Below are 142,257 nucleotides of genomic sequence, written 5' to 3'. Positions count from 1 at the left end.
TAACAGCAGAACAGAGAAGGGCAACAGTCAGCCACTAAGCAACCTTCTCAAATCTCAGAAAAGTTTTATGCTGGAAAAAACTCTAATAAGTTATTAGTGAATTCCAATCTATTGCGAAGATCACAATGAAAACCACTATGCTGCATAGTATAAAATTCCAGAAACTACAGCAGCCTGGCAATGAGCTTGTAGGCAGGGAACAGGACTTTTCCGCTTCAGTGTATCAGTAAAGCCAAAGCTACCCCTTACCTGATAGTACTAACTGCTTAGTGATAGACTTCTCTCCTCTCCACCAGTCCAGTCCACTCCTCGTTCACGAAAATTGAACCCCTAGAAGTCTCTTTATTACCACAAACCGAGCTTGTTTTTTCTGCTGTTATGCTTTCTCTGTTTTCTGTGCTGTCATGGCCAACAGCCAACATCACTTGCAACTCCAGAACTCACACCTGTGCCCTTAATTAGTCTAATATTGTTCAAGGGTAGAACAACAGAGAATATAGCAACAACCTCCTCCTAAAAACTTTGCAGAGGTGCCACAAGAGACAGACATGACTAGAATCCAATTAGGTGAATCCAAGGGTAAGAAAGCAATTAAACATAGGTAATAAAAAGGTATATCGAGAGGTATGTAAGAGGTAATTGAAACATCGCCTCCTATTACATACTTGTTTCCCAAAACCAGTGGGTCAGGACACCTATCAGAGCATGGACTATCACTTTTCATGAGTGTCATGCTTGACATGCTGATGGTGTGCCATAGTGGAAAAATCCCAGTGATTCTGATCCAAACGCTTTTCTGAACAGTCAAGAGGTAAGCACTCTCTTCTCCGTCTTCTTTTAAAAACCTCCAACGAGAATTACGACTGGATTACACATTGTTTTTTTTTTAAACTACTTTATCTGAGTTATGTCAAGCTCCGATATCAGTTTTGGTCCGTTACTTCACATGTCTCATTTCTGTCTTTTTTAAGATAATATTAAGATAAAATCAGTTCAGTTAAACCTTTGAGTGGCACTGTTGCGCTTTGTTGTCTGGATTAATCCAGTTCACATATCAGTTTTGAAACTCAAAAGTTTTTCCAAGTACCTGGAAAAAAAGGACTCCCTATTCAAACACAGTTCATGTTTCTCCCCATTTGGTATCCTGTTCCTTACAGATGGGATCACTTATGCTTTGGAGGAAATGCTTTCCTCAGAATAGTCATCAAATATCTTCACCTGGAGACTTAAGAGGACTCTCATGTGACATTCACCCAGACACGTACAGGGCTAATGGGAGCACATATCTAAGCAGATAGGATTTTTTAAAAAGAAACAGAGAGGCACATAACACATTAAGTCACCTCTAGGAATTACTTTTTTGGTGCTGTGCCTTTGAATGAAAAGGTCTACAACAAGAATAAATCTGGAACCAGACCCCTAAATGTCTTTTTGTGTTCAACTGGTCAGCCTCACCTCTGTGCCTGCCAAGGTCATGGAGCAGATTCTCCTGGAAACCATGCTAAGGCATATGGAGAGCAAGGAGGTGGTTGGTGACAGCCAACACGGTTTCACCAAGGGCAGATCCCACCTGACCAATTTGGTGGCCTTCTATGACGGGGTGACAGCATCGGTGGACAAGGAACGAGCAATGGATACCATCTACCTGGACTTGTGCAAAGCTTTTGACACTGTCCTGCACGACATCCTTCTCTCTAAACTGGAGAGGCATGGGATTGATGGATGGACCACTCGGAGGGTAAGGAATTGGCTGAATGGCCGCACTCAGAGAGTGGTGGTCAACGGCTCAATGGCCAAGTGGAGACCAGCAACAAGTGGCATCCCTCAGGGGTCTGTGTTGGCCCGGCCCTGTTCAACATCTTTGCTGGTGACATGGACAGTGGGATAGAGTGCACCCTCAGCAAGTTCGCCGATTACACCAAGTTGTGTGGTGCTGTCGACACACTGGAAGGGAGGGATGCCATCCAGAGGGACCTTGACAGGCTGGAGAGGTGGGCCCGTGTCAACCTCATGAAGTTCAACCAGGCCAAGTGCAAGGTCCTGCACGTGGTCGTGGCACTGTCCGTGTCGCCAGCTATACCACACGAACTTTTGATATTTTCCTACAATATGACAGGATTCATCCATGAACAGGGGATATTGCTTCTCATTTTCTGGTAGATTATTATACAGTGGGTCATCTTCAGCATGTGTCACATCTTCCTCTGGTGACATTCCAAAATCTTTGCCTTCTGGCCAGTCCGTGATCACTTCTAAGGTTCCTGGGTGATTGCGGTTTCCTATTTGAGCTGACTGTGTGATCACTTACTGTAGAGGAGAGTCTTCCTTTTGACATCCAAGCCCAACACTGGCAGTCAGGGTGCCAGGAGGAGTTGTGCTTCAGCACCACTTTTGAAGCAGCTCGCTTCATATGCTGCCAATGTCTCTTTTTCAGTTGGAGGATAGTGAGTCTCGAATCTTTTATATCCTCAGCTCCAAAATATGAGAGGTCTCTGCTGGGGCTTTCTGCCAGAGGCTACAGGTAGGGCCATTCTCCCCGGCTGCGGTGCAGAGGATGTTTTTCACATCTTGTCCTGGCCCAAGGGCTACTGCATGAAAAATCTCCCGTTTAATTTGTTCAAAGGCTTGTCGTTGTTCTGGGCCTCATGTAAAATTGTTCTTCTTTAGGGTCACCTAATAGAGAGGGCTTAAAATCATTCTGTAATTTGGAATATGCATTCTACAGAAACCCACAATGCCCAAGAAAGCTTGTGCTTTGTTTTTGTTCCTTGGTAGAGAATGTTTTTTTGTTGACCACATCTATTGGAATGTGATAATGCCTGTCTTGCCATTGTATTCCTAAAAAAAAAAAAAAAAAAAGGGTCTCTTGTGCAGCCTGCTTGGCCTTGCTTTGTTTTATGGCAAAGCCAGTTTTCATTTCAAGAATTTGGTTTATTTACTCCCCTTTCTCAAAAACTTCTGCTGCTGTGTTGCCCCATAGGACAATGTCATCAGCGTACTGCAGGTGCTCTGGAGCTCCACTCTTTTCCAGTGCAGCCTGGATCAGCCCATGGCAAATGGTGGGGCTGTTTCCACCCCTGGGGCAGTCGATTCCAGGTGGACTGGACCCCCCTCCAAGTGAAAGCAAACTGTGGCCTGCATTCTGCTGCCAATGGGATTGAGAAGGACACATTGGCAACATCAAGGGTGGCACACCAGTTGGCTGCCTTTGACTCCAGTTCATCTTGAAGGTCTAGCATATCCAGCACAGCAGCACTCTGTGGTGGCATAACTTCATTCAGGTCACGATAGTCCACTGTTAGTCTCCATTCTGCGCTAGATTTTGGCAAAGGCCATATGGTGAGCAGGTCTTACTGATCACTCCCTGGCTCTGCAGTTGCCGAATCAGAATATGAATGGGGATCGGGACATCTCGGTTGGTGCGCTGTTGCTGCCAGTGCACCGTGGCGGTAGAGATTGGTACCTCTCGTTCTACAACCCTCAGCATCCCCACAATGAAGAAGTATTCCGACAGACGGGGCAAGGTGGACACCTGTTTAATTTCCCCCCGTCTCCACGGTGGCTATACCAAAATGCCACAGGTGCCCTTTTCAGACTTTAAAAAACCTGATCCTGAGGTAATCTATATCAAGAATGCACGGAGCGTCTGGCCCAGTAACTGTGGAGTGCTTTTGCCACTCATTCCCATCAGACTCGCGTCAGTCTCTAGCACAGTTAGCTGTTGGGTCATCCAGGTTACGACAAGTAGACATTTCACTCACACAGTGGATTCCTGTCTCCACGCCGTTCCACTAGCTTGAGTGGCGTAGAACGTCTTCCTTGAAAAAATACCTGTTCCCTGGGCAGCTTGGACAAGGTGATTGTAACTGTCGGCGTGCAAATCATCCAGGGAAGCAGAGAGTTAGAGTGTTCACGAGCCTGGAGGTGAGCCAGCAAGGGCGAGTTAGAAGCAGCAAGAGCCTTCAGTTCTGGGAGGTCTCTTGTGGGCTGTTGGCCAGTCGTTCGCGGTTTGAGAGCTTTTTTTTTCCCTGTGGGCAGCTTGAACAAGGTGCTTGTAACTGTTGGCGTGCAAGTTTCCGAGGAAAGTGCGCAGTTACAGTGTCTGTGGGCCTGCAGCTTCAGCGGCAAGAGCGAGTGAGATGGAGCAAGAGCTTTCAGTGCTGAGTCTTCTCTTGTGGCACCCATGATACGTGGCTCTCCCTTTGAGAGCTTCTTTCCCTCTGGGCAGCTTGGAAGATGTTATTGTAACTGTCGGCGTGCAAATGATCCAGGGAAGCACAGCGTTAAAATGTTCGTGAGCCCGTAGGTCTGCTAGCTACAGCGAGCGAGGAGCAGGCGGAACTTCCACTGGTGGCACTTCTCCTGTGGGAGACTGGCTGGTCATTCACCCTTCTAGAGACAGTTGGATACAGTTAAGCATCATTTATATCCATAATGTATTTCAGGAGGAGCCCAAACATCTATTAACCTGCTTCTAACACCAGCATCCAAGATAGCTCCGAGAACTTCCCATCCCGTCCTAGGCCGGATGCATGCCTCCTGTGTGCCTTTAATGTGAGATTGCCTGAGAAGATGAAAAAGCATGTTACAAGCTGGGAAAGTGATGCTAGCAGCATTATATGTAACCATGTTACGTGTTCCCATTGTTAGAGAGTTTTATGCATATGGAAACAAGCAGCTGCAATGCCTCACCACTCCTGCCTGCAAGGAGTAACTTACTTGCAGCACCTCTGAACCAGCTAGCTCTTCTCAAGGGATCCATCATTTAGACATCTACTTCTGCTTTCTTCACTGAGATTTTCCTCCAAGCGCAGAGGGATACAGTTCTTATGCAGGAGCTACAGCAGCAGAGCTCTCATTTAAAAAAAAAATAATCTGGATTTCAAAATCTGCTTGAACTGATAGCTTTTCCCATCCTTTTCCCTATATATCAATGCAGTCCTGCTCGTAGCCAAAAGAAAGCGTCCCCTGTACAAGGATGACTGCACCCTATATCCAGAGCACCATCAGGAAGGGTTTTCCAGCTCAAAAGAAAAGTCTTCTGCCCATAAGGACAGCTGGCAGCTTCTTCACTTGACATTTTTCACCCAAATGAAAGCGAGATTGTTGTGGTTTTGTTTAGTGAGGGGGGGCCTAAGGTGGCAGCTTCTGTAGAAAACTGCTAGAAGTCACTCCCCTTTGTTCAGTGGACTCGGCCGGGCCTAGGGCGGACCCGCTGCTGGTCAAGGCCGAGCCAATTGGTAGCAGAATGTTCCGTGATAACGCCTCTGCGATAACGTATTTAAGAAGGGGAAAACAGGAGAAAAAAAGGGAGAAGATGTGAAGGAGCTGAGCAGGGGCAGAGGCCCAGAGGGGGAGGCGTGAGCCTTGTGGGCCTTGCAGGCCTCACCCTCTGGCCTCTCGGCAGGCGGCTGACTGGGCCCGACTCGGCCCGGCCTGGCTGCAAGAAGTGGAGAGGAGATGAGATGGATGATGTGAAGAGATTCTGAGAGGCATCTGCCAGCCTGTTGTGAAGAACTTTTCTTGTGAGAGAAACAGCTGCAGACGCCAAGGTCAGTTCAGAAGGAGTGGGAGGAGTAATGCGGCTCCTGGCCAAGATTCCCCTGCAGCCTGTGGTGACGACCATGGTGGAGCAGGTTGTCCCCCTGCAGCCCATGGAGGTCCATGGAGGAGCAGAGATCCCCCTGCAGCCCATGGAGGTCCACGGAGGAGCAGAGATCCCCCTGCAGCCCGTGAAGGACCCCACATCGGGGGAGGTGGATGCCTGAAGGTGGCTGTGGCCCGTGGAGGGTCTGCTGGGACAGCCGTTCTGGAGAGACTGCACCCCGTGGAAGAGATGACCCACGCCGGAGCAGTTTCACAAAGGACTGTGGCGTAGGGGTGGGACCCCATAACAGAGCAGGGGAGGAATGCGAGGAGTTCTTCCCTCGACCATGAAGCAGCAACGTAAAACAACGTGTGATGAACTGACCACAACCCCCATTCCGTCTTCCCCCCGTGCCGCTCAGGGGGGAAGGTGGTAGAGATAATGCTAAGCTTGGGAAGAGGGAGGGGTGGCCAGGTTTATCTTGTTCTCTGTCTCATTATCCTGCTGTTTTTAGTAATAAATGAATAGTTTTCCCCAAGTCGAGTCTGTTTTGCCTATAACGGTAACTTTAAGGATTTCTCCCTGTCCTTATCTCAAACCTCGAGCCGTTTTTCTTATATTATCTCCCCCTATTCTCTCGGAGGGTGGGGGGAGTGAGAGAGACACTGCATAGTTTGGTCCCAATCAGGGCTGAACTACGACAGGTTCAAGCAGGGGTAGCAGGGCACAGCTGACCTTGGAAATTTAAAGGCCAGAGAGCTGCTGAAGAGCTATTCTCCTGCAGCTAGGCATGCCTCAGCAGCACTGGAGCAAAACCGAGCAGATCTGGCACCCTCAGCCAGTGGCATAAATCTGCCTGGCTCCAATTCATGTATTCGAGTACGTTGTTTCACCAGCTAGCCAGTTTGCAAGCACAGCTACAATTTACAGCCCCTGAAACTCAGTTCCTTATCTTCCCTGGAACCCCTGATCTCCACCAGCTGTACACGTAACATCCTGGGACAAAAAGCCTCATGCAGGCATCCAGGAGATGGGGGCATCTCATGTTCTCCAACTGAACAGGAGATGAAGATACCTTTCTCCTCATTTTTGCTTTTTTTAGGGGGAAAATGATGTTATTGCCTGGATATGAACCTTAAGCAACGCACAGCAAAGTGATCTGGCCCTGAGAAAGGGTCAGAAACAGGAGAGAAAGCTGTAAGGTGAAGTATACAGAAGTCTTTCTGCTTATATGGGTGGACTTCAAATGGACATTACTGACTGGTGCTAAGCTGTGGAGAAGAATACACAGAGGTGTCCAGTGCAGGAGGAAAAAGTAGCTATTCCAGCACTTATCTGGAGAATATGGTCGTAAATGAGGTCTCCTGGAGCCACGTGAGGCCACACTTAGAGACATATCTGAATTTTAGGTGTTTAACCCAATTGTCTGTGCCCAGTGTTTGCTCTCCAAGGGAAGGGCTTTGACCAAAATGCACGGGCGGAGGGGCTTCACCCCATCTGCCTATGCCCCAAGTGCCTCCAAGACATGGCTGGTGTTACCCCTCACATCCCATCACGTGCATCCCTCTGCACGTGTCAGTCTAATAAGCCACTTCACCAACGAGCAAAGGCCCCTGTGTTCATGCCTTTTTTTTACGGCACTATTTTATCTAATGACCGGGAGGCTTTCTAATTTATCTTGCCCATTTAAGGCTTCCCCCCTGCTGCCCCAGATTCATTTCATGTCAGTCCAAAGGACTCAGTGCAGACAAGGGCTCCCTGTGAAAAGCCAGCTTTGATGGTCTCCCTGACATCTTTCTATCATGTGTCAGCAGCAGCCACCGTGACCGAGGCATTACAACAAGAAGTCTACCCAGTGCAGAGGCTGGGTCACATGCATGGCTGCGGGGAGAGGAGATGAAGAGCAAAGTCATTATAAATATCTTCAGATCACTAATTATTCCTCTTCCTTCCCCTTCTGTATATTCCAGCTCCATTTATCCAAGCCAGACACCAGACAGGAGGCTACTGGCAAGAAAAATCCTGGGTCAGGGCAACTTTTTATAGCCTTGAGTAATGAGAGGAGGGACAACCTTTTCCTGTGGAGCCGTTCCTCCTCATCACGTGGCTTCCCCTCATGACATGCATGATCTATATGCAGTCACTGGCACAAAGCTTTTCTCATCCCCAGTCTGCCAACTGGCCCATGCAAGCCCATCCCATAAGATCAGCAGCAACACCAGACTTTCTTCAGGATCCCTGACTACTGAAGCACCCACACATAGCAAGGGACTTTCAAATGTCACCCAGTCCAACCCCCCTGCAAGGAGCAGGGACAATTCCAACCAGACCAGGTTGCTCAGAGCCTCATCCAGCCTGGCCTGGAATGTTTCCAGGGATGGGGCATCCACCACCCCTCTGGGCAACCTGGGACAGTGTTCTACAACTCGCATTGTAAAAAATGTTTTCCTAATATCCAATCTAAATCTACCTCCCTCTATTTTAAAACCGTTACCCCTTGTCCTATCACAACAGGCCCTACTGAACAGCCTCTCCCCATCTTTCTTGTAGGCCCCCTTTAGGCACTGGAAGGTCGCTATAAGGTCTTTCCAGAGCCTCCTCTTATCCAGGCTGAACAGCACCAACTCTCTCAGCCTGTCTTCATAGGAATGGTGCTCCAGCCCTCTCATCATCTTCGTGGCCCTCCTCTGGACCCTCTCCAACTGGTCTATGTCCTTCTTGTGTTGGGGGCTCCAGAACTGGACACAGTACTCCAGGTGGGGTCTCACCAGGGCACAGCAGAGGGGGAGAATCACCTCCCTCGACCTGCTGGCCATGCTCCTCTTGACGCAGCCCAGGATGCGGTTGGCCTTCTGGGCTGCAAGGGCGCACTGCCGTCTCATGTTGAGCTTCTCATCCACCAGCACTCCCAAGTCCTTCTCCTCAGGGCTGCTCTCCATCCATTCTCCACCCAGCCTGTATTTGTGCCTGGGATTGCCACGACCCCGGTGCAGGACCTCGCACTTGGCCTGGTTGAACTTCATGAGGTTGGCACGGGCCCACCTCTCCAGCCTGTCCAGGTCCCTCTGGATGGCATCCCTTCCCTCCAGCATGTCGATGGCACCACACAGCTTGGTGTCATCAGCCAACTTGCTGAGGGTGCACTCCATCTCCAACCAGATCAGGTTGCTCAGAGCCCCGGCCAACCTGGCCTTGGATTGGGGATGGGGCATCCACTGCCTCTCTAGGCAACCTGGGACAGTGTTCTACAATCCTCAGCGTAAAAAATTTTTTCCTAATATCTAATTTAAATCTACCTCCCTCTATTTTGAAACCGTTAGCCCTTGTCCTGTCACAACAGGCCCTGCTGAAGAGTCTCTCCCCACCTTCCCTGCAGCCCCCTTTAGGCACTGAAAGGCCACTCTAAGGTCTCCCCGAGCCTCCTCTTCTCCATGCTGAACAGCCCCAACTCTCTCAGCCTGTACCTTATCCAAAGAGCAGATCTTCTGGCATTAGTAAGGCCATCTGAATATGAATTGCTATACCACAGGGTTCGAGTATGGGGCTTGTACTTGTCCCTAGGTGGTGATGAAGTACGCATGTACAAACCAGTGCTGTCACATCACTGCAGCAAGATTCAGATAGGTTTTCTGCCCCAATCCTGCTAAGCTCACAAGTCGTGCTGCTTACTCAGAGTTAAGCACGTGTACTTAGCTACCGAACCATAGCTCAAATAAACAGAGCCAGACCATGACTCAAGATATTCATTTATGTACATAATGACTAACACTCAGATAAAGCAGGTTATTTCCACAGTGCGACTGCAGACCGGATATGAATATAGCTGCTGCTTCTGCTCTTTGTGTCTTTAATGTTCATGGGTGTGAAAAACCTCACACAAATATCAGAGACCCTCGTTGACTGCTTCTGCTGTTGGTTCCTCCGGACTCAGCGGTATTTTGAGTGGCAATGTAGGACCCACGATGCTTGACCATAATGGACTGCTTCATTTCAGTGGCCGTGCTCGCCAAACATCCCTGGCCATGACCTGGAGCCAGTCACAGCTATCTCCAAGACTGAAATAGAAACCACTTCATTTGATAAATATTTGTCTCCCTTAGCTGGAGGCCACACAACATGAGCCAGTGGAGACCCATGGGTTAACAGTTGTTTGTTCGACAGGCAGCATGCTAATTAGGGGCAAACTTCTCAAAGGCTTTTGTGGTCCAGAAAGATATTAGAGGGGAAAAAAAAACACAAATGTGACCTTTGTATATCAGCTGGTCTCAACTAGTTTGACTGTCCCAGCCCAGCTCCAGCTGGTTTCCTACTCAAGACATTTTAAACTGGTTTTTAATGTTCTCATTGCAGAGCCTCAAAGTTGTTCAGGCCTCCGGTTCCATCACCTTGATTCCCCAAATTTAGACTCAGAGTCCCCCTCAGGGCAGGACATGAGCCTTGTCAGTGGAGGCTTCTCCACATAGCATTCACAAGACTCTGATTACAATAATTTGGGCTAGAGCCTGGTTTACTGGTGATTAATTGTACAAGAGTTTCATAAAAGACACCAAGTCAAGCAGCCTTGCACTTCAGAAGAGTGAGAGCCCCAAAACCCAGCCTCTATCATCAGCCCTGCCCTGGGCTTCTCCAAAGCTTGCCTTCTTAGCTCCAAATATCTTCCTCCCTACACCTCATCACCCTCAAAGCACTTGGTTAGAAGCATTTACCACCACAGCATCCCATCACCACCTTCCCTGAAGGCTGTATCCTGCCTCTTAACCTGAGGTCAGTCCACTTCATAGACATTTGATGGATTTACGCCACTCTTTGGAGCTGTTCAAGAAGTGCTTCTGCTGAAAGAAGGAGATGGCTGCTCTCTGGACACCACAGTTAGTGCTTTTGCAGGTTTAGACATGCTGCATCTGCCCAGAGACCAGGAAGGAGAGCACCAAGGCTTCGCAGGCTGCCCAGCAGGAACCGAGCAAAGCAGAACACCAAGGACAGGAATAGCAAGAGGGACATGGAGGTTTTTGGCCTTTCCTTGCTTAAGTCACAGGTGGTGTTTAAAGAGTGATCACTATTCAGCCTAAAGGGAATTTGAGTATTTCTCACTGAAGATTTGGTTTTCTCAACCAAAGAGCCCTCTGTGCCATCTGCCCTCCTGAAAGAGGACACCAAATACTCTGCCCACCTCCAGCTGCCTCCATCCTCAACAGCCAGAGCTGCTACTCGGAGCACAACTGCACATCCCCTGGCTGCCTGCTAGGGGTGAGATAACACCTCGTCAGTCAACCCCAGAGCAGGAGGGACACTCAAATAAACTCACTCAGACACATGTTGTGGGACTGCAGGTGGAGAGTGCAGAGATGCCTCCATCCACCCACCAGCCCCTGCCACCTCTCATTTTCGGTGCAAGCTGTCCCTATTTAGCTCAGTTTCCCATGTTCAGCCAGCCCTGACCATCACTCTTGCTGGCCAGACTGGACTAATACAAATGATATTGCTCAGCAGGAACCCATTACCTTGCTTGACCACTCAAGTTTGGCAAAAGGCACCCCATCTCAAGCAGCGATGCTGATTCCAAGTGACCCTTCTCATACTAAATCATGATAAATAAAACCCCAAACAGCAGCCCAGCATGCAGAGTTCATAAGCTGCCGTGGAGCTGCTCCAAGCCTTCCGCATCAAACAAGCGGACAGTGTGACAGAGCCTTCTTCTTATGTCTGCACCTTATTTCCCCCTTCCCCTGCCTTCTGTTTCCCAGCTTAATATCCATTCACACTGATCTCTGTGCCTTGATGCTAACATGACATAGCAGGTGAGACATCCATCTTACAAATTTGCCTGCTCTCCTACCACCCTTTTGACATAATCTTGGCATGGGAGACCTACCAAAAAATCTCTGGTGGAGAAACAAATGACTCTGCCTGGGAACAGGAGCTCCAAGTAGGAATGAAGGGCATTCCTCACAGCAGCTGATAGACCCCCAGCCCCTCTTTCCAGGGCCAGAGATGTTGCACATGCAAAGCAGAGGACAGGATTGAGTGGAGAAACGCATGTGGTGAGCAGTGGGAGAATGGGGCTGTGCATTAGGTGGGATTTCACTTGTCATTATTCACTCCTGCATTAGAGCTACCAAGCAGGGCTGTCAGCTGGTTTTGTCCATCTCCCACACCCCTCCATCCAGACAGTGATAAATGGGACGGGAGCGCTCTCACTGGCATTGCTATTTCATGCGCCTAACCGAATACACATGAAACTCCCGGCAATGCGTCCTTGGAGACCCCCATGCTACGCTTTGCTACCTCCCTGCATCTCCATGGAGAGGAGATGAGGAACAGAGCTCCCCAGAGGCATCCGTCCCACACCCAGTACCACCCTCTGCTGCAACCTGGCACAAGTCCCTTTCCCTCCATCACCCCCCAAGGCCTTTTATTTCACATATTTAGACCACCAGCTCTTCCAAAGATGCAGCACAGAGCTTTTTGCCTTGTTTAAGCCCTTTCATGCCACAAACACAGACCAGTTGAGCACAGAATGCCAACGCTGACTCACATGACTGAAGCCCTGTGTCCCTCTCAGCAGTAAACATCCCGAGGCTGGCTGTAAATACACTCCCAGTTATTCAGAAGGACCACAAAGCACTTTGCCGGCTCCCCTGCGGGATTTGAACTGAGGATGGGAACCCCCATGCCCCACAGCAGAAATGCAACAGCACCATGTTTCCTCCCTCTCCCTCCTGCAGAGATTCTTCAAGGAGGATGCAATGAGCAGCGGGAACAACACGAGGAGGATGGTTCCCAGCCCAGCTGATAAAGTCCTTGCAGATGTTTTTTTTCCTGACAGCACAAGCTATGAGAAGCTCACAGAGCACCCGTCCCACAAGAAAGCCTAGCTCTGGAGGCGGCCAGCTTCCCACCGCTTGCCTGGTGCTTTGATGATGCTGAGCATTGTGGCAGATCAGAGCCTATCGGGGCTTTGTGCATTGCAGCTATTTGGGGCCACCTGGTACGAAGACACAGGACTCTCGGTCTCTTCCAAAGCCAGCAGCACCTTGAAGCATCCTTTTTCATGGAGCTGCCCAAGGCAAAAAGTCCTGCATCTCCAGCAACATCTGCCCCCAAGGCTTCTCTCCACAGTTGGTTGTTGGGAAGCGGTGGGGATAACGCACCAGGAAGTCATCTCCCGGCCCATCGCAAAGGGAGCTCATCCAGCAGCTTCTCTCAGCCCCTGCCCCAGTGCAGCTGGCTCTGTCCAAGTCACTTCAGTCTTGGCTCAAAGCCCTCACTCCTTGTCTTGCCGTGGTGCTCTGCTTCTCCTGGCAGAGGAACTGCCCTTTCTCCATCTCAACTCTTACATCAGAGCTGCCACCATCCACCCCCTCACATCTCTTCCTTCATTTACTCCTCCCTTTACCTGGACATCCACACAGATGGCTTGTTACAAGCTTTGAGTGGCTTTCCCCCCAACATCTATGCAATTTCTTCATGGGACCACCCATCCAAAAAGCAATGTAAACACAATGAAGGACACAGCTCCTAAATGCACTAGGCCAAACATCTCAAACTCATCAAAGTTGCTAAAATTCAGACATTTAGAAAGCAACAAGCACAAGCCAAGTTTCCTGGTGGGTCTGGTGGTGTTGGCCTGCAAGCTCGTACATATCTCATAGGGACTCATGATTTGAAAAGTCAAGAGGGAATGAAGAGTTTAAATCAATTATCTTGTGACCACTGAGAAGTGTTTGAAGTCAGTCTGGGGAAGGGGTATAGGCTGAAACTTCAGTCTTTGACATCTCTCTCCAGTGTTTAGGATATTTGCTGACAGGATTGGAAAAGACAAAGTCATCATTTGAATGCACAGCACCAACTCTCAAGTGAGGTTTCAAGCAAGACTGGGCAGGAGAAGAGATGCACATACAGACATCATTTGAAAAGAGCTTTGCTCTTGGAAGCCAGTCCCATTTCGTTACCATTTCTTACATTTCTCTTTCCAAACCGCTCTCCTGAGTGGAGCGTTCTCACGTGGACCAGCCTTCAGAGAAGACAAATGCCCAGGTTAAAGCTTTTAGCCCATAGTGCAAGTGGTAAATGCATTTTTATTCCCTTTCCATTCTTAACATGTACCCATAATGAGATGCTTTCCACTCTGCCATAACACTGGAAGCTTAGGCAGAAGATTTCACCCCTTTAATTAATTTTCCTACACCTTAATACAGGAAAAGGCCTACCCAGATGAGATGAATTTCCCTTTTTCTGTGTAGTATAAAATTGTCTCCATCCAAAACAACTGGAAAGCCCTAAGAGGCACTCCTCTGCCTTTTCATGTGCTGAGACCTCCTGAAGTCAGGCAGCAGTACCCAGAATTTGCATGTTGGAGATGTAGTAGGTATGACTTCGTTTCACAACACCATGAACTTCCCACCCATTTTTAGTGGTGGTGTCTCCCTAGGAAGGGGAGAGCTTCATCTCAAGGCAGCTTTCTGCCTGCTCCAATCCCACTAAGGAAAATTAATAAGACCTTCTGGGTCTGATATTTGCTGCATTAACAGTGACATCGGGCAATCCATTAACTCCAGAAGAGTCAGAGGAATGAACCTGCACTCCCCTAATGAAACCACACTTTGCAGAGAGATTTGCTTTCCTGAGCCTCAATGCTCAACCATAGCTGATATCTCTATTGCATCTTAAGTGCTCTACACCACAAAGCCGCTTGCTGGCTTTGTTTTGTGCCTTACTTCACACTTGCTCTTAAAAAAAAAAAAAAAAACCAGACTAACATCAGTGTTTTTGTGTAAGCACTTTCTTGCCATCAGTTTTGACGACTCTTGCACGTTGATGCCTTCATTGCAGCACTGAAGAGCTCTCCAGGACACTCCAATCCCAGCTTTTCCCACTCATACAAAATCCAAAAAGCAAAGAGAAGCCAGCAACATTTCACCTCTTGATATCGGGACTTCACTTTAAGCACTCCTGTTAGCTGGTGGAGGTTGACCATGAGTCTGGAAAGTTTTGAACCTAACCTGGACTGAAATTTGATGCAGAGAGACCCAAGGGCAGATACAATGTGCTCACAGTAGTTCAATGGCTCTGGAGACGGAGGAAACATGAGCTAGATGTCACAGAGAGGGATGGCAGCATGCCCAGGGCAGGGCAAGCCAATAACCGAGAAATGCAACAAGACAGCCTCACTCTGCTCAACTCATTCACCTTCAGTAGCTTGGCACAGGCTCTCAGCTTTGAAACACTGCAGGGCTATTTTCACTGCTGCTGAAACCTTCCATGTAATGATTACTTTTTGAATGAACACAGGCTTTTCTGGATTCCCATGTCTTTGAGGAAAGAAAAAAAAAAAAATCTTAGCACAGCTCTTACCATTATTTTAACTGTTCTTGTTAAATAAATAAATCTTTGTTATAAATAAATCTTTGAACATTATAGTGCCTGAATGAGGCACAACCTCCAGAAATAACTTGGCTGAGATGGTTTAAGAAGGGGTTTGTGGCTAAGGTGAATACAAGCTTGGTCGTGCATCATGCTTTGCCTCCTTCTGCATCTCTGAAGGCCTGAGCAAGAACAGGGTCTGTTTTTCCAAATCAGCCGCTAACAGCAGAGGGTTACAGACAATCTGCAGCACCCCAGCCCTTCACCCAGCTGTCTGTGCCAAGAATAACACAGCCAAGCTGGAAAAACAAGTCTCAGGACACTCAGCTCTTCACTTTGCAGAGGGTGACACCTCCAGCTCATCCTTCTCCGCCTCAGCTCCCTCCTTTGTTACAAGTACATCAGACATTGATGCATGCTCAAACTCTGCTTGGAGCTCCTGCTGGAGGCCACAGCTGCACCCAGCAATGCCTCAGCTTTGACATCAAAGCATCACCACCAGACACAGGGTGTGTGAAGAGTCCAGGGCCCCCAGACAACAACGACAAAAACTGAGGACTTAAGTGGCATTTAGCCCATCAAAACCAGGAGCTCTGTGCTCTGAGAAGAAGGATCTGAGGCTTCGACATTGCTAATTATACTAAGTCCAGCATCCTCCAGGTCTGCAGGGCAACTGGCACCAAAGGAAAGGCTGACAGATTTCACTCACACACAAAATACTAAGCTCTTAGGCTAAGACACCCCTTCTCAGGGCTTTCATGCACACCTAAGGTTACTGAGAGGATTTAAAGCATGCTCAAGTACCTCTTCTTGCCATCACATCCTGCAGTCAGATACTCCAGCAATTACAATATTAGAGAAGGCAGAGCAATCCGTGCCACATACCATCGCCCCACAGTCTGCAAAGCAGCCCCAGCCCACCTTCATGGCATATGGGTGACAACCCACCCAGGGTATCGGGTGCTGCAGGGAAAGCCTGAGCAGCCAGGACCATGTTTTAGCACCTGAGGACATCAATGACAAATACCCAGGTGAAGTATCAAGGACACTGCAAAGGGCAAGATAAGACCATCTCCCCATCTCACGAAGGGCTCAACAACCTCAAGCTTCTGCTACGACCTTACGAAGCTTCAGATTCAAGCACAGCAAGAGACAGGCTGAGAAAAAGGTAAGCAGCAAGTCACCAATCAATTCTGGATTATTATCTTGAAAATCCACCGTGTTATAACTATAACTCTTCCCTCCTAGATTAGAATGGACTTCAGTATGTCCTCTGGTTTGCCAACAAACTCCCATCTGCAAGGAAAGCATGCCTTTGCAAAATGCCAGTAGTGGAGGGGAAAAAAATTAAGTTTAAAGTCAGTGAGATCAAAACAGCACATGCTTTACCAAGAATCAGGGTCTGCTGGAAGCTGCCGACCTTGACCCTGAGCCAAAAGTTTGGCCAAACCGTCCCGCATCACGCTCAGTTTAAACACACCACTTCTGGGCTGCCAAGGGAAAAAGAATGGTTGAACAAAATGCTTTTGGCTCCATTGCACTTCCCTGACACAGAGCAAGCCAAGCCCAAGCTCTGACAGCCCCAAACATCCCATCCTGTTGTACCAGCCCAGGAGCCAAGCGCCTCCCTCCCAAACCAGCGGCGCTGCGGAGGGACATGTTTTTAAAGCTGTTTTGAAAGAGACTCCTTTCTCTTTCTTTCCTGATGATATTGAAAAAAATCGTTATCAACAGGAGGAAAAAAAAAAAACTTCCTCCTTTCATTCTCTAAAATTAACATGAGCTCCTCTAAACGCTCATTGTACTGGTTCAATTTTTCACACACCCTGGAGACTAACCATGACAAGGGTAGACACAGCAGTGGTTATGACCCAACTTTCTAGCTAATTAAGAAGCTTGTCAAAGAGCAGCTTCTCTCCCCGGAGAGCCCAGGGCATGAAACGAGTGACTTTCCACGGCACACAAGCCAAGCTTGCGGCTTGTCCACGGACCCGCTGCGCTCCCAGCTCCTGATTTACAAGCCAAGGTGGAGGGAAGGGCAAGCACTCCATGTCATAGCACCCAGGACCCACACAGAGCCCCTCCAAGCTGTTTTTTGCAGGTGCTGGGAGGTCCTGGCCCTCCCATCTCCTATTCTGTACCACTGTATTTCATTTGTTGCATCAAACTGAAGCAGAAAAACCGCTGAGGTTTTCTTCTGTCAAATTTAAGTCAAGATGTAATTTAGCAAAACACATCAAAACCTGCTTTAAAAGAAGAACTAGGAGTCAATGTGTGCTCATGTACCCCCCAAAAAAAAAAACATAACACAGAAAAATACTCAAACCAAACTCCCCAAATCCTTGGGGGAGGAAGAGAAGACCCTGTCACCAGGCTGTTCACTCGTCCTTATTGCGATGGTCTAATTGGAAAGCAGTTGCATCCCAGTCCCGTGGGCAGTCAGCCTTAATTCCCTTTCCCCCAGACTGGCCTGGGAGCAGCTGACCCTATTGCCCCAAAGAACCCATTAAATACATGGAAAGAGTGCAGGTGGAGAGATCGCCAAGCCAGAGGCTGAAGGAAAAGCTCAACCAGTCAGCAGAGAATGAAGTTTCCAAATCACAATAAACTTTTACAAAAAAAAACACACCACAAAAATCAAAAGCATCAGGTTACTTCTGGTTTGGTTTTTTTTTTTCCAACTTTTCCAGACTGCAGGAGTAAAAGTACAAGAACAAGCTGTGCAGGAGCTGGTTCCTATGGGACCCCCAGACAGTGCAGCTCTAAACTCAAGCCACATACACCAACCCTGCCCCAAACACCCCAGGAACTCGGCAAAATCCAGTTTCTCCAAAGCATCTCCTGGGTCACTGTCACAGCCTCCCTGCGCCTGCAAAGACAAGAACAGCACATCCCAGACCTCCACGTCCCAGTGATGGGGCCGGAACTGACCCAGGTCCAGCCTGGAGCTGCCCAGGAGGATGAGGACGGCTGAGAGGAAGGCAGGAGGGCATCGCTCCCCAAAACTTCCCGGTGGAGACCACGGGGTGGCAGCAGGCATCTGCTGATGGAGAGCAGGGCTCAGCCAGGGACCAGCACCCTTGAGGACTCAGACCGTGAAATGCCCTTCCCCAACGCAAAAAAAAATAAAAAATAAAAAAAAAAAAAACACGCAGAGGTGAGAAACTGAGGAGCAGGTTTGGGAAATTTTGGGCAGAACAGAGTGAAATTTTTCCCTCTGCAGAAGGGAAGGCGAGCATCCCTTCGCAGCTCTGGTGGTGCACAAGCTTTGCTGCCGTGCACAGCTGGTCACTGCGGCAGGGTGAAGGGGACACACTAGTGACCTCCAGGTGACAACCCCTCTTCCCCTAAGGGCTCCTAAACCCTCTCCACCCTGCAGATGGGCAAGCAGCGCCAAAGGGTCCATAGCCAGGAGGGAAAAAAAGCCACCAGTCTCCCTCGCTCTCTGCATGGCCCATTTGGATTGGATTTGCTGCCAAGCTCCTGAAGTACCCAGATCCTCCACCACACACTAAGCTCGTACCATTAAAAGGATGCCGATATATTCTTAATGCTGCCTGGGACTTGAACTGCAGCTCCATCTTCACTGCTCAAAGACCAGCAGCAAGAACATGGCAGGCTACTGTTGTCCCAGACTCTGCAAAGCGGTGACCTCAGGGACAGGAGGCTTTCAAACACTTCTCCATCCCTTGGTGGAGAGCTGTGTCCAAGGGGACAGCTCAGACCACGCATTGGTCCTGCATGGGCTGCAGATCCAGGTACATGTCAGGTTGCATCCCTCAGGTTCTGCATGAGCTGCAGCTCCAGGTACATCCATCCCCCAGGCAGCAACATGGGACATGGCAAGGACTACATGCTGGAGGGGCTGCAAACTCTCTTTGAGGAGTTCTGTGGTTGGGTTGGCACAGGATACGGAGTTGGAAGCACCAGAAAAGTCCACCCCAGGCCCCACATCGCTCATCCCATTCCCCCTTTCCTCAGGGCCACTGGTGGGGTTGGGACCCCAGCAGTCAAGAGCCCAGCTGCAAGAGGGGAGTTGCCAATCCCTCTCCTCCACACACTTCCCAGTGGGACTACAGGTCCTGCCTGCCCACACCAGCAAACCTGCTGCTTGCCACAATGCCGGGTTTGTTGCACAACAGAGACCTTTAAACATCAAGGCAACATGACATTTTAGAAAGGAAAGATCCTAATAAGACATCTGAGCTTAATCATCCCACCCCTGTCAGAAACGCGCTGTGATTTATCACCAAAAGCAAGCGCGGGGACAACAGGGTGCAACACCATTGAAGTCAATAAAACCAGATGCCAGGCTCTATTCCTGTTCCCATTCCCGCAGCTTCCCCTAGAGTTTTCATTAGCAATTTTATTAGCAATTTATTTTCTATTCCACTCTCAACACGTTGATTATAACAATGTCTTTTGGCTTTGCTGGAGCTGGGCAAGTGCTGCTGTAGGGGAAAGGAGCATCACAGCGATGCCCGTGCCAAAACCAGCTCTATCCCAAGACCTCTCTGGGATTACAACATGGTGACTATACTTCCAGATTATTCTTTTTTTTTTGCTGGACATTGTTCTTTGACCCAATAAGTCTTGTCCCATTCAGAAAAGCATCTTCCCAGGGAGGTAGGTTGCATTAAGCCTGCACTTCAAGGTGCTTTTCTAGACTTATTTCCAAGCCTGATCTTGGGAAGAAAAGCAGATTAAATGCTGAACTAAGTCAGCTCTTGCCTGCAATAGAGCCAGGAAAACTGATAAATCTAGAAAGTAGGGTTGCTTTGTTAAAAACTTGGAAAAAAACCCTCGATTTTACAGGGAGCAGCTGGCTATTCTAACTGCCCCGGTCCACCTACATGACTGTCTCCTCCCAGTAGCACTCCTCTTCTTGCCCTGCAGCCAGAAAATACCTGACCGCCTCCACTGGGCTCCCTCCCCTGCTCAGTTTAAATTGCTGTAAAGCACAGCTTCAGTCCTCCTGAATTTCAGAGGATACCTTGGAGGCATCTGCGACCGCTGACTGAGCGAGGATGGAGGCAAAATGCTCCGCTTAGCCAGCGTGGGGAGAAGGCAGAAGTCTCCAGCACCCATCCAAGGTCTATGTGGTTTCATCAAAGTCCAGGAGCCGGTTTGAGAAGGCTTAGCTTAAAAGCTGTGCTGTGGTTTCAGCTCTGCCAGGCTCACTTTAAGATAAATGCAGCAAGGTGCTGGGCGCTTTGTGTGTTGGCACAGCCCAGCAAGGTCAGCCCAACGACGGGCTCCAAGGTAGCCAGGCGTTGTGACATAGCTTCTCATTGCGCTGCCCTTCTCACCTTCATTAGGAGAGCATTTCCAGGGCCTGATCCATTGGAGCTACTGCACAAAAGCTTTAAGCCTTCGGGGGGTTAAAAAAAAAAAAAAAAAACAACACAAAAAACCTTGGCCAACCTGAGGCTTTCAACTCCCCAGGAGCAGAGCAAGACCAAGCACAAGCCTGTTTTTCATTCTGTACAGATCCCAAACTCCTCTCCTCTGTGGATTTCCACCCTTTAGAAGTTAATTCCCCAGCAACTTTATTTTAGAGCAATTTTCAGTTCCTATTATGCCCACTGCGCTGGGTGATAAGTGTGCGGCTTCGTCTAATATCTAGCTCTCTCCAGCCTGGGAAGATAGCTCTACCCCTCCCCAGAAGAGCAGAGGTGATGTTAGGAAAGTGGGTCCATGGACTGTGATAAGGGAACGGGCGGTTTTATATGCTGAGCAGGCTGGCTAACTCCCCTCCCTTCACCTGGCCCCGCACAGGCTATTTTCCATGCTGCTCTATCTCCTATCAATAGGGAACAGTCGAGTGCAGCCAGCGCGATAGAGCAAAAGACCCTTCTTTTACAGATACCACATCATCCAAGGCTAATGTAACCATGGGCTTAAAAAATTACACAGGTAATGGCCTTGGGGGAAAAAGAAAAAATCCAAAACCCAAAAAAACTGCCTTGAAGACGGAAAGATTTTAGTTTTAAGGGACAAAGAGTGAAAAAAAAAATAGTAACTTTACTGTTCCAGGAGAATAAATCCTTTTGGAGGCTTGTTAATTTGTTTTTCCTAATGCTAAGAAGCAACTTGTGAGTATTAAATTTCTGCTTTTAGGAAAGGGCCCCCAATCCTGCTTTCCATTACACCAGGCATTCATCCAGCCGGAGTAACAGCACTGAAGTCAATGGGTTACTTTGGATTTTGGCCAGAATAATTCAGATCAAAATCTCCTCCCATGTTTGCATTATGGGGACCTGATCCTCCACCACCACTGTCCAAGGATTTTGGCATTACCATCACTGTGGCCTCTTTTACACGGACTTCTACACCCTTCTCCTGGTGCAGGGATGACATCTCCATTGGCTTTACTGTCACCAGAAACTGGAGGCCACTCTTCAAATACTTCAGTACAGTGAAAGCAAAACAATTCAATTACCCGCTTTCAATAGTTTGTCACCTATGTCAAATATTAAAGAAAAACAATTGATTACGGAGAGGAATTAAGAGGAAAGAAGAAAACCTCTCCCTTCCTTTCTAATGAAAATTCAGGAAATTAGAATTGACTCTTGGGGAAAAAAAAAAAAAAAAAAAAAACACAACCCTCCTGGCCTTATTTACTGGGTTTGTCAGTGGATTTTCTTTCCCCTACTTTATGGTGCATTAGTGGCCAGATTTTCTTTCATCTCAGGCCCCTGAACCGGTCTCAGCTACAAGAAATTATGTTTAAAAGCCAGCACCAAATGAAAGCAAGTCCCCATGAGCTTCACACCAAGGGGCTCTTCTGAGCCAGCATCGATCCTCTGCTTCCTTAATGTTAAATACAATATAACATTCCCTCTCTTGCTGTTTTCAACACTTTTTCAGACTCAAGCCAGTCTGCAGAAGATCTCATGGGCTTTGGACACAGTTGACATTTCAGCACCAGGTTCAACTAAGTCAAGAGCATCTTCGAGGTGCTGTGGCAGATCAGAAATCTTGTGTCCAGGCTTGGCTTTACACAAGCAAACCACTGATATCCACAGACTCCAACTGGATTAAGAGGAGGAATCTATAAAATAAATCCTATGGACTCTACAGCGGAGAACTTACTCCAATGCAAACCCCACCACCACTCTCCACCTCCAGATCCCGGTTATTGCATCAGGGACGGGGAAAACCCACCCAGGGAAAGCTCCCCTTGACTTCCTTCCTGCAGACAGCAGTTCAGATGTCGATCACCCAGAGTTCCTATTAGATCTCAGTGACAGTCGATTGCAATTTTAATATCTGTTTAATTATTCCTCCGCCAACCCAAGCAGCAGCATGAGATTGCATGAGATTAAGCACTACGAGGATGAGCTGCGTGCAAATTTCTTACTGTGTTTCTGAAGACTTATCTCCTTCAGACAAAAAAAAAAAACTATGCATTTCTTAGACCAGGATTTTTTTCCCCTTTAATGTTTTGTCTCACTGTGAATTGGTGTAATCAGTATTATAGGCTGAGAAAAAATGGCTGGAAAAAAAATACATTTTAAAAGGAAGACAAAACACCACTGAGTCTCACATTAGGAAGGCAAACAGCTTCATCTCAAATTTAGCAAGATCTTACAATAGCACTTGGAGAAAGCATCTTACAGAAGCAAGACGTACTGCTACTGCCTGCCTGGGAAGAAAATAATCCCTCGTCTCAAGTATCCCTGGGCAGAGTTGGAGACAGAGACACAGTTTTCAGGCTCCACATGCACCATTACTACAACCAAGCACAGCTCCAAGAACTCCAAAGCTGAGAGCTGCTCTTCTCCATGCAATAATGCTAATGGCATTGCATCGATCTATATTCATACAGAAATCACAGCCTAGCATTCAAGTTACATAAAATCAAACAAAGTAGGGATTGTTTTTTTCCACTTAAAAAATACCTGGCCATCAAAGGTATCACCTACAAGAAATAGCTCAGCATTGCTGAAAGTCTTAAGCCTGCAGAGAGTAGCAGGGTGACGCCTGGGCAGGGGGTGGGAGCCCTTAACTTAGTAGCTAATAAAACATTTTCCTCCCTATTGTGGCAGCCCCCTCCCACCTCCTGACCTTTTTCCTCTTGGAGTAATTAGAAGCTACCTGGTGTGAATGAAAGAGGGGAATTGGAGGTTGGCTCGGTAGGACTTAACCTTTTCTTCCCCTCTGCTCCTTTTTTCTCTCTTTCTCAGCGCTGGAAGCATCCAAAATTTAAACTGGTTTTCAGAAAGAGATGCACAGCCGCATGCAAATCACACCAGGGTAATTGCAGAGTTACAACTCTTCGGAAACTCAGGAGCAGCCCCTTGGAGGATCTACAAACCACCATTGCTCTATAGAGCTTGTCTATAGGACAGCAAAGAGATAACAGAAATGTTACTCTGCTTTTACTAAAAGTTAAAAAAAGAAAGAAATCTAAAGCAAAAGGAAGAATTAAACCAGTTACTGAGGACAAGACTAAGTCCCTTAACCAGAAAGGCTCTCGCTCCTACCACTGCAAGTGAAGTTTGCAAACCAACCTTCTTGAACATAAAGCATGCTTAGCAACAACAGTTCACATTGGTTTAAAACCAGCTTGTTTCAGGCTCACACTACTGACACAGTGATTTTTAGATTAATATAAAAATATATGTATAGCTGATATAAGAAATCTCCCCAGGGAGCTCATTCTACTCCTGCACTCACACTTTTATCTCTGCTGCTGATGCTCAGGAACACCCTCTCCTAAAATGCTTCCGCCAGCACAAGGCTCAGAGCAGAAAAAGCCCTTCCAGCCTATCTGAAGCCACCTGTAGAGCCCTAACCTTACTTATTACTGCCTTACTTACTGCAGTTACTTACTACAGGGTATTCCTTCACCTGAGCTGCCCTCCCAGCACTAACCCACCACCACCTACCTCAGAAACCCCTACAAGAGAAGGGCAATAAACAGTCAGCTCAGCCATATAAAACTAAGGATAACAAAAAAAAAAATGTTTTTGAAAGAAACATTTGGTTTTTAACTACATTAGGAGAGGTTTTTATATAAGGTTTATCTTGAGTTCAGAGACTAAACACACAAGTAACAAAACTACAGAATCATTAGCTTTAAAAAAAAAAAAAAAAAACCAAGAAATTACACAGCACCTACCTTGAGACTGTAGAATTCAGTCCAGAAAAAAAAAATTAGGCTTTCCAGAACTTGCACATCTTGGTTGCTTCTGCCACTTTGCATACACCTTTTCCTAAACTTTCTAGTATAAATAAGTTTGAGAAACATATTAAGCACCCTCCAAGAGTTTTCTTCACCTACATCTGCTCCTTGTGAGCTCCAAAGCAACTGGACCAAACCCCAAGCACCTCCCCAGCCAGACCCACAAGCACTCACACATGGAGCTCATAAGGCCCCAGTGTGCCATGCCCTCTCCTACAGGATACGTTCCAGAGAGGACTCCAGCCATATTAAAAAAAAGCAGCAGTTGCTCACCATCTCCTCCCCATGCATCCTGGGGCAGCATCCTGGTTTCTAGTCCTTGTATATGTGCTTTGCTCTATGCTATCAGCTGTTTAAACAAAACTCCATCATTATATTGCTCTGCTCCATATAATTCTGAGGTCTGCTGATTACAGTTAAGCTGTGAAGGTGTGTTGTGGTTTTCAATGCTGTAGTAAAGCATTAGAAGAGGATTTCCAGCTCTTCTGTTTTTTCCTTTTTTTTTTTTATTGTTGTAGCAATGAATTTGCACAATGTTATAGTTGGCAACAAAACAGCTTCACTTATACAATGCTAGAGCTAAATGTTTAATCTAAACTGAAATGGGAATAAAAAGTAGGTTTTATACTGGAACACTAAGCAGGTTTAAATATAAAGTTTTGTATGAGGAGGTTCTGAGTAATAAGTCAGGATAATGCTGGAGTTACAGCAGCAAGCCTGATATAATTATGTTGGTTTGTTGGTTTTTTTTTTGAGGGCTGATATGGCCCATCTGAATCTTATATTACTGTTATTGCTTAATTTCTATCAATATGTTGGTTAACTGAGTTGTTCTTGCTTTGTTTCCACCCAACATGGTGTAAAGATGTGCTGGTTTCAGGGTACCACATGGTTATAGTCACCTTATGCCTAAATGGTGCCTCTGAGAGCAGGTTTGGTGTTGCTAAAATCTGTGGGCTTGTTTGGTAAAGCTTTTCCTTAAATATCTCAATTTCCTTCCCTTCCTTTCCCCTTGTGGAAATCCTGGGTTCTGCTGTTGTCTCAGTTTTCCAACTCAATTGGAGCCAGGCTTTAGCTAATTATAACTCACCTGGTGGGACAGGTAAGCTGTATCTGCAGCTGGTATCAATAATTAACTTTATTAATCCAAATCAGGCTGAAATACCCCAGCTGTGGACTGGGTGAGGGTAGAAAGGTATCTGTCCATACCTTTCTCCTCTGCACTGCAAGGAACTGGTGCTGAATAGTGCCACGGCTTCAAAGTCAAGTCCTTTCAGGACACGGGTGAGCTGGAAACTATAAGGGAGAAGGGGAAGAAATTTTTGCAAGTGCACTTTTTGATGTACCTTAACAACTGCTATTGAGAATTAAATGGAATTCATTTTTGTGATGAAGGAATTAATGGCAATATGGAGAATCAGGCTCAGGTAGGAGACTTGAATCCAAAGAAGGGAATAAAACCTTGAAATTCAAATGAAAATATTATTATATAAGCATAAAGGGAAGCTATTTTACACCTGTAAGACTGAATGTATAAATATGAAGCAACTGCTCCCTGTGGGAAGAGAGGATTGTGCTTTTCATTCACCCAGACAAATATGCAGCTTGGCTCCATCTGATTCCTCACACTTCAGGAAAGACCAAATCAAACTCTTTGTGTGTTCTCCCATCAGTGCTCATGACTTCTTGCTGGTGCCATGGTCTTCTCTATGCTGGCAGCCTCCTAGGCCAGAGCAGGAGGTGAGATACAAGCCCTGTGCTCTGGTTTACCTGCCTTTCCAAGGGCTTCATGAAGCTTGGTGTTCCCCTTGCCTACATAAAGAACTGTAGCTACAGTAGATTCAACTCCCAGAAAATCCAGACAGCTGTGGAAGCACTGAGGGGCTGTCAGACACAGGCATCTGGGTGTGCTTTTTTATCCCCTGGTGTAAGGAAGGAAGAGTGATGTCTTTATGGGGGTGAGAAATGTTCTGGCCCTTAGGACTGGAGTGGGACTAATCTGGGAGCAGGTGAGTTATGAGCCAGATAACAAGGGATTTGGATGTATATCCAGTGTGGAGGCAGCTTGAATTATTTGAGGGCAGGTGCTCTGCTCTCTTTTGTAAATCTATCTTCAGCATGCCTGAAGCCGAGTGTCCCAGAAAGAAAGGCACCCTAAAAATCACAATCCCCCTTTTTCCCAGACTGTCCTCTTTCCTCTTAAAGCATGTTGTCCCCTATGTGCCCAGTATCAGTGTTGTCCCCCTGGAACCAGCTGTGTCCCTCACCACCTTCCCCAACAGCTTGTTCCTTTGAAAATATAGGATTTGCTAAAATCCAGGAAGGTACAAGTTAGGAAAATCCTCTCTTGCTTGCACCCTTTTTTGGCTCCAGCAACATTTCTCAATGTGGTCACTCTCCCTGCATGGTCGGATCTTATTTTTAGTGTCCATAATGCTAAATAAATCAAATGCATGGGGGAAATTATTCTCCCTGTCTGGAAAAGTCACATGAAATGGGAAGCAAGGCCAGTAGCAGGAGTACAGGGATCCTGTTGTATGTAGGGAAAACCCAATTAGTCTGTGCATCCTGACAAAAGTAGAACTGAGCCTTTTAGCAAGGAGTAGTTAATCTTCTTTAGAAAAACTAAGCAGGGACTACCAGTGGAACAGAAGTTGGTGCAGTACTGTTGAATATCTCTAAAGCCACTTAGAGGTTCAAAGAATGAACAAGGCCATTGCCAGCCTTATTATTTTGATTTGTTTAATGAAAATACTTTGCTCATTCCATAGATGTTATGCTTTGATAAGATAATTGTTCAAGGGCACAGCTTACATCCTATTAATACTGCACTCTGGGCAAATTAAACCTGACCCAGTGGACAGGGAGATCCAAGGAGCCTGGTGTTGTGACACTCTGCCTTTTGTTTGGTGTTCTGATGGAGAGAGGAGTTGAAGGAGTTTTATTCTTGGGTTTGAGTCTTCCTTCCCTGGGGGGAAAAAAAAAAAAAAAAAAAATTCCTGTTACATGCACAAATTAACAGCATGGCTAACCTGGTTCCTTGCAAAGCTGTAGGGTCTGTGTTGATGGTGCAGGAGCACTCTGTGTTGAAGAAGTGCAAACTTCTCCTTTAGAAATAGTCTTGGAAGTGGGAACTGTTTTCTCCCTGGTTTAGGGCTTCAAAAACCTCATGGTTTGATTGCATGGAGCTTTCTTCCTTCTTCAGCAATGAAGTTAAGAGCATCTCTGGCTCTTGTTTCCCTAAAAAAAAAAAAAGTAGGAGAATTAGAGACCAGCATGACACTCTCCATGCAACCTGAGGGCCATACTCTGGAGCTGAGGAACCAAGCAAAGACCTTAAATTTCCTTTCCCCTCTCCTCGCTTCTTCTAACTCCCTTGCAACCAACAGAAGATCTTAGGGGGGAAAAAAAAATGCATTTATTGCTGTAGCCCCTTTGAGGAGCTGTCTTGCCCAGGGGCCTCTGGTACCTGGGGACACTTGAGATCTTCTGAGCCCTGTGACGTTGGAGGGCACTTCTGCATCGGCAGGTCGAGGTGCTGCAAGAGGCTTGAGTGGGATCAGGCACCAAATGTCTGCACCCAAATCCCATCTGCTTCCTTTGGCAGCTTCTAGGCTTTAATGCAAATAAGAATTTTTTTTATTTTTTTTATTATTTTTTTTTTGTGATGTTGAGGATGGGTGGACTTGGATTCTCTGGTCCTGGACCAGGAACTGCTTTTCCAGCTTTCCGTCACCTTTTTAACCAAGCAGCCCGTTTTTCCTGAGCCTGCCTTTGTTGCAAATATTTCTTCTTTCTGGGTTTTCTGTAAAAACAAACACTTCAGGCTGAATGTGTTACTTTTCCTTTCACGATTTTTCAATGGTCATTTTAAAAAATGCGGAAGTCCCTCAGAAATATTTTTTTTAAATCCCTGGTTTTCAAGGTGGATTTATCGCCCTTTAAAGAGAGATTTATTGGATAATCACTTAAAAAAATAACGCTTATTACTCGGGGATCTCAAATGGAAAACCTTCCCACATTAGTAATCTTCTTGTAATTGCAGAAGGTAGCAACTTTTCATTAAATAATTCATCCCCGGGCAGTTTGTTGGGGTTTTTTTGTTTGTTTGGTTGGGTTTTTTTTGCATCCTACTTGTGGAAGGGGGGGAATCGTGATCAAATTCTTCAGGTTTTAGTTAACCAGATGAGAAGCATCTGACTTACGTTTTAAGGAGATTTTGGATTTCTAGATCCACATTGCTTGAGAAATGGGATGGTATCCTGGAAAAAAAGAGTAGGACTTTCTTTTTGAGGAGAAGAATAATAATTGATTATTGGGGCTGCTGGCTTCTGTTCCGGCGCTCATGTCCTGGTGATTTTTCTAGGAAGGCTTAGCTAACCTGTGTGCATCTTTTTCAAGTCGAAAATTTGATATACAGCCCTTTTCCCCCCCAGACGGAGGGTGTTAGCTCCCTCCGAGGAGACATCTAACACCTCGCACTCCGAAAAGCCCCTTTCTCCTGCAGAGACGATGCAGGGGATGGATGGTGCGGGTGAGAGACGCTCCTTAAAAATAAAGGAAAAAAAAAAAAAGCCAACCCCATTCACTTCTGCTTATGAGTTGGCTCTCAGCGCTGATTTACAAGCCGTTTCTCCAAAGGGAATAGCGATATACGGCATTTATCAACCAGAAACATACCTTAGGAAACCATGGAGATGCGCAAGGAAAGGGGGAAGCGGGGAAGAATTCTGCCCCTGTTCCTTTAAGCAGTTACTTGCTCCTTTCCTGATTGATGCTTGTTTTAATCTATTGCTCGCTGCTCCCAGAAGAGAAAAGAAGGGGTCTCTCTTTTGTGGACATGGGTAATGAAGCAGAGCAGTGGGCGAAAAAAAAAAAAAAAAAGGTGGGGGGAATTAGAAAAGGGGTTCCCTCTCTTTCAGCTCTCTGCCTGGGTGCACAGGTAGCACCCCCCGGCCCCCAGATCCGCATGTGAAATCGCCATTTCACCCCTGCACACTCCTTAATTGTTAGAAAGATGATTTGTGAAATTGCTTTCCAGCAGGACTGTGTCCCCCCTCCCCGGGGTCTCCGGTCCCCTGGCACCCCCTCAGCCCCCGGACACAATCAGGGGCCGCTGCCGCATGCCACCGCATCGCTTAAATAAAAAGAAATGCCAAATATATGTATTTATGTATGGTAGCTCTTGGCTTAGTGGGGGCCCGGAGCTGGCAGCAAGTGCTGGAGGAGACAGTGAAGTTGTGGTGGGTTTTTTTGTTTGGATTTTTTTTTTTCCCGAAAGTGTCAAATCTTACCCCAATTCGAAGGGGGGGGGAGGGGTGCGGGAAAACAAACGCTGTTTGATGTGAGATTTTATTTTCTTTTTCCCCGGCGAGGTAACCCTAGAGCAGGGACTCCGGTTCTTTAGTTTAATCTTCCTCTGGTGCTGGGAGAGCAGAAACATTTAATTTTCAACTTTATTCCCAGGCTCTTTCCCCCCCTTCTAAGCAAATGAAAGGCAAATAATTGAATTACTGCCGAGCTGGAGGAATGCGGGTGAGAAGGGGCTGCGAGGGACTCCGAGCTGGTCCCGCTCAGCTCTGCCCGTTATTTTTCTGCCTAAAAACTTCGGAAATTTGCGTGTTTGGGGCGGAGGGGAGGAGAAAGTCTTTATTTTCGTTTGCTGGAGCCCCAAAGTCGGGGCTGAGCCGTGATGAGGAGACTTCGGGAGCAACTTGACAGCTTGGAAAGAATTTCAATATTACTGCTTTTTTTTTCCCTTATCCCGTGGGTTTTTTTGAGGGGCGGTGGGAGAATTTTGGGCGTGGAAACGTGAGAAAAACCAAATCGGGGCCGCGCAGCGAGGCGGGTGCGGGTTTAGGCTGAGCTTTGCGGCTGCGGGGGAAGAGGAAGAGGGTGAGAGATGAAGATGTGGCCGGACTGAGAAGGGTCCAGCCAGGGCTTTAATTTCAAAGCAAAAGCCCAGAACTGGGAGAAGGAGAGGGGGGATTAGGGGTGATGCCCTCGGGGGGGACAGGGAGGAGATTTAGGGACCACATTTTGGGTGCAGACGGGTCAGAAGTGTCGCTGGCTGCTTTATTCCCCCCTCCCGAGGATGCTTTTAGGGGAGGAGGAAGATAAGTTTCCAGCGGTTTGCCGGGAAAGTCCTTTTACAGCTGCAAACAAAAGGGTTGGTGAGCCCTGGCGTCATGCCCCGCTGCGAGGAGGATTCCTGCCCCGCTCCTATTTTGGGGAGAAAAACGTTGGTTATTTGTTCAGCCCGGTCCCGGGTCAACGAGCGAGCGGGCAGTTTGCGGGAGAACGGCGGGGAGCACTGTAGTCACTCCCCCCATAAAGCTCACCACCCCCCCTCACTCCCCCCCGAATGGTACCAGTTGGGCAGCTTGGAGCCTGTCCCTTAATTAAGAGGGGATGTTAATGACAGAGGTGCACAGGGAGCTACCTGGGGCTGGGCAAGGGAAGCGGTGGAGCTGCTCCGCTGCTCCCAAACCCGCTCCCATACCGGGGGGGCGACGCGAGCCTGGTCCAGGTAGGGGCAGGGCAGGACCAGCCGCATTCTGTTAAACGCTGGGAAGGGGATAAAAGCGGGTCCAGCCCCTCCCGGGGCAGCGGGCTGCAAGGCTGGGCTCGGGCGGATAAGGGGAGTATTTTGTTTACTTAATATATATTTTGAACGCATGCTGTACCCCCCAAGCCGGGATCAGCCCACTCCCCCCCCCCCCGCCCCCAGGCCAGCCTTACCCTACTGGGACTCGCATGAATGCTTCAGGCTCGCCCCCTCAAAAAAAAAAAAAAAAAGCAAAAAAAAACCCCAAAAACACATCTCCTAAACTTTCTAATCGCTCCCTTCACCCCACTGTATTTTCAAATCGGGGGAGGGGGTCCCCAGCTTTCCATCAAAAGGAAGCCAAGCCTAGTAATGAATAATAATATTTAAAAAAAAAAAAAATTAAGGCGAGCCCGGAGCTTGGGAAGCTGCTGGCTCTTATTGGTCCCCCGGCCCCGCCGTGGTACCCCCTTCCCCGGCCATGGATAAAAGAAAGGAGCCGGAGCCTATCACAGCTCGCTCGTCCTCCCCGCCGCCCCAACTTCAGCGCTTTAACAACTTCCAAACCCTCCATCCGACCCCCACCCCCTTCTTCCTCCTCCTCCTCCCAGCCACCTCCCCATCGCAGCATCCCTTCAGCGACAGGCATTTAAAAAAAAAAAAAAGAAAAAAAAAAAAAAGCGCAAGCAAAAACAAAATAAGGGGGGGGAACTCGGCTCCCCCCCCCGGCCCCTCTCCCCAGCCCTAAGCCCAGCCCAGCACCCAGGCAACTTTGGCTCTGTCTGCGGCTCCCGGCAGCCCGGCTTGCATTCCTCCGGAGAGCCCGCTCAGGCCGGTCCTGACATAGCCCTAAAACTTTAAGAGGAATTTCTGGTGGGTGATTATTCTCCCCCTTCCCCTTTTCCCACCTCCCCTCATTATAATTTTATATATTTTTTTTAATTTTTCTTTTCCTCGGAGCAAAGATTTCTCCCTTGTTTTGCAGCCGCGGGCTGGAAGAGAGAAAGAAGCGCTCCGGCTCCGAGATCTCTCCCTGCAGACCCCCCGGGCCTCTCTCGGCTCTCCCGGGGCGAAGGGGGTGACCCCCCCGGGTTTGGACCGGACCCTCTCCGCCACCCCAAATCTCCCCCTCCCCTTCCCCCCCTTTTTTTTTTTTTTTTTTTTTTTTTTTTTTTTTTTTACCATGGCAGCTCTGCCCGGGACTGTGCCGCGGATGATGCGTCCGGCTCCGGGACAAAACTACCCTCGCACAGGCTTCCCTTTGGAAGGTAGGTCTGGAAAAGCACCCCTCCAAACCGCTCCTTCCCCCCAGCACCTCGGTATAACGCGGTGTGGGGGGACCGGCCTGGGCTGGTGAGGGGGGTGGAAATGCAGCCAAACTTTGCAGCCCCGGGGGGTCCCGACCTGAGCATCCCAACTTCTCGCCTGTGTTTAGCTCCTTTATTCTGTAGCTGCTCCCTCCCGGCGAAATTACGGAGCTTTGCCTCCTTTAATTTTTTTTTTTTTCTTATTTAAAGTAGTTTCGGACATCCCACAGATTTTTTTGAGGGGCAGGTTCTCATTATTTTGGTTCGATTCTTTTAGAACCCGCGAATACCCCGACAATTTAATCTCCCCGAAGAGATGGGGAAAACCAAACAAACTGATAGTTTTCAAATTTCCAAGGGGAAAATAAGATTAAGAAAACCCAAAACCTTAAAGTGGGAGCATCCACTGGCTGCGGGCAGCTGAGATGTCCTTGGCCAGGGCTGGCGAGCGGAAAGGGGGGGGGGACTTTCGCTGTCACCTCGCTCAGTGTGATCCCCACCTCGCAGCACATCAACTTTCCCCATCATCCGCTTTTCCTTTGTGTAACGGGGTTATTACTTCTGTATAAGAAAAAAAAATTAAAAAGGCTGAATTAGAGCGGGACGCTTCTCCTCGCATTTATTAAACAGGACAGTTTTCATCCTGACCGTGATCAAGTGGCGAAACTCAAACCTGTGGAAAACCACGCAGGCTGCAAAACATACAGGCTGGGGGGATTTGTTGAAGTGCTTTTCTATAGCAAATGAAGTAAAACAGACGGCAAGGGAAAGGATCAAAGGATTACAACAATATTTGCACAACATGACTGGGAATAATGAAAAGAGAGAGCGGCCGGCGGTTTTAGTACCTCTTGAATGTAAAATTGGCCACTCGAGTGTTATCTGTCGGTAATGATATATCCAGGGAGTGCTGGCCGAGTGACTTGGAATTAGCGGTGCATGATTCTTGCTAAATCGCGAGGCAATTTCTGGAATCGACTTTTCTTTGTATAAAGAGAAAAAAAATCACCCTTCGCCTTCCCTGTCCCTCGCCCCCTCCAGCCTTTCTGCAAATTACCCAGCTGAGTTCTCCCCCCTCCTATTTTTTTTTTTTAATTTCCAGCCTGTGAAATTGTATTAATCTTGCAAGATCTCCATCGCGAGATATTAAACAAATTGGGGAGGGGAATTAAGGAGCCGCTGGTCCCCAGCTCCGGGCTGGGATGCGCCTCGCAAGGTGTCGGGGGAAAGCGGCGCGGCCGCGTAGGTTCCGCGCTTCTTCCGCAGCTCGCCAAACCGCTTAACAAAACCCACCTAAACCACAAAAAAAAAAAAAAAAAAGGCCCTCGAGGGTATTTAGAGATATTGTTTCCAAAAGTTTGTTTGAAAGCAGATAGCCCCGTAATTTGAAGAAAGAAGTGTAGCGCGCTTTTGGGGGGCGGGGGGAAGTTTTGGGGGGCTTTGCGATGAGGTTTTAAATCTTTGCGTTTAAAAACGTCGGCTGTGATCTAAAACATAGTTGCGAAATGCCAAAAATATGTATATAGGCACAAACATAGCGGCCGCCTCAGAGAGCGGGGTGATGGGCGTGCGGACCACGGGCTGCTTTTGTTTTCCCTCTACCGATGGCAAAAAGTCTTCCCCGGGATGCGGGGACAAACACCGCGGCCAGGGGATGCAGGAGAGTTTTCTCCCTTTAAAAAAAAAAAAAAAATCAAACACAGTGAGAGAAGTTGAAGGTGCGGGGAGAGATGCGCCTCGTTTTGCTGGGTTTTTCCCACCTTATTTTGTTTGTGGTTTTTTTTTTTCTTTCTCCAGTTTCCACCCCGCTGGGCCAGGGCAGGGTGAACCAGCTCGGAGGAGTGTTCATCAACGGACGGCCACTTCCCAACCACATCCGTCATAAAATCGTGGAGATGGCTCACCACGGGATCCGGCCCTGCGTGATTTCCCGGCAGTTGCGGGTCTCCCACGGTTGCGTCTCCAAAATTCTCTGCAGGTACCAGGAAACCGGTTCCATCCGTCCCGGAGCTATCGGAGGCAGCAAGCCCAGGGTGAGTGCAATGCGGGGGGCCACGCTAAACCACCCTCATCGTGTTAAAAAAAAAAATAAGATTTTTGGGGGTAGTACAAGATTTTTTAGGTGGATGCACAGGGAAAGAGAGGACAGTTTAAGAAAACTGCAATTTGCAGGCTCAGATAGGGAAAAACTGGTGCTGAATTGAAGGCTATGAATAAATTAAAGGGTGGTTTTTTTTTTTTTCTCTATGTGCAACAAGTGTCGCGCGTTCAAGCATTTGCTTCGGCCCCGGTGTGTGAGGAGGAGGCGAGCCGGGATGTTTCAGGGAATAATAAATCTCTGGGTGTACATAGCCCCGGCCAAAAAGCATCCCCTGCACCTCCTCCCTGCCTCCTTCTCCCTCCCCTGAGGGCTCAGGATAAATCCATCCTGGCTGAGCTCCTTGGCCCCCAGAAATCCTTACTTTTAGGGTGGCCAACATTTGGGAAAGGAGGGCCTTTCCCCAGCTTTATTTTTCTCCTTTTCTCCCTTTAAATCCTTATTCTTAGTCCCAAAACTAGAGCAGGGAGGATTGCACTGAGCTCTCTGGCTTCTCTTCAATTAAAAGTGCTTTTTTTTCTCTCTTTTTCCCCTCTCTCTGCATACGCGGGCACGCACCGGTGTCCCTTGATCACAAAAGCAGGTTGCGACTCCCGACGTGGAGAAGAAAATCGAGGAATACAAACGGGAAAACCCAGGGATGTTTAGCTGGGAGATCCGAGACAGGCTCCTGAAGGATGGGCACTGTGACCGGAGCACCGTGCCCTCAGGTGAGAAGGCAGCTTGGCAAGAAGGACACCCCGATACCTGTAGGAAGATGGAGGGAAATGGTTATTACAACCAAAAACGTTTCCAGGGGCTACAAAGATCCTCTTGGCCTTTGCTTTGATAAAGAAGGGGGAGACCCCAAATCCAGGGGTTACTGGGAGCCTGGTTGCCCCGTTGGGATATGTTTGCTCAGGTGGGGGCTGCAGAGCAGCGTCTCCATCAGCCAGGGATCCCCATTGCTCATGGAAAGTGACCCCATACCCCAAGGTTTGCGGGGATGCGTGAGCTCTTCAGGCCTTGGCTGAGGGTTCCCCTGTGTTTTGGGGGGCCGAGCCTCCTCTGCAGGACACATCTCCTCCAAAGCAGGATAGGGCCCAGCTCTCAATCTGGCTATGGGTCCCATTTGGGGCTGGTGTGAAAGCTGGGTTTTGGGGGGGGCTTTTCCCTGTTACGGAGCAGGCAGTAACCCTGGGGGTGCACGTCCCGGGGTGTTGCACTGGCTGTGATGCTCCATGGGGCGTTGCACACAATCGGGGTGCTGCTCATGTCGGGTATCTCAGTGGGGGGAATGGTGACAAGCACTTCAAACTTCGGGTGTCTGGCTTGGCAGCTCAGTGCGATTATGGGGGTGAACCCAGGGGTGTTTTGAGGGGGGCATGGAGGATCCGGCAGGTGCACACCCTTGGGAAAAGGGGTGTGGGTGCCCCTCGTGTCCGTGTGAGGCCTCTTGCCCAAGACACGCAGCTCTGGCTTGAGTTTTCCCAGCCGGCTCCCGCCTTGCCTTCCCAGGCAGCTTATATTTGCCTTTTTGTCTTTGACTGTCTGAGGTTTAGTGAGTTCGATTAGCCGTGTGCTACGCATCAAATTCGGGAAGAAAGAGGAAGAGGAAGACTGCGACAAGAAGGAGGAAGACGGGGAGAAGAAGGCCAAGCACAGCATAGACGGCATCCTGGGCGACAAAGGTAAAGGTGGCCCGCGTGTGTCCCAAGGCTAGGCTGGAGGGAACATTTGGGAGAGGGGACGCATCCCTTCCTACCAAGAGTAAGACAGGGGATGGCTCTAGAGCCTCTTGTGTTTGTCCTTTCCGAAAATGAGTGATGTTGAGGATGTGATGCCGGGCCCTGGGAGGGGAAGGTGGTACCCAGCCCCTCAGGCTGAGGATGCTTTCCCAGGAGGAAGAGTTGTTGGCTTTTTGTTCTGGATCAATTATTTATAAAGGGGGAAAGGAGATGGCTGAGGGGAAGGCACCTCTGATTCCTAAATGAATTTGTTAAACAGATTTCTCTCCTGCTCTCTAAATGGTCCCCTGAAACTGGGGCTGACAGTTGACCGATTTGGCCAATCAATATCAATTACAGGAGCTGGGATCGGCACTGGGCTGGGGCTGTCGCAGAGGCAGTGGTGCCGGGGAAGTGTTGAGGGGAGATGAGGGGTCCTCGGATTGGAGGAAATAAGGGGTCTGCACCCCAAAATAAAATCAAGAAAAACAAATCTGGCATTTCTGATGAAAGGCTTGAGGCCAGGTTGGTGGCGGGGAAAGCAGAGGGCCCTGTTATCATCTCCCACGGTTGGTGCTTTCTTCTTGTGGGAGGGAAAATCAAACTTTTTAAAGCTCCTGTGCTGTAAATGTGGGATGGGAGATGAGGCATGGCCGGAGCCGGCCACTGCGGTGCTTGTAATTTGATTTTTTTCAAGCTTAGTGGAGGTGATGATTCCCCTTCCTCCCTAAAAAAGGGGGAAAGATGGCATTTTTAAGGGGCATAATTGAGGTTTATCAATGAGGGCGTTTGCAAAGATGGGGAAGTTTTAAGCAACGGGAGCTGCTGTCTCAGTTGAGGCAAAAAATTATTTCCTTGTGTAACAGAGCTTGGTGCTTTTTTGGGGGGGGGGGGGGAATCGGCAATTTTACAAGTCTTGGGGATGGGCTTCAGGGAATTGGGGTTTGTTATTTTTTTCCCAAAATTGATGGCAAAATGGTGATGGCCCGGGCCTGTCGGGGTTGAGTCGGTTGGAGTTTTGGGGGATTTGTGATACTGTCGATGTTGAACCAAGAGGGAGCGGGGTGAGAGTTATTTTCCATATGGAGGGGGTCCCCAGTCCGGGTGTGGGAAGCAGGGGGGAATCGCTTACAAAGTTTCTTGCTAGCTACAAGGTTTTGCCCATTTTGGGACAATGTGAGTGAGGAAATATTGAAGTGGGGGGGAATTTGGGGCAGAAAAAAAAAAGCTTCTTCGTGTCACCATCAAATGTTACTGGGAGTTTTAAAGGAAGGTGCACAAAAGGGGTTTCTTTAAGGACCCAATCCTTTTTTTTTCCCCAACCTTGAAGATGAACTTCACTTACAAAGACCAAGTCTATTGAAGCTTTATAAGCAAAAGATTCCTGACCACAAAAGCAAACAGTAGAAGAAGGGGAGGGGAAAAAAAAAAAAAAAAGAAAGGGAAGGAAAAAAAGGGGGAAAAACCCTCGGCTGCCTTAAAAATGGAGTAAAGGGATGGGGGAGGGAGGGCTTGTCTATTCTCATTCAAAATTCTGCAAGGAGGAGAAAAAGTTTGGACAAAGGGCCAAGGAAGGGAAGAAAGGGAGATAAATTATTCAAAACTCCCTGCTGTTAGATAGTTTTGTAATATTATAGGACCGTCTGTTGGAAAAAGGATAGCCGTTGGACGTTGCAAAATGTTGCTTGTGATTTGGAAACAGGCGATGCTCATTTGCAAATCGGTGCTATTGTGTCCGCGCAAAGCTCCCCCCCATCACTTTGGGGTGCTTTTAATTTTATTGTGGGGGGAGGTAAAAGATTTTTGGGGTTAAGATTTATTTTATGAGCCTCATTGCTTGAAAAAAACATATAATTTTTATACTGCTGATTGATTTTTTTTTTTTCCCCCTTGTCCGTGCGTGTGTTCCCCATCACCACCCCCAAAATAATAATGATAAAAAAAGAGTGAGAGAGCTGGAAGCTCTCCTTAATAATATGCAGAAGTGTGTGTCAATAAGCAAAACAAAACGCTCTCTTCTTCCTTCATGGGTAATATCGCGAACAAATAAACCACGACCCCCCATTTCTTTACGAAACCAGCCCGGATTGAATCGAGGGCTAATTTGGGCAAGTTCCTGATGTCGGAGCCCGAGGAGCGCCGCGTTACCTCCCTTTCCCAACCCTTGAGATAAATCCCGATTTATCAAGATTTTTTTTTAAATTTTTCCTGCCCTGCAGTCGCGCCCTGAGTCCGTAGATTTGCGGAGAAATCACCCAAAAAAGGCTCTGATTTGGAGTTTTGGAGGGGGGAGCATCAGGCGCAGAAGCAGCGCATTGGATCCAGGCGCTGCCGCGATCGCCACAAGATCGAGTGCAATTAAAAAGTAATCATAAAAAAAAAAAATTACCGCCGTCAACGTGTATTTTCACGTCTGGCAAAGTTTTAATGGCTCCAATTAAGGTAATTGATGACTCAGCTTGTAAAACACTCAGAGGCGGTGAGTGTGCGCTGTGTATTTTTTCCTTCTTTTTTTTTTTTTTTTTTTTTTTCTCGGAAATAACAATGCTCTTTAGAGATCTCCACCGATTTTCCTGGGAGGTTTGCAATAAAATAAAAATACTAAGGCACTCCTGACACTTGCTCTCCAGCTCTGCTTTCCCCGCGTGGGCTTGGCTTTTTTTTTTTTTTTTTCCCATGCATTTTATTATTATTATTATTGCGGATGGGGTGGGGGAGAAGGAGGGTGGAAAAAAAAAAAACTTTGTTTTGGCCTTTTTCCTTCTGACAAACGCCTTTGCTCCACTTGCGGGTTCTCCTTGCAGGGAGCCGGAGGAAGACAGCCCTAAATGCTCTCTCTTTTTAAGTGTTAAAGAAAGCTTCCACCCTGCGCCTGTTTCTTTCTATCGTCTGCTTGGCATTTAATAATGTTAAGACTTATTAGAGCTGGTAATGAAAACTGTGGCTGTTGAATAGGGAGCTGTGTTGGAGAAGGGTGTAATAGCTCCAAGGCATGCTAAGAAATGTATTTATCCCCAATCAGTACTCACTCTCTGAGTTCCCAGCACAAACGTTAAGTTGAAGGGTTTTAAGGCAGATTAAATTGAGCCTTTATTTCTTTGCACTTTCATCTTTAAACGGCTCACTCCAGCTAGCCCTGGGCATATATTCATGAGGCTTCACTTTATTTTATTTTTTTTATTATTTTTTTTTAGCCTTGTTAAGACTGAGTTATTATTATTTGAGGTTGTTGTTATTTATTATGACTGGTGGGGTTTATTAGAGAGGGTCACGCGTGAGTGATGCGCAGATCCAAGGGTGGTGATTTGGATGCGGGGTGTCATTTGGGCACCCCCCAAAATCTAAGGGGGTGCTGAGCGTTTAAGGCGAGGGGGAGCGGGGGCGAGGGCCTCATCCTGCTGGGGTGTTAATTGCAACCAGACACAGGTGGAAGTGGGGAGGGGGGCGGTGGGGTTATGGGGAAGGCGATCTGTCTGCACTGGAGGGGAGAGGGAGGTTCAGCTGCTCGCCCCCCACGGTCATGCGTGGGGGCAACCGGTCCTGTCCCCGGTCCCGCTCCGGCGATGCTGGCGGAGGATGCTCGGGGTTCGCGCGGTGCTCATATCCGGGGTGAAAACACGGGTTTTTAATTAACATTCTCGACGGCTTTATTTCTCTGAACTCGGCTTTACCGCACGGAGTTTCTTCCACCGCTCGATTTCCCGCCCCGTAGCCGCGTGGAAATCTTGCGTGGGATGGGGAAATCCGAGTGGTGGAAGCCGGGTTGTTTTTCTTGGAGGTGGGAAAGGCGTAAAGGTGGGAACAGCGGGGGGGGAAGTATTTGGACACTTGGAGGCGATAACAATTTAATTTGGCAGCAGTCATTGCTGCTTATGGAGGGGTTTTGGGGGGCTGGAGGCAGGAGGGAGCTGCTGGGACAAGGTCCTGCCAAATTTAATTAGGCTGGGGGAGGGAAGGGATGGGGAGAAAGAGGGGGGACCCCCCCCCACCTGGAAAGGGGCTTTGTTTGGAGGGGGAGAGGGGCTGCGGAGTCAATTTATCAGCAAACAATCTGCATCGATTTAAAACCAACAAGCGCTTTCTCTGTAAATGTGTGTTTAGAAGGGAGATCGGGGGGGGCAGACACTTCATCAAATCAAGGGATTACGAAAGGTTGGCAATCTAATCAAACAGAGACCAGGCGGGATTTGTGAGTGTTGCGAGTGGGATCAGCTCTAATAATGGGGGGCAGGAAAGAGATAGGGTAGTGTCAAGCAATTCATTGGCTTTAGGCTGAGTTATTCTGTGCATATTTCAGGGAGAAAGAGGAGGGAAACGGAGAAGGGAGAAAAAAAAAAAGCAGGGAGAGGGAGAAGGAAGGGGGGGCTGGATGTGAGCACACACGGAGCTTACATGTCACAAAAAAAGCTGAGACAAATGAGGTACAACAATAAACACAGATAACAATTACAAAGGCAAACAGTGGCTTTTGGGAACGAGTAGCTGCAGAACCTGGTCTACATAAACAAAGTAGGCAAATGTTTGCAAGATAAACTCCTTCCTAAATCAAGTGTGACGGGAAGGAGAGAAGAGAGGAGGAGAGATAAGGTTGGAGGGGGGAATAAACGAGTATAATCTAATACAAGACGTTTTAAAAAACAAACTTAAGACAAGGATGCGGGGAGAGAGGTTCAATTATACAGTAGGAAGTGAAATAATATAAGGGAGATGTTTGTGATCCAGGGTTTGTTTGTGTGTTTTTCTTTTTTTACATCATCCCCCCCGCACCCCTCCCCCTTCTTTGGGGGAGAAGAATAGGTTCAGTTATAGACCGGGGCAAATAAAAAAGCAAATCTTGGTATCGGGCTGGCAGGTGGGGTGCCCGGGATTCAGCTCGGAAGGGAAAGGAAACGCAGCCTAGAAGTTAAAAAACGGTAATTTGAAGGTGGATGGTGGATTACGCTATAGCGGGAGGGATAGGAAGCGGAGATTTGGCGATGCGGGGGAGACTGATGCCGTGATAGAGGAGGAGAGGAAGGAACTGTAGGGTCTATTTCTAATCCGTAATTGGGGGTAGGAGAGAACAGGCAGGGATGGGATGAAGTGGCAGGAAGGCTGGGAAGGAAATGTGGGATCCAGGTGTGTGCAGGGGTTGTTCGGAAACAAATATTCCCCCCAAAATACCACTGCTCTTTACCTCCAAATAATTTAAAGAAGTAGTTGAAGGCTGTGTTGGGGCTTATTCTCTTTTACAGAGACGTGTATATATGGATCTCTCCAAATGAGAATTGTATATAAGAGGGGAGAGACGTGTCTGCAATGTGGTTAAAGGAATTAGATATTTACCAGTTTGAAATAAGCCTGGTTATAAAAAAAGGGAGAGAGAGAGAGACACTGAAAAGATGAGACGGGAGAACACTTCAAACGAATTCATCATCTGGAGTGGTGAAGGGAAGATTTAGAGACAGTATTGGGAAGTTATTTAGATATTAATAACATATTTTCCTGAGGCGTCAGGAGTGCCTCCATACGCACTTTTTTCTCGCAGCTATTTGGCTGGGTGAAATATGGGAGACCCAAATGTTGGGAAGAGATAACACAATCAGCCTAGCCCTGGTCCTGTGACTGCATCATAGCATTAAACCCGGATTAACCTTCCCTTTCTCCCCCTCCCCCTCTCCCAGCTCCCCCCCCCCAAGTTCCCCCCCCCCCCCCCGAGAAGCTTTCCAAATTTTTCAGGGGAATTTACATGGCAGGATTTTAAAGCACATATAACACTAGCCTTAAAGCTGTAAGGTACTTACTGGAGCATTAGAGTAAAGCGAGGGGGGTGGGGGGGTAAGGATCTTTCTGAAAATTACGTTTGCTACAAAAGAAATAAGCAAATAAGGGGCCCTCTTAAGACCTGCGCTTTGGAGATATTATATATTTATAGAGACTATTCTTAGGAGAAAAAAAAAAAGCGCTCATTTCCATCAGCTGCCACATCACTCTTCTCTCCACCACTGGCTTTTGCTTTTTTTTTAAATTTTTTTATTTTTTTTTTTTATTTAATCTGAACTTCAGTCCGATTTGAGCTCTGGTTTTTGGGCGGCGAGAAGATTCCTTTGGGAGTCGGGAGCGGGGGGTGTGTGAAGATCCAGGTGGAGTAACCAGAGCCCTCGGGGGCTGGGTTTTGGCGAAGGGCTCCTTGTCCCCTCCTTTCCTATCAGCCTAGGGGGGAAAAAAAAAAAAAAAAATAAGGAGTTGGGAAGCACAGGTGCAGCCCACGGAGGGAGGAAAAGTTGGGATGGGGATGCGGTTTTGCCGGCGTGCCCGGGGGTGGGAGGTTTGCTGCATCCCCCTCCCCCCCAAAAAAGCCTCCTCCTTCCCGGCTCATCCCGCCCCAGGGCTGGTGCTCGCTCGGGAGGGCTCGCACTTTGCATGATCTTGCCACAAAAGATATTAGATGTCAGCTAATGCCTGTTTATAAAGACATTTGTCATCCGGAGTTGGGGAGAAGTGGGGAAGAGATGAGGAGGTGCGGGGGAGGGCGAGAACCAGAATTGGAGCCTTTTTTTTTTTTTTCCCCTCTCTGTTAATTAAGGCAGAATATGAAGGTGCAAGTGATGAGGATGATGACATTTTGGGGGCGCTGACCCCCGCACTTGAGCAGACCTCAGCGCTGTCGGAAGGCAGAGGGAGGATTGCATCTCCTCGGAGGGGCTGGGAAAGGGGAGAGAAAAAAAGAAAAAGTAGGTGAGGAAAAGTAGAGGCAGCTTGAGGAAATTGAGAAGCTTATAGTCTTTGATCCTTGGATGCTTTTCCTTATCAGAAACATTTGTGGTGACACCGGTACAAAGGAAGTTCATCATATTACAGACTGCTAGGGCTGCTTGCAGGAATCACTGTCTATTAATTAGCAGGCGCTCTGTCTTGTGGGACATACGAGATCTGAGACTACATATTACTTGCTTGGATGGCTCTGGGTCCTGTGATGAATTCTTGTGAGCGGTCGTTGCTGTTCGTGGGCTCTGCAGGGACAGCCGAGGCAGAGGGGAGGCGGGGAGGACCCTCGGCTCATTCATGAAATATATCTATATCTATCAATCTATAGCCGGGGAAGGCTTCGCTCATTCATGAAGTCTGCAGCTGGGAAGACATCTTAGCTCATCCATTTTGTGCGCGGCTGCGGTCCCGGCCGGGCTGCTGGAGGGCTTGGGGCTGGAGTGGAAGAAGACGAGGAAAAGGGTTTGTTTCAAATTAAAAGAATATTTTAAACTCACTGGAAAAGGCTAGCCGAGTCTCCTTGAAGAGAAGGCAAGTGAGGGGAGGGTTTCTCTCCCCTCAGCAGCGTCCCACCCGAGGGATGCTTCCCTTGCACCTCCACCTGTCAACGTAAAAAAAAAAAAAAAAAAAAAAAAGAAAAAGTATCTTTTTTAAGGAAAAAAAGCTGAGGTTCAAAGAGGGGGCTGCCTGTCCTAGGCTGGTCGGTCCCTCGCTGCCCTGCCTCGCCAGAGGTGAGCTGGGGCGACGCGGAGGGATGACCCACGGAGGGATGCCCCGCGGCCCCACGAAGGGATGACCCACGGCTCCTAAGCCCCAAGGGAGGTTTCGGGGGAGGGGCTCGGCGGAGACAGGGGAAGCACAAAACTATTTTTACACCCGCTCTCCCCTTCAAGTTGCCTGTCCCCTGCCCCCGGGCTCGCTCTCTCTCTGGAAGAGGGAGGAAAAACCCTTCTTGGTTTTCACTCTTCTCTGTTTGGTTTTTGTTTGGTGTGTTTGTTGTTCCCTTCCCCCCCCCCCCCCCCCCCGTTGTTGCTAAAATTGGAAGGCAGCACTCTGCCTGACCCTGGGGAGCGGGGCTCCCTCCCGGGCGGGGTGCGGGCAGCTGAGGCGGGGGGGGAACACCCGGCAGCCTTCAGCCTTCACTGCCTTCTTTGTCCGGAGACCCTAAGACCGCGGATCAAAGTGACCTGGTGGCATCTTTAAAGGAGGGAGAGGGGGACGCGGGGAGGGGCAGCCAGTTGCGAAACCGCGGTCCCCAAACCCAAGGGAGGGAAGGGGCGGGTGTCCGAAAAAAAAGAAGTTATTTTGCTGATTTCAAAGGGAATTTCTATTTCATTCCTTCCGTTTCCCTTCGCGTCCAAATCTGGAGTGGAGGGGAAAGTCCGGAGCGACCGCAATTCTGTGGTGTTTTTTTTTTTTTTCGTTCCCATTATGAGGATGAATTGATTTGCATTTTTATTGGGAATTAAAGAAGAGGGAGGAAAGTTGATTCGACAGGATTGCTGCTTTTCAGCAACTCCCCTCCAAGTGGAGTTAAAAATACTCGCGTGATTTTCGCCTTGCTTAAAGTTAGAAGAAGGGTCCTTAAATCGTCCGTCAAACTTCCCATCGTTAAAAAACTTCGTAGAGATTTTTTTTTTTCTAGCGAAAAATCAATCCAATCAGACTGATTGCGCTTTAACAAAGACCCGATGTCTGCATTATTTTGCATTTTTAAATGCATAAGCGTCTTAAAAAGAAGGTGAAGGTACAAAGGACACTTCGATGTCGAGGGATATTCAGGGGACGGTCATGTTTAAATTCGCTACAATTGTCTCCGGCACATTGGATTGCTCGGAAAAAAAAGAAAGAAACACTGACATGAATAGGTATTGGGGCTGGAGGGGGACGGGATTAATAGCCCCCAACCTTTGTATGGTGTAAATTATCCAAGGGAGGGCAGATAGCCGGAGCTGCTGCTGATTTTAAAGGACTATATATATATATACACACCCCCATGTAGAGACGTGCGTATTTAGTAAAAAGCTGGCGTTTTCCGGAGGGATTCGTTATTTCTGTGCAGTAACTAAATTATTTTTAAATTATTTCCCCACTTCTCGAGAAGATGCCTGTTTGATGCTAAATAGCAGCAAATTGAGCTATTTGAAGCTTTTTTTTTTTTTTTTTAGAATGTGAATATTTGGTTTGTACCTTTTGCTCTGTTTCTTTTTCCCCTTAATCTTCTTCCAGCCACAAACCCTCCCTCGTGCGTGCGGCTGAATCTGCTCGCAGCGGGTAAACTGCAATTTCCAATCCTGAAACTCCAGCAAAAGGAGGAGGAGAAGTTTGGGGGGGTTTTAACAAATGTTGTTTTTTTAAACAAACAAACAAAACAACCCAGTTCTTGCATCCCGATTCACTGGGGGGTGGTGGGGGGTATGTAAAGAGGGAGAGACGGTACAGCCCCAGATTAAGACGCGTCTAAAGGACGAGGTGGTTAAATCCGAGTGATGTTTGGGGGAAAATTCTATATTGACAAAATCTGCATGCTTTTCGAGGGAAACTGCTCAAAGATTAGTAGTGCAGAGATGGACAATCTTCCTCGTTTCTTGCTTGGCAAAAGTGTCTCAGCAAATCTCTTGTCAAGGAGAAAATTAGGGGTGGTGGTCGTGATCAACCGCTGAAGAACAAACTAACTTCACCGCAGAGCAGAAAGCTGCTCGGGTTTAGAGTTCAGCTGCAAAGAGTCAAGTGTCCCCCGCGGAGAAAAAAAAATCCCTGTCACCCCCCCCCCCCCAACACCAGCTCAATGCGCAGGAGGGAAACCTAAATATTGTCCTTATTTTTTCCCTATGAGGCAGGGAGGGGAAAAAGCGGAGCCGAAAGCCCCGCGCCCTCGCCTCTCTCCCGGCTGCTGTGACTTCGTGACTTTTCTCTCCGATTTTAAACTTTCCCCAGGCTGAATTTGATCTTTTTAACTCTTTTGCCACCCTTCCCCTCCTCTCTCCCCCCTCCTTTTCTGACGGTATTTTTTTTCCTCACTCTGTTTTCTCCCCTTAACCTCCTCTCTTTTTTGTCCGCCTTTCATTTGAAGCGAGGCTTTACAGCTTGCTACACTTTCTAAGTGCATCAATAGCCACTTTAGAAATACAAACAACTTTTAAAGATAAAATAACCAAACCAGAATGGGACTTTCAATGGGGGAATAGTTGTTGTCCTTTACCATGGAGTGTGCAGCCGCCTTTGCCTAATCCAGCTTTCATTTTCACCGACAAATGCCAAGAATCTATATCTGTCTCCCAACCCCTCGGGAGCTTGATTACACGACAAAAGGCTGCCATTATCCGCAGGAGAAAACAGGGAGGGGACACGGGGGCTCGGGCCTCTGAGGATGAGGGCATCTCCAAACTATTGACTTAGTGGATGAAGTCAAGAGCAAACACGCTGAGATCTAAAAGAGGGGAAGGCGCTGGAGGGAGGAGGGGGATGCTCAGGGAAGGAGCGGAGGAAAAGCAGCAGCAAGTCCTTGGAAGTAGCGCAGAACGGGAAGGAGAGATTTTGGGGGGGAATGAATCCAACTGTGGAAAGGTTTCTCGCCCTCCCCACCTAAGAACAGGTTGATCGGGGAAAGCTCCCATCGCTCTCCGACCCCCTATGATTCTTTTTTTTCCCCCTCCCTTGTCTTCCCTCGTGGTGAGATTTAAATTTTTTAAAGCTCTTCTCGACCTTCCCCACGGGGAATTTGGCTTTTTTTCCTCCCGCTGACAGAGGGGGGGGAAAAAAAAAAAAAAAAGGAGAAAACCCAAGTCTAGCTTATTGGGAACACGGCTGGGATGGTGCGGGGGTCCCCACCCAGTCGGGCTGGTCGCAGCATCTCTCCCCAAGCTAGAGGTACCGCCCCACCCCAAAATAGTCTCCCCCCCCCAAGTTTGGAGGGCACTGGGCACGGAGACATCCCACTCCCCTCGCTGCCGCAGCACGGAGATGGGGCAAAAGTCCGACGGCTGGATCTCTGTTTTCTCCCCGAACTGGGAACAAACTGGGTCAAGGTCTCGGCTGCGCGTTTGGCCAAGGAGCCACGCTTGGGCTGGAGGCTGCGAGGGATGGGGAGGGAGGGAGGGAAAAAAACCCCACCAACCCTTTCTGCGAAACCTCCGCGGGTCTGGCAGGGAGGAGAAGTCACCCCACGCCGCTGCTTTTCAGGTTTAACCGGCTGCGTTTTGCATGACTGCCTCATTAGCCACTGCTGAGCCAGGATTTACGGACCAGGCTCATCCCGGCCCGTCGCGGACAAAAGTTATTTCAGCCCTATCTGTAATTTATCTGTGTCACCTAGGGAGAAATCCTCCGGGCACGGAGAGTCCTAGAAGCGGTTCCAAAGGAGTCCCACCGCCCATAATTACTCTTTAATCAACCTAACGCAGTGGTCCCTTTTAAGAGGTGCTTTCGGTGCGAGAGCTGCGTTTAAGCATCTGCTCCCCGGCCGAGGCTGGGGAGCCGAAAACCTCCCCAGCTTAAGGGATTTAAAAGCGTGGAGCGTGTGTTTCGGGCTGAGCATCCCTTTTCCTGTAATCAAAAAAAGTACTAAACAAAGGAAGAGGGTGGCGGGGAGGTGGGAATAACCTGGAGGATTCGATTTTAACCACAAAGGAGCCTAAATTCAACTCTTAAGTGGAGTTCATCTTTGGGCAGAGCAAGCTGGGTTTGCAGCGCTCCGGGCTGAGGGGCTGGCTGGGCTTTACCCCCTTGCAATAAGCCCAGCCGGGTACTTTATTTTATGGTTGGGTTTTTTGTTTTTATTTCTTCCCCAGCTTCATGATATATAGAAAAAGGCGGGGAACCTGCTGCTCGCAGCGGGATCCTGACCTAGAACTGAGGTTTCCTCGCCGAAATTTTGCTTTGGGAAAGCTGCACGGCAATCCCCGGCTGTGCGGTCCTACGGACAGTTCACTGTCTGGCAGGAAAAGAGCAGCTGCTGCGAGAGAGAATAATTATGAGAAGAACGAAAAAAAAAAATCCTGGTAATCTTGGGACGTATATAATCTACGTCTCCCTGAATCCCAAAAGGCAGCGGGCCCGTCTCTCTGATTTATTTTTACGCTAGCCTGGTTTGCATCCTAAAGAAGTAAACTGCTATTTTTAACCACTGGTTTAAAGCTTAATTAAAAGCCCCTAAACTGATTGTTTTGAAAATTGATTTAGAGGAATTGCCCCAGGGCTGAGACGCTATCTAAGCCAAGTTGCAGTCCCAGAGCTCGCAGTGGTGTCTGAATCGTTAACCCCGACGAGGCAGGAATCGCCGGGAATGGATGACACATGGGGGTCCCTACACCCTCTGGAAAGAAAGGTCCTTTGTTAGCCCCGGCTACTGGCTCGCTCGGGTGGATCTCCGCTGGTTTCCTGGAGTTACGAGGTTTAATTGAATTAAGGGAAGCTCTGAGATTTTCGTGACACCGGGATGGGCGAGCTTTTCTTTTCATCTGCAGATCTTGGGGAGCAGAGCCCCTCTGGGGGACAAGGGGGTGGATGCAGGAGAGAAGGACCACTCCAGCTCCAAAGGTGGGCTGCGAACAGGGTTGTTTTTTTTTTTTTTTTTTTGGCGCCCAGACCCCTTTCTCCCCCAGCCATTCTCCTTTTTTTCCCAGCCATCTGCGCCCAGCAGAGCCGCCCGGGATGCTGCCGAGCCACCGCTGCTGTAATTCCCTTCAGCCGCTTCCCCGGGAGAAGGGGCTTTACCTGCTGAAAGGGGTGAAATGAAAGTTGGTCTGCAGGCTTGCGGGGCTGTTGGGAAGGGAAGTGGCATTTCAGCCCCGTAATTAGATGTAAACAAGAATAGAGACAGGGCTCCATGGTCAGACAACTTGATTGTTAAGGGATTAACATCTAAGTAAACCAATAAAGGCTCCGCGTTGCTGGTGAGAGGGCTGCGGGCCAGGCAGGGGCTGTGTAAGACCATCAAGGCCCTAATGGGTTCCCCCCGGCAGAGCCCGAGAAATCGGTGGTTTATTCCCGGCCTGGACACGCGTGGGGTCTCCCCAGCAATTTTAGGAGCTCAGTTTTTAAGGCTCTTGGCAAAGGTTTGAGTTGTTGGTGCTGTTTGTGCTGCCTGGGCAGCAAGGCATGATTCCTTTCTCTCCTTCGGGATGCCCCAAGGTAGGCACTCATCAGTACCTGGCACCCATCGCCCTATTTATTAGGGGAATAAATAAATTAGAAGGGCATCTCCCACGTACCCGTATGGGGCAGAGCATCCCGTGTTACCATCACCTCAAGCCGGTTTCTTTTGCACAAGGGAAACTGCAGGTTCCCTCAACCCTTTAGTTTCTCCATCCCTTAATAATAGCTTAAAAAAAAAAAAAAAATCCTTCAGAGTCAGCTCCAGCAAAACCCTCCCGCGCGTAGCTCTCCAGGTTTGTCTCCAACTGGGCTTTTGTGGTCGTTTCTTTTCCTCCCAGTTCGCCCTCGGTTGGTATTTCCCCCTCGCCTCTCCCCTCATGCCCTGGCCAGACTTTGAGTGGATGGAGGAGTTTAACCTTTGTAGGAAAAAAAAAAAAAAAAATCAGGTCTGGCCTTAAATCATGTGGTGGTACCTGTAAGCCTGATTTCCATGGCTTTCTGCCGGCGCTGATTTTGGGATTGAGAGGTACCTGAAAGGCTCAGAGTCAAACTGAGTTCAATAACTTGGGTCTGTTTTGTTTTCCTCCACCTCCCCAGCTTCCAGTGGTCTCTTTACTCCGCTGGCAGAGCTAATATCGGAGCACTCTAGGGTGTGGGTATTTCTTCCTCCTGATTGCAAATAACCGAAAGATTAGCACCAGCAGCTGTTTGGAATTGGAACAATGGAGAGACCTAGGAAGTGGAGAAATTGAAAAAGGAGAACCCCCCCTCCTAATCACCCAGCTCAAAGTTCACCAAGTCAGACTGCATGACTTAATGTGACCTCCACCTCGGCCTCGCGAGGCTGTTTGCTTATATGAAGATTGAGGGGGAGACAGAGAGAGAGGAGAAAATGGGGGGGGGGGGAAGAGGGGAGGGGGGTAGCAGGGCGTTTAATAAAATTAATGAAATTTCCTATAGAAATGCGAGGTTATGGCGTGGCTGGCCGGTCCCCGTTTGGCTACCGGGTTCTCTCGATCCTTGCCCCTTAGGGCGGATTTAGGGGGTTCCCTACCCAATCCCGAGGGAGCTGAGCCCCCTTTATCCTCTTCGGGGGCCAGTCCCGAGGCTCGCCCCCTCCCCGGGGGGTGGGGGCGATTCTCCATCCCCGTCAAACCGGGGTCCGTCCCTGCAAGAGGCGCTGGGGACGGCGCATCCCGGCCGGGGGGTCCGAGGTGGGGCTGGGGGGAGTCTCCCCGCTGTGGGGTTGGGGGGGTCCCTGCTGTGGGGCAGGGGGATCGGATTCACACAGCAGCCCGGCCCTGCGCTGGCTGGTGAAGTTGTGAGAGCGGCTGAGCTGTCAGGAGGGGTGTGAATGGGATCTCCTAATGGATTTGACTCGGAAATCTCGACTTGACCAGTTTTTTCCTCTTTAAAACAAACTCATTAAACTTGTCAACACTCATTAGGGCCTTAAAACGCTGAACTGGAGTCACTGGGGAGAGCGGTTGGTGGGGGGCTGCCTGGGGAAGGAGATGGGGGCAACCGAGCATCTCCGCGCCGGGCTGCAGCGGGGCTCCCTCGGCTTTTGCGGGGCGGGAGAAAGGGGCTGCCAGGAAAATAAATGCCTTAAAAGAGAAATCAAGGGAGGAGAGAGAGGGAGCCGGCACGGGGAGGGGGCTGTGTCTTAAAAATAGGGGCATCTCCCCGCGGGCTGCGGGTGACTTCGGTTTGGGGACATTCCCTGCGATTTTGGGGGAGAAATGGATCTGCGGGGCTGTGATTTCTGCAATTGTTGGGGGAAGGGGGAATGGCGGGGGGGAGGAACGGACGGGGAAAGGTTAGAGCCAGCTTTCAGGCCTAAATCCTCTGGAAACGAGCTTGGTCTCTGAAATTCCTTCCCAATCCCCCTACCCAAAATATTTTGAGTGCTGTAAAATTAGTCGGAGATCGACTTAATTCTGTCGCAGAACGAAAATTGCTTTCGTGGGGAGGGAGCAATTAAATGTTGTGCATTTCTCCTTCTCTTTTGAATAGAGATTTGTTTAGGGTTGATTCAGTTTTTGGTTTTTTTTTTTGTTTTTTTTTTTTTTTTTTAAGGGTTTATTCTGATGCTTTTCAAGCCTCGGTTCCCCTTTAAGGGGAAAACATCCACCCCCACCCCTATTAAAAAAACAAAAAACAAAAAACCAAAAAACAACCTTCGAGACCTTCTGTTATTCCCCTCTCTGAGAATGAGAACATCAGCTATTCAAGCGTATTGATGAACTCCCCCAAAAAGTTTATTAAGAGAAGTGAAAACAAAAGGACTAAAGGCTGCAGGCAACTGGACAGACAGTTTATAAACTAAGGTCCCATTGTCCCCCTGAGGCAGATGCATGAATACCTCTGAATGGGTCCCTTTGGAGTGACAAGATCAAGCCAGACAACAGCATGTTAAAAGGAAGGAGCGCTGTTTCTCTTTCTCCAACCCAAAGATCTGCTCCCCCTACTCCTCCTGCATTAATGTACATCTGCAGGGGGAGGAATAAATAGCTCCTTTGGATCTGTGGCCTTCGGGGGTTTTTATTCTTCCACCCGCAGCACTGGCTCTTTGCACCATATGCTGCAGATCAGCCCTCCTTTCTCTGCAGCCTCCAGCCAGGCAGTCGCCTAAAATGATCCCCGGCAATTGCAAACTTTCTTCCTCCTCTCCCTTTCCCCCCTCCTCCTCTTTCCTTCCCCCTGCCGCTGTTAAAATCGCGATTTACAGCCTGCTTGTCTAGGAGATCCCTTGTGGTCAATTAGGTTTGCACAGAGCAATTTAACTAATAGGCTTTGATGGATTTATTTTATTTTATTTTATTTTATTTTATTTTATTTTATTTTATTTTATTTTATTGTATTTTATTTTTTTATTTTTATTCTTTTTTTTTTTTTTCCTTTCCCTGGGATATTGGCCTTGTGCTGTCAGGATGCAGTGTTGGGGAGAAACACTCCGAGCATCCCGCGGAAAAGGGCAGGGGCTGGCAAGCCTGGCAATGGGTGCCTTGAAAAGTGCCCAGACCTGCTGGTGTGGATCCCCTTGCTTTCACCAACTGCTCCCAGCTCCAGACTCCATATCACAGCCAGAGGAGATGGGGCCGAGCAGTGTTTCGGTAAATTTGGGTAACAGCGAGCAGCTTTGGTTTCTCCCATAAAATCACAATGAGCCATACAAGTGCCCGGTTGCCCCCCTTCACCTCTTTCAGACATTTTCCATCTTCGCTAAGGTTAATTTAGAAAAGTGTTTTAAAGCCTTGGAAGGGGAGAGGGCGTATTAATGTGTGTTTGCGGTTGACTGTGTTTTAGTTTTATGATCTCAGCGTATTTCGTTGCTTGGATGGTGGAAAAAATAGGGAAAGAGTGAGTTTTTCATTGCTTTGGCCCCAGAAAGAACTTTAGAGGCGCAGACCATAGCAAATAGCCCAGGCAGGGTGCAAACCTGAATGCAGAGATTTTCCAGCCCATCCAAATGCCTCAGTTCTCGCCTTCACATCCCAGTTCTGGGTGTTTGCAGGTCCCCTTCGTCCCTGTTGTCAGGTTGAGGGGATCCCTCTGAGGGGGGAGCATCTCAGCCCAGCTACCGCGATGGCTGCAAGGGCATTTTGGGGGCTGATAACTCTCACAGTGGATCAGTCTAGCTGGTCTCTGGTGCTTGCAGAGCTTGTTTGCACACTCCTTAATGAGAGATAGCTCTGAGCGCTGGGTTGGGAGGTCAAGCGATGATAATAATAATAAAATTACACCCCTTTCCCCAGCCTCACCTTCCCCTCTGCAGCGGAAGAGTTGCTATTTCATGGCTGGCTAAAGCCAAACTTCCCTCAAGGGGGTTATGTGACTTATGACCCTCCTAACGTGTACTTAGTGCTTTCCAAAGGAGACGTGCTCCTGGAGAGGTGACCTGAAGGGAGACGAGCCACAAGGGCAAACCCAATCTATTAAAAAAAAACCCAACAACCAACCAACCCCAAAACAGCAACAGGGAGAAGAAACACTGAGCGAAAGAAGAAAAATAACAACCAAACCATAAGCATTTCCCAGTTAGGGAAATACCTGCTTAATTAGCTAGGGCAATAGTTTGCAGGGAACTGTAGGAACCCAACACGTGGTTTTGGTGACAGTCTTGCCGTTTAACTCTTCGCAAACCCAAGGAGGACTTTAGCATCAGGCGAGCATCCCCACCCTCAGCTGCGGTTTAGTGGTGGCGATGCTCTTCACAAAGGGACAGTGCGTATGCATGCGAGCAGTGAAAGTATCTTATTGCCTCAGACCAGCTCCCTCATGCAACCATAAACCTACGCAGGTGCCCAATCCCAAGCCCTGTTTGTAGGGATCGTTTTCAGAGAAGTATGGCAATTTGGTCCCCTGCTAGAATTAATGAGGCCTCTGACCCTTCAAGCAAATGCATCCACGTCTGATTTTTACTGATACGAGTAAATGGACCTAGTGATGGGCCCGGGTTTTTGCAGGACAGGGGACCCTTTGCAACCCCTCAAGTGCAGCAGTATTTTTATTATTCCCTTTTGGGGTTTCTATAAGGTATATTTGCCGGAAGGCATTGCAAATGAGGCTGGGGAGAGGAAAAAAAGAAACAGATGAGGAGCTGACGTGATGAAAGATCAACAGATTTTGGGTCATTCCTGTTCCCATAGTGGCTCCCTGAGGCATTTCAAAGGCAAAAAAGAAATGGGAAAACACAAACACATGATCAAACCAAGGAGTCAGTTAACCAGGCCAATATCCGCAATCCCAAAGTCCCATTTAGCTGCTTGCAGGATTAGCACTTGTTGCCGATTCAAAATCAGCAGGTGTTGTCAGCTATTTATGACCACTGTTATTTATACAGTGCCACTGGTGTGCTTGGCGCTCGGCAGCCATGTACAGATGAGAGCCAACCTCTCCCCTGAGAAGATACCAAACTAAATTAGACTTAACACAGCGGCAGACGTTAATACACAGCATATGGGGATGAGGGGGACGAGAGACGATTTGAATCTACAAAGATCGTGCAATCTCCAGGCATTAAATCCCACACCCGTCAGCTTGTTAGTTCCTGTTTTATAGGAAAAGTGCAAAAAATAGACCCGTGTTTACGCGTGGGGAGCCTGTGGCACAAGGCTAGGGACCGAGGCAGGGCATCATGCCTTGCTTTGCAGACAGGATGGATGAATATTATTTACTTTATGAGCCGGGACTGAGATTTGCAGCTGTTGCGTTAGGCAGTGTACAGATGCACAGCCAGAACCAGCCTGCGGCGCAGAAAAGAGCCAGGGGATAACCGAAGTGAAGCAGCTTGCCCAGGTTCACATGGCGTATCAGCGGCAAAGCCAAGACTGGATCCTTGTGTAAAAATTACTAAGCAGAGCTCCCATTCACAGCTTTTTTTTTTTCTCCTCAAAACCTGGTGGTTTTATGCAGGAAAATTCCCATGGTATCTGCAGGCGTTTTACCCAAAGATTGAACACGGATCTGGAGATTTGGCTTCTTTTTTTTTTTTCTGTAGAGGCAAATCAGCTCACAGAGCAAACAACTAGATGCTACTTGGAAATAAAACACATTTCCAGCTTAGGCCTGCAAAGGCTTACGTTTGTGGGAGACTTCATCCAAATGAGTCATCCCATCCCATGTCTGTGAGAGGATTCCCCATGTAAGCAAAATTGACCAGTACGACATTTATAGGGATTGGGCCAGGCACCGGTAAGAAGCATTCCCCAGCCAAAGGAGGCTGTGTGGGGAAAGAGATCAGCTCTGCAAAACTCAAACAGTCTCATCCTGTCTTAGGTTTGAAAGACAAGAGTCATGAACCGAGGAACTGGTTGCCACTTAGCTGGCAGCGGTGTAAAATGCAAAGTGACCCCCTGTAGTTGTTTGAAGAAGGCTGGACCCTGCTGCAAAGCTCTGTAAACTGGGCTCCCCACGCCAGGTCCTTCTCCCCATCCCCTCCTCCCTGGCATGTTTTAAATGATTTTGGATTTTAATGCAGGGCTCATTCCTTCGTATTCATGGCATCAAACAAGAGGCTGCTACCCCCAGCTGGGTTCCTTGAACCTAGAAGCAAAGCTCTACTCAATATTACCTTAATTAATTAACTAAAGAGACAATGGCTTTTGAGGTCTCACCTCTGTTTCCAGGGAGGGGGGCCTTTTGACAGAGCCCTGCCATAAACTAATTCCGAGTTCCAGCAAGGAGTCATAGGGGGAAGAGTTAAGTGACACTATTTACTTGTTTACTGAGACAATTTATGTCATATTTGTTTTCCGCACCTTCTGTCTGCAGCACCGAAAACTCTGTTGGGCGTGCAGGGCGGAGGAGGAGAGAGTATTATTTGCATTAACCACTGAAGTCAAAGCACATTCCCATATGAAAAATACAACTTCATAGCTTTTAGTATCTTCTTTTTTTTTTTTTAATTTACAAAAACTTTTTGAAGCCTTCCAGGTTTGATATAACAAATCTGAGCTTTGATGCTTTAAAAGTGCCATAAAGAGCTACAGGCAACATCACAGTTAACCAAAAATATATATATTTCAAGGCTCCTGTGAGCACTTGTATGTCTTCTGGATGTTGTGGGTGGGTTTTTTTTTCTCTTTTGCAAGCAAGCACTGAATAGATGTTTGCTGGTTTATTCCACTCAGTAACAGGCATTTTGTATTTTGTAGCAGCAAGAAAAATGTTTTAAAAGGGTCACAGTGAAATGTGACCACCTGGAAAATCTATCTGGGAACACATATGTCATATACTCACCAGCGCATCGTAACTGGATTTTGGGTCACCACACCCCAAAAGAAGGGCAATATGATCAGTGTTTTTATAGGCAAGGGAATTAAAGCACAAGCTAGATAGGTATGTCACTTCATGTCCCATTGTGAGCTCAGAGTTAAAGAAGGAACCGAATCTTGTCTCATGGAATTACCTCCTTCATCGCAGCCTCCTTCATCTCTACAAATCATTTCCGTGCTGAGACTCAACCCACTCACTGGGTCAAATTCCCAAATAATGTAAAATGGCTTAACTTCACGGAGTTTTGTAAACAGAGTAGATTGTCGACTGCGGATTTGAGGGGGGACTTCTGGTATTTGGGGTCTGTGATCCACAAGCTCTGCATCTCCTATTTTTTAATACACGTCTAGGTGTAGTGTTTTGATTATTTGGCAAATGATTCCTCTCTCTATCCAGCTGTGTTGGTAAGAGTTGTCCTCACTGATATATCTAGGAAATCTCACGAGGACCAATCTAGAAACACATTCCTTACGTGCAAGGAAAACAGGGTATTTCATAGGAGATTCCTCATTCAGATCAGAGAAGGGATCAGTTACTTCCCCAACATATCCATACATTTTTGGTCTGGGTTTCATTGCTCAGAACTTAGGTTGGTGCATGCAAAATACATTTGTATGTATTTCAGAGCTCTGGGGCATATGAAAATGTGATCATTCATAACCGCATCTCCCAATTTAAGGCATGCAGTTTTGGAGGCCTCGGCTTAGCCACCGAAAATTTGGTCCTTATTGTCTCATGTCCCAAATCTGCAATTACTTATGTCCATATTTAATTTTATACACGTGAGTAGCCTCACGGTATGAAACACGGACACAATTAAGAAGATACTTCCACTACCACTCCTGTAAAAGTGAACAGCTGAAAAAGGGATCGTTAACTCGGCAATAAGTATTCTCCAGGGTGCAGAATCTCCTTATATACGCATTTGTAGCAGAGCTGTGCTCACACACAAGGTTTAAGGGAGACATTCTGTCATAAATCTGTGGATTTGATGGACTTTAGCTTGCACCAAATAAGGAACTACATTTGTTAAGTCCAGATACTGGTTTTTTTAAATGTCTTTTATTTCACCACCACCAAGTTAGTTAATCTGCAAACACGCATCCTGGCCGTACTTTGTATGTGCTCTCAGTTTTGTCTAATGGTTGCGGAACTGAGCTGTGGCTCTGAAAACTTATAAAATCTGGCTTTGCCACTGGATTGCTTTGCCTTTGACCAAGCTGCTTCACCTCTCCATGGCTTTGCTTGTGTTCCCACCTCTGTCTCGTCCGACCAAGGGCAGTCTCTCACTGTGCACTCATTCAGTGCCTAGCGTTAATAGGGAACCAAAATTACCAAGGTGTCTCATTCTTGCAATAATATCATGTATCACTGCTGCTCTAGTTTAGATAAACATCTGAAGCTGCAAAATGTCTAAGAAACATTAGACAGGTGAATGTGAACCACCTCTGGGCTAGCACTTCTTCGACAAATCTCAGAAACAGCCAAGATATCGTACCTGTCAAGGCTCCAAGGAGATCAGTCTCAATAATTATTGGTCCCTTAGGTCCACTTAGTAGACTTAAGGCTGTTGCTATTTTGAGTATCTATGAGTCTGCCTCATGGAAAGTCACCCTGTTGCAGTCAGCCTCCTTTTCTTGCTTCTTGCACCAGTTACACGTCACTTGGGATCTTCAAATGAGCCCTTGCTACAACTTGCACTGCCTTTGCAGTCACACAGTGATGTACAAGGAGCGTGTTGCTATTAACTGTGAAGTGGCATCATTATCATTTCATGATCAAGGTTATAGGTCATCGTGAGAAGTGCCGCATGTCTGACTACTAATGACAAACGGTGATATCAAGGGAAAACTTGGGTTGTCGGTGATTTGTACAGGGCTTGGCCAGCTCTGATTCCAACACTCCCTCCAATTGCCTGCGTCTTCTTGCCACTCAAGCCTCTGATCTTTGCGGGGGGCTTGGAGGGTTGGGCAGGGTTGTCTACTTGAAACGCATTAGAACAAAAAGTTACATCAGCGACGCCGGTGTCACTTTGTCCCTCTTGTCTCCAGGAACCATAAGTCTCAATTAGAGTTGTGCGACTACAATTTCCATTTCCTTACTTCCCAGTAACAAATATGATAACAGAGCCAGTGATGGCAATTCTTTTCAAGGGACGGGGAAAACACCTCGAGGGCTGTTCGACAAGCTGATCTGAGTTGATGCTCCCCCAGAAAATGTAGTGGCACTAGCTAAGGGAGCTCCAGTAAAAATTACTGGCATATTCCTGTCCCATTTCTTTGACTCCTTCTCTTTAATCCCAATTAGGGGTGACCTGCTCACAAAACCAGGCAACGTATAGCTTATTCTCCACATTACCAGGACTACAAAATTAAAATTACTCAGACCTCTGAGTTTGGGATACAAGTCTGATTTCCTGATTTCAGGGCTCAGCCGAGACTGACCTATTCGGTGCACGTAGGATTTCAGTTTGGACTCGAGCCAGGGACCCGAGGGAGAGAGCAGCCCACTGCTAGGAAGAGGGTAGAAAGGATGTCTTGTTTATCGGTGAAGCCACCTGGCTCCCTTTACCCAGGCGGCACTGCTTGTGTTGTACCTTTCAGAGGGATGAGAGGGTGAGGGGACTGGAAACACTTCAGAAATGTAAATGCCGTCCATTTGTTTATAATTTTATACCCCAACATGTAACCCAAACCTGATGGAGTCAATAACGAATTAAACTTCTGCATGTTTCCTACCTCAAAAATACTGGAGCAAATCCAGGACTCTTGAAGGCAAATTATTCCAAAGATCTGAAAGGAAACTAAAAAAAGAAGCCTGACTTATTGTATTCTTTTTTTTTTTTCCTTTTCCCAAAGTTCTGTAAGAGTGCCCTTACTTGTTCTCCAACATAAATGGGCAACCAATGCATTTTCAGGAGCATGGCCAGCTAGCTGCAAAGCAAGCCCCACGATTTACAAATAATTACATTTGTTTAGAGGAGTTTTGAGGATAGAAACTATTTCCAAGAGAATTAAATTTCTCGGTTTGAGAAGGAGTTTCAGTGAGGACTTTTCATTTTCCATTCTTTTTTCTTTTCAGGGAGGAGAATTTTCTGTTCACAAAACATAAGTTAAACACCTCAGTATGAGCTTACTTGTTGCAATTATGCACTTTGGGTTATTAAATAACCTGTGAATATGTTTTGCCATTAGCATTCCTGCACAGTGAGGTTTGTTGTTGTGGTTTTTTTTTTTTTTTTAATGTAGGGTATAATCAGCTTACATAGGGTAAAACTGACCTAGCTGTAAATCTAGTATCTGTATTTTCCATGCCACAAATTGAAGGGTCATGTGGAGACAGAGGTGTTGATTTGGCCGATTAAATAAAATTAAAAACAGGGATCATGTAGGACAGCACGATGCTACTCTCTCCATCTCTCCTAGCTCAATATTCTCTACTGCTTTTTTTTTTTTACACCTAAGTCATGCCAGCAGTGAGCCAATTATTTCAAGGTATTGCAAATGTGTAATTTCCCTCTCTTCTCCTGTAGTGCACTGGTTTAGACTGGGAAGAAAATACACTGACAAAACTATGTGCTCAGGTGACAAGATTTTAGTCCAGAGATCATGCTTTTTTTTCAGGATTTGTACACCTCCTGGTACACTGAGCAAAGAAAGAGGGAGAGGACAGTATCTTGGGAACTCTATACATATTTATTTTGTAAAGTAACAGAACTACAGCCTGTGGGACTGTAAGCCTATGGGATATATAAGGAACTGTAAATCTGAGCTGCCTCCAAGTGAGATTTTTTTACATATGGGCTATACATGATCAAAGCTTATGTATAATATAATTGATGATCGCTAGACAGATCTGGGAGTAGGGAATTAGCAGCTTGATTGCTCATTGCCCACGTTACCCACAATGTTACGTCAGGGCAAAGCCATCAAAAGAGAAGTGGTTGCCAGCGACTGCTCTCAGGGTGCAGCAGCAAAGAGGTGGCCCTGCGGGCAAATGGAATTCCAGTATCTGGACTGGCAGAGCAAGGAGGGGTCTGGCGTCCTGGCAGGACTCTGGGGAGCTTCATGCAGAAGCCGATTCAGCTCTGTGGCTGCTAGAAATCAAGAGGAGCTGCACTGAGACAGGGATGATACGCTGCTGCGCGGTACTCAGTGATCTGTCCTGTGTGTGTGTCCCTCTTTGGGGGTGAATTATGCTCCCAGTTACAGTGCCTGGGCTCCAAAACCGGTGGGTCCCGTGCGGCCAAGAGGAAAATCTGGCTCTCGCTCTTTCTGAACAGCCGGACAGCAGGGACCGTCCCCATCCTCTGTCCTAGTGCCACTGGTCCTCTTGGCTCCTTCCAGTCACCTATAGCTTTCCTGCTCAGCCAGCTGAAAGGCTGCCAGGTTCCCAGAGATTTTTATCCACTCCTGCCCTATCCTATGGATCTAGAGGTAAGGACAGCGTGAGCCTGCTGTGCCCCTTTTTGGGGGCCAGCCATGACCCTCAAGTAACACGCTTTAAAAACAGCCTTTCTGAATGGTAATGGGGGTGTTTTGATTGAGTTTCCTTTTTTTTTTTTTTTTTGTTGTTTGGCTAACTTTATCAGTGCCCGAGCACGCCTTGAAGTGTCAGCTTGACATAATATGTAACAGTAATTAAGAAATAAGCCTCTTGCCCGGTTTCACAGCAATCATTTAGCTAAGTATCTACCATGGTCCAGTGCCTCAAAAATCACCATTAGCCCACGCCACTTATGGCCATAAAATTTCTTGTTTTCTGCTTTTCATCAGACTCACCCTGGAATCTTCGTTTTGCTTTATTTATACATTTGCACTCAAACAATGGCAATAAACTCATTCCCAGAGTGTTGCAAATCAGAAATTTGTCCACATTTTTTCCACCACCTTCCTGGGTGAAGCTGCCTTTTGCTTGGGAACGGCGGTGGCTGGAGGCAGCTGGGAGCAGAGGGGGGAGCAGGGTGTCGCTTGGAGATTGATCGGTGCTGTTGGAAGTCGCTGGGATGGGGCAGAGAGGGGGAGCTGGAGGAATCTGGCATGAAAAGGCAGTCTGTGGTGACAGGAGTTTCTTTTGAAAGACTTGACTGAATCAGACCTGAAGCGGGAAGAAATGGCTGTTGCCCTCATTGAGTTTTCGCTAACTTTTCCCCCCTCCTACCATCGAGGTTTTCAGTTTGGGCTTTTTTGCTTTGTTCTGTTTTAATGTGTCCTATACTGTTTAAGCTGGAAAAAACAGCCATGAGGTCCTGCCTGCAGAGTGGAAAAAAAAAAAAAAAGATCAAGGACATCTCACTCAGTTCCTAGCAGCCTGTGAGACATATTTTTAACCATTCTAAACCAGCAGAGCGCTAATTTCAACAGTCTGTGATTTTTAAATCGGTCCACTATTAGGCACTTAGCCTGTGTAAATTCCGATTAAAGCTCTCTGCAGACAGCTCAACGGACCAGATCGGGATGCTGTGACACAAACTGAGTTGTCTTAGTTGGTACAATTCATGGAGAAAGCTGCTTGTCTGGCCTTATTACCAGAATAGCTGCAAACTGCTTTTCCCTGGGGACTGTGCTGGGATCCACGTTTGCAAAACGCAGGCACTAAACAGTTCATCTTTATCTAAATGAAAGTCTGTGATGCTCTGAACTCTATTTTCATCAACATCAGGCTTGTCCCTTTACCACGACACCTCCTGTGGGCCCGGTTCAGGTTTTACTGGGCGGCCGACTTAGAGAGTATTGACTGCTCACTCAAGCAAGCGCCAGCTGGCACTATGGAGATTTACCCCCAGTGACATCTGAATTGAGTTTTGAGTAAATGCCCTCGTATTTGGTCCACTCAACTTCAGAGGGAGTTTTGTCTGAATCAAAAGAAATAGGGACAGGGGAAAGGAAAAAAAAACAAGATTTTAGGACTTAGCGGTTAGTGAAGACAGACTGCCTGGATTTCCCTCTCTTGCAGCATTTGGACACTACAGAAAGTGCTGGGACTTAAATTGAACTATCGAGTCTGGAGGAAAAATTCCTACTGGCAAGAACAGCCTTGTGCTGACTGACATGAGTAGGAGATTACCTACTAAGTCTTCTTTTTCTTGCTGTTAAGTTTCTTCCTCCCTAGCTTCTTGGTTATTCAAAGTTTTGCTAAACTTTGCTTTGCAAAATTCTGCTAAAATCCATCTTCTCCTCAAGTCCTCATACGAGCATCTCTCTCTTCAGGGAGACATCTAATTCCTGCTTTTTCTGCATAAGGACCTGTGTAATCAACTCCAGTTACAACTGCCTGTCCTCTCCCTGCACCCCCAGTCTCTTCTCTCCCGTTTCCTTCACCCCTTGTGAACCACTTCCCAAACCTCAGAGATCAATCCCTTAAGCTGCCTTTCCTCAAAACCTCTTCCTGCCCTGCCTGTCCACACCCTGCTGATCCCACTGTGATGTGAGCAGCAGCCCAGAGCCCACAGTTTACACGCACAAGCCAAACTTCCCTCTCAGTGAAACGGCACAGGAACCACGCTATAACATGTGTGTAATCAAGATGCCACAGCCCTTTTGTCGTCACCCGCCAGGTCAGGTGTACCTGCATGCACAGCCACCCTCTGCTCCCTCACAGCAAATGGATGCCTCAGGTGCTCCCAACCCCCTTCTGCCTTCAGGCTGCAGAGCTGCCTTCTTTCAGCTGAGGGAAAATGAAGTTTCTTTAACCTTCTCAGCCCTCCTCCAGGCCGCCATGGCCCTCAGGGTAGAGCCATCCAGCCCCCTCAGTAACGGCACCCACACTGCTTCTACCACCTTCCACCACACCCAGGTGCCTGCCCAGCTCTGATTGGCTAAGCTACCCATAGCGGGCGGGCCTTCAGAGCAGAGAGCCAATCGTCATCCAGTTCCTGCAGGAATGGTGGCCAGGCAACTGAACCTCCTGCTTCTAGCACCTTCCACAGCACCCGAGTGCCTGCCCAGCTCTGATTGGCTGGACTGTTTGCAGGGGGTGGGCCTGCAGGGAAGGGAGCCAATGGGAACACAGCCTGTGCCTCACCTGAAGGGAGTTGGGCTGTTGCTGGTGGATGGTGCTGGGCCGGTGGTGATGAGCTGGTTGGGGAAAATGGCTGTGGCAGGGTGAGTCAGCCTTAATTTGGGTAGTTAATCAGTCAGAGCAGCCCTTGGTGTAGGCAGGTAGGGTGGCCTTGGCATTGTGAGTCAGTGGAGCGGCCTTGCAGCAGTCAGCCTGCGCAGCGTGGTGTGGCCCAGATGGCTGGCCAGCCAGGCCCAGCGTGGTGCTTGTCCAGCAGCCCGTGAGGACCCAGCGGCTTGCTACAGCCTTGGCAAGGTCAGAGCCCTTCTTGTGATCTGTGCTGAAATTGCTCTCTGCCTCCAGGCAGCACTCACTGAGAGGTCTGAGTTTGCTGGTGTGTTGTTTCAGCCCTTTCTGAGCTTTCCTTCCTTTCATGTGTGCTGTGCTCCTGTATCTGTACAGGCCTGGGCCCAAGTGTCTGTACTTTGCCATAAGAGCAGTGTGCAGTAAATGCTGCGTTAGGTTCAGCCTCTGCTTCTCTCCCCAAAGCACATCACAGGGGCTGGGTTTGCCTTTTAATACTCTCCAAAGACATTCCTCAGCGAGTGTTTTAATATTCATGTGCTCTTCCATCCTTCTTCTCCATCCTTTTTATTCCCACTCCCTCTCCCACCACGGTAGTGGAGTGCAGGGCAGTTATTGCTGTGTTTTCCGACTCCAGCATTCAGGTACTGTCATACTCCCGGCTGCCCTTACAAGCTCTTTAGTCCAGGAAAAACAACAACCACACAAGCTGGCTCCTGGTCCCATCCCAAAATTTGGCAGGTGTACAACAAACTTACATGACTCCTATTAGCAGCAGATCTGGAGGGAGGGGCTGGGGGAGTCTCTCCAACAAAAATAATAGAGGAAGACCAGCTGAGTTGTTGTTGGGTTTGTTTCAGAGGAAGCTGAAGGGTTTGGAAAAAAACCCTTCCCTTCTTATTGAGCTCTGTAACTTCATTATCTCTGACTTACAGGAAGGAGAGAGCAATGATGGGCAGAAGGAGCCATAGGAGGCACTTGTCCCCGAGTGAAGGGCCTACCCACAAACAAGTTTTCATCCAGATGGACATGTGGATCAATGTTACTGACTTGTCACCCTTGCAGACAATTCACATCATTTATTTATTTCACGACAGCTCTGCTGGCCTTTGGTGGCAGATGATCTCATCCCCAAGAACTTCGGGACTTCTCTTATTTCTCCCCCCCCTTTTTTTTTTTTATTTCCCTCCTCCTGTTTTATTTTGAGGTTCTAGCATATTGATGAAAGCACGCTTCTTGCCTTCAGTCATTCCCACTTTACCTTTTCTCCATCTAGTGACAATTTTTAAGTTAAGAAGCAAACTTGCCCATCATTTATTAACCCACCGGGCATGTAGTCCCCTGTATCTCTCTTTCTGCCTACGTTCACTGCATACCCGATAAGCGACAGCCACCTTGGAGCAAGGCTTTCTAACTCCTAACTCCAGAGCATTTATTAGGATCAATCCTACTTCTCTGTTACAAGACATCAGCGCAGAGCCCACTGGCTCAACACTATAGCAGGACACAAGGTGCTATAAATGCCTCTCTCCATGGCACTTGGAAGTCACAAAGAACCTCAGAGGCACAATTTCATTCACATGCGTGTAATTTGTATTTATCCCTTTTGTTACTTACCCCAGTCTTCCTTCTGTTCTTCACGTCTGCCCAGATCTTTAGGTATCACGCACAGAATATGTAAGCTTATGAGAACGACCATTGGTATACAGTTTGTTAGCCTTTACCGTGCTTTTCACCATCTTTATTTAGGTGTGTCCCTTTGCTAGTAAGTCCTGTTTATTGCTCTGTTTAAATTTACCTGTCCGTTTGGACCAGGTGAAACCATTTAAGTAGAACTTCCGTCTCAAAGCTTATGGAACAGGGCTTAGGAAGGGCTAAGAGACTGGTGCTAAATCAGCGCTTTTCAAACAAAAGCTGTTAGAACAATTAAGAGAGCACCTCTGCACAGTGAGCTGAGGGATGAAGATTGGCAAGGGGACTCATGAATATAAAAGCTTTTCTGATAAAGAATAATTATTCATGACTTTATTTAGATAGCCTGTAACTTCTCTCAGGCTTTCAGTTTTCGTAGCAGAATTTTGCTGGCAAATAATGAATTGTTTGTGGGGTTTTTCCCCCCCTCTTCATTTATGTAAACATCTTTGAAATGTTGATTTCTCTGTAGTTCTTGGGAGACTTTTTCCTGGCCAGGTTTTCAGGCTCAAGTTTTCCGTAGCAGTTGAACTTTTGGGTACTGCCCCCATTTGATCCTACATGCTGAATAACTATTTTTAATGAAAAAAGCAATCCAAGTTTTTGCAGAAGTCGGCCATTAATTAATTGGCACTGGGAAGATTGCCCTTCACTCAACAGAAGTAATGGTGCAGGAGATAACTACAGAGTAGCCTATGTCTCCGTTGGGAAGTATCCAGCGTTGGGAGCTGTCAGGGGCAGGATACTGGATTAAATTGACCGTTTATCTCTTTTGTTATAAAAACTTCTATTTGGGTGTGTCAGCAGAGGGTGACATTGTGCAGGTTTGGGAAATATCTTGAGTACCATCAACAAAAACTTTGAAGTCTGAGTGTTTAGAATGGATTAAAATTTTAAGGAAGTTAGGTGTTGTGAAAATTGATAACAAATTATAAGGAATTATTGTAATGTAGCATTACTATGGACTAAGAAAATATTTTAAATATAAATATAATTATTTCTATGCCTAAAAATTCATATTTTTATAAATACTGCTACTTTTTTTTTTAATATAAAAATACGTGCCTCCAAGTTTGTGCATGTTTTTGATAGAAACTTCAGTTCTTGGAAGAGAAGTTTCTGTCCTGTGGGAATGAAATTGATCCAAGTGAAATTCTGCAAGAATGTAAAATAAAATAAATGTTAGATTGTGCTTCTAGCAAAGAGAAACCTGTGCCATTCCTACATGTTTTCTAAGATGGGCTACGGACAGTTGGTTATGAACTCAACTAAAACAGAGTGTGAGTGTTTTTGACCCAGCTATCAAAATGTATCTGTGCTGGATTTGCGGGTATTTGCTTGTGGACAGGTACTACTGTGCGCTTTCACGGCTCGGTACAGCACCTACCGCAACAAAACTCCTATGGAGTCGGCAGCGGGAGGCAAAATCTTTAATAATCAGTGCGAGGGGAAGATTGTTCGTAGGTACAAAGGGAGTACTCAGTCTCCGCTGGTTTGAGATGGGCGCCTCCACCTAATACTAAGTAGGTGTGGGGCATGTGCCACACTTTAAAAGTTTTTCCCAGAAATATCAGCATCTCGCGCAGATCGCAGAGACAGCGTGCCTTTAAAAGACCCAGTCGTGGCCTGCGCGACGAGGTTCAAGGCTTGCTGGAACTTCTTGAGTTGTGTCTGTGCGTGTCAGCTGTCCCTGAGACCAATACCAAACAGGGGACAATGCAGACAGATAAGATAATGGATGAGAAGGGAGTGGAAAATCTCTCCTGTATTCTGGTGGCATTTCTAATAGCGATAGCGCTGGCAGCATTGGACCGAAAAGCGTATCCATCACAAAGGGCTGGTAAGTCCTCTCCAGCTCCCACTGTGACGCTAAAGCCGGTTGCAAATATCCAGCGCTGGGGCCCCTCGCAGTGGGGAGTGGAACGGTGGCTACGTGACCCAGGGCAGCCTTGCTGTTCCCAGAACAGGGCTCAGCTCCCGCTGCTGTCAGTTGGAGCCTGATGCTTGAATATCCCCGTGGGGTTTCTCCCCAGAATCATAGTGCATCTGGGGTTAAAATTAATGTCTAGGGAGTATACGGTCCGGCTCTTCAGTTTGTGTTTTACCGAAGCTTCAAGCCAAGGTCTGTTGCTTGCTCTTCTGACTGTCCTCCCACATAGTTTATTTTGCATTGTGGAGAAAGTTGTTCTTACTCGCCTTGTCTGTTCTGCTGTTTAGAAAACATCCATTAAAACAAATAAACACTCCAGTTTTCAAAGGGCGCTGTTGATTTCAAACCTTTGCTGACCTGTTGGATTTGGTTGACGGCATCTGAATGCTCTGCTTGCTGGTGAGTAGAGAAGTCTGCCTTTGTTACTGCTGCTCCCAGCTCTGGGGTTCTCCAGCAAACTCCTGCAGCCCAAGAGCTTGTTCTCTCTGGGATTTTTGAAGCATGAAATGGGAATCTTTAGGCATGGAGGAAAGTGTTGAAGTAAGAAGGGTAGGCTAATCAATTACTTGAATAATGTGTTAGAGCTGCAGGTGATATTCAGCAGTCTTGCAAAAAGGTGTGTTTTCACCTAACCAGGAGTTTGGGGCTTGATACAGGAGTTATGCAGCACATCTGGCAAGGTGCAAGGAATCTGACCAAGTCATGAATTTTTTTTTGGCATTATGATCTAAAAAGGATCAGCCAGTGGACCCAGCAGCCACCTGGGAGCCAAGACATCCAAATTTTATTTCCAGTATTGACTTAGACGTGTAAAAATGAGTTCCTACCATGTAGTTCCATTGTCCTCCTGCCATCGTTTGTCCATGTTAGCTTCTGTAAAGTGCAACCCCACCGCCTAACCCTAGCTGCGTGCCGTAGGAACTACAGAAATACAAATAACACTCTGAAACGCACAGAATGTGGACAATTCAGACAACTGCATTTTTGAAGTGTTTCAAATTTCAGGGGGAGGCAATTTCTTAATTTAGCTAAGCCAACTTACCCTATCCCACGAGGAAAATCTCCGTGCTTGCACCCTGAATGTCCTCAGCGTGCAGAATGAAATTATTTACCAGCTGAAGAAGTATGAATATCAAAAGGTTCATTAAACATTCCAGCTAATCTTCTCTGGTCTGTAAAATTTGGTGGGGAAGAAGGGGTGGATGAAAGGGGTTAGGCTTTTGCATGGTCAGTGCTCAGCTTTCAAAACCGTATGTGGCGTGGAACTAACTTACATATTACCAGGCCCCTTGAAGAGTGAGTGATTCTCATGTGGGCTCATCAGTAGCTGGAAAAATATTTTTCCTGTGACACTTTGTGCACTTGCTCTGTCCGTTCAAGCTGAGGGTGAGAATTTTCTTCTTGTAACACTTCTGTTTGGTTTTCAAGTAGCTTTCTTTGGGTTTCTGATTTTTTTTTTTCCAAGTGGGAGTTGTTAGTACTATTTTATTTGCTGTTTTTGCTCGGAATCTGTTTTGTTAGCTTCTAGAGCCTGTCCTACATGTGGCTCACAAGATATTTTTCACATGCCCACCACCTTGCTGGCCTGACTGCCAGAAATTAGCTCATGCCACAGAAGACTGTATGTGTCTGTGCAGGTCCCAGAGAGCCAGGCACACAAATCCTCTCCCTTTTGCACACCAGTAGTCATGGGGGAACCAACAGTTTGATGTTAGAGACATCCTGTTTCTAAATAACATGTATCATGTTATTAGCTCTCTTGATTTCTGTGACTGGCAAAGGGCACATGGTCAAAACTGAATTAAACCAAGACCAGAGGTCTCTGCAAAGATCCCGGAGCCATTGACCACATGTAGGAGGGGAATACAAAAATACAAGGGGTTTTCAATGTCTTCCCAAGTCCCAACTTCATCTTGAAATGAAGCTACTTCTTAACATAAAAAAAAAAAATTCTAATCAAATAATTTGAAAAGAAAGCAAGATTTTTAAATTTCAGGTCAGCTGAAATCTTTCTACTACCTTAGATTAAAATATTTAGATTCTTTGTTAAAAAAAAAACCCAAACAAACAGCCCAGTCAAACAGAAATTATTTAAGGCTATTCTGAAACACTCTTACCTCCCTGCATTTGGAGGATTTGACCGTCAAACTGGAAAACTCAAGATCTGCAGAGTTCTAAACAAAATAGATCTAGTGGCAGATGTACCTGTTCCCATCCGTGACTGACAGGCTAAAACATTATTCTGCACATATGCAGTCTCTCCATCTGGTAAGAGCAGAGCTCTGTTGCGCTCATCGTTCTGGTTTAATGATGGTGGGAAATGTTTTTGACTTTGCTCCTCATCTTGAATTCCTAAGCAAGAAGTAGCTGTGAAAGGTTTCAGCTTATGCTGTGTGTCTGTCAGGGCACAGTTGCCTCATAGGATCACAATCCAAGAGGGAAAGAGATCATGGCAAGCTCCTGAAAGATCCCTTTTTACATTTGAAAATACCTAAAGAATGAAGTAATGTATCCTGGGAAATACTTGGCAAATAAAACCCATGGAATATCATGCCTATATAGCTATCTGCCTCCTGAAAAAAAAACAACAACTCCTCTGTAGGGCTGGAGACTTTGAAACTTACTTCTGTCTTGATTGTGGCCTCGTGTGACAGTTGTGTCCTACCGTCATGAGGGCTAAGGGACATGTTCAGCACAGGCCTGCTCTGCTGGTGGGATTGGCCTCCTCCCACCCCTTTGGAGGGGTTGGCATCTGAGACTCCAAGTATTTAATTTGGGCAAAATGCTCTAACCTTTACTGTAAAAAATGAAATTTCAGAGCTGTGATCTAAGTGGAAGTGGAGGCTGTGGACATTATGTAGCTTTCAGAGAGTCTGGCTTGGCTCTGAGCTTAACACAGTTCAGTCCTTCTGGAGTCAGCTGCCTCTTTATTTCAGCTGAGCATGTTCACTCTGGAACCTAGTGATGGAAAGCGTCAGCAGAGGAAAACATTTTTGTAGCCGGTGCTAACAGGCATGAAAGATCACCAGATCATCATGATGCTGTGCCTACTCCTCTGGGAAAGCGTCTTGTTACAGTGTCAGAAGTGGGGAAAAAATTGCTACTGGGCTTCAGTGTCCTATCAACAAAATGGACGCTTCTGTTGCCCGGCTTGTCGCTCTGGACTGGAAGGTTTGCTGGCAGCACAGCTGAGATTCTGTTGATAATGGGTGCCTTTAAACACCATCACATAATAAACAGCAGTGCCTGAAGAGGTATTTGCTCTCTTGTGCCTATGCTACGCCTGCCCTGAAGCAGATGTCTGCCAAGCAGGAGGTAGGATGTAACATTGAGCAGGTGAGCACGGGTTCTGGTTTGGCTCTTGGGCTCCTGTCCAGTTTGGTTCTCAAAGAGAATCCCTGTCCCAGGACCTGTAGTGGAAGCCATCATACAAGCCTACATGCCTCTTGTCCTCACTGGTGGTCAAGAATAAAAGCAAAAAAACATGGAACAGTTACTGAGACAGCAGATCTGTAACGGGGTGTCTTTTTTTTTTGGCTGCCTCGCCCCTAGCTTGTGCTAGCGCGGCCCCCTCGCTCGTCGACCTTGTCTTGCTCTGAGCCACCTCCTCCCCCCTCTCCACCCCAAGCTTATTTTCCGGCCACTGGAGGTTTTAATATTCAAGCCGTACCTTCCACATGAGCTGTGCTGAAGAGTTGACGTGTCGGAGTTTATTGATATCACATCGGGCTGCACGGGGCTGTCAGCTGCACATTCAGCCTTGAGCGACCCCCTAAGGTGTGGGCTCTGGCAGCTCTAAAGGAATCTGCACAAAAACGCCTTTTTGTTTTGTCCAAGGTGAGACAATGTGCACAGGGCCCTGCACCAGATGACAGGGCTGATAAAGGACCAAGCGGCGCAGGGATATCTTTCTTTCTTTTCACTCTTTCATTCAATCCTTCTTTCTGTCACTTGCATTCTCTCCTCCCTATACTTTTCTTTCTTCTCTTTCTTCTCCCGGCTCAGCTAGCAGAGAGCAGCAGAGACAAGCAGAGGGGTTCAATTGCAGGCGAATGTCACAGTCCAGCTTCTCAACACATTTTCAGTGGCAGCCGGAGTTGCTGTTGGCCAACTTGACGAGGGGCATGCTCTGCTTGCCGGTCCTTTTCACCCAGAGCTCTTTACAGTCATGTACTCCGGTGTTTTCCCTGTGGACTGAAATGAATGTAAAGCTGTGAGTGTTTGTGTGTGTGTTGGGAGAAAAGTAGGCAGGGGAGGGGTGTAAATATGGAGAGGAAGACTGAGGAGCCGGCAAGAGTGTGGCAAAGAGAGCAGGAAAGCAAGTGGAAGTAGCAGTGAAGCAAACGAGGATGTGTATGTGTATATATTGTGTGTGTGTTTAAAAATAAAAAAGCACAGGGACACAGGAAAGGGAAGGAAGCAGCAGAGGGGAATAAGAATGAGGTGCTCTCCAGGGACAGCTGCCTTAATGACTATTGCTGCATCTCTCTGTTTTCACAGACGCGGTAGAGGACAAAGTAAAGGAAGCGAAGTGGTTGCTCGTGCCTGCTCTCGCACACCTCTTGGCTTCAGGAGGTCGGTCTGACATTCAGATAAATGAAGCAGGGCTTGCAAACAGCAGGAGGAATGTGTTTCTCATGTGTGGTTAAGTGGTCTCTGGTGCCTCATTCTCACGGGCTGGTTTTTCAGGATTGGGAAAGGTTTATGAGGTTAAATTTGTTTATCTTTCCTGAAAGAGTCTTATATTGAAAGGTCTTTAACTCGATGTATCCAGCCAGGGAGGCCCCGGGCTGGAACAGCAGAGGAACTACAGGACAAGATTAAGGGCCATTGGCAGAGCTATGTAGGGGTTTAGGATGAAAATAAAAGAGGGTGTTGCAAATTGGGATGGAGGAGCAATGATAGAGCTGTGCAGGGACCCCAGGGTAAGAATAGCAAGGCAGCCATCGGCCAAGATTGAGATGTGCTGGCAGAGCACATGGGGCCCAGAACTGGAACAGAAGGGGTGGCAGAACTTCAAGTACATGAGCAGAACAGTGTTGGGACAAAGCCAGGGGGAAGCAGAGGTTGTCACAGATGAGAAACTGTGAAACTTGGATTTGTGCGTCTCGCTAGCATGCTAGACATTTGAGATGGCACGTCTGTGCATACCTGATGTGCTGATGAACGTGTTACACCAAGTGGCTTCCAGCCCAGAGCTGGAGAAAGGTAACTTCTGCTTAGGTTTCACCCTATGGTGCTTCTTGCTCAGTCAGCTTTGAGAAAATTACTAAGTAAAAAGTACTGGAACAGGTTAAGGATGGGGGATTTGGGCTGATGTAGAAGAACATAGGTTTCTCAAGATGAGAACCGAGGTATAAAGGCAAAACTGCCTGGAGATGCCTGTCATCTGCCTGGGTCAGTTCTGAGTCTCTCTCCTGTGAATCTGAGTGTTATTTTCACAAAGGTGTTTGAATAGTGCAGTGTCTTGTCTATTACGGTATTTGTACCTCCAGGCACCCTCGGAGGGTGGTCGTAACGCACGTGGGGAGCACTTAGATATGATATTGTGCTCAGAATGAGAAGGCAAACTGGTGTAACGCGCTCCTGGAGGCTGACCCCCTTACTGTAGTGGCTGTGATGTTATGTACGCTTGCTGCTGGGGCAAGACAGCTGTGGCTGGAGCACAGAGTGGGACTACAGGAAGTTGGGCATCACTGGAGTTTCCGTGCATCCTTGGCCCCCAGCTGGAGATTCAAGCCAGTCGAGGCATGGCATGAACTTGGTGGGTGAGAGCCAGGGACTCAGGCTGAGCACGTACGTCTGCCAGGAACAGTGCTGAACCAAAACACAGAGTACCATGCTAAATGTGTACACTTAATTTTACCCTTTGGTCAGTCACCTACTGTTTTTTTAACCTCAGGTACCATATACACACTAGTCCTTCTTACCTGGGTAAAAGGCCTGGCTTTGTGCACTGCAGGCCAGGTGATCTGTCTTGGGTTTGCTGGATTCTTTGACTTGTGTGTCAGTGGATCAGATCTCCAGTTCTTAATCCTAGCGGCCTTCCAGGATCCTGGGTAACTATGCCCAGTTCTTCTGTGTAGCTCTGACCCTTGAGTGGGACCTGTTTGTGCTGCTCCATCAACTTCCCTGTGCCTGTGAGAAATTCTTTTAAGGGAACGGGAGAGATGAAGCTGGAAAGGGAAGAAAGATAAAAAAGGGAAAACTCTGGAGAAAGTGAGCAGACCTTTTCTTCTGCCTGCCTCTTTATTTCCCCTGTATCCCAGCTGGTCTCCTTTTGCTTCCCGATTTTGGGAGCACTATTGATGTCGCTCTAACTACATCATTTCAATTCAAATGGAGGAGCTCGCAAGCCCCTGCAGTCCCTCTCGTGCAGCCCTCCGCTGGATCCTGGGCCTGCCGCAAGCACGTGGCTATGAATATTGAAGTGAAAAAGAGGCCTTTTATGGACTTCACAGATGTGCTGGGGAGTTGGGGCAGGCCTCATTACCTCGGGGTTCTTTAAAAGGCCAAACAAAAGCCAGAAGAAAGAGTGTTAGGGGTGGAGGGGGCAGGGAGGCGAGAACTAGAAAAAAGTTGAAAGAAAAGAAAAGACGACTGGAGTTGATGGATATTCCATCTGTTTATGTTCAGGCCAGTGCTGGGAATTAACAAAGGCTGTTGGAGACCTAGGCTCTCTCTTGCCCTCCCTCCCTCCCTGTCTTCCTCCAAATGTTCTGGATTATTTGGTTTTGTTCACTACTCGCGAGGAACAGAATATGTTGTGTTTTTTGTGACCATGTGTCTTTGCGTGGGGGCACTGCAGCTGGTACCTAGGCTGCCAGACCCTCATTTGCGGTAGGATTTGCTGGGGCCCTGGTGTCTCTTACTACTTTCACATGCAGAGTAGGTGGAGCCTCCGGGGCCAGATCCCTCCACCGAGATGCATGAGTACAGCTTCTTGGCTTGTACCAGAGCTGTGCTGGTGTACGTCAGCAAAGGAGCTTGCTTGGTCTATGTGCGTGGCACAGATTATGAAAGAGCATCTGGTTAGGATGCAATTCTTTCTTATTTGTGGGCTTGGAAAAGCCCTCATCTAGTTCAGCTTCCAGCTTCAGGGCAAAGGTACGTTCCCAACCTGAACAGAATTACCTGGAATGGCTGAAGTTGGTACAGAGAGGAATGCAGAGACCTGTCAGCTACCTCTTCACTCAGTTCAAGCCCTCATATTGGCAAGAGGCTTTTGGTGATGGATGACTATTTCCAAGGAAAACAGGATCTCTAGCTTTTTTTTTCCAGAATCTTATAGTGCTCCACTTGTAGTTGTGCCTATGAACCAGGCAGTGAGCCAAGAATGCCAAGGTACTCATTCAAGGAGATGTAAGGATTTTACAGTGGAAAATGGAGGTGAATTTTGGACCTCCGTGCATCCCAGACTGGCACTCTGACCAAATAGAAGTTTATATTCTTTTATCTAGAGGCATACATGTCTTTCGTGGCCAAGTGCCAGATGAGATACTCCTGTGTGAAGTTTTCTTAAAATCCCAAAGCTATTCCATGAGTTAGGAGGCAAATTCTGGCAGAGCTGGGAGGAAGGTAAGTTTGGGGCGAGTGCTCAGGGAAGCAGGACAGCCAGAACTAGGTAAAGCTTCACATGTTGCACCACTTTTGAGCCTTCAAGACCAGCATATGAATGTGTGGAGGTGTGCACACTTGGATACCTTTTGCATACGCTCCCTTTTCATCCATTAAACCTCCAGCTTTCCTTTCTCCCTCCTTCCCACAGCTTCTCCTTCCACGTATAATCTCACTCATTCAGTAGAGACCTTGACACGGTAAGGGAATTATCCAGCCGTGAAACACCTTTCTCTATGACCCACACACTCCTTTCTATATTCCTCCCAGACAGATACAGACAACACTGTTTCTGCTTCCCAGTTCAAGAGCATCACCTCCACTGTGGGTATAATTTCCAAGTTGTAAAGCCCAGAATGGACATTACCTCAGTCTGTGGCTTGGTTACAGCTGGCCGGTTCAGTCGCTGAATTAAAAAAAAAAAAGAAAAATACCCAAACCTTTATCTCTGAAGGCCCCCACGCTAATGCTTTGCTGAGCACTGCAGTTCCCAGCTGAGCTGTAAATGACTTTTTCATTTTCCTAGGCCTGCTACCTGGTCTGTTTGGTATTCAAGGGCAGCCCACCAACAGGCACTAACATTCTGCTTGGGCCGAATTACTTGATTAAAACGCATATCAACTATTATGTGATTCGTTTTCTGCTGCTGCTCCGCACTGCAGCCCTCTAAACTATGTTAAACTGTAATACAGCTGCGCAGGCACGAGCAAATGCTGGAGAACGAGGAGTTTACAGGTTGGAAAAGGGAGGGAGGGGGAAACCCAACCGTTACTCTGTGTGCTGTGTCGATTATTAGTTTGTTTGTTTTTTTTTTTTTTTTTGTGTCTCGGAATGTGCTTGGACAGGGAAAGGGGTGCAAGAGATGAATTTGAAACACCTCTGTCCCTCTCTGCAGTCCCATCTGCTGTTGAGTTTTGGGGGTGAGTGGGGGTTATTCTGCACACACATATACATGTCTCTCTCATTGTGAATGCAGGACTTCATCATTTTCTGAGAAGAGAGAGAAAATGATGGTTTGGTTCCCATCTTGGGAAGAAAAATCAAGGCAATGCAATTCACTGCTTGCAACGCTGCCACTGTGTCGCCCTTCTGTGTGGAAGGAGAAGCTGTAGGAAGGAGGGAGAAAGGAAAGCTGGAGGTTTAATGGATGAAAAGGGAGCTTTTCATAGTCTTGTTTGCATTTTGATGGGTTTTGTTTGCTTTCTGCCAGAGGGAAAGGCAGATGTGAACAAGTCAGGGAGAATTTCATCTCTTGCTTCTGAAGCTGTTGACTGCAGGGTCCAGCGCAAGGGACATGCTCTGAATAAATGGCTGCCTCTTGTGATCCTTGTTGATCCCACCTGGAGATGCTCCCATCGTTTTTGGGGGAGTAGAAATTGCAAGGCGTGCAGTCTGACCCTTCCTGCTCCACAGATGTACCATAGCTGAGATCCACAGCAAGTATCTCAGCTGTAATATATCTTTCTATTTCAGGCCCTCATGACAAGGTACCTGCAGTTGGGAGATATTTTCACCTGTGAGATGGGTACCTCCGCACCATCTCACGGCAGTGTGGCTCCACTTATTAAGGCAGCGTCAGGCAGCACAAGCATCATGTGGCAGGTGAAACTTGCCCTTTTCAAGGTCATTGAGAGACTCTTTAATTAAGCATAAAATAACTTGAAGCTATTTGATGTACCTGAAGTTCAGGTACATATGGGACTGGAAAAATGTGCCTGCATGTGTTTCTGCAGGGATAGCTGTTGGGCCACCAACTATGACGGCTTTGGTGGATGGAGAGCTCTGTGAAAAGGGGGGGACCTGGTGTGGGGCTGCTCAGATCTTGCTGGTACCTTCGAAGTGAGATTTTCTTACTTCTCTCATGCCATTAAATCAAGTTCCCCTGTAACTATTAGCTTCCCAGCCAGTCACCTCCAGACCTGGTTTCGTGGAGCATCGCTGTTGCTCCAGGAGTAGGTGAGTGAGTTTGCTAAAGCCAGGTGCAGCACAAAAGGTGCAGTTATAGCGAAGCCATTCACAAAACCATTCCCTTCCCCTCTCTTCATCTCTAGCCTCCAACACACATTTAATTTTTAGGATGGTGCAGCTGGAAGCGAGAGAGAGAGAGAGAGGAAATGAGAAATACTGAAGGAGAGAATGTGCAGCTCCCCTTTACCCTCTAACAAAATCCGATCCCCACTTTAATGAATGCGTTTTCATGTCCGGTCCTGTCTGCCAATCCTTCCAGACAGCACCAAGGTGCTTCAAGACAAGGCAGCAGGTCCTTGTAGAGCATCAAGGGCTCAGTCTGAGCCTGGAGGGTCTTGTTGTGGCCAATTCCACCTAATCCTGTTGATTAATTTAACTCCAGGGCTAAGAGGCGCCCAGAAGCAGTGAATGGAGGTGGAGAGGAGAAAGGCAGAGGGGGAGGAAGGGAAATAGAGGGGTGAAGGGAATGGGGAGAGGGAGGACACATCCAGTCCATAATTACTGAGAGTTTTTCTTGTTCCTTTCCTGCAGCTCCAATCTACTTCTGTTCCGTTCAAACCCCTCCAAAGAGCTCTGCCCGGCTCTTGCTAATTGCACCCAATCTGAATTGGCAGCATTATTCAGGAATGTGAGTTTGTGGCCCATAATTTACACATTTCCCCATGCTAGAATGGGCCCCAGGACAAGCCTGGGCTTCTATTTGTCAATTTTCCTGTGCCATCCTGTGCACACACCTGTGCACGTGCTCTGGCCGCACTCATTTCCGTGGGGAGAAATAACCATTTTGGTTTATTCAGTTTTCCCCAGCTCATTCTCTCTGAAGATGTGGGACTTGACACAAACTTACAGAAATGCCTTCACACAGCCGTCTCTCCTCCCTTGCACGAGCTGTGTTGTATCTCTCCAAGAAGGTGCCTGGACATTTGGATAGCCCCCTCTGAGCAGAGGGAAGAGCTTATGACAAACTTGCATTGCCATAATGAAGCCTGTGTCTTTTTATTTCTAAGACTATTGCAAAGCAAGAGATTTGAGCATTTTGGATCTTTTCTTTCCAAGCTACAGAGCAGTTACACTAAATAATAAAGATGCAATTGCTCTTAAAAAAATTAAAAAATAGTGTGTCCTGTAATATGCACACTTTTATCTCAGTTTTTCCTTTTTTTTGACTTGTCCTCCTGTGAGATTTTTCTCTCCATTCTGTTCTTTTCTGTCAGTCTTTAGCCAGTATGATATCCTAGGGGAGCTGAGTATCGGACAGGTAGCTGTTTCCCATCCTTCATCACAACTAGTGATTGCTAAGCCACACAAGAAGCTGCTGCTAGATATTTCTCCACCTTCCTATTTACAGGATGTGCATTGCTGTCTGTGCTGAGTAAGTGTAAAATGCTACCAGCGCATGCTAACGATTATTTCTATGGTAATAGCCCCATGGTGCTGGAGGCTGCAAACTGGAACTGGCCCCCTGCTCATGCTGCTGGCAGTGCTCCTCATCCACTTTTCACACAGGGATGTGGGGCAAAAAATGAAGCATCCAAGTTTTTGATGAATCCCCCTGGACTTGCCTAGCGAGGGAGTCTCCTTGAGTTACTCCTGCAGCTTTGTAAAACTTCTTATTGCACAGAAGCTTTGCGGAGGTTATGGCAAAGGTTTGACTAGCAGGTTTCAGCTGTTTAAGAATGGAAAAGACCTGTTAGATCCCCGAGTTGCCTCTTAGGCAGGTAAGGGAGACTGTCCCCTGATAAGAGGGGATGCATTAGATAATAGACTCGTACTCAGTCTGTCTCAGCTGAAAGGCTTTCTATATTATTTAATGAATCTCTGTCTGACAGCAGCAGCTGCACCGTACCGAGACCAGCTGGTTCCAGACATGCCCTGGGATTTTTCTTGCTCTCTCGGTTTCATCTTTGTAGTCAAGTTGTTGGAGCCTCGGACTTGGCACGAGGAGCTGTGGCTTCTTTTCCCAGCTTTGCTCCTGACTCACAGGGTGACCGTAGGTGGGTGACTTCCTCCATCCCTGCCACGGTTGTAAAATGGAGATAATGCCAGTTGGGAGCTGTTTGGAGACTTGCGGATAGAAAGTGTTACATCACTTTTATATCGCGAAGTTTGGCGCTCTACCCTTTTAACCCTGGAGGCAGCATGATGGCTGGCACAGTTGCTGGTGCTGCTGTGAGCAGGACAGATTGTTACTGATGACTATCAGTTGTCCTTTCCCAAAATTTTGTGACCAAATCAAGGATCCTTAATTAAGAGCATGCATACTAGCTATACACAAATGTGTAAAGAAATATGCTCAGGTGCAGAGTTAAAAGACATTTAACAATGTATTTTTCCTTCCCCACATTAGCCCTTTCACATCCTGGACCAAATACACCTCCTTCCCTACGTCTTTTCGTATCAAGTATTTCTAGAAAAGATACTAAATAATTAAACCAATAATAGTCAGTGACTTAAGTGACTGACTTGAAGAAATTTACTGTATGCTATAGGTTTCTAGATGTGCTTTTGCACAGCATGCTACTCCAAGGTCCAGCACATCTGGACAGGGATAGGGGCAGGGATACCTGCCTCGAATCATCTGGGAGCCAGATGTGGAGAATTGTTATTTTCAAGTACAGATGTTCCTTTTACACCACTTGATACTCTAGACCTTCCCTGAAAATGGATGTAACCAAAAAGCTAGTTTAGTAACAGATTTCTGCTATGTACAGTAAAATGGTCTTTAAAATGTGGGACAGATGCTGCTCCTCTGAAGTCAGATGAATTTCTGATTTAGATCAAAAAAAGGTTCTTGATCTAAAAAGAGGAATGTGTGTAAAGCCCTGTGTACTGGTAAACCAGAACTAAAAGAAAGGAAAACCTCTTCAGGTGATGTGTTTGCCCCCAAACCAAGCCACCCACTCCTCTGCAGCCGTTTCTTGTACTCCAGCGCAACTGTAGTTATCTGAGCTCTGACACCACATCCTCCCTGTGAAGCCCCAAGACATAAAAGCATTTTTGTATCGCAGCAAGCTGAATGCGATGGCATTTTGTGGTGATCTCAGTATAAACAAGTGAGCTCTGATGGGATATTTGCCTCATACTCCTCAAACTGCCACCACTCTCGAGCAGCTGTTGGGGAAGTCACAGCTGCCGTTCCCAGCTCTGAAAAGAAAAAGGCAGATTTTTGGATGATGATAGTATAGAGCTGAACAAAAAGAGAGGACTGAAAAATACTTATTAGTAACTTTAGGGAACTTTATCGTCAAGATGAGCATATGTAAATCCTGCTTCTAATCCTAAATTAGCCAAGGTTTAGCCAAAAGAGAAAACATTTCTCTCTGAGCACAATGTTTAAGCAGATTCTGGCTCTCAGTCTGCCTGTGCAATTATTCTGAAAGACAGCAGTCAAGCTTGGTAGGGAAAAAAAATAGTCCATGTTTAAGGAGTCCCCTATTTTCATGAGAGAGAAGGAAAAGGTGACAGAGGCCAGATCTCTCCCTGACACGTTTTTCACTGTCCCAAAAGCAGACATAAAATGTTGACCTGGCTGAGATCCCCCATACATCAGAATCTGCACCGCAGGGAGCCGGTAACCTGCGCATCGCACATCTTTGAAACCCAGGCTTTGCTCCATGAGAGGCCTCTGGCAAACACTGGAGTTCCAGCTAGCGCTGTTCTTGGTGCGTCCCCTCTTAAATCCACTGGGTCTGACTTGGTGAATATCAGTGTAATGCCTTCTGCTTTATCTCCAGACAAAAAAAAAGAAGAGCAAAACTGGGCTTACTTATTCCAACTCGGGTTTGGTAAGGCCCTCAGGAGGCAATAGATGTGGTGCTGGAAGAAGGGAAAGGCAGAAGTGCAAGTGAAGGTGGAGGGAGTCACTGGTAAAGGACTTTCATGTCATCTTAACGCTGCAGGAGTCTGCCGTTCTGCAAAACTCTTGCTGAAATTTGTGAAATTAAGCGAAGAGGAACTGTATCCTGTGGGCAGCCAAACCCAGAGGTGAAGCAGAGTTGGAAAGGTTTATTCCCAGCTGTAAAAATTCCTAATATTTCTTTTTATCTTCCTGAAGTGTTTAAAAAACTTGAAATCTCAAACACTGATACTTGACAAAACAGAAGAATTTGCAAATTAGGCTGCACAAGTCAAAGCATCATTTGTTGAGTTTTTTTATGCTCTCATTTCTACATCTTTTTAATGTAAAATGTGCAACTCTGAAACACAGTAATTTCTCATAAAAATGGAAAATTCTTGAAATAACTTAAGTCAACAACTGGAAGTTCTTTCACCATAACAATTTCAATAGTGGGCTTTGAATCATCCCTTTCCTGCCAAGGGTTCTGATTTTGGCAGGTGGGCTTTTTAAAATGTGGGGAAAAAATATCAGGAAACTACAGAAATAAGAGAAAAGTGGTGGATGTGTTATACATGGACAGAGTGTTTGTTTTGATGGACACCATCACAGTAGATCTGAGATTACTTTGCTGGGCTGCTTGACTCTTCCAACAGCCTTTCTCCCTTTGGCGTGTAACCCCGCAAGCCTCATCTCCCACTTCTTTCCCACTGCAGGTAACAGGCTGGACGAAGGCTCCGACGTCGAATCTGAACCGGACCTGCCTTTGAAGCGCAAGCAACGCCGCAGCCGAACCACTTTCACTGCTGAGCAGCTGGAGGAGCTGGAGAAGGCCTTCGAGAGAACCCACTACCCAGACATCTACACACGAGAGGAGCTAGCCCAGAGAACAAAGCTCACAGAGGCCCGAGTTCAGGTGAGGGCTAGAGCCAGCACCTGGCAAATCAGCCTGGTGACATGGCTTCTTGTTTACCTCGGGGAAGGAGATGGCAGTGCAGGGCATGAGGTTGTTGAAAGGTGGTAACAGGGACCAACTTCTTCTCTGGAGCCACATCCACAAGGATCTGAGACTTAAATCCAGTTCTGCAGATTCCCATGTTCCCATGGATTTGCAGATATGGCATTTGGATTTGGCCCATTGCAGAGGTACCAGCTGGAGAGTTTCCATCCAGGTTGGGACCAGCAGCCATACTTTCCCTCACTTGGCAAGGCATGTAGCTCTGTTTTCTGTTGGAGGAAATTCCTCCATTTGCCTAGGAGGAAGCAGTGTGAGCGTGTCTATGTTTGTATTTGGTGTTTTAGGAGAAATCACACCATTTACCAACCTTGCCCAGGGGAGCAGATCATATTTTGCAAAGTTTGCAAGTTCTGTGTGTGAATTTTCATAAAACTTTTTTTTCTCCTGATCTCCGGAGAGCACAAAAAGGGCGGGGGGAGGGAAGAAGACGGGAGGAGCAGAAAGGGAGGGTTTGGAGCCGGGAGACTCTGACATCTACACGATTAATAGCCCTTGTGGGAACTCCACATGGAGACCCTTATGTCTTCCAGATAAAGGCTGGGTCAGCAGTGTGTGCAAACACGCAGAGGGATAAGGAGTGTGAACAGATCGGGGGTATAATAGAGTCCCTTGGGGAAAGGGAAGGAAACGGGGAGGGATTGGGGATTGTGCTGGGTTAAAGAAGTGAAATGGAGACCCCAGCAGTCCGTCCTCCGTGCGGCCAGCATGATCAGGTTTCAGGCCAAGCACAGGGGTCTCTGTGCACGCAGCCGAGGGTTGAACCGTGGCACTGGGAGAGGAGGGAGAAAGCACTCCAGGCTTGTGTCAAGGAAATGGTCAGTCAATTAACCAGCTCCTCTGAAACAAAACAGGCTTTTTTTCGTTCTGCAGTTCTCAGGATAATGAGCTTGATGTGCTCACTTGGAAGCCAAAACTGCCAAAAGTTTTTGCTGTTTTCCCCCAGCTGTCTGGGAATGGGCATTTTCCCCCCACACCTGGGACATGCACTGATTAAGGATTTTTCTCATTAGCCTTCTTTCCCAAAGCAGTGCTAAGCCAGTCACAGCACTGCAGCAGATGCCCTCTCACCTCCCTCCAACTTTCTCTTGAGAGATACTGAATTTTCCTGAATCCATCATCCCTCCCCAGGTGGCTGTGGAGACCACAAAAAGGAAATCTAGCAAACTTTAAACTCATTCTAGTTTTGATCGTAGCCAAAAGACCGTGCCAGAGTGTTCAACAGTAATAGTGTTAATTTGCTAGCGGTGTCGATTCATAGATAGATGGAGCCTGGGAAAGTGGCTGATTTAGGTGACTAAGCTACCAAAAGAGATATTTCTGTGTCAGATTAAAAAAAAAAAAAAAAGGAATGATGGGGAGAACAGAGTTTAGGTGTTTTCATGGGGTGAGAGAAACCTGCGTTGCTTGAACTGTGGTGTGGGCATGCAGGGGAGGAAGGGAAAAGCCCTAAAGTACCAGGGAGTGCAAAAAACAGAGGCAGGTTCTCTCTTTTCCAAGGTGCTCTGACCTCACTGTGATAAAGCTTGGGAGAAAGGAGGGAGGCACAAACAGAAAGGGAAAGCTAAATAAATAAATAAAGAGAACCTTTCCCTCGTCTCAAGCTGTGATCTCTGAATCCCCCTACTTGCTCCCAGGCAGCTTGCATGGAGGTTCCTGCCAGGGCTCTAGTAGCAGCTGTTCTCCGAGGCACATTCCTGATGGCTTTCTCATTCTGACATCCTGGCAGAGTCAGCTTCTTCCCACCACTTTTAAGCCTGCCGCCCCTTGTAAAATTTTCTGGATATCAGAGCAGATCTTTTACTGGCTCTCAGGACCTACAAACATTAGTCAATCAAGTTGTTGTGGAAAAAAAAAAAAAGCCACACACACATCCACACATGTACCCATCCAGCAGGGAATCTTCTACCACCTTATAGTCTTACTCCTAGCTCATCTGAGGTTTTAAGGCCAACGGACTTGCTTTGGATTAAAGATGGCTGTAAGAACAGTAGGGCCAGCTGAGATCAGGGTTTCTGGGTGTTAGGGGCCATGCCAACATCTACCCATCTATCTTGTCACCAAAAGCTTATCATGTTAACGTATGAAATGGGAGGTAGACATATGAAAAGCATTTTGTGACCCAGAGTCACAAAAGAGACTGGAGAGCAGCCTTCACTGCTCCTCAGTGTCTCGTCATTGCTTCATCCATCTGCTGGATCCCATTGCCACTTGTCCATGGCTGAACAATCCCCAGATCACACCCAAGTCTCGGAATCACAGCTCAGGTTTTCTTACTGTGTCACATATTCACAACATCCCTGTGCTAGAATCCCATTTTTGCTAGTCACTCTACAAGCACTGAATAAAAATAAGTGGGCCCGTCTGTCTCTTTACTTCTTTCTTCTCTTCACCTCTCTTTGCTTTACCATGGGAAAGGTGAGCTTACCTGAGTCTCGCTTGTTCTCTCTGATACCAGAGCATTCACATACCATAATCTCTCCCATGTGAAAAGCTGATAGCTCTGTTAAACTTTATTGGCAGGCCTTTGCGTCTGTCTGGTCCTGCAGCTGTCCAGCTAAGTGGAAGTTTGACACATTGACAGCTAATAAAATTCAGAAGTTGAACAAGAAGAGGTGGTGGTGGGGAGCATTTCCAAGCTCCGGTTTCTCATCTGCTAGGAAGATCATGAGAGGGTGAGCAATGTTTTTGCAAGGTCACTGCAGTGTCTGGATGTTTGAGAAGCAGGATTCCAGCAGTCAGACTTCAACACATCCAAAGATACGAGCCGTTAAAAGGTTAATCCCAAATTAAGCATAGCCAGGGAGAAGACTGCCATTGATTTCCGGAAGGATGGGGATTACAGTGCCAAATCCATGCCCAGCGAGGCCACCAGTGGAAATTCCCACTGACTTGTTTTTGTGCAAGGCAAAGTCTTGACTCGTGCCCACACGAATTGTCCAGTACTGAACAAATTCCTGCCCATCTGCAAGCTCCCATTTGCACCCTTCCAGAAAACAAGCCGTTGAATTCCCAGCATTCATGGATTTAGAAATTAAGTCTAACAGCTAAGCAGTTTACGTACCGAATGTAATGGAAGCTTTGATTTTGCTCTTGAATGTATTTTCAGGTTTTTATGCCAGTTTTTGCAATTATCTAACCAATGATGTCAAAATTTTTCTATGGAAAAAAACCCTAAACGGGTTTCTGTGTTAATTTTGAAACTTTTCTCCCTGGCATTTCTAGAGCAGGGCGATTTTTCAGAACAACCCTTTTCTCATAAACAGTTTAGCTTTGTCAGTACAGTGTTTTTCAACAGGAAAACAGTTGTCAGGAAATTCTTGTCTAGGTGTAGAAATGACTTCTTAAAGCAATGCTAATGTCAGGAGGCACCAGGTACATCAGTCATGGGTCTAGGGAGTTTAAACTAATCCTTCTTCTAGGTGATCCCATTTGGGGATCTGTTTGCCCAGATGTGTTGCATTTTTAAGGCTAGTTACCAACAAATCCCAGTGCTTATTTCTTTTTTTTTTTTTTACTTGAACAATACCAACATAAATAAATAAAAGGTAAAACAGTATGCCCAAATTGTCCTCGGGTCAACATCGCAGTCCCAAGTCATGTCAAAATTTGTGCACTGAAAATGTTTTTTACAAACAGATCTTGGTGCATAGGTTCCCACGCAAGCAGCCAGTCTCCGTTTTTCCTGGTGCTCTGATGAGTCATCTGTGGCAGGCTCCAAAGTATTCTCTCAAAAAGTTTTCCCAGAAATCTAACAGAATCGTTCCCGAAAAATAGGTGGTAGCTTTTGCTTCTCAGCATCACCTGCAGATGATTCAGATGCTCATACCACAGGCAGCTGGGTACAAGTGCGTATTCCGCTTAGCAAGTACGTTAGTCCCAGTTTGTGTGGTCTGGGCAGTGGGTGCTTGCTGGAAATAAATAAAAGCGCGAAGAAGTGGGTGCGTTGTGATGTTGATATCTGTTATTAATCCCCAGGAAATTCCATGCACTGAGAACCCGTTATTTCAATAACAAAATTAAACTAGACAGCGGGAGTCGCAACCCAGTGCTTTATTGATCATTTTTATGATGGATACCATTGTGATTTCTGCCTGGGAGAAAATGGATGTTTCATTTAATAAAAAGGCTCAGAGCAATTCTGTCTCTGAAATCTCGGTGCATTTCTAGCCTACTCACATAATACGTATTTTATGACACAGTTTCAAACTGTAGTAAACAAACAGCCATATTCTAGAACGTGCTGCAGAGGCTCAGACACACCAAATGGAGCACCAGAAAAGAAATTCCATTCAATTTTGCTTGAAATTTTTCACAAAGCAATTCTATTCTCAGTGCGAAGAAGCTGAAAACCACAGTTTACCAGCAGTAGTCTGCAGTCTAGTTTCCAGAAAATGCATGGGTTTCTCAGGAACTTTTCAAATATCTCTATTGCGTGCTAGTGGGGACCCCAGTGCTCTTTCAGCAGCTGTCACTGTGGCCACAGGTCTGTCCTGTTCCTGAGGTGGTGCTTTTGGAAGATGGAGGCATTTTACGAAGGGATGATGTGCTGGTGAGCAGGTCTCCCCCAGCTCTGAGCATTAAGTGGAGTCAGGCGAAGCTGCTGGAGCCTAATGCTGTTTGCCTGGTGTTTTGCTTACCATACTCTTTGAGATGTGTCCAAATTGGCTCTTCTGAGGCAATCCCCCTCCCTTAAAGGTCAGCTGAGAATGTTTTCTTTCTTCCTGAGGGTCCGACTCGTTTACATTTCTTGTGAAGAGGCCTGTGATGAGGTTATGACACAACAGCTGCCCTGTGTTTTTGGCAGCAGCCGGGGCACTGAAAGGCTGTGAAGAAGAGCCGGCAGTTGGGGCTCTCGTTGGCAAAGGCTGGCTTGGCACGCTTGTTTTCCACAGCACGGGGCCAACTGTGCTCTTGCACACTGGCACGTCCAGATAGACGACCCATGGCAAGAACAGCCGCTGGCACCGCGGCAGCCAGTCCGTGAGAACCGCGGTGGCGTGCCGGTGCGTGTGCCCAGGCACGTCCAGAGACCAACGGTGCGATGCCAAGCGGCATCCAGCTCCCGAGAGAGGTCGGGGCGAGGGTAGCGTGCTGTTCCAGCCACCTTTAAAGATGTGGCTCTGCAAGGGAAAGCCAGCGAGGGCTGAACGCCACCAAGATGTGGCGGAGAGTCCAGCTGCTTCCCCCTCACGTCTCACGGAGATCTCACTGCAGCAGGATGTGGCTAATGAGAGAGAGAGGTTGGTTGCAGTTTTGTGGCATTACTTTTGGTGCTTAGTGAATCGGTGCTTGATGTCTCTTGGCATTGCTGCTGTTCTTTTATATATCACTGGCCTGAATTAGAAACAGAAATGCAATTGGATTAAAGAAAACAGTAACACATTGCATATTTGCCCCAGCTAATATGCGCCAAATAAGCCCTCAGTCCTCCTACTAGTCACGTAAAAAAAAAACAAAACCAAACTGTAACGTAAATTACCAGATATCCAAACTTCAGCGGCAAATCTTTTTCCGCCTAAACTTTAGAAAAGCCAGAGATTATCTCTTAAAATTGCAAGCACATCCTAATTCTGCATCTAAGGGTTTGCTTAGAAAAGCATCAGCACTTTTGGTATTTGTAGTAGAATTACAGTAACCAGCCCCCTTGGAAATAGAAATGTCCCACTGACAGAGGACGCAGTCCCAGCTATGTAAGCCTGAGGGCATCTTGCTGTAGAGAGTCAGTGCTGTGTCATTAAGTATATTAGACTTTACTGAAGATGAAAATGATAAGCCTAATCCTGTAGTCCTTCTGGCAAAGCGCTGGCTGAAATCAACAGGAATGAATATAAACTTCATGACTTGCAGCATAATTTGACAAGACCGGCTTGTTTTGTACACGTGGGGCAGGGAATCTGTACGAAACAAATGGAGAAGTTTATGACAAAGTGCTCCTTTGAGCTTACTGGCTTCTGCAGATGGAGAAATCCATTCAGGTCAGTAAAACATTATTTTTAGATAAAAATGTGGATTTTTTGTGTTGAGGTGCAAAATCTGGAACTGACTTTTTTGGTTGTTTGTCCTATTCTGCTTTTCTTGGTCCATTCTGGCCCGAGGAGCAGAACTGCCAGCCTCATGGTCACAAGCTGAAAAAGGGATCCCCTAAACAATGTGGTAACGATTTTATTTTCTTACAAAGGAAGGAGGGCCGAGAGGCCAAAGCAATGAACGAGATCCCAGTCCCTTGGACGAAGCGGTTGTGTCTGACACTGCGCACTCAGCTGCTCTAAATGGAAGTCAGTGAAGTTGCACTGATTTATAGTAGCAGAGTGTCTGTCCCATTGTATTAAAAACAAATAGGGCCTCCCAGAGGTTTTATGAGAAGAACCTTTATCACAAAATTTCCAGCCCAATGAGGGTGTGGACCGAAATGTTTCTCATACAGTTTGCTCTTATGCCTGATGCCGAATCTCTGATTGTGGCAGAGGCACCGCCCCGTGTGTGCCAGTGAGCACGCGTGCCGTTGTGTCGAGCAGCCAGCACATGTGGCTCTCGTCTGTTCTCCATCTCCCCAACCTAAGGAGGCTTTCTGTTTACTGCAACACCAGTTAAATGGATTCTGTTTGGGCAACAATGGAAAACATTTATATAATCAGGAGGAAGGTTTGCCAGGGCGTTTTAATCTTTGAGCCACTTCACATAGTGTTTAAGCCATTTTTAAAAGCTCATAACTTTTTCTTTTGCAAATAAAATCCTGATGGTGGGAATCAATTTGCTACTGGTTTGCTGTTAAAGTCCAGCCTGTCTCTAGCCAAACAACAGCAGCAGGAAATCTACTCCCCAACATCTCATTCACCTCCGTGAGGTGTGACATTAAAGCCGCTTCCAAAATGTTTAAATGCACCTCTAACACCGTTAAGACTTGGCCGTCTAAGAAGCAAGTGTTCAAATGGAGAGAAGGCACTTCATAAAGTACATTAGCTTACAGCTGCTTTCTGACAGCAGTAAACCCATCCTAGTGTCTTTCAGCTTCCACAAGTCCCATTCATCCTCAGACACAGAGTTTATAGAGAGATAAGTAAAGCAGTAAAACAGATAAATAGATAAGTTAAAGTAATATTTTTAATTATTTTATTTTAACAGAATTTCCTCTGACAACTGAAATAATACTGAGAAGCATGGTTTATAAAATGTAGAGCTGGAAAGCACAACACTTGCAAACAATCATTTAGTATCCGATAGCTATTTCATTCAATTATTATTATTTTTTAAATTTGTAAATATTATGAACTTTTGTTACAGTAAGTAGTGAAGCTGCATCACTGGGCAGGGTTGGGTTTGGAGCTGTGAAGCCATGAGTTCAAACCTGGGCTCACGATGTCTTAGTGTGAAAGTGGAGATCTGTCCCATTTCTCCTGCCTTCAGCTTCCCCATCTGGAGTATGAAATGATTAGCAGTTACGAGGTGTTCATACTGTGAGAATCATTTGAAGGTAGAGATGGCCTTTTGGTTGAGGAAGGGTTTGTGACATGATTAATTAAAAGATTAGAAAAAAAATATTGCAAGAGTAAAGTAATCAATGTCACAATCAGATATTTCATTGCTAACAATGGTTTGGTTAAAAAAAAAAGGTTTGCAAAAAAATCTGCATACCACATGCTGTTTGTTGAAATTCTTCAGCAGATTGTTATAAATAGCTAGCACCTTCAGGAACAGGGATATACCAGGAGAAGGAGAGGCTAAATTCATTGGATAATCTCATTTGTGAAGAGTCATTTATTCTGCTCCACTAATCTTGTTTAATATTTATCTTGCCCATATCACCCACAAGTGACAGAGGCTCTGCATTGTAGGCACCGCACCAGCGTGTCACTAGGTATAGCCGTATCCCTACTTGTGCAGATAAAAATCTGTGTGCCTAAACCTGTGCGCTGTCATGGGCTTTTCTTCTCGATCTGTAAGGAGCTGCCTCAGTAGTCTCAATGATGCTTGTGTGTCTTTGATGTCTGTTTTTCACACTCCTCAGCGCCAGGCGGAGGAAGCGTAGTCATCACTAAGCTGTTGTTGGGACTTACAGGATCCCAGCTCACTGAACATCTCAGCCTTTTCCAGTCTGGGAGGGCTGACTGTAGCAGCATCTGGAAGAAGGCATTCAGATGGAGCAGTAACTATCCCTCATCTCATCGCTGTTGCTGCTAGAGCTCCCCTCTAACAGCCTTCTAGATCAGCTTCCTGGGAAGCCCAGGCCTTGCAGCATTTTTAACTAGTGTGGACAAGGCAAAGCACTGCAGGGATTTGCCCTGGTTGAAAGGAGAACCTGGAGAGGACCTGCTCTGGCAGAGTGGCCTCTGTGCGGGTGCATCTGACTTTGGTGGAGTTTTTTTTTTGTGTGCTTGGGCCATAAATGGCCATATGAGTCTATTCCACCTGGTTTCTGCAACCTCTCGGGTCTGTGAGAGCAAACACATGTTGCATCTCTTCCATTCTACTGGAAAGCAAAGGCACAACTTGGCTTTCCATCCCTGTTTCCATTTATGAGCTCATTTATCCCATCTATCTTTCTCCAACATCAAGTCCTGATTAGGCTGAGCAGGAACACAACAGGCTTTCTTTCCCACAGGAGGCTCTTTTTGACCTTCCTTTCCTCTCCTTGTCTGACAAATTGTGGGAGCTGACCCATATCTCTGCGGCTGTGGGGATAATTCAGTCCAGCCCCATCCTGGCAGGCAGCTGTCTCTGCAGCCCCGCTCCACTTCTGGTTGAGAACAAGTGGCTGGGACATCTCGGGCTGGCCGTTGGCAGGGTTGGGTGCAGGCGTTCAGGTTAAATAAGAACCAGTGCTAACCTTTGCCCCAAACCCAATCTGGCCGGGAGGATGGGCTCTTCTGAGATCAGCTGGTTCTGCAAGGCAGACAGTGATGAATTGGAGAGGTTGCTTAGTCTGGCCGTGCCTCCCTCTCCCATCTGTGAAGGGAACAGATTGAGTGATGCTCTACAGTGAACATCCAGTGTTCAGGATCCTTGTAGCAGCGCACTCACTTATGGAGCCAGGTGCCTGTGGCACACTGAGGGACTCTGGGCTTACCTGGACCCTGGGCATGACTGGAACATGAAGAACCTGCTCGGAGATCTTCTTTTAAGTTATTTTCTGTGAGAGCATTCCTTTACCTATCTGCTTCACCTCAGTTGAGCCGAACGGTTTCTGCTCACTCGTGTGATCCAGCCCCAGCAGCCTCTGGAACAACATCTTCATAGGCAGACCAGCAGCTTTGAAACTTCCTCCTCTTCCTCATCTTCTTCCCACCAGTCTGGTTTTAGCAGCCATAACCTTCACCCCAGGCTTAACGTGGTGTAACAGGATCCTCTGGCAGGAGGAATCTTTAGTGGCTGATAAAACCTTAACTGTTGTGAAATGAAAGCAGGTTCCCTTTGAAGTGCGCCTCGCGTTACAGCTAGATGCTCTAGCCTCTCTATTTTAACTACCAATAAAATGATTTATAAGCATAAAGGCCTGAGCCACCTTTAAGGCGGGGGAAGGGAAAGAATTGCTAACGTCATTAGCTGGAATGTGTCTTCTTTTTTTTTTCTGTGGGTTATAAATAAGGGGCAGAATCAACCTGTTTGGGCCATGAAATGTCCCTTCCTCTGCATGGGAAGATAAATCCTATCAGTTTCTTTGTGGAAGGTTTCAGTGGATTTGTGGCTGGGTTCTCCAGCCAGGCTCTGTTAGGAAGCATTGCATTTCAGCATGTTGTTGTGAATCTCATTTGGTGCGTGTATGATTATTATTATTGTCGTTCCTTATTTGTTTTGCTGTGATGCTCCAGCCAAGACAGAGATCTCGCTGCGCTGGGTATGGTGCCTACTGGCAGCCTCTATCTTGGATGTTGAAATAAACTAAAATGTAAGAAAATGTGTTTTTTATCCTCAATTTAGTGGTGGTTATTTGATGCTTGGGTTGTATAAGGACCAAAAGTTGTTGACTGCAGCACTGTTTCCGATGACTTCAAGTCAGAAAAACAATAGCGTTCCTGAAGCTGCAGAAGGAGGCTGTAGCATAATTAAGGACTGACTTTCTTTCTCTGGTGGTGGCCCACTGTCACAAAAATTAGCTTTCCTTTTGTCCAAGCCCATGCACGTTGTAACAGAGTATGCAAGACACCTCGAGAATGGCCCCTTTTTGGTTGACTCTACCTGGTTGTACAAGGAACCGGAGCGCCCTTTTATCTCCCGTACACACCCTTAACTGGATGTGGAGAAGCAAGATGGGAGGAGTCATACACTCGTGTGTGTATTTTAATTTTGAACAGCGGATGCAAACGTGTGTGTTGGTGCATGAACAATGATAACCTGCCGTGGTGTAAAGTAAGACAACAGAAATCTCTTCAAAGTGGTGTTTTGATCATGTGTTAGCCCAGCCAACTGGCGAACCACCACAGGGGACCTCAGTCCTTGTGGGGATGTTGTTGGAGAGATGTGTCCCGTACTAGATCAGCTCACTCCACATGTCTCTTCTGAACTTCTAATCCCCAGTGGATTTACCAGCATCTGGCTCTTGACTATAAAAAAAAAACCACTTTCCCACCCTTTGCGATGTCAGGAAAGCGTCAGAAATCACTGGAGTGGCTTTTACGTTCTTGGAGTTCAATTTCTCATTCCCTCGCCATTCCTGGCTTGATAGCTGCTTGGTTGCGTTTTCCCTTCAGGTATTTGAATTTTATATCCTATTCTCAGCATTGAGTTGTTTTTTTGGTTTTTTTGGAGTGAAAGTTCCTCCAGCCTGGGACTAGGCCTTTTTCTCTGAAGAGAAAAGATTTATTCAGCTAAGAGAAATATTCAAACAGCTTTTATGTCCTTAACTGTGAAAGTGGAAGCAAATTTATTCTGAATGATATGAGAGGAAGAGCCAAGTTCCATATCCCTAATGAGCACGAATTACACATACATGCACACATGAGAAAGGGATGGGACCATCCTCTTTGCATGAAGAGGGCAGACAAAAGGTTATTTATTCATTGGTGTTGCTCACTGCTCCTAGAAACTGTGCCATGGACTGTATAAGAGTTGTAAAGTGCCGTGGCCCTTAATGTTCATTCATTTCTTTCTCCTTAACTCTGTCCTAGATTTTGCTAGCGACTTTTTGTGCCAGAAATGGACACAGAGATTCTGACCTGCATGGACGTTGTTGATCAATGCAGATCGGATGTGAACTGACCTATTTCTGTCATGCTTTTGGAAGGTGCTGAGAGGCTGTGCTGCTTCAGCCAGTAGTGCGGTATGGTAGGAAGAGGTCTGTAAAAAGGTGCATTTGGTGCCAAGGACCTGACATCAGCCCTGGGTACATTTCAGGGGGCTTAATTTAGACCAGCTCTTCCAAAGAAAACTGGGCTTTTTTTTTTTTTTTGTTTTCACTCTATGTGGATGTAAATGACAGAGTGAAGTGAAGGGCTGCCCAGGACTGGGTCCTTCCTACCCATCATCAGCAGGTTTTAGTCAAACTGTTTCCACAGCACACTGGTAGATGAGTTACGCATCGAAAGAGCAATAATAGGCTGTGATCCAGAGAACCTCACAGAAATTTGTGTGTGAAGCTCAGCGTATGCTCGTTTTTGCAGCAAGCACCACTGCAGTGCATGTGGACTGAGAGCCACAGTCCATTGAATAAGCAGCTCTCGCTGAAAATGTGTTGCCTTGTCATGCTGAGTGAATTATACATACCCACAGGTGCCAGTATGAAAAAGCCAAACTGACAAGTGACCCTTTACAGTGGACTCAATTTAAAGGCCAGAGAAGGGTAGCCACTTTGAGATCTGGATCCTATCTGAAGTACAAGGCTCATCGCACTGAGGTTCTGCTGTGTCTAGAGAAGAGAGTTCTGGTTTGATTCACAAGACGTGGGGACCGTTTGGACTGCAGTGCCTCAAACCCTTGTAACCCCAGCTTCTGATCTGACGTTGAACAGCTTGGAAGCCCGATGGAGGATTTTTCCTCCCCGAATGCTTTACACTCTTGATTTTTGCTCCATTTTTTCTTGTTGCTGTGAAATTTAATCATGTTTTCTAGCCCTTTAGGCCTCACAAAGTCCAGCAGCTGCATTCTCATCTGGCTTGAAAGCTTATCCGCATACTTCTGAACCCCAAACAGGGATCGGGCCTGAGAGCCTCTCTGATTAAATGAAGTAAACCAGGCCCAAGAGACAGCTTGAGAAGCCCTTTCCACTATGCAGAAGGGAGATCGCCCATGATAAAACACATCAGGGCAGACAAATGCATTTAGAAAAAACTCCCCTTCCAGGGAGGTAAACTAGCACTGTAGGAAACACAAGCCCAGCTTTGCACGTGCATTAATAGTGGGTTTATTTTAATGCAGAGAGATTTAAATTGGCTGCAGTACAATTTTAGTGCATGCTGCAGTGCCTCTTGCAAGGAGAGCATGTCTTAGCATACAGACAACAGTGATTTGCTGCAGCACAGAGAAGCTAAGAAAACCCTGTATTCCCTCCGGTCTGGTTCTATCTATTTAGCTTGTCTAACATAGAAACCGTGATGCTAATCTGTCTATTTATCCCTCCTAACAGTGCAGCCGTGTTGCTATTATGGTGCTTAATCCTTCGGCATAATTCACATAGTTGTCAGATAACAAGGCAGAATGGCCAGGTGGTAGCAATGCATCTACTTGGAATGGACTCTTGGAATACACAAGCTAAATTATTCCTCTGCATCTCACCCGACTGCAGAGAGCACCCTCCCACACTCTTAGTAGCATCTTTAACAATTTTAAAGGAACGTATCTTCACCCAGAAGGCAGGGCAGTAGTAGTATTGTCATTTGGGAGAAAGGAAGCTGAGGAACAGAGACAAATACTCACAATGCCTGTGTCAGGGAGCGATTTGAACCTGGTTTTGGGCAGTGCTGTAATTCAGGATGTTTTTCTATCAGCCACCCAGGTGAAGTGGGACAGCAGCTCAGAGTGAGTCATGCATGGTCTCTCCTCTCCCCATCAGGTGTGGTTCAGCAACCGAAGAGCAAGATGGCGCAAACAGGCGGGAGCGAACCAACTGGCAGCTTTCAATCACCTGCTGCCAGGGGGCTTCCCGCCGACAGGAATGCCAACTCTTCCCCCGTACCAGCTGCCGGACTCCACCTACCCAACAACTACCATTTCCCAAGGTAAGCACCCATTCGCCTGCGCTGCTTCTCTTCTCTTGCACTGCATCATCCCATCATGACATCCCACTAAGGCTCTTGTAATGCATAAGTGGTTTTCCTTTAGTGGGAAGACTAGATTTTTCCTCAAGTCAATGGAAATTCCACAGTTTTCTTCTCTGTGTCATCATCCTTTCTGCTATGTCAATGTGTCTCATGACTGTTGTTCTTCTGCTCAGCTTTGAAATGATGAGCACATTACAGTAAAGTGAGTATTGTACAGGCAATCCCTCATTCTGGATAAAAGTCCATACAGGGGTTCAGTGGAAGGAGTATTGCTAATTCCAGTTGGCTGTGGCCTTGGCCTTTACAAAGGAATTTACCACTTCTGTCTGGGGAAAAATGAAGAGAAAACTCAGATATTTCATCCCAGGTTTGCATATCTTGTACTGTGCATGAACTGTCCCGTGACATGCTTGTGTTCAGAGGGAGCACAGCGGTGGTGACACCCAGAAGCTGGGATCAGGATAGCCAGACCATCAACCCATGCTTTGCACGATCCCGGCTGTAATGCCCCATGACCGTTTTCCTCTGAATGCTCTCTCCGCAGATGGGGGAAGCACTGTGCACAGACCCCAGCCCCTGCCGCCATCCACCATGCACCAAGGAGGGCTTGCCGCAGCCGCTGCTGCTGACACCGGCTCTGCCTACGGGGCCCGACACAGCTTCTCCAGCTACTCGGACAGTTTCATGAACGCCGCAGCTCCTGCCAACCACATGAATCCTGTGAGCAATGGCCTCTCTCCACAGGTATGTGACCCATTTCCATTCTCTTTCTTTGCCTGGCAGATCCTCTGAGAGCAGGGCAAGCTTCAGGCTATCACAGTGTATTCTGGTTAACAAGGGAATTATTGTTATTGTCACAAATTTTTGGAGGCAGCCTAGTTAAAGCAATGAGTTAATTTGTTTATCAGCAATGTCTGTATCCTGAGTTCAGCGCTGTGCTGCCGGAGCATTTCTATCCCGTCAGTTCCCATATTCAGGTTAGCACACTGTAATCACAAACACCAGGGCCTTCAGCATCTATGTTCATCTTCTCAGCCCTCTGAAAAAATTCCAGTGCAGGTGTGGACCCTTGAATTGTGAATTTTAGCCTAATAACAGCATGCTTCATGTTTTCAGTTGCTTTTTGCAGGCTCTCGTTAGAAGTAGTCCCTGATTTGTGGGCGACTGATCTAGAGATTAGCTGAAGCCAGCTTGTCCAAATCTGGTTGGAACATAGGAAGCCCTTACTTGTGAAAGTGCCATGAATCTAAGTGTCCTCAGAACACAGGGTTGCAGATCTGGGATTTAGTTTTGAGCAACTAATTGTCATGTGAACAATTCTGTTAATGCTTTCCACAAGGTCAGAATAAGAGATGTAGCTAAGTTTTAAAGGAGGAAAGATACATTTCACACACATCTGTCTGTGTAAGAGAATGGAGCATGTGTATTTTAAATGTACCAGGCAACAGCCACAGCCTCCTTGTAATACCCCCTTGATTTTAAAATCCCTGCCTGAGCTCGGAATAGAGTGCCTGTGAACCTGCCTCGGGGATCTGTGCTCCCAGCCTCAGCCCAGCTGCCTTCCGAAGGGAGTTGTGTGCGTGGCTTTTCGGTGCTGCATGTGACAGAGAAGCAAGCCTCAGCAGTGTAGAGAGCTTAAAGCCTCCGTCATCAGCAGGTCTGGAGAGAGCAGAGCTCGTGCTATGCGTGTGTTGTGGGAGCAGACTTACGTTCTTCAGCTGGTGAGCTCTGCTGAAGTCAGTGGAGATGCCCAGGGTGTATGCCACCTGAAATACAGCCCACTCTCTTTATCACTATCCTGGGATAAGAATTCTAGTTTTCTAGAATAGAAGATATTCTAGATAGGGCCTTTAACCTTCTCGTTGATTTACTTGATGTAATCTGTTTTCCAAATGCACGTTCACTTTTAAGTGGAACAAGGCACACACCGTATGCTGAAAATTAACAGCAAGGATTTGTATTCGTGTGGTGCCTCCCATCCTGGGGAGTGCCAAATATGTTTTACTTTTGCTCTCAGTCACTTGTGAAACTCGGAGACACATGAAGTGCATTACAGCAGTTGTTTCAGAGTCAGCAGTAACACTATTTAAGACAGGAAGTGCAAAATAATTCAAAACTGCAGAGAGAAATTAGGTAGGCATCTGAAATGAAAAAGCTACAACTGTTTAGAGAGGAGTCTAATAAACAGGGACATCAGAGAGGTATATAGATTTTAAGGTCCAATAGCTTGTGATCTCTTGACTGTGAAAACAAACAATGAATGTCAATGGAAAGAGGGAAATTTTGCAGCTTCTCTGAAATGGTATAAAAATCTCTCTTCTAGCTTTGAATGGTCATAAGATAGAAAATGTAAAAGTGTGACTGGCATGAGGCTGAATATTGCCTCAAACAGTGTAATTTGTGGGGGAAACAGGGAGACATCTTTCTGACAAGGGATTTCTAATAGCACTGGGCTTGGGAGATGAGCATGTAGTATGGAATTCAGAGGCAAACTGCAGGTGAGATGGTCCAGAGCACCTGGAGATGGTCCAGGTGATTAATTCGGATTATCACAAGTGCAATTGAGCACCATAGAGTAAGTTAAGGATGAGATCCACGTGATAAGCTCCACGAGCACTAGACACATACAAGTCCATCATACAATTTCCATTTCTGTAGCTTCATCATCTCCCTACTAGTCCCGCTCACTAAATCAGAGGCTCATTGAAATGACCAGACCAACGCTTCTTCCCCGCTTATCCCTATCCCAAATTACCCTGCCCCCAGGCTCAGGCTAGGGGAAGATATAGTCAATAAGCCCTTTGTATGGGAAAGAGAGGATACATTATCTGGCAGTCCTGAAGAAAAGAGAGCTTTGCACCCCCAAGAAGGGGAGATTCCCATTTTCCTAATGCTTTTAATCATGTGAGGGCCAAGCTATCAGCATATAAATTCTTCTATTTATTTTGTGCACAGAAAGGCTAACCCAGGTTATTTTATAACTGCTTTATATTTACTTATCTTGCTACCTTCCTGCCTTTCTAAGCTCTCTGCTGTTCCTAGTGGAAGGATGCAAGAAATACTCCTGACAGCATGAATGGGAACTCCTAGAAGTGTCCTCTTTTATGTAGCAGGGTGGGTAAAAGTTTTGTGAGGTCTAAATATGAGATACTCTGCATAACTTATTTGTCCATAATTCAGCTGGTCCTTGGCATTACAGGTAAAAGCCATTGCACCTCAGCCCTCTCCTCCTCCTCCTCCTCTCCAGCTATCTGTGTTATCTGGTTGCTCTCTGCAGGGGTAAATACCAGCTACAGGGAAGGAGTGAGTTCAGGAGATAGAAAAAAAAAAAATTGAGAACTTAAAATGATGGCAGTTTGTCTGAGCTGCAAACAGCCAGTTCTCTGATTTCACCCCTTAGCAGCAGCAGCAGGAGGGAGATTTCTTTGCAGTTTAGACAAGAAGTGGGGGGCCAGCCTGGCTGAGAGCTCCCAGCATTTGCTGCCGCTCGGGACGCTATCCAGTTACTCCAGGATTGGGTGTCCCAGCCAGAATCCACCAGACGGGCTCGGTGCTGGCTGCTGAAATTCTAGAGGAGAAGCATGGCATTTCCATTCTCGCAAGAGAGAAAAGAGGATTACGTCTGGCCTCTGCGGGCTCGGTCCCCTCAATGCACACATGCACTTTAGTCCTCCCACTCCTGCCAGAAAGAGCAGCCACTGCTGAAAGTTACCCAGACTTCACATGGGAAATGGCCGTGTTTCTTGCTTGTTTTCCAGTCTCCAGCCTTGTGCCTGTCCAGCTCTGCCGCTGGATTCCCAAAGCATTTCGCATGCAATTTCCCTGCTGAGGAGTGAGAGGTCAGATGGGAATTTTTGTCTTCAGCTGCTTCATCCCACGATGATGTTTTTTGTGACACTTCATACAAGAACACCGACTGGGTTGTGCAAAGGCCTAGTGTGATTTCTCATGTCATGCTCCTTCCTAGACCTTAGTGAGAGACCTCGGGGTAATCCGAGCAGTGATTTGTGATGATTTCGTGCTGGGACAGCCTTTGTAAAAGAGAGATCTTGCTTTGAGTGTTGCCTGTTCGAGAAAGCGAACTTCACAATGTGGCCAGATGAGTCACCTTGCATCTGTCAGGATGCGCTGGCCGGCTGCAGCGGTCACGGATTGTCGGAAAGTAGCTCAGGACTGGAGAGCAGGAACATGCAATGGTGGGGTCCCCGTCGTTCCCCAGAGGTTGTGTGGGTTAGCAGCAGCTGTCACAGATTCAGCTGGGCTGACTCAGTGGCTCATAATTGCCTCCGGGCTGGCATTAATGCCTGTGCCAAAACTTAGCGAAGATACAGAGATCCGAAGCAAACGTAAGTAGGAAGAGTGAGTAACCAGAGTTAGCAGTCATAGAGTGATTTCTGGCACTGGAGCTTCTGTCTCATCATTTCTCACAAAACTTCGTTGTAAACCAGGTGTGTGGGTGGGATTTCGTAAATAAATGATAAATATTTTCAACTCATTTTTGTCCCACAGAGGAATAATTTCAGTTTATTTGAAAATACCTATCACCCACAACTAGAACAAGGCCAGGCACGTAGGCATCTGTAGCCAGGTCATGCTTTACGCTGGCAGCCACAACAAACTTTGCATCCATCTGTTTTGAAGTTCAGACCTGTGCTAGCTGAGTATCCCCCTTGCTCTGACTGGGGTAAGGCTTGTGACAAATAACTCATATAATGGTAAACTTGGTACTGAGTCCAGTTATCTCCTGGTCAGCATCTGACAGTCCTTCAAGAAATGTGTATGCTGAGGATGGAAGGAAATCAGGTGAGTTAGGCAGTACACTGCAAGTCAACATAAAGAGAAAAGTGAGGGCCACATGTGCCTCTGCCATTTGTGATGATGGGAAATTCCCTGGATGCTTTTCAAACAGCAAAGAAGTAGGGCCATACTGTATTCTGGGCTGCTTTCGTCTCCAACACATCTCTTCTGCCTTTTAAAATGTCTTTGTGTTTTTAGGAGGATTTTGTCCACTGCTTCACCTCCTAAAATGTATGCTGCCCTTTTAGATCCAGGCCTGTATCTTGAATGTGTCTGACCATTCACTGTGGCACGTTAAGGTCTTGCAGGGGGTTACTCCAAAGCAGAAGACCATTAGTTTGCGGCAGGTGGCCCCTGTCTAGCTGGAGAACATGTTAAGGTGTAGTTGAAAGTCAGGCATTTCTTATACTTTTCATAACATGTTATTTCTGAGAGCTTTGAATCTTTAACAAACCCACAGGATCACCCAGAGATTAAGACAATTCCAGAAATGTGAGAGCCAAGAGAAACTTGTTCGCCATCTCATATTTGTTGCTTTAATTTTCTCAGGGCTTTCAGTGGCTTTTTTTGCTCCATGAGCAAATTCATTCCCAGAGTAATGGCAGTACCTGAAGACTGGAGTCAGATTTTACAATTTCTGGTTTATCACTGTTTCTTGATAGCATTCCTGGAGGAACACTGGAGGCACAGCCCGCAAATTTACACTCTGAACTCAAGACACCTTCTTAGTCTGCACAACCGTAGCACCGTTTTTTTTTTTCCTGACATTGTCCCAGGGCTCCAGTCTCTTCCACCATCCAGGGATAACGTTTTTCTCAACCTCATTGGGGTGGGATTAGAGATCATCTGAATCCCTGTCAGGAGCACACTGATCCTGGCAGAAGTGTAAGAAGAGCCAGCTGAGCCCCCCCCCCCCCTTTTTTTTTTGGGAAACCTGGCAATTGGGAAGGACACAATGTTAGCTGTCTAGAGGGAAGCAGGCATCGCAGTATCTGTTTCCAGTGAGACAGTGTTCCTTCCTCCAGTGACACCGATCCCGTCTGTCTGCTTCCTTTTTTTTTTTTCTTTTTTTTTTTCTTTTCTTTTTTTTTTTTTGTTGGAGACACTGTGCCTATAATAAGCATTCAAAATGAGTCTTGCTGGGCCAGGAGAAGGGGAGGGGAAGAGAGAGGAGGAGGAAAGGGTGAGATTTGGGGGGGGAGGGGGGAAGGGAGGAGGGGGTTTAAATAGCAAAGAATGAGGAAAAAAAAAAATCTGATGCAAATCACTAGTAGAGAGAAAATTATGTGCAATTACCCAAGCGATACTGGGCAGCCGTGCCCACCCCAACCAACAAGATCTCATTAACAAGCAGAAAATAAGATTGAAATGGTGTGTAAAAGAGCTGAAAAATGAATTTGAATGCTGCATTTGTCCACAATTACCCCCTCGTTCACACATATTTTATTGCAATTTTTTTATTATTCTTAATCTTTCCATCCCTCAAAGCAGATTGGGAACATCCTGGCATTACAGTTGCTGAGGGAGGAAGCATTAAGGATTCCCCATTTCCCTGAAAGGAGACCCTTCTCTTGCTCGAATTTTAAAGGGTTGGTTTTGGACGGATAAGGATTCATTTCTCCAGCTTATCTTAGTGTAGAAACATGTCCTTCTAATATTCTTTCACCTCTAACACTCTTGGGTGCCACCCCACACGAGGGTTTTTCGTTAACCTCGCCTCCTGGGTTCCTCTACCTCCCTTTTCCATCTCTCCTCCCTCTTTCTCCTACCCTCCTTTTCCACTCCTGCTTTTTTCCATGTGGTCTCTGCCCTCTTCCCCCCGCGCTGCCTCCTCCGCATTCCCCCTGCTGCCCCATCTCTCTAGAGGACCTCGAACGAAGCGTCTGCTCTTCAGAAAGTGGCTGCTCTCCCTTTTCTGACCTGTGATTGATTATTCCTCGCACCCTGTTTCTTTTGCAGAGAGCGGTCTTCAGCCTCCCCACAATCTTGGGGCACACGGGATTTTTGGAGAAAAAGGTGAACACATGCTGAAATATGTGTCTTTTTTTTTGCCACGGGGATGAAAGGGGGCACGGGAGCTCCAGGTTTCTCTCTGGGAGAGCGTAGCTCTGCTGAGACCGCGTTGGCGTTTTCCCTTGCTTGGTGTCAAATGCAGCTCTGTCTCTCTAAACTTTTAACCTATGTGTCCCAGGAAAGCTGGTAGTTTTTCCACTAAAGTTTCTTTTTTTTTTTTTTTTTTTTATTTAATCAAACACAGCCCATCTGCTCTTGTCAGTTAGACGCCTCTGCTCCCAGCAGCGGAAAAAGGGGAGAACGGAACATTTTTCTCATGTGAAAATGGAGATGTATTTATTTGCCTGATTCCTAATGCCTCTGTTTCTGTGAGCAAAGGAGTAGAGGGGGAAGGGGGAAATTCATACGTGAGGGGCCAAAACGCTTTCTGTCAGTCTTGAGGTTTCATGAGCTTCCTCGATTGATTTGGATGCTTAGGTCCCATTGAAAACTGATTAGAAACAAATAAGGCAGCACCTTATTACCTTAACCCTAGCTCTGATGCTCCGGGTGGTACTGATTGCATTTGTTTCTAGGTGATTTCCACACCAGACATTGTTCTCTGTGTGTTTTACTGAAGTATTAGAAACACTGAAGAACTTCAGAGCAAACAGTTGATTTCTGAGCCTTGGATTTGACAGGAGCTTTGTCATTTGGTGGGTCCAAGAGCAGCCCCTGTGGCACTGCACTGTTTGTAAACTCAGGGATCAGAAGGAGACAAAATGGAGAGGAAGGGGAATAAGGAGTAAATAGGAGAAGAAATACAGGGAAAAAAAAAACTGGAGGAGAATGACAAGACCAATGACAGCAGGAAGAAGAAATGCAGGGAGGTGCGAGAGCGTCTAATAGGCCTCCAGACCTCAGAAATCTGTACCCCAAAATCTTTAAATTTCTTCTATTTAATTGAAATTTCCTTCTCACCCAGACCCAGCTACCCGCTTACAGGGTGGTGGGAGCAAAGCCGGAGCTGGGTGGGTGGAACAGGCGTCGCAGGGGCTGTAATTCCTGCCGAAATCCAGACAGGACTGGTGGGGCTTTCAGCTCTCCTCTGGGTCTCTTTTCCACACCAGGGAGGGTAAGAAGGACTTGGCCAGGAGACACACACTTGGAGAATTCAAATGCAGGATTTGCTTTCTGATTAATAAGGGAACTCGAGACAAGGCAGGCAGGGCAGATAGAGAAAATGAGAGATTAGCAATTAATGCAGCATCCAGCCTGGTGCCAGGCATTTCAGAGCGACCTCTGGCATTCAGAGGCGAGTGTTTCACTGCGTGGCTTGAAGAGCTGCAATAAGCCAGGGACTGGGGAGCTGGTGCTGAGCTGTGAGAGGAATCAAGGGACTGCAGTGGGGAAAGGCAGCCCTGGAACGAGGGACAGGAGATAGAGAGGAAACTTAAAAGGGAAGAATGCAGTAAAAGGAATAATTAGGATTCAGAGGCAGGGGCATGCGCGAGTGCTCTTGCACGCCTGTGCGCACAAGGGCATTGCTGTCCTGCGTGCACGTTCGGTGTGTGTGCACACCACTGTGGTGTGCCCATGCACTGTGTGTGCCTGTTAACATCTAGCAACGGTGTAACAGCTGTGCTCCAGCTGTGCAAAGCCATCCATGGTAGGAAAAATCTACAGCAACGTATCGGGCACTGACCCCAACCTGCCCCCCTCTTTTTTTTTCCCCAAAGAGAGGTTGTGGAAAGTGCATTAACTTCAGTGGGTGCGACAGAACAACAGAGGCACGGTGCTGGGAGAGGAGGTGGGACAGTGTACTGCAGGTGTACACGGCTCCATCGCTCTCCTTGGGAGCCTCGAGCCTGTGCCAGCTCAGGAAACACTACGCTGAAGGTGCATGCAGGATTCTGCGTCGCTCACCTAGTTCCACGTTAGAGGCATATGCCGTGACCTCCGGCTTTCCCAGAGCTGATGGATGCATTTTGAAAGGGGTCATTATTCAGTATGCTTTATTTTCTGTTTGCTTAACCGTCGATGTGTGCTAACGATGCAGGAAGCTTGCTTCGCTCCCATCCCAAAGCCAGGCAGCTGCTGGGATCGCTGACAGATGGGTTGCGGCGTCTTGGGCCAAAGATTGCAAGCAGGACTTTCCAGGCTGAGAGAACAGGGAGGATTTTGGGGGCTGGATCCCACTCCGGAGCAACCTGGAGGGCTGCTCAGAAGAGCTGTTAGGCCCCGAAGCATCAGGAGGGGCTTATGGGGGAGATGTACCCTAAAGGGATGCTGTGCTGGTCTGTCTTGTGAGGTGGAAGGAAGTTTGGGTGACCCTGGGATTGCAGGGCTGTGCAGGGGCTTCTGTAGTGTCCAGAGACTGTGGGAAGTGTGAAGGAGAGGAGATCTAGCTGCGTGTGCAACAGAAAAATAACGGGGGGCTGTCAGGTTGTGGGGTACGTGCCATACGGTGGTTTCCACCTCGCACGGTGGTGGACGCGAGGGAAGATGGCTTGGGTGCAGCAAGGCCTCCTGCTGCATGTTGCTGGTGCTTGCCTCCGTCAGACAGGCATGCATGAGATCAATTTACAGCGGGGGCTGAAGATCAGAAATCCTAGCGGGGTCTGGGGGGTGTGAGCAGTAAATTGATCAAAGGTGCGGAGCGGAGGGTCTTAGCTCGCCATAGTAAGCTGGAGTCAGCCCTTAAGCCTATCCAGTTTGGAGATGAGGGGGATCTTATTTCAGGGAATAAGTACCTGAAAGGGAATCGTGAGCCACACAGGGGAAAGGGTGGGGAGCTGCTCGCCAGGCAGATATAGGAAAATCACAGGGACTGGGTTGAGAGACTGAAGGAAGAGAGGCAAAGCTGACACTGACGGGGTTGTTTTGGGGTAGAAATTCACCCATTGAGCCAGTGCAGAGCTGAAACAGGGGTGTCCAAGCAGCCCACGCGCATGGGAGCTCTCACCACGACTCCTGCTTCAGTGCAAAGCCTGGTCTGGGACCCACCGATGTGTGGGGCCAGGCCTGGGTTGAGGCAGGGGACCTCTTAGTTTGGGGAAAATATCTGTGCTCCTGCTTGCCCCACACCTCCCTCCAGCTTCCCTTTCAGAGGGACACTGGCAGGGAGATGCTCCCAACGGAGAACAGGGAACGGGGAAAGCGAAGGCTGCTGTGTCTGCCTTTCCCCTGAGCTCTGGAGTGGCAGAGAGAGCCCCTCACAGCCTCCTCTCTCTCTGTCTCTCTCCCAGCTTTTCTTCTCCCTCTCCCTTCCCTTCTTCCTCTCTCTCTCCTCTCTCCTTCCATTTGATGTGGAGGAGAGCTGTCTGCCACTCGCGTGTCTCTACCGAGAAGGGATCAGAAGTTTCAGCGAGCGCTCGGCGCCTCTCCTTTGATCCATGTCCTGAGGCCTGCTTGACAGCGAAAAAAAGCATGGAGACAAAACGACTCAGTCAAAGTGATTCCTGACAACTGTCTCCATGAGATAAGGAAGCTCTCTGTGTCTTGTTTTTTTTTTTTTTTTTTAATACCGCCTCTCCGTTTCCATAAGAAGCGGAGTCACTTTAAACCAGAAGAGCCAGCCAACAGCCGAGCTGCACAGAGAACAGCCGAGCAGAGAGCGCCTGGCTGAGCTTTATCATGTTTCCTGTCTCCCTTTCCATTCCTTTCCCCTCTTTTTTTTTTTTTAATATAAAAACCCCCTCTTTTTCCCATTTTTCTTTCCCTCCTTTCTACATGCTGCGTTACCCTGCAGCCTTACCCCAATGCTGCCTCTAATTATGCAGTTGCAGAGAAAGCCCAGCGCGTTTGCAGGTGGCTGGGACATTATTCTGCTCAATCCCAACCACAGGGAAATGCCTGCCTTTCCCGCGAGGGACTCGGGAGGGGAAGAGAAAGCCCCGTACTTTATCTGACAATAACCAATCCTTTTAGGGATTGGCAGCAGGCCTCATTAATAGCAAGGCATTATGCACCGCTGGCCACTTAAGTGGTCCTTAGAGCTGTTCCCCTGCTGCTGAGCCCCAGATTTTTTTATTATTGTTTTATTTTTCCTGCCTAGTTCATGTCACTTACTCAGGGAAGTGTTTCCCCCCCTTTCCCTTCTCGCCTCCGGGTTGCTTGCGGGAATGAGTTTGTGAGGGCTCAGCGACACTAATCCTCATTGGAGGATGCAGGCTTGTGTGTCAGCACATGGGGGAGCAGGGATACACGCCTTGGACGAGGACCGTGCTTGCGGCTGGGGCTGTTGAGGGGTTCCCAAGCACCTGGGCTCCCTCCAGGACAAACGCGATGTGAAAGGGACAGGGCGGTGGCCTCATAGACTATGATGCTGAGGGCAACCTGGCTTGGACACAACGAGACAGGACCACTTCATCCAGGTGAGGAGCAGATGTGGCACGGCTCACCATGCTCCTGCGCTTCCCCATCCTCAGCTTTGTAAAGCTGGAGGGGACCTGAGGTGGCAAAGCTTGGCTTAGTGGTGGGCCTAGAGAGGGGGAGGTGGCTTGGTGATCGCTGGCGGGATGAGGGACCGGCGCTGTGCTGGGTGTGATGGGGACAGGGATCAGAGTTTGTCCCAGCGAGGCAGACCCTCTTCGCCAGGGAGTTCCTCTTCCCCTCAGCTCGCCGTAATTAGGCTATTGTTGTAGGTCTGCTCTGAAGTCCAACTCATTAGCATGCAGGATGGGGGGTGGAGGGGAGCGAGGGGGGACAAGCAGAGGGAGAGATTCCCTTCCCCCCAGAACTGCGCTGTGCTGCGCTGATAAACAGTAAATATCGGGGAACAGGATTTCCACATTATCTGAGCGCGGCAGAAAATCAAAATTTCAGTCTAAATCCGAGGAGACGAGCCTCATAAGCTCCTCCAGCTGATACAGACGCCGAGCCCAGCCGGCAAGGCTCAGGAGGCAAAAAATAACATTTTTTCATTTAAAAAAAAAAAAAAGGAAGAAAAGAAAGAAAAAAGAATAAATGAGTGGGGAAAATGCAAGAAATATTTGGGAGCTGACTGCAAGAAGGGGAGAAGAGGTGGTGCAAGGCAGACCATTGTCTGATGTTGCAGCCCTTTTCTGATGATGGAAATAAATACCCGGGTGTATTGGGGAGGGGGCTGGATGCTGCCCATCCAACGAACTTTCCAGTCGGCGGCTGCGGCTCGGCAGACTGTTGCTTGGGAATCGACCTGTAGGACACTAACAGCTGCCGGAGGATGATGGCCAACCTCTAATTAGCGATTAGAGTGTGCAGCTGAGCACAAATCCAGCCCCGAATTAGGAGCTGCACGGGGTCTTCCCGACCCGAAAAGCCAACACCAGATTCAGCAGCTCTGTCAGGAGCACGCGTCCGCCGGCTCTAATGAAGCCGTGGGCCACGCGTGCTGCTGATAGCACCTCTGTGCCCTGCTCTGGCCCACAGACGGGGCAGGAGCCACCCCGGGTGGGCACCAGCTCCTGCTGCGGGAGTTGCGTGCTGCAGCGAGGAAGAGGCGATGCTGAGGCTGCCTGGGAAGCGCTTCTCGAGGGGACAGAGGGCTCCCTAAAAATGAGCAGCAGTGGTGAGAGCAGGTCAGTGATGGCTGGAGGAGCTCACTGGTACTGCAGTGTAAAAGGGATGCGGTTCTGCCTGCTTCTAAAGGAATTTGCACCCTCTTTGTTCGTTATGTGGTTTCACAGTGCTTTCTGCTTTCCCAGGGAGCAAGGTGGTTTCAGCACCAGATAGGGCTGGTATTGCTGGGACGTTCAGTATAGCTGCTTTCTGCGTCCCAGACATTTTTGCGTCCTTGGCTGGATCTGTGCTCTGTTTCCTGATGCTCCATGAAAGCACTGCTCGCTGCGGAATCCGTAGCTTCAGGTTTTTAGCCCAAGGGAATGCATATTTCTGTACAATACCTGAGGCTTTGAGCTCTCCCTTGGGCTTTTAGTCATCGCTGCTTGGAGCAATGGAGAAGAAAAAGCAGGGACTAGTTGCAGAAAATATTTACTTGGTTTCTGTAGCAGTCACTTCTTTCCTCCTGCTCCCATCACTAGGCCACAGGCTCATCACAACTCAGGAAGCAAATAATTGCCTCACTCTGAGCTGCCTCCTTAGTTCTCAGTCTCTGCCCAGCTCCCGTGAATGTCCCTTCCCCTCTCCCTACCTTGTTTCTGTGCCCATCTGTAAAGTATTTTTCATACAAAGAATTTTAGGCTGTGCTCCAGCAGGTTTCTAGTATAAACTTTGTCCACACCATGTAGGTCCAGGGGACATCAGTGGAACTGAACCTCCAGTATTTCTGTTTCTCGCAGGCAAGACTTAAGGCTCTCGGTAACTTCAGTGCTTGAGTGACTTCTGCTGCCAAGGGAAGGAGGAGTTTTTATTTCACACAAGGAGGAAGCAGGTGTAACAGACACCTGTTGAAAATACCAGAGTATTTCGTAATGGCAAACTGACTTGCACTTCCAGAGTATGTGAACTTACAGGATGCTGCCGCTGGCGTAGCATGTCCCAGCCCCTTTGCACTGTGGGCTCAGATCTTGTTCTGTACTGTTCCCTCTCATCTTCAATATGGGGCAGGTGGAGAGGGCTGGTTTTTGTGACGTATTCATCCTTTCTCTTTTCACAGGTGTTTACACAGACACCCCAGAAGTCCTAAAACTGAAAATCTGAAAGTCAGAACTAGGGCGGCATCTTTCTGGTCACATCATCTGGGTCTGAAGTCAATGCTACCAGAGTGGCTGAGCCATTTGACATCAGCTTAGAATCTGTTCATGCATTTTGAAGTGCAAGAGCCCCACATCTCTTTAAAAACTAAGATCTTAATCCCACACCTTAAGATTGGTATTTCAGAATCCCTTGGCATGCATGGAGGGCTTTCCTCTGCTGTTTAGCAGAGTTAAAGTTGCCTTAGGTTTCACTGTTTGAATGGTTGTCAGCTGAGTTTTGGCCTCCATTAACTCCAAGAAAGGCCGATTTAACACTGAAACATGTGCTGAACTGCTAATCGGCATGTACTGATGTATCGAATATGTCTCACCCAACACAGACCCCATCCAGGGGTTATACAGAAAGTCATGGGGATATTTGAATGTCTCCAGTGGCTTTTACTGTCCAGCCTCTTTTACCTACAGCACTGAGGCTCAGACAGCTCATGCTCTTGGCCTGTTGGCCAGCCCTTTGCATGCTTTGGTTTTTCCCATCGCATCCACATCATTACACCAGCTCTCCAGCTGCATTCTCCCCCCCGTGCCAGAAGATTTCCAGTTCCCCCGCCAACCCCACCAGCTACAGCTTCATCCTTCTTCCCACACCGCTCATAAGCCAGCTCCTGTGTCTCTTCTTGCCTGCTCCCCTTGCTGTATTTCACCCGGGGTCTCGGAGCTGCGGTCCCTGCGAGAGGGTTTCTCAAACCACTCAAGAGCCGCAGGCTTGTCTGGAGGGCGAGAGGTCAAGCACTAGCAAGTGTTTCCGTTTAGTTCCAGATACCAGCCTGACAGGTGGGTGCCTCTTGATTAATTCCCAGCTCCCCTAAACGCTCCCGTCATCACGTGCTGTGGTCCCGTTCAAGCCTGGGCAAAGCTGAGGGGGAAAAGAGGAGAATATTGGAATGTGTTATGTTCTCTGCGTTCAGGCCCTTGTGGTGGGACCGTGGCCTGGAACAGTTGCAGATCTTCACCTCCAGAGCTTGTCGTGCTGATGGTACTTTCAAGTAAAGATGTATGCTTAGGAAGTACAGCCAGAAACCTTCAAAGACCCCAGTTCTCCCAGCTTGGCTGCCGTGGTGCAGTTCTGAACTCTCCGCATCTTCTTGCTACGTCCAGCTGAGGTTGATACGGTCCAGGAAAATGGGGATTTCGGATGAAGGGAGCATCCTCGTCATCTGAGCTGACTCGAGCCTTGGAGGTGGGCTCTGAGGAGGTTTGTGAGCTCTGTGTGGTGCAAAGTCTGGCTGCTACGAAGTGCATCAGTCAGCTTGTGTTGGTTCCTGCCCAGTACCAGCTATGCTAGCGTGATTTTGGTAATATTGAAGGCAGCAGTCATGCTGTGGTGATTCTCCCTTTCAGACTGTCATCATTTAAAGGTAACAAAGAGAGAATATCACCCAAATTCATTCCTCTTGACTAACACACTTCCATTAGGGGTTTGGTTATCTTACACGCTCTGTGTGATGAGTGCAGAGAGTCAAGGATCTTCAGAAAGTGAGTCAGACCTCAGAAAAGCTGAATCACTCTTTGCTGATGCTACAGACTATGGAGGGTTTTACTTCGTCTTTATTGGAACTTTATTTGCTAGAGGCCAAGTCTAAGGAGCTCTCTTCCCCCTTTCTCTCTCCCGTTCCCTCTTTCACCCACATGGGTTTATAACTTCCTCTGGAAATGCTGGAAATCTCACCAGAACATCTCTGCACACATCTGCGCTGGAGAAATTCCCAAGGCTTCCGTAGCTGAGCAAACTTCAGAGAGTGGGTAAATCCCATTTACCCAGTTAATGCCTCCGCAAGATCCTGCCAAAGGTGTTGGTGGCAGAGCTCAAGAGGGGGATGGTTGTTTAATGTTTGTGGCAGCAGAGACCTGGAAGTCATGAACTTGTGTGCCCTGCTGCTAACTTGGTTGCCCAGCCCTGGCAAACTTCTTACTCTTGTCTGCAGTGGTTTCCCCATCCATGTCGTGGGGAGAGTTATTGTTGATCCATCATGCAGGAATGCAGAGAGGCTAAAATTACAAAGGGCTACAAAACACAGCGAAGAGCAGGGAAGGAGAAATCCAGTATCCTATAGGTGTTCCAGCCTCCCGAGGAGGAAAGCATCCAGCAATGCTGAGATCCTAGGGAAGCAGCCAGTGCCTGAGCACTATTTTTTTTTTTATTTGAAAAAACTTCAACTTATTAAAATTTTGCCTGACTTCATCTCTTGCTTATTCAAATACTGCCAATTTCTGTGGATCTCATATCAGTTCCCAGCATCTCCCAGCCTCAGTGCTGCAGTTATATGGTAAGGGTGTGTGTGTCAGGGGGGGGACTGCAAGCAAAATAAAAGCCACTATCTGACAGAATCTCTCCTGGGGATCTCAGTTATTAAAAAAAAAAAAAAAAGGAATCATTTTTCTCTTAGCTGGTGTTTGTTGAATGTGCAGGAGCCATAGGCAAATTTTTGCTAATTTTGTGCATGCTTTTATCATACTGGTGATTCACTGGCAGCTTTATCCTCTGATAAGTGGATTAGTTGTTGAGCTAAACAAAAAGGTGTTTGACAACCAGGAAGCTCTAAAGAACATATTTGTTTTCCAAATAATGGAGCTATGTTTGTTGCTCAGTGCAGTGTGGGGTGTTCTGAATTTCATTAGCCGAGAGGAAAGGCCTCCGAGCTTTTCTCCCTTACACAAGGCTGTGGAGCAGTAGGCACATCTCCCTCCTATCACTGGCAGGTTATTTTTATTTATTTTTTTTTAATTTGCTTTGGTCTAGTGGTTTGGCCCTGCAGTGATGCTGATTAGGGAGTGGCTAATGAGCTGTGTTGGCACGAGAGCGTGGCATCTTTTGGTGGCAGAGCCAGGCACACGCCAGCTTCGTTTGGGGGTGAGCCTCACGGGTGTGCTGGAGGGTAAGCAGAGCCCTGTGGCTCACAATTAGACCCGGACTTGTAGGGCTGGGAGCTAAACTGAGGGCACAGGGAGATAAATTGACTGAGTGGAAGAAAATAGGGCCAAAGTAATGAGCTTAATTTTATCTAAGACTTTAATCGTAATATCTGAGCATCTCGTCATCCTGGGATGTGTTTCTCCTCGCCGTACCACAGGGAAGGTTGATATCTCCAAGGTCAAGAATGAAGGCACAGATTTTTTATCCTTAAATGTAAGGTAGGAACCTGAGATTTAGTCAAGGCCCTTTGCTAGCTCAAAAGGCTTTCTCTATAGAAATGTTTCCAGATTTAGCAATTCTATATTTCTATGGAGTTGCATGTTTATTTTCAGTCCTTCGGGGTGCTCCTTGCCACCCTCCCCACTCGGATGCCTGCAGCCCTTTGGCTGTATTAGCTGAGTGCCTGGGAGACGATGGGCATTTTTCCCTTGGAGCTTCCGGGAGCTTAGTGACCATCACAGTGGTTGGGGCCGAGCTCTGCCTAGCCCGGTGGGTCCTTTCCAATAGTGACCGTAAGCAGACTCCTCATGAAGATCAAGAACAAGACGCTGTCCTGGACCCTCACTGGTTTCAGCTTAGGGGATTTCCTAAAGGAAAGATGTTTTTTCTGGTAATCCTTAGTAGACCTTTCTTCCAAGTACTTACCCAATCTCCTCTTCAGTTGATGCAGCTCAGCATCCATTGCTTCTTGCGGCAAGGCGTCCCACAGGTTGACTCTCTACCGAGTGAAGCACAGCTTCGTTTGCTTTGTATTTCACCCCTACTACTTTCATTCGAGGGCTCGTTCTGGAAGTGACGATGAATAGTCAGTTGATATCCACCCTCTCCATGTCATCTGTGATTTCTTAGCCTGCCCTCAAATCCCCAGAGCCTGGGAACCAGGAAAGGTGCTGACTGATTCCAGACCACCTTCCCCGGTGATGCTCATGGTGTGGTGATTTCTTTTTCCCCCTTGCTCGGGCCATGGCAGTTCTGCAGTGATGCCCTGCATCGAGCCATGTCCTTGGAAAGAATGGTGTGGGTGTGTTTTGTGCTTGGGCAGGGGTTGGAAGCACCGTCTCAGGCTTATAAATCTCTGTGGATGGTACTGATAGCAGTGGGAGGTGCGTCTCCTGTGGAAACGAAGCATCTTTTCGCATCCTGATGCCAAACCATGTGTTCTCCGGTGTACTTTTGAAATATAGACAACCTTGGTGATAAGAAGAACATAATCCCAGTGCTTGAAACAGATAGCTCCATCCCTCCTGACATTTTTGGGAGCCCAGAGATGGACCAGGTGTGCCGTTCCCAGCCCCTCAGCTTTCCTCACACGACAGCCAGATGTGAACCTGGTAAAGCTCATTTTCCCCTGGCAAGGTGCTAAAGGCAGCGTACTTTTCCCTGAGAGCCGACAGCAGCCCCTGGCTGGGAGGGTGAGATGAAGAGGGAGCGGACACGGTGCCATGAGGAAGCGGGGAGGGCTGTGAGCAGATCTGCAGGCGCTAGCAATTCCTCTCTCAGCTCTGGCAGAGATGAAACGGGGGGAGGGAGGGAAAAAAGGGGGGAAACGGCAGTGGAAGAGCGAAAGGTCCCCAGCTGGCTGTTAGTGGCATCTGCACTCAGAGTACAGACTCCAGCTGAGAGCTATTTCACTATTTATTTACATGTAATTATTGCTATGAGGTGCAGATATTAACACTGTCAAGAGCAATTTGCCCTGACATTTTTCACTTGCTCTGTTCCCTGACGTTTTGGGTTTGGTGGGATTCTTTTTTCCTCTCTCCCTCTCTCTCTTCATCACACTGCTCAGTTTTGGCAGCGCAGGGACTAGGCTTTTTAATCCAGCACCCTTTGCAACTCATTAAACTTCGAAATTTAATTTTGTCCGGAGAGGAGCCAGGGCTGAGGGAGTGTCTCCCACCCCCCTCTCCCCATGCTCTCGCACCCGCCACCCGTCTTCAGCAGTTCAAGCATTTCCACTCTAAACAAACCAAATTTACCGGTTGCCGCGTTTTCAATTGGAATGCAATCTCCAGCATTAACCTTTGCTTTCGATGCTGCATTTAAAACACACAGAAAGGTGCCCAGCCGTTTACTAGGGGGAGAGCCTGAACGTGCACGTAGAGAAAGCAAATGCAGAACAAATATTTTTTTGAACCAGTGCCCAGACCAGCGTAGAAATCGCAACCCATTTCCAAAGGTGGGTTACGACCAGTGGCTGTTCCCTACTTCTTTAGGCCCCATTTTTTTTCCCCTTCACTCCACTCCTGCCTGAACCATCTGATTTCAATAGCTGGTGACACTTTAAATTAAGACTTCCGGCCTGCGCTGAAGCCCTGATTTAATGAGACGGTTGTTGTATGTCATCTAATAAATACCAATTGTGCGTTAGAAGTTATTTGCCAAGCAGGAGCAGTGATGTGACAGCCACAACTCACTGTGGCCTGCTTTTTTTTCTCAGCCAATATGGTGCTTGTAATCATTTAGCCTTGGTTTAACACACAATAGGCCGTATTCCTCCCCAGCGGAGCTCCATGGTTCGCACTCCTGATTTATAGACCAGAAGGAAGAAGCTGGATGCGTAGGAGAGTCTGAAGGACTATGGCAAGGTGTGTGTGGGTTGTGTTCATGGAGACAGTAAATGCTCAGTGCTTCTTCAGTGCCTGTGCATGGCAAGTTTTTTGAAGGGGTGAGTTAATCATTCCCGTTCCTCCATTTTACCCGCAGCACCTTAGGCCCTTTTTTCATTTTTAGAGTTGAACCAGACTTGGCTTCTACTCTCTTAACTTTGCAGGGGAATAGGTTCAGGAATCTAGTGCCTTCTCCTTCTTTCTTTTTCTTCCAAGTTTACTTTCTTGGGAAAGTAGAAAGAGAGCCAGGCCTGAGGGGAGCCAACTAGTCCCCAGATCTTGGGGCTTTTGGATTTTGTTTCTTGTTTTTTTTTTGCAGTGTCTCATGCAGTGCAACATGCTCCTTAACTGGTGGCACCTCTGTGTCATTGCAGCATACATAAAGATCAGTAGGAATGGCTCCAGTTACAAATCGCCAGGTCCTGTCCTGTGTCTGTAACATGCTCACCCTGCAGCAGAAAGGATAACCAAGACCTCTACGGATCAGGGAACGAGTTGCTGGGTCATTTTGGAAAGAGCAAAAAGGTTTCATTTCATTCAGCACTCTTCTGGAGAGTTTCTTTCTCTCCCTTTGTAAACAAAGGGGCAAAACTATTGCAACTGGATATTTTCTTTTCAGTATCTTTTTGTTAGAAGTTGCAATGTTTTACTGCATTTTGATCTTTCAATCAGAAGTTTGTATTTGCCCTTGCATCCCTCACCCATTTCCTTTCCATTTAAATTTTTCCTATTTGAAAGGCTTTCCTTAATCTCAAAGAAAACATTGTTTATCTTTTTCATTACATTTATTCATCACCTGTCAACCCTCTGTATGCCATTTGTAGAGGGACCTGAGGTATAATGCAGAAGCTTAGTAGTGTTTCCATTACTGCAGGCTGCGTGCTTAAATGTGAGCAGAGCCCAGCATGGAAACTCAACATTTTCTGTTCTCAGCTTTTTCTCCCCATGTGTCTCTACCCATCACAGTTTTTGTGTGTGGCAGTGAGACAGAGCTGATAAAACTATTTCCACCTTTGTAAAACTTTATTGTATCTTCCAGCATCTAACTAAACAGCATCATATGGCACTGATGTTTTGAAGTTCCCCTCATTTCTGGGCTTAAATTATTACAAGAGGAGAGGTAAGGCTGTCTGGAATGAGGACATCAACCTTGGCTTTGGGACGTTCAGATTCCTGCTCCCCCATAAACTTCCGCACCGTCTCACGTTTTAGCCTTTATTGGGCTCGTTTTCCCACTGGTAAAGTGAGAGGTGGCAGCCCTGCTCTGCCTGTGCTGATGATAAATACAGTAAAGCAGGCCAACAGAAATCTTTGAAGAAGGAAGAACGTTGAAGAAATAAGACGTGTTTCTGCTTTTCACAGAGGTGTGACTTTGGATAGCGCGTGCTCTGTCCTGCTGCTTTCTTGGGGGTGTCCGAGGGCTTGGGATGCTCAGCTCTTGCTGAGGGGGGCTTTGAGGCTTGGCTTCCTGATGCAGAAAGCTCCAGGCTGCCAAGCCTGTTTATGTGGACAGGAAGATTTCCTCTCCATACAATGACCAGGGGAGAATTAATCAGATGGGGGCTTTATTACCAGTGACCCAAATGCACCAGCAAAGCTCAGGCACCAGCTGGTACATACATTAACTCCAATTTTGCTTAATCTTGCAGTTTTTAAGGCAGTCTCAGAGTGGGGCTGGGGCGGGAGGAGACAGGACACAGATTTTCTGAGGTCCTCACGCTGACACAGTGGTCTGAACCCAGGGCAAGGCTTTAGGGCAAGTAAGACCTAGGCAGCGATCTTGTTTCCAAGCTTCACTCTTTCTGCTTTGCCCATGGCCTCAGCTCAGCATCCTCCCATGCGCAGCACCCTTCCCGGCGTCCCAAACTTTCTGCCAAGGTCCTGATTCCTCTCTCAGCCGGAGGGTGCAAACCAAACCGGGGAGAGCCGTGTCCAGGGCTGCCGCTGTGCGCAGCAAGCCTTTCCCCTAGCAGCGGTGACCGGGGGTACTGGGGTGCAGCAGAAGATAACCACTGGTGTTGTCAACGCTTCTGGGACTTAACGCGTTGTGAGATATGGCAGCTTGTTTGCACGGGTGTTAACCAGCCTCTCCTGTCCCCTTCTTGTCACTGCCCAGTCTTTGCCACAGCCAATCTGTGTCCTAATCTCCATCAATTAACAAGAAACACTTTCGCCCCCTCGCCCCCCCTCCCCCCCACCAGTACAGACACCCACCCTGAAGCCTCGGATAAAGAGGAAAGAGCCCCCCCAGCCTCGACCCTCTCCCCCTTTACTTTCCACTAACTCAGCGCAACCAATTAGGCATCTGACACCCGTACTGGCTGACAAATTGTTTCTGTCATCTGCTTTCTGTCTTTCATTAAATGAGAGGCAGAGGGGGGAATGGAGAAGGGAGGAGGGGAGATGTGATCTCCCATGCTTAGCGAGGCCAGATACATTAATTACAAAACGGCCATTTGCAGCATGAAAATGCATTAATTAAATTTATGCAATCATTATCTTTAAATAGTCATATCTTTAAAATAATCAGCCCTTCCTGAGTCTTCCCTCTCCTCCACTAAGTATCTCTAATCCCTTTTCCACCATTTATCTCTGGATCAGCAGTGGCTCGTATGCTTTTAAACTTCTGCACGCAGAAGATGCCTTAAAAACTCTGCTCGAGTGATACAAGGGTGTGGTACCTTCGCTCTTCCCTTGGCCCTGCAGCGAGGAGGACAGGTGAGGGGCGCAACTCTGCTCAGCCAGTTTGAGGATTCGCCATTTTTTTTGGAGGCTTTTAATCAAGATGTTGTCATAAAAGAGAGCTTGTAGCTCAGCCAGGAGTTGTAGGGTTAATGTAGAAAGCTCTTTGTACAGGAGAGCAAGCATGTTTGGGTTTACATACCCGATAGTAAATGTATTGCTGTTTTCCTGTGGAAGAGGTTTACTTTTAATGAGGTAACGACCCTTCCCTTTGGCACAGACATAGCTTTGCTAGCAGCCAGCTACCTTTCATCAGTGTATCCTTTTCTTCTAAAAAACCACTCCGTTCAAGGCAGTAAATGATGTTCATAAGAAAAGCAAGGTTTTAAAAACAGGCATTTCTCTACTCCGATGCTCAAGATTGCTTCTTGGGGGCTTCATATTATAAATCTAAAAAATATTTTATTTCAGAGTACCTTCAGATGTAGTCAAAATCAAATTGTGCTAGACAAACAAGAAGGAAGCACAGTTAATGATGTGTTAGCCCAGGAGCTTCTACTTTTATACTTTGTTGTTCAAAGACGTCACCTGTACTCAAATAATCATTGCAAACTTAATCGAGGTTTGTGCTGCTTCTCGGCAGACCCCAGGTGCAGGAATGCCAGAATACTCACGGAAGAATTAATCTCATCCCCTGCTTAAGTAAGCACCTATAACACCACAGGAAAACTCCAGTCCAAATAGCTTTTAAAGAGCTGGAGGACTCAAAGAGGGATACTTATCTAAACTCAAATCCTTGAGGGCTTTCTTATCGCTTCTGGTTAAAGATTTTGTTCTGCTCTTTGTGTGTCTGCATCGTTTTTAATAAATCCTACATGTTTTTTTTCCCTATCTGTAATGCCTCGTGGGCCAACGTCCAATTAGACGGGAGCCGACAGAGTGGTATTTGGATCCAAACCTCATGTGGTGTTCAGCTAGAGTCATGAGTTTGGGATTAAGACTAGGGAGAATTTGGGGGAGGGTTGAATGGTGACTGAACCTGCCAGATTTCTCACATCCGAGGGGCAGAAATGAGCTCTGGGGTTTCAGACATGGAAGCAGGCAGTAGTTTGTCCTGCCCGGGACCATCCCTTCAACAGCCCGGGTGTCTGCAGCCTCTTCTTCAAGCAGTGCGTTACGAAACTGTGAGCTGTTTGGGTCCAGCACAGCATGAACTTCGTGTACAGGTGATTACAAATAATGAACACAGGGCTCGTTTTTCCCAGGACCGTCTCTTACAGTGGACATTTCTGGAAGAAAGGAAAAGCTTCACTATGGAGCAAAGCAGGGAGAGAGGTTGTTGAGCTAGAACACCTCAGCTAGAATGGTAATCCTCTATTAAAGCCAGTCTTTTCAGCAAGCATCCTCACTTTCTTCTCTTTTCTCCTGTTTGTTTACACTAATGCCTCCACACCAGCGGGCTCTGCACCTTGGTGGATGCAGAAGTTGGATTCTACGACCGTTTGGGGTTCATGCTTGGCAAAAGCAAGCAGCTGCCTGGCTTTGAAAATACCACAGTGCTCCCTAGCAGTGGAGAGAAGTCTGAAGGAACTGGCACTATGCAGGGCTGCAAAAGGCACTTCTTCAATTCAGGAGCTGTGATTTTCCTACGGGTGAGGGAAAAAGAGGTCCTGACGTTAAAAATCCATCCCTGTTGTAGCCTCAGAGGATCCAAAGTGAGCAGAGGCACTCACAGACAGGACTGGGGTCTGGGTTCATTCGTTAGGGTGAGCTGAAAAGCTAAACCCTCACCTTAAAAAAATGCAGGGAACTGAGAGAGCAAGCGGACATGCAGCAGAGAAGCTGGCAATAGGAAGCGCTTCGGATATTCCCTTTCTTCCATTCTTCTGCCAGCTCCAGTTATTAAGGGTTTGGTGCGAGCCTCGCACTGCACTTGCTGAACTTATCACGGCTATTTCATCTCCCCATGGCCTCTCTGTATTTACCATGGGAACCCTGGAGGCATTGGCTTTGCTTAACTGGTGTATCTTACACTGCAGTTAAGCTGGACCTTAACTGATTACAGCCCTTGATTGATCAGAGAAAGAGGGAGGGGAAGAGACAGAGGAGTTCTGCAGCAGATACGCGGGACTATCAGCGCACCGAGCAGCTTCGCCTGGGGCTGGGATATGCCGCTTGGGGGATTCTTTGTAGTGCAGCTCTTTTCACATTTATAGAGGCTCCCCTCTACTCTCCAAAAAGAGAGAGACCGGAGAGAGAAAAGCAGACGAGAGGGGGCCGTGGAGCAGACTCAAAGGATCTCAGGAAATCTTGTTTGGAAGCAGTAAGTCAGCACCCGCACTCCATTACCAGTGTCCGCGGGGGGTTGTGATAGTGAGCGAGCGCAGAGCAGCTTAGCTGCGAAATGGGAAAAAAAGGAAAAAAATAAAATAAAATGAGGGAGAGAAATGGAAAGGGAGGAGGGGAAGAGGGGACCTTTCAGTGAATTTTGGTTTGTCTTTGTTAGTCTCTGCCGGTGTAGGGCTGCTGAAGAGAGGAATGGCAGAAGTTTATAGAACAGTTGGAATTTGCTGGGACCTAGCTGTGCTGCGTGATCCCCCCACCCTGCCATTATTCACATCAGGCAGTTGTACGGCAGTAGATTTAGGGCTGATTTAGCAAGAAACCTGTGTGTGTGTTTGTTTATTTCTTGGTATTTTGAATCTCTCACCAAGCCCTTTTTGTTCCCCACCTGCCGTCAGCGTGCCTGAGCTCACCCAAGAATGGACAAATAGGTGCAGAATAAAAACCACAGCTGATCTCCAGTCCAGCCTATTTCTGAATCCAACCCTAACCCAAGTCCTTCTACCAGTTTGGAAATGTTTACAAATTCCACTTTTCCATGGTTGTGCCTTTCTGCTTTCTCCTCCCAGATGACTTGGAGAGTTCCAAAACGCCACAAGCAAGATTCATCTTCCTGCAATTAATACCCTATGTAAAGTTGCTGAAAGATGCTCCGTATCTCAACCAAGGGATTTTTTTTCCATGGAAACTTTCCTTTCCAGTGTGTTCACTTGGCTTTCACAGAGAAACCTATTCACAGGGAAACAGCATCAGGGTAGAGTTTACTTGTGGTGGTTTCTGTTAATGCAGCCTGGAGATAAGGAGGACGGGGTGGCTCAGTTTGCCAACCAGCAAGTACAGGAAGCACTTGCCTTCTTTTGGTTATTCTGTATAAAATGCCGCAGTAAATCCAATTTAATCAGGAAAACCACCTCACGCTTAGGTAACACGAGGTGAATAACGATGTCGATGGTTGCTTAGTTAATAAAGCACAGACTGCCCGTTTTCAGAGGGGAGAGACAGCAGGGCAGGAAAATCAGACCTTTTTGAGTGTTTCAACCTGGCAAGGCGCTAGTTAGCCTTTGGGCTCGAGTCTCTCCCATTTCTGGAAGGGGTGAATCTCTTGATTTTGCTTGTTAGTGAAATTGATGCCCATCGAACTGGACCCCCCTTTACCTTAAACAACCCATACTGGCACGGCTTGTTTTTTTATTTCCTTTCTGGTTATCCAAACTACGCAAAACTTTGCCATCTACTTTTATCTAAGCGATAACAGAATTTGGTGCCCTAATGCAGGGAACTGAGAGATACGGCTCGTGTTTCTAGAGCAAGCACTTTTAAATGTAACTTCCAGTCACAATAATGCCTCCCCCCTTCCCCTTCCAAATTATTTCTACTGCAGGATTTCTCATACCCGTTACTGGATATATAACCCTGTGGTGCTTCTGATTTCCAGTATTTCCATTGCAAGAATAGCCCACTTCTCTTTCCTAGCCCATCCAGATTTAAGCAATTTCTCTTCCCATTATAGCTTAGAAACTTGTCTTTAGACCTTCTCCATAATTTGTACATCTCTACAGAAGCAGGGTGCCCAAAACAAGATGCAGTGCTCCAGGTGGAACCTCACCATAGCCTTGAACAATCAGGTAATAACTTCCCATCGCCTTTTTTTCTAATCCTCCCTCGTGCAGCCTGCGTTGGTCTGCTTTGCCGCAGCTCACCATTGCATCCCCAGCTCCATCTCATCCCCAGCATCTCCCCAAGCCCTCTCCGTCATGAGTGTGTGGCAGTTCTTCATCCGTCAAGTGAACAGGGGCATTTTAGGATACAAACGCTCATCTCCATTTCACCCACTGTGTCCTGGACCACTCCCCTACAGCGCTGAAACATCCTTCAGATGTTTGAAGTTGCTGAAAAGCATTGATGATATTTCTGGGTTTGTTGTTCGCTGCCAAACTGCACCGCTGTTCAAGCACAGGCCCGCAGTCACGTTCCTGACCACTCTGAAGGGATGTGGTGTGATCTGTCCCATACACATCAGAAAGGATTCAGGTTCATTGTGTTCTCTTCCCGGCTCTGCTTCTGACACGCTTTGCGTGGCCTTGGGAGAGGCATTTCACCGGCCTCCATGTGTTTTCCAACGGAGCAGGGAAGGTTACGGAAATGAGACATTACTGCTGTACAGCAGCGGCCGTGTCAGCCCTAGAGTCCTTCTGTAGCAGGATGGGCTGGATGAGGTAAAGCTGGGGCAGTGGAGCATCAGGTTACTTAAACTTTAACCCACAACAAAATAGAAGTAGAGAGTTAAGTCACCTGCTCGTTTATGCCAGGACTGTGTTGAAGTCAGAGACGTTACCCTTAAAGAAGGCTAACACAAAGTTTGCTCCCCGGCCTCCAAAATTGAGTTGGCAGTGACATCAGATGGAAGGGACTGCAGTTGCCTGGATCAGACATTTTCCAGGTGCAGTGTGAAGCTCTGTCTGGATCCTTGGCCTGATTGCCAAATCAAATTGAATGGGTGTACTTACTGGATTGGTTTGGCGTATTGGGATACGACTCAGCCGGGTCTAGTGATTTAGAAAATATTCAAAATTAATTGCTTGGTTTTGTGAGTGCAGTGTTAGTGATTGCTACATAAGTCATTTTAGTCCTACCTAGGGGCATATTTGCATATACTTATCCTCCTTTCAAGTGAAGATCTTTGGGGAAACTGTATTTATCTCCTCCCAACTCTTTCTTTGGCTTTCAGTAGTCCCACAGTCACCTCTTCATTTTGTTTCCATTTAATGTATGTATAGAATAATCGACTCTTCCTCTTCCCACCAAGTGAAATGAATCCACAGAGATCAAAAAGCATTAATAGGAGGAAGGGTTGCCTTCTGCAAGAGAGAAGGGAAAGATGAGCTGAACAGGCTGCAAAATAAAGATGGAAAAGATTAAGCTGGGTTCCCACCAACTAGCTAAGAGCTAAGTCTTGGAGGACAGAGAAGGACCTACCCAGAGCTGGATCAGCCGCAGATGAGAGAGACCAACCCTTCATGGAGGAACTCAGAGCTAATTGTTAGCTTGCTCCATGTCGTTAGTAAAGCTCTAAGGTCCAGCATGTTTCCCAGCACGGCCGTCAGGCCCCAGTCAGAATTCCCATTCCCTAGGAAGTGCTGTAAACGTTGACACCACAGAAGCTGAAACAAAGAGCGATTTCAGCCTAGAAATGCTCTTCACAACAACGAATTTCCTCGTGCGTTTTGCCTGATGTTGTATCGGATATTCCAGTTGATCACATTTCCAGTCTTTCCGAAAGAGAGGGGATTTCTACCCTCTCCCAGGAAAGCAGTGCCACACCTCAGGAGTGCTACCCACTGTCAAGAGACTCTTCCTCTGGTTTTCCCTTTCCATTTCTGGCTGCTATCCGGTTTGCATTCCTTTGGGACCGTCCGGCAGCTTCTCTCGAGTTAATACCCTTCAGCTTGTTGCAGATCATTATGTCTACGCTTTATTCAGAACTTAGCCAGGCTCAGCAGTTTCTCAATGCAGCATTCTTTTCTAAGGCCACCTCTGATTTTGGACGCTTGGTGCTGTATCAGATTGACTGCCCAGAAATGGAGACACCACTGCATCAAGGGTCGCTCTGGAAAATGCTGTCCGCAGGCTCCTGCTGCCCCAGCGTTTTGTTTCCTTGGGTTTGATCTCCGTACGACGCCTCTGTGTCTCCCTGCTCGCGGGGCGGCGTAGCGTCCGGGTAAAGCCTGCTGTGTCCAGGGCCTGACGTCCCTATCCGCTGGGAATCTTAGCAAGCCTAAAGCGAGCTGGTAATGCGGAGCAGGAGGTGTAGGGGCTCGGAGGATGTGCAGCCTGTCCAGTATTTCTCTTGACCACAGAGACCAGTAAGGTGCAGCAGCCAGGTCTGCAGGGGCAAGGTTTTGTTAGGAAACTTGTCAGCCACCCTCCCTCTGCCCTCGCACCCTTCTCTATCCAAGCGGTATCTCTTCCTATCACTGGTCTGCCCCTCGAGCCCCTCCTGCCCCCCTCAGCGCACCCAACTGTCCCCCCTCAACCCCCAAACCTCAAATCTGGAGGCCTGATTGCGCAGATTGGAGGCCCCTATTGTGCTTCCCTTTCCAAAGCCGCGTTGGTTTATCATAAAGGGTGCACATTTCCCCTGTTGCAGTTTCCATGGCCAGAGGCCCTGAGGGCCGGCTCAGAAATTGAGGGAATTAATTACATTTTTTTAACTCCCCTTCTTTTAAAGTATGGGAGAGAGTGATGAAACGTCCCGAGGGGGAAGCGGCGGGGGGGGAGCTCAGAGCTCAGGGTGGGGAGGCAGGCGGCAGGAGGCAAAGGTGGGGGGGTCTGGTTCTTTCATCCAGGAGGGTCTTTGTGTGTTAACCTTGGTCTCCCCAACCCATCAAGACCCCTACCCCCTCTTCCCCATGACAAATGACCTCCAGAAAGGGTCAAAACGAGGCCGAAGGCTGTGGCTCTTATTGACTTAGCCCGAGGTGCGAGCCCACGCCACGCCTGTGACTGATTTGGGACGGCAGCAAGGGGAAAGGAGATGGGGAAAGGGAGAGAGACAGCCGATGAGAGGGAGGGGAAAGGGAAGGCTGTCAGTCACTGTGATGGACAGGTAGCAGATTTCCCTCCAGATAAAACCTTACAGATGTGAAGTGAGTATTGATTTTTAGTTAGTGATGATAATGCACCAAGAAGTAATAAATTATAAGAAAGCAAGGTCAAAAAGAAAAGGTAAAAGGACTTTGCACTCTTGAGGAGGGCATTTCTCCAGATGCCCCAGACTTTCCTAAGTTCAAAAGTTGCCTGGAAAATGAGTTTATTCAACTAAAACAAGAAGTCAGAGAACGGGGGCCTGCTGGGTGAGGGTTTGTGTAGGGTTATTCACGTTGGGTGGCTGCGTAGTGAAGAGGGAATAGAAATCTCTGGTTCACTCCTGTTATTTCTGATATCTTTGTATCCTGGAGTGGGGAAGATGGGCTGCTGTCCTCTGATAAACCCATGCAAGCAGAGTCTTGGGAAAGCCCAGCCCCACATTACTCACAGCGTGCCTGGGAAACGCAGCTGCTCCCCGTGGTCAGTGCTGCTGAAGAGGCAACAGAGACCTTTGGGGCTCCTGGCCCAGCTGAGCCCCACAGCCTCTGTCAGGGTTCATCTGCAGCGCTCAGCCACCCTGCCTCCATGGGAGCCTTCAGCACGGATGGGCATCTCCCTTCTCCAGCCTCCGTACGGTCACTTGGCCGTTCACCACCCTGGCATGGTCCTGATGAAATCCTGGCATCCTTAGGATTCACTATGGATTTCCAGAGGGAAATTCAACCCGTCTTTTTCAGAAAGGGGTCTTAGAATGGGCTGAACTGTCCTTCAGAAGTGTCAGTCTCTCTGTAGAGGAATGCTAGAGGATTACCAGAGACTAGAAACTTAACTTTACATTAATCTGGTTAGTTGAGTTCAGTCCTAGCTTAAGTGACTTGCACGAGCCCTTGTGAGCCAGTAGCAGAGCTGAGAGTAGACATCAGTCCTGATTCTCACTGATTAAAGCCAGTTACTGTTGTTAGCAGGATTTGTACAAGTGTCTTCTCCTGTCTCAGCTCCTCTGAATTTGAAGAGTGTGAATCTGGGTTTCATTTCCCAGCGTTGCTTTACATCCCCCTTGCTTTTTAACAGGGCCTTAGCGGAAGTGTTAATATGACTTCTGCTTGCTTTGGGAGCCTTTTATTTTCTCTAAGTAATACAAAGCAGCTGACTCTTTTGGGGAGATGGCCAGCAGGGAGAGTGCTAGAAAACCCTCTGCTCTGCGAATGGTTCCAGTTGCCTTTCATTTTATAGTGCGTGATTTCTTTTCTGCACCTGCAGGGCTCGGACAGTGCATCCGCAGTCCAGCAGCCCTGCCAGGCCTGGACAGTTTGGGAAGGGAGAGGAGAAACCACCCACCTTTGCGCTGCCTGGGCTGGAGCTTTCCAAAAATAACTCATCATTCATGTGGCTGTGTTTTCGCGCATGCAGGGAGGATGTTTATTGTTTTAAACATCTGATTCTGCTTGTGAGTAAAATTCAGTAACATCCCGTGGCTGCTGTATAGCGAGCGTCCTGGATATCCGTCAGGGCAAGGAGGTGCAGGGTGCAACAGGGTGATACTGAAGCGATGAGCTCTGTCTGCAGCCGGTGGGATGGAGGGGCGGAGAAGGAGAATTCGTAGCTGAGCCAGATCAAAGTTCGTGACCCAGCTTAGTGGAAGGTTACACATAACTTTGCAGCTGGAAAGCCTACCTTCAGGCTGCGCTCCCGTGATTTCCCGGCTGCAGGAGCCTTGAGGCAGAGAGGTTTATGTTACATCCATGCAGAAAAGCATGACAGCCCTATTCTCATATTAATCCGCTCTGTCTTGCATATTTAAATGCAATTTCCTTTTTCATCCCCTTGTCTTTCAATCTGTGGGCTGTCGTGGGGCAGGGAGTTCCACGGGCACGTTTTGTGCAGCGTTATGGCTAAACAACTTCATCTAGATACCTCGAGGCTGAATCACTGCGATTAAGGAGCTGTGCCTGGAGGGTCTCAAGAGCTGGAGGTAATTTAGGAGAGCCATCTGCCCTGTGGTGCAGAGGCAGCTAAGCTAGGTTTAACTTTTGGGGACCAGTAGCAAACTCTAAGCTGAGTGCAGGCTGAAAACCCTGAAGGAGGAGAGGGTGGATGGACCCTGGCTGAGCTCAGGGTTTCCTTTGCTGATTCAAAGCTCGTTCCTGTGTCTCTGTACCACACTGCAGACAAACCCAGTGGTCGGGGTTAGATTGATTTTCCAGGCTTCTTAACTAACCCCCTCCCCAGCACCTCCCCACTGCCTCCCCACAGAGGCGCCCTCCCACCCCTGCTCCAGAATTCCGCTCCCAGACAAATGCCTGGGAAGGATATCGGGCCGGCTGAGTTGGGAGGTGGCATCACATCAAGGGAAAAGCGTCTTTGCGGGACTCCCGCATCCTTCCGGGGGGGAGGAGAAGCTTTAGAAAGCAAAGGCCGGCACGTAGCCACTCATTCAGCCTAAGCCCCCACTCCAGCAGGAAGGTGAGGGAGGAGGGGATGGGGAAGGTGTCCGGGCGAGGGGATGGGGAAGGTGTCGGGGCGAGCAGGAAGGGGAGACGCCGCTCTATACAACCCCTCTTGTGTCCTTCCAGAGAATGTATTTTCCGCACAATAGCCCACCAGGCCGCTGCTGGGGGATAAAGGGCTCATTTTACCACTTGCCAGGCTCCAAATATTTCCAATTTGCCACTTTAATTGATGTCAATAAGGTTATACTAAATTCGGAGATTTTCAGCCGCTCAGCATCTGAGCGCTGGCCTGGCCCCCCGAGGTGACTGGCTGTCCCCTCTCCCCCCGCGCTTCCCCAGCACAAATATGGCAAGGCCTGCCTGCGGCGGCTGTGAGATCAACCGAGAGGCATCAGGAATTCCCTTCCTTCCCTCGCCACGGCCCCGCTTCTGCAAACTCTTTACACTCTTTACTTGGCGGCCCGGGGGTAATTCTGCTGATTGCAGGAGGCAATTGCATTAAAGCGCTGGCAGGATCAGGGTCCTTGCGCCAAGGCCTGTAGGCAGCGGCTTACCCCAGACTCACCCACAGGAACAAATCTGGCATTTTTGCTGCAAAAGAAGGGAAAAAAAAAAAAAAGTTCATCTGGTTCAGGTCTCAAAGCAGGAAGATTGCTTGTGTGCAAATTTAATTACATTTTCGAACCAAGCACAGCACTGAAATGAGCCGAACCAGGACCTGTTATCCTTGCACATCTGAGGGTAGAGAGAACTTTGACATTTCAGTCCCTAAAGCTGAATCTTCATCCAAGCCAGGAAGGGTTTGCACCTGGTTTGGTCAGGGACCTTTGCGAACCAAACCCCGCTCAGACTTCCAAAGAAAGGAGCTGTCTTCAGCGTCCCTTTTTGAAAATATCTATCTTTGCTCCCTGTTTCTTGTGTCTGTTCCTCCGTCCGGGCTGTGCGTAGGAAGGGAGGTGACGGCAGCGCGTGTCAAGCAGGTCTATCTCGGGTTTATTCCTTTCTCCCGTGTTCATTTTGAACAGCACAGCTAATGTTGTGAACAGGTCAGCAAAGACAGACCAAAGGTTGACTGTGCTGTGAAGGAACTTCTCAATTATCCCAATTAAGGTCTTTCTAATAAAAGTTAGACACAGAGGAGACACCTGGGAGTTCTGGCTGTTGTTATTTGATGGAAGCAGGTCTTCATTCTCCACCCTGGCCAAACCTATGTTGATATTGTATGTTATACTGGTAGAGCACCATGATATGTAGACTGTTTCTCCCTGGTATTCATGAAGGCAGCTGCACACATCCCTTTTCTCCCCCAGACATTGATGTGTTGTCTCCTGTGTTTCTCCAGGTGATGAGCATCCTGAGCAACCCCAGTGGGGTTCCTCCGCAACCCCAGGCTGATTTCTCCATCTCTCCCCTTCATGGTGGGTTGGACACCACCAACTCCATCTCTGCCAGCTGCAGCCAGCGGAGTGACTCCATCAAGTCTGTGGACAGCCTCCCGACTTCCCAGTCCTACTGTCCTCCCACCTACAGCACCACCAGTTACAGTGTGGACCCAGTGGCTGGCTACCAGTATGGACAGTATGGACAAAGTAAGTGCACTGATTGTATTCCCCCTGAATAGGGAACAGAAGAGAGGGAGGGAACGTAAGAAGGTATGGATATTGTGTTGGAAGGGATTCCCATGGAAATCTGTTCATCTAGAGAGAAAAAGGGAATCTACTTACCAGAGACAGATGGAGATTTCTCCACACAGCCTCCCCAACACCCTTGCAGTCCAATTCCAAAGTCCCAATTAAAACATTTTAGGTCAAACATCTCTATTAGAAAGAACAACTTCCAGACCTCTCTCCTTCCCTATCTCCAGTTCTTGCTTCTCCAAAAGCCCTGCAACATGTTCACCCTGCTCAGCCAAGGGAAAGCTGGGATTTTACTGCCATCCCTTAGGGATGTGGAATGATACGTGTCGCTTCTTCCCCTGCCCTCCACCAGGTAACGGCAGGGTCCGTGCTCAGGGGTTTTGCTACAAAACATGTTAAGCCAGCGCCTGTCGGCGGGGCTGTGGTTCTGCGAAAGTTGAAGTGGGGCTGGAGTTGTAGTCCTGAACCCAAACCTCAGACGCCAAAGGCTGAGGCACCCCAGGATGGTCTGTTTCTCCTCCAGAGGGGCTGGGTCACAAAAACACCAGCGAGCCTGGCAAAGGGCTCACCTGCTGGTGTTAAACTAATAATAAGTGTGGTGTTGTGAGAGAGTGATCCGCAGAGGGTTAAAGGTGCATCCTCTTCCTCCGGGAGCGCTCCCGCTTGCCCACAGCTTGTCCTCAGTGACCTTTCCTTCCATTTGGCTGTGGCTTTTTATTCCCCTCTCCGTCACAGCCCTTTAATGTCTTTAACTTCTACAGCTAAATGAGAACCGGCTGTGGCAGCAGACGGGATCAATAGCAGCTTCCCCCACCCCTCCTTTTTTTGTTTTTCGGGAGTTTGATCTGTGACCCCTTGACCTTCCCCTCGCTTCTGGATGTGAGGCTGGACACACGTGCTATTGATAAAAATCTTAAACAAATTCCAATACCATGTATTTCCAATAAAGATTCCCTTGGGCAAGACGTTAGTCACACCCATGTGTGTAAAAAATAAAATAAGGAGGACGAGCTATGTTTTGTGAGAGAGAGAGACCAGCAAAGGAGAAGGAAAGAGAAAGATGTCTTGCTTTGCTGGAGGAATTTTTACTTGAGCCTCTCCTTGTGCTGTTGAAAAACTGCTCACATAGCCCTATTTATGTGGGTTTATTTGCCCCCCGTCCTGATTTCTGTGGCACTGCTCTCTCGTTTCTGCTGGACGCCCATTAAATGTACAAGTCCATTTTAGAGCCCACTGGGCTCGGTTCAGAGCAGGAACATTGTCCTGTTAGTAGTCATGAGAGCCCAGGCTGCTGACGGGTCTGTGCCCAGCAGCAAATCTTGCGTGGTTGACAGAGGTAGTCCAGACGTGTCCCGTGCCTGGAGACACGCAGGCAGCCGGTCACGAAGGGAGCTGGTCCTGCTGGAGCAAGGAAGGTATTTGAGAAACCATCATGCGCCATCGAGAGTTCCACTGATTGCTTCCCAGTGCTGGGAGCTGGAGTCCCACCCTGCTTAAGGGCAAGTCTCACAGCCAAAGCCAACGCCGTGCTGCGTGGCTGATGCATCACAAATCAACTGTTGATGTTCTGAGGTGGGATCAACATTAAGCAGCAAATACGTGTGTGCACGTATGCGTGTAGGTGTTTGTATTTACAGCTTGGTACAGGCAGTGTGTAAGTCCTCTTCACTAGAAACCTTCCTTGCAACGAGCTCCATTTATAATAATCTCGGCGCGAGGAAACAGTTTTCATTGGTAATTAGTCCTGTTAGAGCAATCACTTACATGAAGTTGACCTTGATATAACAACATTTCTCTTGTCTTTCTTGGTGCATGTTGTATTTAGCAGATACTTCTAATCCCTCCTGCTTTTTAATTCTTCACTGCTTCTTTTCAAATGCTGCTCAAACGCTGATTGGTGTGAAGTGATCTCCACATGATCAGTATTTATTGATGTTCAGTTCAAATCATACATTTCTTCCTTCTGTGATGCGACAAAAAAAGTGTGAAACCCCTTTTTAGTGAACACTGATATAATAAAAATTGAGGGTTGTTATGGTGGGGGCAGGCTCAGGAGACCTAACCAGGGCTTGTAAGTAAGAGCTCTGTAGCTTTGGACCTGGCCTGAGAGAATCTCTCTCTCCCCACTTCTGTCCTCCTTACTCACTGTTTTAGAAACACAAATCCAGACACGCTTTCTCTTTCACGTAAGCAAATAAACATCCAGAGTACTTTTGGTAAGTACTTTTCTGGTTTTGTTTTGGCTTTTGCTGTATTAAACTAACAAAACATATCTTTGACTTCTGGCGTGAAATACCCTGGTTCCTTTGAACTCTGCCCACTGGCACAAAGAGCAATATTGGGAGTTTAGTGGGTTTTTTTTTTTTAGAAGGATGAGATTGCCATAAAATTTCCATTTTTGCTGGGTACTGCCCAGAGCAGATTGCCCGGCTCTGGCTGTTCGCTTCCCTCCATTCCCGGGCCCACATCTGAATTCACCCAGAGCACAGGTGACAACAGGAACAGAGGTACATGATGCACAACTACACATGCACGCACCGTGCCTCAGCAGTGGATCTCCTCTTTACCTCTGGCCTCTCAAAGACATTATTTACTGTGGTTACCTGAAATACCAGGGGCCCAAGCTGATAAGGTCTGGATGAGAGCCGTAGCTTGGGGTCTGATGCTGTGTACACCCCCTTGAAGCCCGAGGCCCCACAGCACAGCACAGTTACAGAGCCCAAGTCGAGCTGCCCCAGGACCTCAGTCTCCCAGGAGCACCAGCCAGCGTGCCACCTCTATTTCCCTATCTCAGGCCTCACTTCAGCCCCAGATAACTCACCCTGCGCTGAGCCCACTCGCTCCCAGCACGCCAGCCGTGCCAACGCTTGCACAGCCTGTGCTGTCCCAGCCGGTGAGGAGCAGAGATGCCAGATTAATGTGGTCCTTGCGGTTCCCAAAGGCCGGAGCTGTGTTAATGATGCCAGTGATGGAACGCAGAAGCGTGAAAGGAATTCTAATAGATATGACAAGTCTAATAAGAATTTGTGTCTGGAAGGGACCTCCTCTGGGGCAGGCGTCTGACAAGACGTTGACGGCTGAAATTTGTTTACTCATTGGCACGGATTGTACGTCTCCTGCCAGCTCCTTATTAATCTAATTTGAGACATTAAAGCTAGTGAAAGGGAGAGACTTTGACTGAAGCTCAGCTAATGAGCAATGTCACCATCCTGCCCCAGTCCTCTTCCCCCTCAGACCACGGGGCAGTCAGGTGAGCTGGGATGCAGGTTCACACATCGCCTCAGGAGTCGTGGCTGCATTTCTCACCCAGATGGAGATCAGCAAAGCTGTTTCCTTTAGGAAGAGCAGATGAAGGCAGGCAGTAGAGCTAGCAGAGGTGAGTCAGCATGCAATGGATGAGTCAGATACAAGCCCTGTCCAGACTTGATGAGCTTCCACTGAAATCTCTGGAATAATTTACACCAGCATCCCTGAGTGCAGGAGTTGACTTTGCCACCGTGAGGTGATACAGGGAGGTGAGGCTGGAAGGCTTATCCCACTGGGCTTCTGCTCAGGCTTGTCTTCAGGCAGCTCCCCTGGAAACACCATTTTCTGTGGCAGAAGTAGAATTTTAGCTCTTTTCAGGAGGTCCATGGAGAGATTCGAGGAACCGCAGCAGCAGGTGCAGAGTGCCTGCTGCAGCTGTGCTTAACCCCGGCAGCGTTTGTCCTACCAGACCATCATCTGTTTGTGCTCTTTGCCATGAGTCCAGCAGGACCCTTGTGTCTGTGGCAACCGCTGCGTTGGGCCTCTCTTTGTAAGAGCTGGGCTGTGGGGTCTGTTTGTTACGCACCCTTTGATGCTGAAAGCCTCATTTCCACTAAATGCTAATCCTGTGCTCTTCTCTCACCCTCCTTTTTTTCCCCCACCCTCCTCTTCAGCTGCTGTTGATTATTTGGCCAAGAACGTGAGTCTGTCTACACAGCGTAGGATGAAGCTGGGAGAACATTCAGCCGTTCTGGGCCTCCTACCAGTAGAGACAGGCCAAGCTTACTGAAGAGTCCGACTGTGCCAGCACCTTGCTCCAGCAACTTGGTACCACTGGAGAAAACACCACCAGCCTTCCAGGGATCTACCTGTACCCGGACCCTACTCCTTCCCAATTCCCTTCCACCTCACACCAACTTGAGCTGTGAAGGAGACGGGAAAGAGGGGGAGGGCTCTCCAAGTATCCAGCTCTTCTCAGAGGCAAGCTGGCCTCTGTGACCTGACTCTTCCTGTGGCCAGAGAACATGGTTGGGTACATTTATTAACCCCAAGTTCATGCCCTCCCTCTAACCTACCTGGCCATGGCATTTTGCCCACGCTTAAGAACTTTCCATTGATCTAGGTAGTTGGCATAGTCAAAGCCAAATTGATCTTTTTTTTCTTTGTAAAAAAAAGAAATGTTTCATTTTGTTTCCTTTTCTTTCCATCGCTGTAAATTTGGTGAATGTTGTATAGGAAGGAATAACCAAGCTGATCATTAAGGGACCACAGAAGACCTATGGACCAAATATAAGAACTTGTTTAAAAAAAAACAAACCACAAAGGCAGACAAAACCAGAAAAACGTATATTAAAGTGACAGCAAATTTCCCCACCCCACTCTACCCTTCTGTTCTCACTGGTGGCTTCCCAAAGCAGGGACAGAGCAGGCCAGATTCCTGCTGAGCAGGGCCAGGATGTAAGTCTGTCCAGCCTGGGACCTTTGGAAAGTGTAAATGTAAATTGCTGCATGAGGACTGGAGATTATGGGCACAGGCACGAGCAACATTTACTTTTCCTCTTAGGGACCAATTTAGACCTGATTATCGTTGAAAAGACACGGGCATCTGATAGCAGCAGGAGATGCGATGGCGACCGCTGGCCTTGCGCGCACAGAGGAAGGGCGTCAAATACACCCCATCGTGTCAGAGCTTTTGCCCATCCAGTTGAGAAGGGCAAGGACTGTCAGTGGCCCTTCTTCTGCTCAGCGGGAGAGAAGCTGGCCATGAGAGCAAAGATAAGAGAGGGAAGTATCAGAGGTGTTCGTTAGCTGCCTGCTCGGAGGGGTCAGTATGCAAAGCCAGGTTCTTCTACAAGTAAAGGGCCTCCTGAAAGAAAATGGTGCTTGTTCTGAAGGTGCTTTCCCACAGCTGCCTCTCACTGAGGGATGGATGTGGCTGTGGAGTCAGAGGGAAGATGACCTGAAGAGTCTTTCTAACAGCAGCTAGGAAGGAAAGGTGCTTCCAGCTGCAACATTGCACCTGTTTGCAGGAAAAAATTACCTTACCAACATTGTTCTTTATCCTCTAGCTACCAGGAGAAACGCTGGCCCCTGTCCATCCTCCCAGCTCTGCCCCCAGCCCTCCTATTTCATGCGCTATTCTGCAGAACTCAGCCTCTCCGTCTCTTCCTTCTGCTTTTTGTTTTGGTGGTGGAGCCTTTGTCTCTCTGAGCCAGACCTTGTTTTCTGGATTTATCACCCACTTTTCTGTAGCAGCCAGCGCTCTCACTTTTGCATCAGCTCACGATTCTGCTCATCATGCTACTGGCATAAAAGCAGCCAACAGCAAGAGGGTGTTGCGAAGTCATGACCCACATGGATTTTAAATGGTTTCCTTTTTTTATGTGGTGATGATCCTTGATGAATCTTAAGCAGAAGTCTAATATTACAGGCTTCTTTTCCCCTCACCCTGTGTTGAGAGGGCTCGCTTCAAGAACGCGCTGGAACTTGACCTGGAGAGGGCAAGGAAAGCTGCCCCTGAGAGAACCACCCTCCTGCACGGCACAGGATCTGTGCCAGGCAGTACCTGATCTGTAAAGTCCAGTGGCAACAGGCAGTACATAAGTCATCTCCAGGCTGTTAGGGTTCATAATACATTATTTTATATGTCTGCTTTAGGATAATGAGTGTCTGCTTTTGTCCCCTGGCGCTAACGAGCGACCACGAGTTCTGACCTAGCATATGTTCCTGGGTTGTTAAAGGAGACACTTCCCTTGTGCCCTCTTCTGTTGCTGCTGCTTTTTCCATTCTTCCCAAATAGTCTGACCATGTTTTTGCAGCTGAAACATTTTTCTGGAGAACTGTCCCCTGCCTTGCCCCATCATTTATCATGAGCCACCAAGCCTCTTTCTCTTGAGCCACGTGGACCAGTACCTGTTCTGACCAAAGCAGAATTTTGCTTCTTGCGTTGCTCAGCATCCTATTGGAGCCGCATGTGGCTCTCATCAGCTTTGCTTTATGGCTGTGGCAGAGCCTACTCTACATTCCTAAAAGCATATTAATAAACCAATGTGGCCACTCTGCCTCTTACACACTCACGTGCATGTTTCTGTGGGGCGATGCCTGCACCCAGGGGCTGTGTTGCTGTCATTTATGCTCCAGAGATCCCAGTTCAGCCTCTGTTTGGCCAGCTGTATCCCACACAAAGCTTCCCTCTGGTTGCGAAAGGCTTGCCTTGGGTCACCAAGCTTTTGAAGCACTTGAGGCTTGCGTTCTTTGCATCCTTTCTCAGGGTGACGTGTAGCACCCGCAGCTGATGCGTAGGTGAGGCCAAAGGTACCGGTTTCCTTGAGGTGATTGAGAAGCCAAAATGCCTCGGACCGGTTGCATTTTCTGAAGCACTCTCCCTGCTTTGCCCCAGTTTGAGATCTCAGAAAGCACCGAAAGATGCTGGTTTATGTTGTTTATGCTTTAGAGCTGCTGGAAGGAAGGAATCCCTTTTGAATTCCCAACAACAGTAACTGGGGGATCGAGAGTGAGAGCAAAGGTGTCTCTGGGATGGACACCAGCGTGGGGATTAACGACCGAAGCACCAGTTTGACTTTGCTCCCCTGTCTCAGTATCATTCTGAGCCAACTGCTGAGACAACAGAGCACAGGATTTTCTTTCATGCTGTGTTTAATCGTATCGAAGAGGCCAAATGCTGATAATCACCCAGTCTGGGAGCACCTTCAAATCCACATCCTCCTGGCCGCTGGAAGATGGAGTTTATAGATGGTGATTGTTGGCCCTTGCGTCTGCCCCAGAGAGTTGCAATCCCTCATTATTTATACTGAAATTTCTGACCAAATACATTCCTAGCTGCCTGCTAAACTAGAAGGAAAGTTCCGGTTTGTCTTGAGAATTGCTTCTCTGCAGCTCCCGCTCGCAAAGACCTGTTGGCTCTTTTCTTCTCTTACCCGTTCCCCCGTCCGTGCTTCCACATCTCCCCAGCATCCCTCAGCAGCGGATGCTTGGTCCTGGCAGCGAGGAGGACTTCAACTGAGCTCGGCGCGGAGCGCAGGACCCTGAAAGTAAAAAAGTATTAAGAAGAGGGAGCGCTGTAGAAACCTATTTGCCAATTACCTTCGCCAGAAAGTCCGCGAACACCCGGGTGCTGCTGTAAATAGAGTTCTTAGAGGAAATACGGAAAACGCACCGTGCTAGCGCAAATAGCTGTTCTCTGACCTTTCCCTCATGGTCGCACTTTGTACATTAGTTGGAAATTTGGTCATGTGCTGTATGTTTATAGAAAGTTGACATTTTTTAATACTAAAAACACAGTGAGTGCCGTGCTAGTTAAAAAAAAAGGGGGGGGAGGGGGGATGAACTGTAGAAATTTGCCTATCGTGTGTTTTCAAAATACATTCCAGAATCTTTGGGGTGGGATGGGTTTGATTTGAGGATTTTTTTTTTTGTTTCTTTGTTTTGTTTTAAGGTACGTTCATGTATGAAAGTCCAAGTATTTTTTTGTTTCGTTCTGTTTTGTTTTATGGATTGCCAACCTCAGTTCTGCTGAAAAGAGACAAACTCAGGGGGCGGGGTAGGGTGGGGAGGAGGGGGAACAGAACGGAGGGAGGTGCCCTGAAGACGAAACAAAACTGAGCATGGAAGAGTAGTGGTCGGCAGCAGAAGAGCGTTGAAGAGGAGGACCCTGAAGAATGTGTGGTTGCAGTCACTGGAAGCAGAGCAAATGGGGACTGAGCAGATACTCAACTGCTGGTGACTCTGAGCATGCCTGAGAATCCAAAAATCGTTCTGCGTCTCATCCAAACAAACCACCAAGCGACGAGATGCACTCCAGAGACGTTCTCTCAGGTTGACATTCCTTCCATGCCTGCAGACGAGAACTGACATCCTTGGGGGAAAGGAAAAATGCCAAGTGGGTTTTTTTACCTCCCTGCGCCCCTGCCTTCACCCCTCAGCGCCCTCCTGAGACCGCAAAATGGACCTTGCCTCACTGTGTCCAGTAACTCAGCAGATTGGCTCCTGTCGCTCAGAGACTTTGTGTATTTAACGCTTCTAACCCCTCGCCCCTAACGCCTCCATGTACACCCCCGGGGAATATCTACATAGCACTATAGGCCATTCCTTATTCCTAGTAACTGCGGATATGTCGCTTCTGTGTTTGACTCATAGCCATTTTGCTCCGTGTGTGTGCCTGCGTGGGAGTACGTGTGCGTGCGCGTGTATGCCTGCCGGCGTGCGTGTGTATATATATAATCGCACCATAATTTATTCAGCTATATGGAGTAGTCTAGTAGGAAGAGAAACTGATATTTGCTTTAACTACCTGCTGCCTGTAGGTGTCTCTCTGTAACTCAGGCATAACTGTTATACATTAAAAAAAAAAAAAAAAAGAAAAAAAAAAAAAAGGATTGAAAGTGTCTTTGGGTGGCTTGTTTGCTTAACTCACTGTGCAGCATGCCAAGTGCAAGGGGCAAAGCTGCTAAATCAGAAATATTCACACACACATACAAAGCTACAGATGTTTTCGCTAAAAAGCCAACTTGTGTACTTCATTCATTGAGGAAAACGTGGAAAAGCTACCTGAATAAATAAAACATTTAATGTCACTGTGACTTTTCACAAGGGAAGAACAATTACCTGGCCTGTTCTGAATACAACTGTTTCTTTATGCATTCATTTTCGGCAGGCTGTGGTATGGGCAGAGGAAGCCAGGCTGCGCTGGCCAGGTCGGGAGTGGGCTGCCGCGTTAACTCCCAGCTCTGCGGGCACCTGGCTTTCGTTAAAAGCCAAAGCGTGCCATCAACAAGCGGAAAAATATTTTGAAACTCTATGGAGGAATACATGGCTCGGGGCTTTGGCAATCGGTAATAAAGCGTTTTACCTTTAAACAAAGCACTGAATTCAAAAGCTGTTCCCATCTGAAGACGTTTTGGCTCTCCATAAAATAAGTTGATCTCCATCCAAGTGGTGCTGGATGAATATCTGCATGCAGAAGCTAGCCTGATTAGTCGCTGGAGGTTTTTTTCTGGTTGCCTCTCAGCAGAGGGATCTGTCCACGGGAGCTAACTGGCTTCCCAAACCCAGATGAGATCACCATTAGATCGTAGCAACTGTGTGAGGAAATGCTGCTCATGTTTTGTCTTTTGTGAGCAAAAGAGGCGGCCATCGGTTGGCCTGGAGTCTCCCAGTGGCACGAGAAGGCTCAGCAGAGGTATGAGGGCTTTAGCATTTGCAAACTCCACTAGCATTCTGGCTGGCATTCCCAGCCTCACATGGGCGTGGCTGGCTTCAGAGTTAGTCCCCGATCAAGCACCCACTGAGATCCTTTCTCCTGTTCCCCTTGGTAGAGTGTTTTTGAAGAAATCCTGAGCCAGTGCTTGGAGTCCTGGGTTTAGGCAGCGACCTTCACTGGGAGTTGTGTGATGTCTGCAGTCCCCTGGGCACAGCGGGACCCTGAAGCCGTTCTTAGTCCCCAGCAAAGCTACCTTCAGGTTAGGTGGGACAGAGAAACCCCGGCCACAGCTTTCCTTTCTGTTGGGGTGAGGGAAAGCGTTATTGCTAAGAAAATCAGCCTCCCTCACTGAGACCGAGCAGCCTCCTCCAATCCTAGAAGGAGAAACGTTGGGCAGCAGAGCCTGTCCTAACGCAGGTAAAGCGCGGTGTGACTCCGCGCCTGCCTGCTCCTGCACAGGGGATGTGTCCCAGCTGCCTGCAGAATTCACATTTGGGAGGAAAACGGGGGACACAGGAGCCAAGAGCTGGCCACACCAGCAGATGGGTTTGCAGTGGGGCAGTGGGCCGGGGCGGCTCTGGGCAAACAGCCTGACTCTGTGATCGGTTCTGAGGGCCTTGATGGGTCCCCAAATGGAGAAAAAGCTGGAAACCGCTGCTCTTGCACGATACTAGGGGCACCGTGCTGTCAGAAAATCTCCTTTTTTGTGATAATTATGGAATGGAGAGGCTCACCTCTTTGTAAGAACAGTAACTGAGTTCAGCCGTCAGAGCAGGGCTGGTAGCCCCAGCTCCGCAGCTGTGTCCTAGGTGAATTATTTGACATAATATTTGACGTAAATTTTACCCACCCCAAAGCCCTACGCTCACCAGCAGCACTCGATTTTCACCCCGGAGCCGGCGTGTTTTGCCGGTGGCCAAGCCAGCCTCGCTGCACGGTCCACGTGGAGGAGTTTGTAGAGGAAGGGACTAACATTTTCCAGGAGCCCTGACATGGGACAGCATTGTTTCCAGCCACGTCCCTCTTTTTAAATCTGTGCTGATCTGCTGCTGAAAAGTAACAGCTCTGTGCTTCCTCGCCAGCCCTCCCAGAAATGACTTTGCTCCAGCGGTGGTCATGTTCGGGCTCCGTTGCCGCCGGCCCTGCAGTCGCGTTTCAACACTGCCCTCAACCGTCTTTCGAGCTCCTCGTCCTCTCTCCTAATGACTCGAGCCTTATCTGAAGAGCGCAGGATATCGCCCAGGTCTTGCCAGAGTCGATCCGTTGCCCTCTGAAAGACATCAAGGGCGTGAGCTAGCCCACGAGGGAGCTGCTTGGGCCGATACCACTCCTACTACACGTATCACCAGTCAATTATGGCTCTAAGCTGTCGTCAACTTTAATCTGCTGATAAGCCAGTGATAAATCAAATCCAAGTCAATTTGACACCAGCTGCTAACTTTCGCAAATGCCTGGCATCCTGCGGGCTGGGGATGGGGTGCTGACACCGGTCACCGCGTCGCGTCTGCCTTGGTCCCATGTCGTTGGACGTGACCCGAGGCGCTGCGTACGGCTGCCTACGCTCTGTGTGAGCGGGGCTGTTCCTCTGCCCTGAGGGGCTCTAACTGTGCGCCTTCCCTCCTCTGCTTTTTATTTCAGGTTTTATTTCTTTAGTTGTGTCACACATACTGCGTCCGGCTTCCAGCAAACCCCTCCACAGCCCTCTGCGACCTCAGCCACGTGCTTACTGCAGCCTCCCCGTTACTCCCATTGCGTATTCCCCCAGGGCTCTGCCTTTAGCAGCTGGAGAAGGCACAGGACGGCACGACTCCAGGCGACCAGAGACACGGAGCACACATTTGTATATATCTATATATCTTTATATCTCAATGCCATGTAGTTTTGGAGGGCTGAAACACTTGGCAGGTTAACTTGCACTTTTCTTTTTAATCACTCAAAAAAAAAAAAAGTTGAATGTGTTTACATTATTTTCCTGGACATTCTCACAAATATTTTTCTCAGAAGAAATATGAGGAATAGATAAAAATGTTTTCAATATTGAGGTTGTTTTCAATTTTTCTGTTGCTTTTTCATTTTAAAAGGCATGCAAGAAAAGAGAACAACCTGGGAGGGAAGCAAAGTGGTTTTGCCTTTCTAACCTGAGATTTAAAACATTTTTTTTTTTTTAGCTAAAACTAAAGAAACTGAAAAATTTCTTCCTTTCTCTTTATTAAAAACTGAATAATTAAAATAATTTTGAAAGGTCCTTATTAAAAAACCAAAATGTTTTGGGAAAAGTTGTTTAAACCAGCTTTGCTCTTTCCTCTTTACCATCACATTCCCTTTTTCAGCATTGCTGTAACAGAAGGGGTTTGAAAGTTGTTTTACAGACAGATGGAGGTTGAGTGACTTGAGCAGGATCGCGTTGTCTGAAGTGTCTGAGCCAGACCACCAATCTCGACTGCGGTGCGACAGAGATCGGAGAAAAGGGAGGCAGAAAGCCTCACCCTGCGAGGTGTGAGTGCCACGGGAGGTTGTGGTATTCTTTTTTTTATATTTATCCTGAAAAAATTTTCTGGAAGTATGGTCCAGGGACCATGAGAGTGTGCGCCTGATTTAGGAAAGTCCCAGGGGAACCTTGGAAGCCGTGCCCAGCACCTCACTGGCTGTCTCGCCCTCCAGACACCCGTCCCTCCTCCTTAAAGCCGGGCACGGAGACACTTAGCACCTGCTTGTGATTTTTGCTCAGCTCCAGATGACATCAGTGGCTTGGTTTTTGGGACACCCTGTGCACACTACGCCCTGCTTACGGGAACTCTCTAGAACCTGTCAGCCTTTCCCCTCTGACCCGAACACTGCTGGGCATCCCCGGTGACATTAATTTTCTTGCGTGGAGCGGATGCAGCCTGTTGGACGGCAAGGCAGAGAGGGCGGTGAGGGCATCGACACGTCTTTTTTTGGGAGGACACATCCTCCATGCTCTGTGCCATACCTGCCTCTTGCCAGCGTTTCGATATTCCCCCTTCCGAATCTTTCTTGTTTGCCTGGTTCGGAGGTCAGACCCCTCTCAGGACCCCAGTTTGGATCCCTTCTTGCTGGTCTCAGTGGTTGCAGCCAGGCAGCAACTGCAGCAGATCCGGCTCAGCAGCCATTAGCTTCGCGGCATTTCATGAGCAATTTCTTTTCAGAATAGGTGTAGAGAAGTTTATTGTAATGGGCTGTGGACCTGCATAAAATCAGGGTATTCTGAGCAGGGAGAGGTGTATGAAAGGGAATTAAATGACTGAAAAAGGATTTCCTTGTGAGGGCCGTTTCTTTCTTTTTTGAGGATTAATATAATTAATATCCTGTCCCGGGCAGGCCACATTCTCACCTGGTGCAAACCAGCCTGGAATTTTAACTGGTTTTGCTGATTTACAGTAGCCAGCGAGCTCATCCTGCATTCCTGTAGCATTCCTCCATATCCATCCCCTACTGCTCTGCATCCTTGGAACAGGATTTCTAGTGTTTCTACTTTTTGGGGGCAGTTTTCCCAGAATAGCTGGATGCTGGGAGACTGGGTGCCCTCGGCTCTTTGCCTGAAGCAGAAGCAGAAGTTCCCTCGTGTGAAACAGCAAGGCAGCTGGAATGTGCAGTGAGCGCGGCAGAAGACGGCAGATCAGGGGATCTGGCCTTTTACTGGTGCTTTGGGGGATCTTGGACACTGCGGTTAACTTCTCAGACTCTTATTTCCTCTCCAGAAGACTTTGGGCATCCCTACATCACACTGGGGACCAAACCAGGCACCAGGAGAGGCGAGGCTGCAGCTCGCTGTAGGGTAGGACGTACCACGATAGAAAATATTACGTCTTTCTCAAAACCAGGGGCTGGAAGCAAAGTGACCTTCTGCCTCCCTTCCACCACGATCCCAAGTCTCCAAACCACCCAGGTGACTCAAATCTGTCTCTCACGTTGGTGCGAGTGTCTCTCTGTCCCTGTCATCCTTCAGGGATGAGTTTTATTTACAGGAGATGCTGCACAAAACCTCACCCCTCATCTCATTGCCTGCCTCTATCTTGTCCTCTCTCCTCCCTTATTCCTCAGCAAGATGCAACCTTGAGGTGGCTTGCGGAGAAATAAATAAATAAGTAGGAATTCTGAATGTTCTCGGCACGTTCCTCGCCATATTCTGCACAGAATTGTCTTTTGTATATACGCAGGCTAATTGTTATTAATGGTAGATATGGGTTTATTTCAAATGGGAAAAAAAAAAAAGGCTAAGGGGGAGGGTAGGGAGGATGAGAATGGGAGGGAAGAGGGGAAAAAAAGAAAAAAAAGGGAGAGAAGAAACCCACAAGAAACTGTTCACATTTCCCGAGACGTCGACAAAGCTTTTATGAATATAACTGGATTTGTAACAAGCATTGCAGCTGCACATAAGGCATTCAGACATGGAGACAATTTTACTAGATAATAGACTATCACGCAGGATACAATTTAAATTAAAAAATGCAATTTTCACCTTGAAATGAACAAATGATTACAATTTCTATACAAATTAAGGCATTCAGGCTCTCTTTCAGTAGTGGCATCAGTCCATGAAATATGACATAATTACCATGAAATACATTTTCAAATATTTTGATTTTTGTCCGCTGCTTTTAAAAAACATAGCCCCAGCTTCTGTGTGCGTGTGCGCACGTGTGTGTGTATGTGTGCGTGGGGGGGAAGAGCAGCTCGCGTTATCCCACCTTCTGGGGAAAAACACATTAAAAAGAAAAGAAAAACTACCCAAAGATTAAGCTTCCCCCCCTCCCTCCTTCTCACTCCCCCTTCTCTTGACTTGCGAGATAAAATTGAAAAAAAAAATCAGACAGAAAGAAAAGGAACGCAAGCGAAAGGCTCTAAAGCCTCCAGATTTATCTAAATTACTACGCTTATCTGCAAAAATCACATCTGCTGGTTATCTACTCGCTCCGCAGATCTCCTGGCCCCCCTCCCCTTTCTCCCTTAAAATGATGGGTTTTATTCCTCTCTTTTATTTTTTAATTATTTTTCCATTATGTTCTCTTTTTAGTGCTGGAGATACAAGGCGAATCAGAGAAATTGTGACCCACGCGCTTGCCCGTGGAGGAGGAGGGAGAAGAATAAAGAAATTGCAATGGGGAAGTTTGCAGGAGTAGGTGGACGTCAGTGGGGAGGGGAGGGTGAGCGAGAGCGGCCCCGTCACACAGAGCCTCTGCAAAGGAGCGGTGCCAGACGCTCTGCTGCTTTCCTTCAGCCAGGTTCACCCACGTCGGATACTTTTTGTGCCAAGGCGATGCTGCGATTTCTGTTTTTTCCCCCTTATTAAAAAAAACCCTACTGCGGGGACCAGAATAGGAGCTGCTTGCTTGGCTCTGAAACATTAGGACAATTATTTGGGGTAAAATTTCATACCCAAATAGCTAATTTAGGGTGCCTCTATCAAGATTTCACCAACCTGTCCTGATTTCCGGTGGAGCTGACTGCTGGGGGCTTGTGGCGTCGTACCTAGACGCCTGCCGATGGTGTGCAGGTGGGTGGTGGGCTAGAACTGGTCCCAAGCTCTCTTCTGGCCAACCCATGCTCTTATTTAGCGTGGATGTAAATTAAAGGCCATTAGTGGACTGGGAGAATGAACAACATCAGTGGTGATGTCCAGTGCTTCGGTAGATCTCTATCAGACTGGTCCTTTTTTAATTCCTCTATACAATGGGTCATAGGAATATTTCACTGGCTGGGTGCATGCTGCGGTTAAATTATCTCAAATATCTTTAGGTGATCGATGTGCGATACATTTCTGAGTGTTCTGCAGCTGGGAAGGGAAGTCCAGCCCTGCAGAAATGCCATTGTGGAAACACCTGAGCTGGACAGGTGACGTTCATTGTTGTTAAGCCCAAAGGCTGGGCACCACTCTTTGTTAGCTGTGGGCAGTGAAAAGCCAGTCTGGTGCTGGAAGAGCCGCCATCAGGTTTCCAGTGCTTCCCAAAGATGCCTTGAAATGAGCTTTTGCTGCAGCATATACTTGATGGAGATGCATTTTTTTCTCCTGAGGTATTGTGAATATTGGGATAACAGACTGGGAGGGTGGGGCTGGGAGGTGTCCCGTTTGCTTTGTTGCGTGGCCTGCCTATGAAACCAGTTGCATGGAGGCTTGGTGTGAGGTGAGATAGTGCTGAATATTGGCCTTGTGGGTGTGAGCAGCTCTTCGTGTTAAAATGTTTGTGGCTTTTTGTGTGCAGTTGTGACCTCCTGCATGGAGCTTGTCCTGCCTCCTCCATTCTCCCCTAGTAAGTCCCACCAGCGTCCAAGAAGCCATGCTTCTTGCCGAACATCTCTGCAGCATGTTAGC

General features: G+C 47.6%; 1 protein-coding gene across 5 annotated transcripts; it reads left to right on the top strand.

Annotated features, from left to right (window-relative positions):
• The first annotated feature begins 31,870 nt into the window (after positions 1-31,870).
• PAX7 (paired box 7) lies at positions 31,871-134,178 on the top strand. Of its 5 annotated transcripts, none has more exons than XM_086764608.1 (9): positions 31,871-31,955; positions 33,792-34,027; positions 34,676-34,802; positions 35,634-35,762; positions 80,263-80,462; positions 93,547-93,712; positions 94,299-94,498; positions 126,166-126,412; positions 130,381-134,178. In XM_086764608.1, exons 1-9 carry the CDS (start codon positions 31,871-31,873, stop codon positions 130,494-130,496), a joined length of 1,506 nt encoding a protein of 501 aa, XP_086620734.1. In that variant the 3' UTR covers positions 130,497-134,178. The 5 variants fall into 5 exon arrangements, with proteins under 5 accessions (XP_086620734.1, XP_086620731.1, XP_086620732.1 ...); XM_086764605.1 differs by having other exon boundaries at positions 35,628-35,762; XM_086764606.1 differs by having other exon boundaries at positions 34,673-34,802.
• Positions 134,179-142,257: the final 8,079 nt, after the last annotated feature.

Source organism: Chlamydotis macqueenii, chromosome 21 (assembly GCF_036417535.1).
Source record: "Chlamydotis macqueenii isolate bChlMac1 chromosome 21, bChlMac1.mat, whole genome shotgun sequence".
In the NCBI taxonomy this organism is placed as follows: Eukaryota; Metazoa; Chordata; class Aves; order Otidiformes; family Otididae; genus Chlamydotis; species Chlamydotis macqueenii.
The sequence above is the reverse complement of the archived record's forward strand: the minus strand, read 5'-3'. Positions and strand labels throughout refer to the sequence as shown.

Bases quoted from the DNA above. Each gene is read 5' to 3' on its own strand.
- PAX7 (XM_086764604.1), top strand. From the start codon at position 31,871: ATGGCAGCTCTGCCCGGGACTGTGCCGCGGATGATGCGTCCGGCTCCG. The intron at 35,763-80,262 runs GTAAAGGTGGCC...TTCCCACTGCAG, and splicing joins CGGCATCCTGGGCGACAAAG to GTAACAGGCTGGACGAAGGC. The intron at 80,463-93,546 runs GTGAGGGCTAGA...TCTCCCCATCAG, and splicing joins TCACAGAGGCCCGAGTTCAG to GTGTGGTTCAGCAACCGAAG.